General features: G+C 40.1%; 1 protein-coding gene across 1 annotated transcript; it reads right to left on the bottom strand.

The window, feature by feature from the left end:
• Window positions 1-67,613: 67,613 nt before the first annotated feature.
• On the bottom strand, window positions 67,614-141,662 carry LOC131228641 (phosphatidylinositol 3,4,5-trisphosphate 3-phosphatase and protein-tyrosine-phosphatase PTEN2A). Its single transcript, XM_058224447.1, has 13 exons — window positions 141,550-141,662; window positions 129,605-130,119; window positions 112,699-112,800; window positions 112,546-112,602; window positions 99,273-99,338; window positions 77,525-77,701; window positions 77,275-77,361; window positions 77,109-77,173; window positions 76,874-76,950; window positions 70,673-70,719; window positions 69,206-69,336; window positions 68,902-68,971; window positions 67,614-68,349 (listed from the first exon to the last, which is right to left on the bottom strand). The coding sequence occupies exons 2-13, from the start codon at window positions 130,025-130,027 to the stop codon at window positions 67,810-67,812; spliced, it is 1,842 nt and encodes a 613-aa protein (XP_058080430.1). The 5' UTR covers window positions 130,028-130,119; window positions 141,550-141,662; the 3' UTR covers window positions 67,614-67,809.
• Between the last annotated feature and the right edge of the window lie 2,517 nt (window positions 141,663-144,179).

Here is a 144,179-nt window from a genome sequence, read left to right as displayed (position 1 = left end):
ATAGTAAACCGGAAGTTGTTTCCCTTCGTGCTCCCATATCAGTGTTGAGCTAACCGCTGCCTCGGACACTGCAAGATATAACAGTAGGGCTTTTCCTGGCTTAGGTTTCGATAAGAGGGGCAGAGACCTGAGGTAAGACTTTAATTGCTGGAACGCTGCTTCGCACTCCTGTCTAATACACCGTTTGCCGTCCCTTTAATTGTTTGAAAAATGGGAGACATTTATCGGTGACTCAGGAGAGAAAACAGTTGAGTGCCGCTACTCGTCCAATCAATCTTTGTATGTATTTTATAGTTTTTGGAGACTTCATGTCAAGCAATGCGTTAATTTTCTCTGGATTTGCCTCGATTCCTCGCTGGCTGACTAGGAATCTGAGAAACTTTTCAGAGCTCACACCAAAGGCATATTTACTTGGGTTCACTTCATTTGGAACTTGCGTAAGATCAGCAACATTTCTTCTAGGTCGGCTATATGGTTAACGACGTGTACACTTTTGACGAGCATATCGTCAATGTATACTTCCATGGTTTGGCCGATCAGCAGAGTAAAGATTTTGTTCACTAATCTTTGATAAGTCGCTTCAGCAATTTTCAAACCAAACGGCATCACTCAGTAATAATAAAGTCCTTTGTCGGTGACAAAGGTGGTCTTAGATTTATCAGATTGATGCATTACAATTTGATTATACCCTGAATAAGCATTCATAAAACTAAGAAGTTCGTACCCCGCAGTGCTATCCACCAACTGATCGATCCTCGGAAGAGGAAAACTATCCTTTGGGCAGGCTTTATTCAGGTCAGTATAGTTAATATAGACACGCCACTTCCCATTGGCTTTTTTCACAAGTACGACATTGACTACCCATTCCGAGTAGTATATCTCTTCTATGAATTTGGCCTTGAGGAGTTTACTAACCTCTTCTTCAATGATTGCATACCTTTCAGGGCTAAGCGGACGTCACTTCTGTCGGATCGGCCGGTAGGTCGGATTGATGTTAAGTCGATGTGTGATAACGGATGGGTCGATTCCTGGCATGTCTTCATGGCTCCATGCAAATACGTCGCCGTATAGTCGGAACAGGGCTATCAGATTGTTTTTCAGTGGCGATCGCAGAGATAAGCCGATTTATATCGTTTTAGATCCGTCGGTCTCGACCAAAGGTACTGAAACAAGGTCTTCCACCGATTGTCCTCGCTCGTGAGTTTCGGCTCAAGGATCTAGTGACTCAATCATTGATACCTCGGTCGGAAATTTTACGGCTATTGCGTAGTTGCGTCTTGCGTCTTGCTGATCTCCTTTAACAATTCCCACTCCCGACTCAGTCGAAAATTTCATAGAGAGATGGTATGTAGATACCACGGCTTGGAGGATAGTCAGAGAGGGTCGACCAAGCATCGCATTATAAACGGACGACTGGTCGACTATCAGAAAGTTGACCATTACTGTCGCCTGATGCGGAGGGTTTCCAGCAGTAAGTGGCAGTGAGATGATACCTTCTGGGAGTATCTGTCCTCTCGAGAATCCGATCAATGGGGTACGCACCGGCCGTAAGGTCGATCGTTCAATATCCATTTTGTCAAATGCTTGAGTGAACAGTACGTCAGCAGATGATCCTGTGTCGATGAGTATGCGGAACACCCTTCGGTTTGCGATGGTTAGAGTGATAACTAATGCGTCATCATGAGGATGATGAATGCCTCGAGCATATTCATCGGTGAACGAGATGCAATATTTTTCTTTTTTCTTTTCCTTCGAAGGCCGAGCTATGATCAGGATCTCAGACTTGGGTCGACTGATGCTCCTGGCATGACTTTTCTGAGCATTATTTGAGTCGCCTCCGCCGCGAGGACCATCAACAATATTTCGGATTTCCTTCGTGAGTAAGTTGTCCCCCGAGCATTCTTCCGCTGTCTCGGTTCTTTCAATGTGTTCTCTGAGCCGGCCTTCTCAGATAAGCCTTTCGATCTCTTCCTTCAAGTGATAACAATCACTCGTACTATGGCCATGATCGCGATGGTAGTGGCAATATTTATCCTTATTCCGTCGGTTCGGATTACTCTGAAGCTTATTTGGCCAACTGACAAATCCTTACCCTTGATTTCCATCAGCACCTGCTCTTGAGGTTTATTAAGTGGGATATATGTAGAAAACCTTCGGTCAGGTCGCTTGCCCGACTTGTGTTCATCGCATGTACGGTCATCCTTACGCTTCTTTCCTCCGGTCGAGTCAACTTCCTTTTTGGCTGACTCTTTGTTGGGGGTTTTCGCGTTCTAGGCGGCCTCACGTAAGTTTCTTATTTCCTCAGTGTCCGCGTATTTATCTGACCGAGTCATGAATTCGGCCAAAGTCTCAGGCGGATTCTTGTCCAGGGATGCCAGAAATGACTTATCCCTAACGCCCTGCATGATGGAATTGAGTGTCGTCTCCTCTGAATGTTTCCGAACTTGGAGTGATTCAAAGTTGAAGCGTTTGATGTAGTCTTTCAGTAGCTCTCCCTCCTTCTGAACTATGTTGTTCAGATGCGCAGGGGGCTTCAATTTCTTCTTCTCGCCAATGAAATTGGTGAGAAAGGCATCGCTGAGTTCGGCGAACGTGCTGATGGACTTTGGTTTCAGCTGCTTAAACCAAAGTCGGGCTACGTCGGCTAAAGTGAGGGATAAAGCTTGACACATTATGGCATCCGAGGCATCATGCAGTTTCATGTACGTTCGAAAGCATTCGATGTGTTCCATTTGGTCGGTTTTGCCTGTGAAAAGTGTAATCTGGGGGAGACGAAATCTTTCCGGCAGCCGAGCTTGCATCACTTCATCGACGAACGGGGATGCTTTTGTTTCTATCCTAGTTGAATATGCATCCCAACTATACTTCATATCTGCCATCTCCTCTAGCACTTCTTTTTTAAAGTCCTGAAGGTCTGTTTTCCAAGGCTCGTTACTTTCTGCCATCCCTTCAACCGGAGGCTAGCTGCGCCTCCTCCGATCTATCTCACGTCGAAGATCAGTGGAAGGTAGCATGATAGTTGCGGAATGAGCAGGCGCTGGCTCGGGCGGCCCATGGGGCTGACTCAGTTGTGCCAGCGACCACGGGGTAGTGGGATGAAGGTCGGCAACTTATTGCAGAACATTCATCGCTTGTTCTTGTTGAGGCTGCTGAGTCTGTTGACGGTGCATCTGCTCCAACATTTGTTTCATAACGTTTATATCGGCTCTGAGCTCCTGGACCTCCCGATCCAACCGTCCATTTCTTCGATTTCGCTGGGTATTCATAGTTGCGGCAGATGCTGCAGGACGAGCCGCGGAACCTTGTTGATTGTCAGGTTGGTTCTGAGCTCCTGACCTGATGGTCCAGCGTCATCAGCCTCATTTGGTTCGGTGGGACTAGTTTTTTTTGTTATCACCATTAATGCTCACTTAACACTTCTGGATAGAGCCTAGAACACGACTTTTTGTATCGTTTCCCACAGATGGCACCAAACTATTGATGCAAAAATCTAGTCCACCCTCTTTAGACCTTCGAGTACTTGCACAGGAAGAAAATAAAGGAGACCCTGGGTAGAGCAGGGGACCCTCCGATGCCAAAGCCAGACTAGAAATCTGGGTCTTATAGTATTGAGGGGGTTTGGGAGAGAGTTTTTATGTACCTTTCACCCTTGAAGTGTCTCTCATTTATAGAAGAGGGAGGATCCCACCGTACGGGGATTCTCTCCCTGATTTCTAGGAGATTTGATTTAGCCATAATCTACTTACGGATGCTTCTTGATCCCGAGATCCTCGGGATCGAGAATCCTTTCCCATGATTTTTGGAACGGTATTTAAGCTTACATTGTCTCTTCCTCGCTCGGCTCGGCCTTGACCGACTCAAGTAACAAATGAGTCTCAGTTGGCTACAAGGATAAAGCTTTTTGCCTCCTATCGGACAGAATAGGATCGGCTTATGGTCGGCGTCCTTCCTTAATCCGATAACTGACATTTAACCGACCTTGTATGGGTTAGTTTTATGGTCGGTCGGGTTGCTTTTAGCTTCACGGTATCAATCAGCCCCTTTAGACATTGCTGCCTTGTTAACCAAGCCAACTTTATGTGTCTTACTTTGCCTATGGCTCCTGACCCCTAAGGTCTCGGTCGGGATTCGATTCCTAGGAATCCGAGGTAAGTCTCTCCTCTAGGCTTTGTCTCGTACGTTACCTCGGATTCTCGGGCAGTTCCGATAGAGTAGGTCCATTCCATAACCGGGTCTCCGGACTAGGTGTTTTTTTTCCCAACATAAACATTACTGTAAACCAGTGAGGTTTCAACAATAGGAAATTCTCTACACACCTTTTCCTTTACTGCGGTCCACTTATACCCCTTAAATGATCTGACAAAACGGATGAATGAGTTGGATTTTTTAAGAACATAATGGTGGGCCCAGGTAAGTTTCCAGCGCAGTAACCTCTAAGAAAGGCTTTGGTAGGAAATCCGTGTCCAAAACGTAGGAGATACTTTTCGCAGGAAGTTACTCCACTGGAATGTTAAGTGGAGCCCACGTTAATGTTTTTGAGAAATCCCCTCTATCCATTCGCTTTTCCGGATATTTTAATAGAAGAAACTAAAAATTAGGTGGATCTAAAATTCAAGGTGGCCATACGATAGGAAACAGTGGGCATTCAATGACCATGCCTCAAAACATTCCTATGACCACAAAATTTTCATATCAAGATAAGTTTTTAATGTTTTCAATTTATCCCAGTGGTAATGACCTTATAACTGTTTAGATGGCATGTAAATATAAAGTGGAGCTTAGGGATATTTCAATGGTTGTCAACTCCCCAAGCCCGCTTGAGTTTTGAATCCACCGGATTTTTTTTTTGTTTCTTATCCTAAAATCATTCGAAAAAAATGAATGAACGGAGTGAATACATCACGGTGGGCTCCAGGTAGCATCCACGTCCTGCCAAAGGCTTTTGCAGGAAATCTATGTCGGAAAATCATATCCGTAGAAAAGGTGAGCCAGAAAATGATGATCGCCTAATATTAAAATCAAGCCGATCCACCCATACGCATGACCCAATGGCCGTATCAGTGGGCCCGCATGATTTGATGTGGATACCTTTTCTACGGATACAGCCTTTTCATATCTTATCAATTTACTTTTTTAAAAAGAAATAATTAGAGGAACGGACAAGTCCGTACGATGCCTTTTCTATTTTTGCTATCGGAAACTTATTTTGCAAAAAGTGACTTTTTAAGGTCCGGATGCTGGTATTTTGACCAAAATACCCCTTGACTGTTAGGGTAAGCACATATAGGAGGGGTATTTTAGTCTTTTTAGGTTCATCTGTACAACCTGAGGTTTAGTTTCACAATTAAGGTTTCTTTGCGGCGAATGAAATTGCTGGCTGAAACCTGAGGTCTATACGCCTCAAGATCCCTTTTTTTAAAGCAGCGGATTAGGTGAGACCCCCGATTCCACCGAAGTGGTAGGACCCCAGATTATGAGGCTCATAGTGATGTATGTGCCTTAAATTCACACTGTCCAATCATTTTGAAAGCTCATTTTAAGGCTTGATCCATAAAATGAACTTGACTCAAATATTAGGTGGACCACACCACAGGAAACAGTCGTGATTGAATCCCCACCATTAAAAACTCCATGGATTCCTCCAGAATGTTTATTTGCCATCTAACCCATTGATAAGGTCACAAACACCTAGATGAAGAGACTACAAAAATATCTTCTTCAGCCAAAGCTTTTGTGGCCCATAAGAAAATTTTAATGGTCAATCACCACTGTTTCCCGTATTATGCTCCATATGGGATTTACAATTGCTTCATTTTTTTTATCACCCTAAAATGAGCTTTCAATAGGGATGGACGGCGTGGATGTACTCACATACATCACAGTGAGCTCCACAGTCAAGGGTACCACCCATCTCGGTGGATCTCGAGTCTCACCTAATCCGCCCCCTTAATATTTTATTTAATACGAATGTTCAAACTTCAAACTCAATTTCAGATACGGCTAGCTGGATGATAAGTTACCATCCAGCTAGTGGATAAGTGCCCACATGTTAAGTGTGCACTACATCCAACTGTCCAAGAGTTTGGTCCACCACGAGGAATACCTTACACGAAGATCAGGCCAATTCACTTGTCACGCTCCAAACTCGAAAACCGGGCTTACAAAATTTTCGATCGCCGAATCCGGCGCCGACAACCTCCGTAGTACCCCATTCTCGGCTCCTGGTACCCATTTACCAGGTTCCGATCCTGGGATCCTACAAGGAGGATTTTCAACATCAGTTTGGTTCGTAATAAGTATAACCAAAGGCATAGCCCACAAACAATAACCAAAAACTCCATCACATTTTCACTATGATCAAAAACTTGTAAGTACAATGCGCATAAAGGGAAATACAATGATGATAGACAAAAGCTCCAAGATGATTTGCCATGTGCTCAAGCCTCAGCGTTACTGCGATCCAAGCCTCAACGTGCATAAGCTTATGGAAAGCTTAGAGGATGGTGAAAGTGTGTGCACAATGTAGTATTACAATTATGCAGTATCAGAGTAATACGAAATATGCTGATGAATCCATGAATACTATTGGCTGTACCAAGGCCATGCGATGCAAGGCATGAATGATGGCGGTCATACCAAGGCCATGTGATGCGAGATGCAACTCAAGCACGCCAATCCTCATTTAAGTCCACATATCAATACAACTCTACTTTAGAATATCACCGAGGTCTAGTACACTCCAAACCAAATTACCGTCCCATCGCGCGCAACGAGGTGAGTGAAAGAGACCTCACTATCCACCTGCCAATATCGGACTCAGCTCGTTGATAGCGGACCCATTCCTCGAGCTGGTCAAACTCAGCCTAGCTTTGCCCCCTCCTCTCTGGCGGGTAAGGTCGCACCCCCTTCCAACTAACTACGACACAGTGGAAAGCGGGACCTCATGGTATTCGGTACTCGGCGCTCATACATCCACTCGGTCTAGATGTTGGAGCAACCTCTTGGTACCATAAGTGTTTAGAGACTTTGACCCAGGGACATCTATAACACTCCATGTAGAACAAAATTTTCGATATCCAATCCTGTCAACCACGATATGCCTATGGAGGCTACAGCCCTGATGTTGCTAGGGCATACAGTGTACATGACACACAATGCGAAATGCATGAATCACACTATCCAGTCATGCAGCAATCCTGCGCGTATTGCGCGCTCATGTAGGACAACTCCGCCTATCAGGGAGCTCATAAACAATCTGCCCGAAGGCATATGTTATGATTAGTCACTCCTTATATTAAGCATACATATGATGCGTATGAGCATGAATCATGGAACTATACTAAATATGTTATATGGTGATGAATTCTGTTTATAACAAAGATGGGCCTAGACGACCTACATACTACAAGTATGGGCCTAACAATGGGCCCTAGGGAGAGTTACAATGCGGACCTTTAACCATCATTGCTCTTACAATGTGGACGTCAAACCATCATTGCTCCCAAGGCACGCCCACCAAGAACATCATTACATACATCATGGTGGAATCTCACATTGCAACGGGCCTCATATACATCACACTCGGCTCACACAAAGGCCTCACATACGTCTCATTGGGCCTCATATACCTCAAGTGGGCCACATCATGTGGGTCGCTCCAATGGGCCAAGCATACATCAAATGGGCTACATCATATGGGCCGCACCAATGGGCCGATTCAAATGGGCCGATCAAGTGGGCCGAATCAATGGGCCGACTCAAATGGGCCGATTCAAATACACCATTCATCCATTGTTAGAGGTCATTATAGAGCATTTAGAAAAAACTGAATCATATCCAAAGGATCATCGACCATACCACAAATTACAGTAGTGATAATGATTTCCACAGTTAAATTTCCTGTGGGCCCACCATAGTATTTATTTTTCATCCCGTCTGTGCATAAGGTTACAAAGACTAGGATATAGGGAAAAACAAATATTATATTGATTCAAACTTCTGTAACCCAAAGGGGTTTCACTGGTAGATGTTTAAGTCCACCGTTTTATGTAGTGTGGTCCACTGATACTAGATCTGTCTTGTTTTGACCTCAGCTTTAAGACGAGCTGACCAAGTGAGTGGACGGTTGGATGTGACACACACATCATGGGTGGGGTCCACGAGCCACAGTTGGGGGTGTAGATCCCACACACCCTGATGTGTCCCACCGTCCAGCAATGGGTGGACGGTTGGATGATATCACATACCACATGATGGGGCGCACATGGCTGGCGATGAGCTCCAGCCAATCCACCAGCAGGTCGGTCCCACATGGGGCCCACCATCGCATTCATACTATGATATATATATATATATCTCTGAGAACAGGTGGGTCCCCACGTAGGGCCCACCATATAGTATATTATAATATATATTATATTATATTATATTATATTGTAGCATGCTTGGTCCAGCGTCCAGACTCTCTGGACGCTGGATGGACGGTCTTGATTGAAGCGCGTGGGTCCACGTGGTGTGGCGCACTATAGTATTTATTTTATAATATATATATTACACACACACTATATATATGTGTGTGTGTATTATATATTACTTATATATTATATCATATATATATTTTTATCTTATCATTATTATTATTGTTATTATTATTTTTTTAGCTGCTTGTTGTTTTCCCTTACACAGTCCAACAGCAGACTGCTGGACGTCTAAGGTATGGATGCAATACCTTCATCAAGGTGGAGTCCACGTACTCATGGCCCACCAACCACACACACACACACACATATTGAGGTGGCCCCACTTATACATGGTCTTCAAATGGACGGTGTGGATCTAATCCATTCATCACGGTAGGGTCCATGCGTCCCAAAATGGATGGTATGGATATAATATATACGTCATAAGAGGGCCACCCTCATCATCGACATCACCAAAAGAAAAGGAGAAAGAGAGAGAGAGGGAGAGAGATCGGCGATGACAGAGGGGCCCTGCCACTATGGGCCCCTCTTGGATACATGCATACATCAAGGTGGGTCCCACCATATGTGGGCCCTTAAATCACAAAAGAAAAATACAAAAAGAATGAAAATGTGGGTCCAAGATTACCCACCGTCCACTCCTTCTTGGCTCCTTAGAAAGGTAATCACTCTGGCTTTGATTTTAACGGAAGATGATGAAGTTTTGATGGTTGAGATGGGAGATGAGAGGGTAGGAAGTGGGCCATACTAGAACTTCTCCATGAGGGCTTGGAAGTCCATACGTTGGAACTTTTGGTAGCTTGGAAATGGGTTTGAGAAACGAGAGAGAGGGCTGTAAGGAGAGAGAGGGATGGGTGATGAAGTGATGGGTGAGGTGAGTGATGGGTGTGTAAGAGCTTTTTTTGACTTTTGGAGTAGTTTGTGTAAGAGGGGTATGGGTTGTGTGAGGGATTATTGACTTATGTGGTTGCTTGGGGATGGGGTGTGAGGTGATGTGTACTTGGTTGAGGTGATTGATTGATTGATTGATTGATATGACATGTTGTAGAGATTCTCTTGGAATTCGCACGTGCGGCGTTTTCCTCGAACTGAACACGGGCCGACATCTCCTGGCCTAGGTATCGCCTCGGCGCGCGAGACCCGGCATCGAAAACGCAGCGAATGCGCGGTCGCTAGGGTATAAGTCTCGGGTTGAGTCGACTCAGGTTTGTAGGACTCGGCTTAGGATCGCATGCAAACATTGGATAAAGGTCAAAGGTTGCCGGAATTTGATCAGGAGGACCGCGGGAACCTATGGAATGGTACGGACTAAAATACGGGTCTTATAGCTCTCCCCTCCAAATAAAAATTTCATCCTCGAAATTTACACAATCATCGCAACTAAACATAACTCATAAAGAACGAGGAAATATAACATCATCATATAAAATCGAAGACAGCATACAAATACAACACATAATCAGTCATCAAAGAGGTGGGGATAGCGCTCTTGAATCTCAGCCTTGCGCTCCCAAGATGCCTCCTCAACGGAATGGTGACCCCACTGAACCTTCACCAAAGGAATGACCTTGGTCTGGAGGACTTGCTCCTTCTGTTACGGATATGAACTGACTGCTCAATGTAGGAAGCGTCCACATGAACTTTTAACGGTTGCCAATCAATAACAGAAACGATGTCTGACCCACACTTCCTTAACATAGAGACATGAAAAATGTTGTGGACGCTAGACAACTAGATGGCAAGGCAAGCCGATAGGCCACGACGCCAATGCGCCTAGTGATCTCAAAAGATCCAATAAATCTCGGGGCAAGCTTGTCCTTCACTCCAAATCGAACTACGCCCTTCATGGGCAAGACCTTAGGATACACATGGTCCCTTACAGCGAACTCCAAGAGACGACGCCGGCGATCAGTAAAACTCTTATGCTGGCTCTGAGCTGTGCGCATCCTCTACCTGATGATATCGATAGCCTCTAACTTCTACTGCATAAGTTCAGGACCTAGGAGACGACGCTCTCCAACCTCGGTCTAACAACTCAGAGATCTGCATGGCCTGCCATATAGTGCCTCAAAAGGAGCCATGCCAATAGTCGTCTGATAACTGTTGTATGAGAATTCAGCCAATCGCAGATACTCATTCCAGCTACCCCCGAAATCAATTGCGCAGGCCCGAAGCATATCTTCAAGGATTTAATTGACCCTCTCCGTCTGGCCATCGGTTTTCGGATGATACGCGGTGCTGAGCTGCAAATCAGTCCCCATCGCTCTCTGGAAGCTCCTCTAAAATTGAGACGTGAACCTCGGGTCTCGGTCAGAAACGATCAAGACTGGAATGTCATGTAGTCTCACAATCTCCTCGATGAATAACCTCGCAAGCCGGTCCATAGACCAAATCGCACGCATCGCAAGAAAATATGCCGACTTCGTCAGACGATCCACAACAACCCATATGGTGTCATGAACGTGCTGAGTCCTCGGCAAGCCCATAATGAAATCTATCGAAACGTGCTCCCACTTCCATGTCGGGACGCTCAACGGCTGCAATAGACCAGGGGGTCTCTGATGATCGACCTTGATACGCTGGCATGTGTCACACTTGGCCACGAAACTGGCGATCTGGAGCTTCATCCCTACCCAAAAATACTATTGAATCATATCACGATACATCTTCGTCGAGCCGGGGTGGATAGAAAATCGTGATCGATGTGCCTCGGTCAGAAGATCTCTCCGCAACTCAGGAATATCCGGGACACATAATTGGTCTCTGAAGCGAAGTCCATTGTCTGTACCAATCTGCCAATCCGCCTGCTCCTCGGATGCGGCTTCTGCTCGGTAATCCTGTAACGACTTGTCTGTCTACTGAGCCTTAATCACCCCTGCGACAAGAGAGGGTTGAATCGACAGGCTCGATAGCTGAACGATAGAAGACTGCAAACAAAATTCGAAGGCATACTCTGTTATATCCTCAAGCATCCTCCACTCCTGGACCATCATATGCACCACTAGGTGTCGTGGCTGAGGCTGAGAGTATCTGCCACCACGTTTGCCTTACCCGGGTGGTACTGAAGATCGAAATCATAGTCCTTTAGGAGCTCCATCCAGCGCCTCTACCTCATGTTCAGCTCAGACTGAGAGAATAGGTACTTCAAGATCTTGTGGTCGGAAAAGAGCTTCGAACCTAACCCCATAGAGATAGTGCCTCCACACCTTCAGTGCAAAGACAACTGCTGCCAGCTCCAAATCATGCGTGTGGTAGTTCAGCTCATGGACCTTGAGCCAACGAGATGTGAAGGCGACTGGTCTCCCGTGCTGCATCAGGACAACACCCAAACCATTATGCACGGCATCAGTAAATACAATAAATCCATCACTCATAGAGGGAAGAGTGAAGACAGGAGTGGACGTGAGGCAGTCCTTTAACTCCATAAATGCTCGCTCACAAGCGTCACTCCAAATAAACTCTGCGCCATTCCAAGTCAACCTGGTCAGCGGGGCTGCAATATGAGAGAAGCCCTCAATGAAACGTCGGTAGTAGCCCGCTAAAGTAAGGAAACTGCGGATCTCAAACACGTTCATGGGCTGGCCCCATTGACGCATTGTATCAATCTTCAAGGGGTCCACTGCGATGCCCTCCCTCGTCACCACGTGACCGATGAACTTCACCTCCTCTTGCCAGAACTCGCACTTCTCTAGCTTCACATACAGCTGGTGTGTACGGAGGGTCTGCAAGGTAACCTCCAGATGCTGAACATGCTCCTCACGGGTCATCGAATAAATCAGGATGTCGTCGAAGAACACCATAATAAACTGATCGAGATATAGGCGGAAGACCTCGTTCATCAACTGCATGAATACCGCGGGTGCATTGGTCAGTCCGGAGGACATGACCTAGAACTCAAAATGACCGTAGCGTGTCCTGAAAACCGTCTTCGGAATGTCCTCCTCTCGGACCCGAATTTGATGATACTTAGAACGCAAGTCAATTTTCAAAAAGAACTGTGCACCCTGTAGCTGATCAAAGAAATCATCAATCCTCGGGAGCGGGTACTTGTTGTTGATCATGACTTTGTTGAGCTCATGGTAATCCACGTAAAGCCTCAACGAGTCATCCTTCTTCTTCACGAAGAGTACCGATGCTCCCCACAGGGAACTGCTTAGAAGGATAAAGCATAACTTGCGCAACTCATCCAACTGCTTCTGCAATACCCATAACTCTAACGGTGTCATACGATACGGGGCCTTCGAAATAGGCACGGTACCGGGCACGAAATCAATCTGAAACTCGGTATGTCGGCGAAGCGGTAATCTTGGAATCTCCTGGAACACATCACGAAAATCACAAACCACATGCAACTGGTCGATGCTCACCGCTATGGGCTCCTCTATGGCACACGGCATCATATAAGACAACGACTCTCATTTGTACTCGGCAATGAACTGGAACTGTGATAAGCCGAGTATATAGAATGTGACTGTCCTCGCGGAGCAGTCCAATATGGCGTGGTACTCGGTAAGCCAATCCATTCCCAGGATGACGTCGAACTCGGACATCGACAATGCAAACATATCGGCAGGCAAAAAGATATCCCCAACCAGAATGGGGCAAGACAAGTAAAATCGGCCAAATACTGCAGTCTTCCCTAAGGGAGTCGATACTGACAGGCCCTCACAAGCAGACTCCATCGACAAACTAGTTGATCGGCAAAAATTCTCGGCCACAAAGGAATACAATGCACTAGAGTCAAATAATATATGTGAAATGCATGAAGAAACTAAAAGTATACCCTTAACTACTCCTCTAGATGACTGTGAATCCTGTTGAGCCGGGTAGAACCTAGCCTGAGCCGGCTGGGGAGGTGCCTGTCCCCTCTGAGCATGCTGCTGCTGCTGCTACTGTCGTTGAGGCGGTTGAAACTGCTGCCTCTGCTGCTGTGGCCTCGGAGGATGGTGCTGATGCTACTGCTGAGGGGGCCTCGGTGGTGGGGGCTACAGTCACTATTGCTGTGGGGGTCTCTACTGCTGTTGTGGTAGTGGCTGCTGTGAACCTCTCGGCTGGTGTTGCTGCTGCTGGGGACGGGGACACTCCCACATACGGTCCCCCGTCGCACCGCACCCCATACGGTCCCCCGTCGCACCGCACCCAAAACAGGACAGGTGCCAGTGAACTACCTCGGAGGTGGTGCTGCTGGCTCTCGGAAGGTTGGGCAGCTGTGCGCCTCTGCTTTGTTTGACATTGTTGGGAGTCTCTGGAAGGAGACTGCCTCTTCCTGTCTCTCCTTTGACTGCGATCAGACTAAGAACCGGCCCACTCAGCCTAAAAAATCTGGGCCTTCCGTACCACCGCCTTAAAAGTCGGGATCTCATGCCTAATAACACGACCTCGAAGACCACAACGCAAGCCATCCTTGAATCGGCGGGCTCTCCACTCCTCATCATCTACCAGATATGGTGCAAATATGGACAGCGCTACAAAACGAGCCACATATTGAACTACCGTCATATCTCCCTGCACTAGGGCCTCAAACTCTAATGCTTGCTGTCGTCGGATGTGATCAAGAAAATACTATCGGTCAAATCGATTAACAAAGTTTTCCCAGGTCCACTTAAAATTGGCGCCTGCTACTTGGGAGACTGATGTCCACCTGTGCTCAGCCTCACCCTGGAGAAGGAACTCAGCTAACCGGACTCGCTGATGGGTCATATATCCCATCGTATAAAAAATCTTCTCTACATCGGAGTGCTATCTCTTAGCTACTATCGAGTCTAGTTCGCCCTGAAAATGCGGGGGATCGAGCTGTCGGAACTCTCGTAGAAGAGCACTCTTGCGCTCTTGCTCTACCTGGGAAGCGGAACACCAACTAGCTTTTGACAAGATTAAAAAAATATCTAATGAAGCCACACGTGTTGATGCCATTGATCAAAGATCGACCACTCAAGCTATATGGAAGGAGTGAGCGATTTATTATCTGAGTAGGACACCGCTTGATGCCAAAAGACAGTATTCGGCCATGGAGAAATTATTCTTGTCTTTGTATTTTGCGGCCACTAAGTTAAGGCAATATTTATTGGTCAAAAGAGTGAATTTAATAGCAGTCACTGACTTGATAAAATATATGTTGAACCGACCAATTTTGAGCAGATGAATTGGTAAAATGGGTGCTTGCTTTGTCTGAATTTGATCTTTGTTACGTCCCACAGAAAGCAGTAAAGGGTCGTGCCATAGCTAATTTTCTGGCAGATCATCATCCTTCTGACGTAGAGGAACAAATTTCCACGAGCATACTTGATCTATATTTATGTACGACTTACACCATGGAAGTTAATCTTTGATAGGTTGAGAACACATGATATGTCCAAGGCTGGGGTAATCTTGATTGCTCCTAATGGGAATCGTCATGAATTCGCATTCCAATTAGAATTCGATTGCACTAATAATCAAGCTAAGTATGAAGCAATGATAATCGGCTTGGAATTGTCATTAGAACTGGGCGCAAAAATAATGACTGTTACAGGAGATTCGCAGATGGTGATAAACCAAATGGTGGGACTATTTAAATACACTGGCCAATCTCTACTGCCATACTACACTCTAGCGATCCAATTGCTAGAACTATTTGGAGAAGTCGAATTGATGCATGTTACTAGGGAATATAATGCGGACGCCAACGAAATGACACAGTTAGCTGCATGACTCAATGCCTTGGGAGGGTCGGCCAAGCAGTCGATCACAGTCCAAAGGAGATCATCGCCCTCTATTTTTTAGAGAGAGTACAATGGAAGTCTACTAGGAAGAAATAAAGGGGGACGATTAGAGGGCTCCTCTTATGGGTTATTTGACGAGTCCCTATACCAGGACTAACAAAAATGTATGAAGATCGGCCATGAATTACATAATGGTCGACAACGAGTTGTACCGAAAGGTGGCCAATGGAATTTTACTTCGGTGCTTGTCAAAGAAAGAAACTATGCTAGCCATGGAAGAGGTCCACGAAGGAATTTGTGGGGCCCACTAGGTTGGTAGAAAGATGAAACTTACACTCAGATGTTATGGATATGTTTGGTCAAAGATGATGGCCGATTGCACCAATATACAAAAGGTTGTGAAGCTTGCCAGACGAATGCACCAGTCTAGCATGTGCCTGCAACTAAAATCTATCATATAATAAAGCCATGACCATTTTGAGGATGGCCATTTGATTTAATCGGTCAAATTCACCATCCTTCGACCCGTATGGATTTATTCATCATCGTAGCACCTGACTACATCACCAAGTGGGTTAAAAAGAAACCTTTGAGGAGAATCAGCCATTGAGAAATGATTGGGTTTATCGAAACCAACATTATCCATTGTTTTGGGATACCTGAGTCCATTACCATGGACCGAGGTGCAGCGTTCTCGGCTAAGTGCAGGCAATGGCCAACATATACGACATAAAAATCCTGCACTTGACCTCGTATGATGCCCAGGCTAACGGCCAGGCCAAGGCTAGTAACAAGGTAATCAAGAACATCTTGAGAAAAATAATCCAAGAAAATTTTAGAGAATGGCATACCAAATTGTCTGAGGCACTCTGGGCCTATAGAACATCGTCTCGCATCAATACTGGGGTGAGCTCATTTAAATTAACTTATGGACATGATGCGGTCGTGCCCCTAGAGATCACGATACCATCACTATGAACCGCATATCAGGCCAAGTTAACTCCTCTGGAGTTCACAAAGGCAATGTTGGCCGAACTAAAGGGATTGGACAAGGGCCGTATAAGGGCTTTAGATTCAATCGTGGCCAACAAAGAGGTTGTAGCGCGCGCATAATAAAAAGGTGAAAGTAAAGTCTTTCGGAGTATGTGATACGGTTTGGAAAATGGTACTGCCAATCGATCAGAAGGGACGACGATCCTTAGGCAAGAAGTGGTCACCCACATGGGAAGGACATATGTCATTGAGCAGGTCCTCCAGGGAGGAGCCTATGTCCTAGGGACATAGACGGGAAGATTGCAAGGGCTCCTATAAACAGCCGATTCTTAAAACCCTGCTTCACTTCACTGTGGAAAGTTATAAAAAATTGAATCGAGGAGAGTTAGAAAAATAAATAGTTTATTCGAATAAAACAAGGGGGGGGGGGGGAAGATTTGGCAGATTGGATGGTCGAGATACAAATAGGCCAATTTGAGTTCTTCAAACCTTTTGGTGGTCGATGGTTTCGCCTCCACCGCTATCTTTTACCTCTCGATCCATGAGGCATGTTGACTCACAAGCTCTATGGAGGAGCGATCGATCAATGCGGGACGACGGTCGAGCACCGCATACTCCAGATCAGCCAACTTCTTTTCAGCTTCACAGGATTCCGCATGGTCCCGATAGAGTGTTGTCTAGGACTCGATGAACACAACCAGCTCCTCATTTTCGGGCCGATCACGGTCTGGGTAAAGTCGATGGGTCTCAACCAAGTCGGCAGATAGATTGTTACATGTGATCTTCATCGACCGCAACATCTCCTCATTAAATTGATGTTCGCAAGTCCAGTGTAGTTGGTTCTTCTAAGCTGCTTCATGACGGGCTGGCAGAGCTTGGATTTGACGCCAAGGGTTAACTGATGCAATAGTAAAGTAGTGCAACATTCAAACTCTTGGTCAACCTTGGAGTATTCTTCTCCAAGTTGCCAGAGTTCCGAAAGAATGTTCAGAACTTCCTATGGTGGCCTACGATCTTCAGAAAGCTCAATGGCATCCTTGAGGAAGGGATAAGGTTTGTGTAAAAAGGAAGAGTGTGAGAAGGACTTGTACCCTTTTGCTAAGATTTCTTCCATAATTTTGATCGACAGAGAAGAGAAATCCATATTTGTCGAAGTACTAACTATAGAATTACTGATTCGAGTTTGCTCGTGATGTATTTTGAACCTTAAGGAGTACTTTTATAGATTGGAAATTCAACAATTAATGCGCATTGGATAGGGTATGACAGTTGGGAACTCAAACCAACGGCCACTGCATCGATTTGTTTCCGAGATCATGGGGAATGTAGAGAAATAAATGGGATCCCCTCAGAAAATGTTGCGCTGTTATTGGGGTTGAGTCAATGCATGCATGTAAATAGAAAAATGACAATATTGAAGTAGAGATGCATCCAATGTCATAAGTAAAATGAGTCAATTTTATTGATTATTTGCTACCCCGCAGGTCATCTACAACATTATAACAGAAAGAAAATAGAAATAGGAAGTCTAAGGCGGTCGAGCGTCTTAGATCTTCATCTTCTCAAATCCTTGAGGAGAGCTTACATCTCTGCTTCATTCTTTTCCTTAGATGAAGCCTAGCTAGCCCCTTCTTCTATGATGAGTGGCAAGAGATGGAGCAACTGATCCACATGAAGGGCGCTCTAAGAAACTGCATCTTCGGTTGCTTTCTTAGCACTAGAACTTTCCTTCGATCGTGCCTAATCGACGGCGATTTGTTCATCTAGGAGTGCGAGGTCTTTTGGGACGACCATCTCCTTAGCGAAGTAAGTGCCTTCTCGTTCTTCCAATTCCTCCATTAGCCTAGTTCGGTAGGACTGCAATATTCTTAGCATGGTGCAATTGAAGTGGTGTGTTTGGACACATTGTAACCGCTCGTACCAAGCTTACTCCTATTTACCACTCATCATTGAAGAATATTGTAAGCCCCGTGTCCTACATCGTACTGTTCCATGGACTTCCGCAGTCTTCCCGGTCAAATTCCGGCAACCTTCGACCCTTAACCGGTATTTGCGCGCGACCCTGAGTCACACGCCGTCAACTTAATTGACTCAATCCGAGACTTGTACCCTTGCGACCGTGCCGTCGCCGCAGTTCCGATGCCGCGACTTGCGCGCCGATCTGATACCCTGGTCAGGAGATGTGAGTCTGCGTTCGGTGTGAGAAAAACGCCACGCATTTACAATCCGAAGAGAATCTCTACAACATGTTCCATCAATCAAGTACACATCAATCACTTCATTTATCAAGTACATATCCCATTACTCCCTTACCAAAGCAACTCTAAAGTCAAAGTAACCCATATCCCTCTTACACAAATTACCTCAAAAGTCAATAAAGCTCTTACACACCCATCACTCACCTCACCCATCACTCCATCACCCATCCCTTCCTCTCTCCTTACAACTTTCTCTCTCTCATTTCTCAAACTCATTCCCAAGCAAAACAAGCTCCAACTTATGAGCTTCCCAAGCTCTCATGGAGAAGCTCTAAGGTGGCCCACTTCCTACCTATCATCTCTCATCTCAACCATCCAAATTTCATCTCCTCTGTTGGAATCGAAGCTAAGGAGCAAATAAGTCATTGGAGCCAAGAAGAAAAGATCTAAGGTGGGTGATCTAACCGTTGATTTTGGTATTTGTTGGTCCACTATGGTGGGACCCATCTTGATGTATGCTTTGTATATAGGGAGGTCCCATAGTGGCGGGGTCCCTCCCCTTTTCACCGATCTCTCTCTCTCTTGATGAGAGGCCCATTCGATGTTGAATGTGTTTTATTCATGCCGTCAGATCGTGGCCCACCTTGTTGCTGCCCATCTTTTGGACAAATCCTGGGTGAAGGAAAGATATAAATATCAGTCTGACCCAACCTACGGTGGGTCCCACTGATGACGGACGTCAGCAAGCTATGTGAGCCCCATCACGTGTTATGCTGTACCAAGGCAGCACCAGCTGCTGTGTTGACGCAGCAAGCTGGGTGGGGCCCACCAAATGATGTATGTGTCCGTCCATCAGGACAGGTGGAGCGAGACGCCACCATGATTATATGTGTCTGTAATCCAGGCCGTCCTGGTGGCTTGGACACTGTATTATATTGTAATATATATATATATTATAAAATAATGATATACGGTGGGCCCTACGTGGGACACCTTTCTAGGACGCTGATTGGCTGGTCTAACATACACCAGCTATAACCAGGCTGGTGTAATTGACGTCAGCAAGTTCTGGCGGGCCATACCTTCATGTACGTGGTGTTTTTGCACCGTCCAGTAGATCTGGACGGTGGGCCACAATTTGATGTATGTGATCCCAAGCCGTTCACCTGTTTTGCCACGAGGGCCACCACTGATATATGTGCTTTATGTCTTACCGTCCACCCATTTTAACGTGGGACCCACCTCTTTGAATTGGACCGTTAAGATCAGTGGGTCTAATCGTGTGGTACGTGTTATATCCATACCGTGCATCTGTGACCACACCGTAATATATGTATTTTTCTTTAATGCTGCACAGTAGCATGTGGGATCCACACGCATGTGGAAACCACCGTGATGTATCTGTATCCCACGCCGTCCATCTGCAGGTTCCATCCTGCACGTGCGAAAATCCCACACCGTCCATCTTTTTTCATACAGGCTATCCGTCTGATGGACGGTGGCCAGCACATGCAGCTGGCAGATGCAGACGTCAGCAGGCCAGGTGGGCCCTGACGATGATGTATGGTGTACATCCACGCCGTTCATATCACGGTGGACCTCACCATGCTTACACGTGTGGATCCCCACCGTCCATTGCTTGGACGGTGGGCCTCACCAATGTATGTAATTCATCCAGCGGTCCATCTATCTGGACGCTGGTGGGATTTGTTTAAAAATAATAATAATAATAATAATAATAATAATATTATTATTATTCAATTATAGTGGCCCCCATGTGGAACCCACCTGTTAGAAACAGATTGGCCAGTGCATTTCACACCAGCTATATGGTTACTGGGGAGACGTCACTAGATTTTGAGGGACCCACCGTATATATGTTTCATCTCACGGTCCATCTGGACGGTGGGAATCCACCGGCTATTTAGCCGCTCTTGACATCTGCAAAATCTGTGGGTCCCTCCATGATGTATATTTTGATCCACACCGTCCAGAATGTCTGGAAGGTGCTGGACCACCTTTGGACAGTGCTGTGGACCCCACCTCAATGTATGTTTCATTCCACACCATCCAGAGTGTTTAGACGGTGTTGGACAATGTTTGGATAGTGCTGATTTACATGGACAATATTTGGACAGTGCTGATTCCATAGACAATGTTTGGACAGTGCGGATCATCACTAGTGCGTCCTGTGCTCAATAGAATGATAATGTATAGTCATAAACATGTTGCACCTACCACTATTGATATGATTTTAGATGCAATCCAAGCTCTCACCCACATCCTAATGGGACCCATTTATCCAGGCTGTCCTTTGGCTAAGCCGTTGGTAGGCCCAGCTATGATGTGTAGGCCCACTTGCTGCTTGTACAAGGCCCACTTGTGATGTATATTTGAGGCCGCCTATTGTGTATTTGAAGCCCATGTGATGAGGCCCATATGATGTATTTGAGGCCTAAGTGCAGGGCCCACCTGTTGTGTATTTATGGCCCTTTTCGGCGTAGTCCATTGAGTTGTATCCGTGGCCCTTGGTGATCTATATTAGGCCCGTGTATGCGGCCCACCGTAATGTATATCTATGCTGTCCATTCGTGTAGGCCCGCCGTGATGTATGTATTGTGTATCCATGCCATCCATTTGTGTGGCCCGCAATGATGTATTTACAGCCCATATGATGGGGCCCAATGTGGTATATTTGTGGCCCATTGATGAGGCCCAAGGTGATGCATTCATGGCCCATGTGTGAGGCCCAATGTGAAGTATACCAGGCCCTTGTGTGAGGTCATGGACCCACTATATGCTTCGTTCTATGTAGGCCACTCCTTGGGAACAATGTTGGTTAAATGTCCACATTGATTGGCAATGATGGTTAGATGTCCTCGTTGTGACCTTTCCTTATTCCTTATTAGGCCCATTCTTACCGATTGCTGATTCCGATTGACGTGACCGATTTACCGATTCTGATTATCGATCGATTCCGATTGTCACGACCGATTGCCGATTCCGATTGACGTGACCGATTTACCGATTCTGATTATCGATCGATTCCGATTGTCACGACCGATTGCCGATTCCGATTGATGTGACCGATTTACCGATTCTGATTATTGATCGATTCCGATTGTCACGACCGATTGCTGATTCTGATTGACGTGACCGATTTATCGATTTTAATTATCGATCGATTCCGATTGTCACGACTGATTGCCGATTCCGATTGACTTGACCGATTTACCAATTCTGATTATTGATCGATTCCGATTGTCACGACCGATTGTCGATTCCAATTGACGTGACCGATTTACCGATTCTGATTATCGATCCATCCCGATTGTCGTGCCCGAGTATCAAGGTCAATTCCGATTCGTCGAGGTTGATTGTATAAGCCAATTTCGATTGTCGAGAACGATTTCGATTGTTAAGGCCGATTGTCGAGACCTATATGATATATATGCAATTCATAGTTAAGGCCCATTGTGATGTATTCGTGGCTTATGGGCAAGGCCCATTGTGATATGTAATAAGCCCATGATGCATGACCCATTTGATGTATTCGAGGCCCAGATACGTGGCTCATTTGATGCATATGAGACCCATGTGTAGGGTCCACATGTCATGTATTTGAGGCCCATGGGCAGGGCCCACCCGTTGTGTATATGTAGCCCTTGGGTAAGGCCCATTGTGTTGTATACTAGGCCTCTGTGTGAGGCCGTGGGCCCATTATATGTTTGGCTTTGTGTGGGCCATTCCTTTGGGGGGGGCAATGTTGGTTAAATGTCCACATTGTCGAGGCCGATTGTTGATGCCGGTTATTGATACTGATTATGAATATGTGATTGCATAGCATCATGATACATGCCCATACGCATCATCTGCATGTTTGTTGTAAGATGTGGTTGACCATTGCATATGTCATTGGGCAGATTGTTATGAGACTCCCTGACAGGCGGAGGTTATCTCACATGAGCGCACGGTATGTGCAGGATTGATGCATGACTGGATTGTATGACTCATGTATCTTGCATTATGTATTATGATTACTGTACGCCCTAGCGACATCAGGGTCGTAGCCTCCACAGGTATTTCGTGGATGGTCAGATGGGACACCGAAAATCTATTCTACATGGGGTGCTATGATATCCCTGGGTGAAAATCTCTAAACCCTCTTGGTTCAAGAGGTTGCTCCAACGTCTAGATCGAGTGCATGCATGAGCGCATGAGGGCCGCATACCATTAGGCCGCATCTCCCACTGTGTCGTGGTTGGTTGGAAGGGGGTACGGCCTTACCTGCCCAAGAGGAGGGGGCAGTGCTAGGCTGAGTCTGACCAGCTCGAGGAATGGGTCCGCTATCGACAAGCCGGGCTCAATATTGGCAGGCAGATAGTGAGGTCTCTTCCACTCACCTTGTTGCACGCGATGGGGCGGCAATCTGGTTTAGAGTGTAATAGACCCCGGTAATTTCTCAGAGAAGAACCGTATTGATATGTGGACTTATTGAGTAGGAGTTACATACTCATGCATTTGTTTCATTCATTATCCACTCGGGCTAGTGGTGCGCAACTAATTATTGTGTACCTTCGCATGGCCAGGATTTCGGTTGGGCGCGCGACTAACCTGAGATCAGGAGTTTACCACATTGAGTCTGACTATCCAAATTTAGGTATGGGACTGGTTTGGATAGAAGTCCCTTGTGATGGACCACATAGCCTGTGATACTACGTACTATCATCCTGACTTCACTCCAGCTTGGTCATTTTATTCACACCGCATATTACATTGCATCTGCAGTACTTAGCATTTTGGGTTGCCATGTTTCTGCATCGATATAGCCATTAGTACTCATGCCTTGCATTGCATAGCCTTTGTACGGCTGATGACACTCATAGACTTGTCAGTATATTTTTGCTTATTTCGATATTGTATGATTTGTGGCATTGTATCCTCGGCATCAAATATTTGGATAGCTTTGACTCCTCATTTGCATAACTGACTTGCATTGTGTACCTTGATATTGTATGACTCGTGGACTTATCAGTACTTCCGCTTACTCTGATTACTTTGATATTGCGTACTTGGCATTTACCTTGTGCACACTTTCACCACCCACTAAGCTTCCTATAAGCTTATGCACGATAGATGCGTGTAGGTGGCGTTAGGTTGCAGTAGCATTAAGCTTGGAGCGTGCAGCGGGCTTGTGGAGCTTTGATTTTTGACATATGTATTTTCCTTTCAGCACTGTATTCAACTGTTTATATTAGTGGATATGTGATGATAATGTTGCCTTTGTGATTTGGGTAAACTTGTGGTTATGCTTATTACGAGTTAAATGTACATTTGAAAATCCTCCTTGTAGGATCCCAGTATCAAAATCTGGCGTATGGATGCTGGGAGCCGAGAATGGGGTACTACGGAGGCTGTCGCCACCGGATTCGGTGATCGAGAATTTTGTGAGCCCGATTTCCGAGTTTGGGGCGTGACAAATTTTCTTTGGTTGTAGCTTGCTATCAAAGATATTCCAAAATCACCTGATTAGCAAAGGTTAGTACACAATATCGATCTCTCATGGCATACAGACACTTCAACATCTGAACAAGCTTCCTAAGCACATCGTCTGATTCGGTCGCAGACGCAACATGTATTGTGAAACCATTGATATCAAATAGTAGGTTGGAATGTGTAAGTGCTTATATGTTTAGCACACATTTGATTGTCAAATTTCATAAGACAATAGAGTCAAATTTCATAAGACATAAGAGTTACAAGTCAGATCACAAGTATGGAATCACAACTACTCTACATGTCTGAAGGTCAGCTCGAGATCGGCATATCATCTCAAGAAGTTGTCGCTCGATTTCATGACAAGTTCAAGGCAAGTTGTCCCATGTATTTGTTAAAACACAGGTGATATAACCCTAGAAAGACCTTAGGTTAGGTACTTTCAAAATTCTAATTGATTTTGGGTTTTTAATAGTGTTTTTGCTCTAGAGTTCAGCCAGCCTAACTTCTGGTTCAGCCAGCCTTACTTCTGGTTTGGTCAACCTAACTTCTTCGGCTAATCTAACTTTAAGTTCGGGATAACTATCAAATTATGTTGAAAATTCAGCCAACCTAACTTTTGGTTTGGCTACCCTAACTTGAAATTTGGCCAGCTCGAGTGAAATTTGGTAAGCCCGAGTGAAATTTGGGTCAAATTTCAGCAATGCAAACTTTTGAATTTTGGGGGAATTTGGCTAGCCGAATTTTGGATAAATCTTATCCCGCGTAATCTGATAGCCATTGGAACGAATCCAATGGAATCCAGTCAGCCGAAGATATTCTTAGGCTAGCCGAATTTTCAATCTCTTTGGCTTCAAATAAATGCCTTCTCTCATTCTAAACTAAAACGAAAAATCACTTGAAACCTTCTACAAGTGAGAGAGAAGCTCAAGTCCTCGGCAAGCTAATTATGTGGTATTTAAAATTTATTTTTAACTTATTCAATTCCCTTTTTCAAGATCATTTTAATTTTATTTTAAAAAGTATTCTATACTCATTTTGAGATATAAGATAATTGAATCAAGTAACATTTCGATTTTTCATTTCTAAAATACTATAGAACCCTATACTCTTTCTTTTAAGTGAATATTGTCTCATTTACATTCAAGAAAGAAGTTCCTCTCCTACAAGCTTTTACTACATCTTCGAATCGACATTTGAAGATAAGTTATTTTCTACTTTATTTCATTTAGGTTTTTCTGAGATAGCCTGTGAAAATCTCAGTGGGCTGATTTATATTATCCCGTGAAAATCACAAAGTGGGTTTTTGTTTGTAATATCCTGTCAAAATCACAAATGGAGTTTTATTGTGGTGAGCCCGTGAAAATCATAAGGAACTGTATAAGGTTGTTAAGGTGAACCTGTGAAAACCTTGTTATAGTGAAAGCCAAAATTAAGAGGGTAGTAATTTTTGGAGTGGAGTAGGTATGGTTGTTTTAAGCATTGAACCATTATAACTCCTTATGTATCCGTGGTGAATGTTTATTTCTTTTTTGTGGTGGATGTTATTTATTTCATTCTTATGGTGAATATTGTAATTATTTTATCTTCTCTCGATAGTTTGAAAGATTAATTTTAAAGACATTCGTAAAATAAAGTTGTCCTGCCTAACATTTTAGGTGAAGGTTGTCCTACAAATTATTTGGAATCAAGCTTTTAATACTTAGGCGATTGAATTCTATATTCTTTACATATTCCAATTTATTTTCATTATTTTGCAATGTCCTATTCACCTGTAACACCCCGTGTTTCCAGAACACAATTACGAGACTTGTTCTGGAAACCCGAGAGTTAACAAATCAGAGATCTAGCGGAAGATTAAAATCAGAGTATGATAGCGTAAGCAAGCATGGATTAATATCATATAAGCTCAATTATTTAGCCCACTCAGCTGGGGGCCTTATTACACTTTTTTTTTATTTTAAAACAAAAATTATCAATGTATCAAATTAAACATAAGAGCACTACTGCTATTAATTTAAATCGAAACAACCGGCCGCTTCTTGTTGCGGCTCGTCTTCGTAATATCCATTTTCAGGCTCCACCATCGTACCATCAGGGTCAGTACTATCGTTTTCTCCACCTATACCTGCATACTCTGTACGGTTGGATATTCGATGAATGAGTGGCCAGCTCAGTATGAATTCTCCTCAAAATTACACACCGCCGCCTTAGCTAAGCATAGTTAAAAACAACAAACATTCAAAATAGTACATGATGCAGTCTTTTTATATGCATGGATGCATGAATGCACATCGACCTGGGGATGTTTATCCAGTCGGACTTGGGCTCGTCACCTATGCAATCATCGACCTGGGGATGTATCCAGTCGGACAAATAGGTCGATAGTCGGTGGTCTGGGAGCTAGCAAAGTAATCCCTAGATGCCCCTAAGGGAAATATGCTACAACATCCAGAATTAGCCACCCGTCATCGCCAACATGCTATGGATGCATGATCAGCCAACCCGTTATTATTCCAATTACAATCAGTCATTTTAAGTTACCCAATGGTCACTACGGGGAGCTCGTCACCCAGCGTAGGCCGACAGCTCAGGCATAGTGTCCCATTACCACCATCCCTGGCTCATGAGATTTCTTCCACCTTAGGATGCTTAATGAAACCCATCGATTAGTGATCAATCAAATTAATTGAGTAGGGAATCTCATGTCCTACATAACCTCCAATCGAGGGTTCATTCAATTCCACACTCCATCATGTTACATCCTAAGTCTGGGTTCACATACATTAGAGGGTTTACCCACTAATAAGTGTAGTGAATATAGGTTCATAATGACTTACAACAATTCATATGAGAATATACTGTTATAGCATGACAGGCATATGTTAAGCATAATAATCAAAACAGTTCATGATGTGAACTATAAATTAAAATGAGAGCTATCATGTAGCAACTATCACATGCAATCATGTTTCACAATTATCAATCATAAATCATATATAAATCATATAAGAGATCGCATGCTATGAATTAAAAATTTTAACATTTGATAAAGACTATAACTTAAACCAATTTGGAAATGGAAAGCTTAAGGGGAAAAATCATCACCTTATACTTTGAATCGCCTACCAATATTGCTAGGGAGTGCGTATTTTCCTTAGAATCAAACCCTATCATGAGTTATAAATTTATACAGTTATGTTCAAGCTTACAAACTATTTAGGGTTAAGATCTCAACCTAAGGTCTAGATTACCTAGACGGGTCGAACATTGATACATGTAAGATCTAGGTAACGTTAACCACACTCCACATGGAATATATGTATAGTGATCAAACCAGAGATCATGTGGGCCGCTCAGATTACTAGAGAAGTAGTACCCCATCCAAGTCGGCAGGTGGGATGGAAAACTTCGGCCAACTGGCGTGCACGATTAGGATTTATTTGGTAATAATACCAAAAAGAGAGGGGTTTTATAGCAATGGATGAAAAGATAGATATTTATATATTAAAATCAAGAAGTGAGAGCCAGACCTTTTAATGTGGCTAAAATGCAACCGGTTTCAAGAGATTCGCACTAGAACTGGAATCGAAATTTTAAAACAGAAAACTACATGAGGCGATCAAAACAGGAGAATTTAAATCCAACTAAATGGGAGAACGGAAAATTTCTAATAATGGTGAAAATTGGAGTTCAGATCTGGGGTTTTACCTGAATCTTTCAGCTTCCTCTTCCTCCCATGTTTCTTCTTTTCTTTCTGTCGTGGCTTATACTGGTGGGACGGGAAGTCTTTTGTAAACATGAGGACCCGTGCATATCCTTCACGTGAAATCTTGGCTGAAATCTTGGCTATCCTTGGTTTTGGTGATCCTCAGGAGTGTACACATTATGTGTACATGCACCACCAATGTGTGGGGCCTTCAGTGAGGATTAGTGAGATCCATACCGTCTGTCATGTTTTATGGGTCCTATTTAGGCCATCTGACTATGGGTGGTGCAATATCAAAACTCAAGTGGCCCATGCTAATGGGGCACACCCCAAATCTAAACTACATATCGTTACAATGACGATTTTCATGGGCATTGGAGTAGCATGCGAGAGAGTTCCTTTTCCAAATCGGTCCTTCAGTTAGCAGGGTCCACTGAGGGTGGGGATCATCCCATATGGAGTGGTGAGATCTATTGATGCTAATCCTAGTTGGAACATGATTGATTTATTGATGCTAATCGTAGTTGGGACGTGATTGTTTTAGAAGGAAGAAACGGAGGTAGTTCTTTTTGAATTTGAATACATATTTCGGAAGGATTTCTATCTTGGAGAGTTGAGACTTACTGTAGCATTGAGTGGGGTCCACTTTGATGGCATTTTCAGAGATCTAATCCGTTCATTAGTTTTGTAGGGTTGTTTTAGGCCAAGGGCCAAAATATGGTGGGAATCCATTGATCAGGTGACCCATACGCGGGGTAGGGAAGTGGGGTGAAACTCGTCATTCCGCTCGGTTTAGTCGCTGTAACAACAGCTAGCTTGTGCGGAAAGAATGCCAATTCTGTTTTATTAGGTGGGGTCCACTTGTGATGATCCTTCGGAGAATCCATGCCATTCACCACTATTTGCATGTCGTTGTAGCCCACAGCCCCAAGTTTGAGTCAGATCCGCTTTCCAGGTGGGCCACACGATCTGTTAATACATTAAATGGTATTTAACATCAAACCCCATGCACGTAGAAATTTGAGTGAATTGATATTTTGTGAGAAGTTCACTTTACCACTAATAGTTGTACGATCCGCTCTGTTCATTGTGTTCCCCATATCCTGCTAGGATTAAGGTCCAAAAATAGGGCAGATCTGTTGATCGGGTGGGCCATACTATCCGATTCAAGCATCAATGGTGGCATGTAATGGCATTCACTATTTACGAACTCGCCATCCATTTTTTAACCGGCATCCGACGCCCGTTATGTCGAAATGTGCCGTCCGAATGTCTTGAAATTTGACGAACATGCATCATTTTTCGTGCTCTTTCATGTGATCAAGTTTGGGTCTCGATCTCCCGAGGATGAATAAAATATTCTTTTAATGGCTAATATACTTCAAAATTCCAAAAGAATATTTGTACACCTCTAATCAATAAGTTATCGGGCAGTTTGGACTTAGAACCTAAGATCTTCATGATGATCGGTTTACCGTGATGTTCTTGTGGCCCGTTTGGCAGATCCAAATATGACCGGGGGTCAGATGACTAGCTAAAAATAAGAGAACTTAATGGTTAACACTCTTACTATGTATGTAGGTGGGTATACGGTCAGTTTCGTAAACGGATAATATGTAAAGCGGGTTTCAGGAGGATTAGGGGTAGGACCGGTATATCGTTAGATTCGAGTGATTTTTTCACATGTGTAGGTTTCTCAGATTGTAATTCTAATGGTGAGTTAAGCATATTCATATGGTGTGAATAAGGTGAACGGATCAGAATCTTGATCTGATAAGTGTACGGACGGATGTAGGGATCAAGTAGCTAAATTAATGGGATCTAAGGGCTGAAATTTTATGTGTACGGTTGATTTATGATAATTAGACCCGGTATAAAATTTCACATGAAACGGATCATGAGAACCATGTGAATTTGAATTCAAGGTATAGGTTGATGGCATTTTTGTAATTATTGTTAATCTAAGAGTTTTGTGAAATCTAACAGTTCTACTTGGTTCTATGTCTATTTCTAAACAATTCTTACAAAATAACTTGCATCTAAATCATTATGGTTAAAGAGTTATTCACCGATTTAGTCGAGGGAAGGTACATGTATCCGACTACATGATCAACGGTCGGATGACTTGATTTATGGATGAAGGTCATTCCCAGTGGTCAGATTCAGGTTTGAGGATAGATGCAAGGTGAGAATAGTTAAATTGGTATCGTACTCATATATATGGTAGACTAAATTTATGGTAACACCCGAGGACTTTCAATACTTGGGTATTGAAAAGTTCGGGGTGTTACATCACCCCTCCTCTAGGACATCGCTAGCTCTCCTTTTCAAGTAGTATCAAAGCAGGTTGTACTTTTTATTTTTTTAGATTTACCTCCTTGAGCTATATCCAGAACTATAAGATGTAAAATTTTGAAAGTTTATCTATTACTAGACCACCTCCCTTTGATGGCTCAAATTATTCATATTGGAAAGCATGGATGATGATCTTCCTTAAATCCATTGATGAAAGTGGTAACATGCCACTGTAACTAAATGGATCCCTCCTATGATGGAAGTAGTAGATGAAGATAGAATCACATCAATGAAAGAAACCGCATATACTTTTTAGACAATTGTTTAGAAAAGTGAAAGCAGTGCAAATACAAAGGCCTTAAATGCAATAACTTGTGCTCTTTCACCAAATGAATTCAAAAGAATTATTTCGTGCGATATTACTAAAAAAGCATAGGATATTCTTAAAATGACACATGAATGAACTAACATTGTTAAAAAATTTAAGATCCAAATACTCACAACTCAATTTGAGGAAATTTGTATGGAAGAAAATGAGTCTTTTATGGACTTCTATACGAAACTAAATGACATAGTAAATTCCATGTGGGTCTTGGAGATAGAATCCCTCAAAGAAAGGTTTGTGAAAAAAATACTGCGATCACTTCCTAATAGGTTCAATTTGAAAATTACTGCTATACAGGAATTGATGGATAGTGATATTATGAATGTCGAGGAATTAGTTGTGTAACATCTTGAATTTTCGCGGCCCGAGTACATACTCATGTTCAAAAATTCCAGGTGTTAATAATGTAAAATTTGGATGCTTCAAAATCACGCCTTTGTTTGTTTTATTTTTTTCTTTTTTTTTGTTAGATAAATCACATTCAGTTACATTCACGAAAGCAACCATTCATGAGAATAAAATCGAATGTATTTATTATTCCATTAGAATAAAAAGCATATAAATAATTCTTTAATGCCCTCTCAATGGGAGCTTATTAGATTATTAAAGTTTGCAGCGAAAAATAAATAAAATAATTCGTGGTGTTATCATTCTTCTTTTCTTTTTGAAAGAATCTTCCATAGAATGATTATCGGTCATGTCATCAACTTGTAATTCACCTGCAATATCTGTATGTTTGGAGAGGGTCAATGCCCTACTCATAATGATGGTTATCCTTTAAGATTAACAATAATTCAAGATATTTATAGGAATAATTTGAGGGTTCTGATACGTCTCGTACTCCACCATTACGAGTGGTATCAGTATGCCAACCAATATATATATGAATGCATGCCTACCAAAGTGTGTGTGGTCCATAATACGTAGTGATCACCATAATGTGGAATATAATTCATAGAAAACCCGACTCACCCCGCATACTATACTATGGAGATTTGTCGGCGTGTCCAACGTTAACGTAGATTTATGCGAACATCCCAAGATGACACAACAACACGATTGAGAGATTTACGTGACACGATGTGTTCATGGAAGGACTATTTACGACATCCAATCCTGAGAAGTGATGTAACATGCATGGAGATTTACTTACATCGATTGTGCACCACTCACTAACTCACAGGATTATGTGCCGACCAAGAGGGCCACTACTTGAAATGCCTTACGTCCACAATAAAATATATGAGGCCTATAACACATCACTTCCATCAATATAGAAATAAGTCAAAACATGAGGATTTTAAAATTTCAAAACACATGCCTAAGCGATAAAGGGAGGTAGCATAAGGTTAACTTAATAAAGGAGAAAAGTAGCATTAAGCTATCTCAATAAAAAAGAAGAGTAGCAAATAAGCTAACTTAACAAGAATAATAGGAGATAAGTAAAAGGCCAACTCAATATAGAGTGGAAGCATGCGTCGCTCTCAAAATTGACAAATGACAAAGCTTATATCCATCACCCCACATAAATTCATAAAAATCACTCATAATTAAAATCATACTTTAACCATAATTCCCAAAAGAATAAATAATTGATAATGGTAAATTAATCAATTGCAAGGAAAAACACAGTAATATGAAAGTATGCAAAAATATGATAAATTATATCAATTAAAATTAGTGTAAGCTTTAAAAGAATCCCTCACCTTAACCTTAGATCTAAACCCTAGGTAGATCTCGATGTAGGAAAGTTTCTATATGAATTATGACATCGCTGAAATAAGAGGGAGACACCACAGTGTGGAGGAGGATGATGGCCGACTAGGCTTTCTCTTTCTTTCTTTCTTTCTTTCTCTTTCTCTTTTCCTTTTCCTTTTTCTTTCTCTTTCTTAGACGTGGGATCATGGGCGTGTAAGAGGAGAAGGGGATGCACTCCTTCTATAAAGGAGTGGGCATGTGAGAGGGGGTTTGTTTCACTTCCCACTTGTATTGGGTTTCTCTAATTTGACCTTTTCTAGTGATCTTTCTTTAAATTTAATTTGTCCAGTGTATCGGGGTCATCGAATAGGGCTGGGGTATATGATTTTCTTAGTGATCCAAAATTTATATTGGCCTATCTTGAAAATTCTCCTAACGGGTGTCAAAATGAACTTATTTTCAATTAATGGTTCACACTTAATGATCAGGTCCCAATTTTGGGAGAAATGTGTAATCAGGATAGGCAAACGATTGGATAAATTTTGGTGGTTAATCGATGGTGGAAAAAGCCTAAATCTAAAATTTCACATTTTGTACCAAAAAGAAGGAATTGGCTTCAACATTCAATGGTATAGGATCATAGATCGGGGTCTAAATTTTGTATAACCTCATAGTCATATGAGACCAAAGTGTGGTCCAAAATTGAGTTGTGATGGATGACAAAAAGTAGTTAAATTGGAAGATCTAGATTTAGAAGGAGTTGGTAAGCCTCGGAAGGATAACTTTGCGCCTAAGTAAAAGCCTACCAAAATGGGATCTTCATATTTCATACTTGGTTTATATTATGTGCAATCCAAGTCGTTCATGTGAAGGGAAATATCTTCTTTGACTACCCACGAGGTTTCTTCATTCGATGGACACCAAAATCAATGGTTAAAGGGCTGATTTATCTATTGTGTCACTTTTACAATGATTTAAGGGCTGAAATTTGATATATATATATATATATAATTAATTTATGATACATAGGCATGGTATAAAATTGTACATCAAACAAATCATGGGAACCATGTGATTTAGAATTCAAGAGTCTAGGTTAATGTCATTTTTGTTATTATTATTGATATGAGAGTTTTGAGAAATCTAATGGTTCTACATGGTTATAGGCACGTTTTTAAGTAATTCTTATAAACAAACTTATATATAAATAATGATGAATAAAGAATTATTCACCAAATTAATTAAGAAAATGTACATATCAACAATATAATGGATGGTCAGATGACATGTTAAAAATAGAAAAACTTGATGGTTAGTACTCTAATCATATATGTAAGTGGTTATTTGGTCAGTTTTGTAACCGGATGATCATAAGTGGGTTTTTGGAGTGATTAAGAGGCAGAACATGTATACCATTAGATTTAAGTGACTTGTTCACCTGTGTAATGTGAGACCTGACTCGAGTTCGCATGTGTGCATGTGTGTGTGTGAGTATGCATCTCATGTATTTTGGTCCCGCGGTCCTACCGGTCAAATTTCGGTGACCCGCGACCTTCGGATAGTGATTGCGGTCACCCTCGAGTTTGGTCACGTAGACCCAACTCGGATTGACCTAAGACCTATGCCATTGCGACCGCATCGTCGCCGTGGTTCCAGTGCCGCGTCTCATGCATAAATCCAGCGTGTCCATCAAAACTTATGGGCCGCGCATTATTTGGACCGTTGATTGCATTTTTGGTGGGACCCACCTGATTGCACATTTCCCCATGTGTACTATTCCCCATGTAAGCCACCTTTAGCCTAGCAATGATAGCTTCTTTTCTCAAGAAAACCATGATGAGATTAGCTTCTCTAGGCAATGATGAGCCACCCTATCCCATGAGCAATGATTATTTTCTCTTTTCAAAACTCATCTTTTTCTAAGAAAGCAATCATTTCAACCTTAGAAACTCTCTCATCTCCCTCTCTCTTTCTTCATTTCTCTCTTCTCCTCTTTGCAAATGTCCTCCATTGCTGAATTTTTTCAGTCCTCTTTCCTCTTCTTTCCCCCTAGATCTAACCATCAAAGATCCATCATCACCATTGAACCTCCTTCCTTGAAGCTTAAGGAGCATGGTGGTTGAAGAATCTTGAAGATCTAACAAGTGGGTGAGCATGTAGGATAGATTGCATGATTCTTATTGTCATAGATCTTTTGTTGCTTCATATGGAGAGTGTAGGACTCACCACATCAATGGTGAAGGTCCACCACTCCTTGGATAAGGTCTTTTTAGTCATCACTTGCATGCATGTGATCTTGATGGGGCCATTCTCCATGGACCCCATCTTGATGAGATTTCCTTTCTTCTTCTCTTCTCCACTTTCTATGGTTTGGATGTAATGATTATGTGGCCCACCTGATGTGCCATGTAACCAGAATTTTTAAATTTTTGGGACATCCAGGCCCAAGTTGTTGGACACCCAGGCCCAACTGTGCTGCCTAGTTTTGCTGTTGATTTGGAAAGCCTTTGGGCCTGATTTTATGAATTTTCTTGGGAGGGGCTGGGCCTGGGAGTTGTGTGACACATCAGGGTGGACCCCACCTTGTGAAATATATGATTTATTTCCCATTTATTAATTTTTTGGGCTGATCTAGACAGCAACATGTTGCTATCCAGATTGCTGGAATTTTTTTTAATGCTGTAATGTATGGGTTGTAGGCCTTGTTTGTGGTCTCCTTTTTCCTGATTTCTTAGACTTCTCTTTGAGGTGTGGACCCCACCTAAAAGTATGCTAAACCTCACCTTCAAATGTCCCTATTTGATCACCCAAAAGGGTGGGCCAAGGAGGGTGGATGGTCCAAATTTTTCTGGACTGTCCAGCCACACTGTTTGCTGGAAAATCATAAATATCAGCCTGATTTTGAAATGGTGGGCCACCTTTGTGGACCCCACCTTACTGTATACTTGTATAGGAAGGTTGGCCTTGCATTTTTCTAAATTTACATAGACCTGGGCCCACTCAAATGGGGTGCTAAAGTCAGGGACAGCAGCATTGCTGCAGCAGGAAAATAAAAATCTGGACCTTGCAGTCCATGAATTTCATGAGTTAAATAAAATATTTTTGCAATCCCAAAAATCCTAAATTTTTGTAGGGAGGTGTCCCATCCATGGTAGGACCTATCCACAAAATTTCAGGGCGAAGAAATCCTATTTGGGCATCCAAAAGGGTGGGCCAACATACTAGACTGCCAGAAATTTCTGCTGTGCAGTCCAGCAGCATAGTCCCATAAAAATAATATTAAAAAAAAATAATTTCTAAGAAGGTGGGCCATATTTATGGATCCCAAATTATTTTAGGCTTGATGAGGGACCTTGGGTCCAAATTTCAGGAATTTTGGAGGCCCAGAACCCACCCATTGGATGGCCCAAATTCAGGACAGTTATATTCCAGCAATATTTTACCTTAGATAGATTGTATTTTTTAAATTAATTTAAATACTTTTGAGTATCATAAAATCATGAAAATTTACAGGGAGGTGTTCCACCCATGGTAGGACTCACCTACAAATTTTTGGAGCCAATGGAGTCCTGTGCACACCGTGGCAAGTGCTGGAATGGCTCACCACGTTCAGGTGCCCCGATTCACCAGATTTTCTTGATGGTCTGTTTTATTTAAATTAATTAAAATACTTCTGACCGTCCAAAAATTACAAAATTTTGAGGATTCGTGGTCCACCTATGAGAGGACCATTTTGTAAATTTTCATGGCCATCGGGTCCCTATACTGATCGTGGTGTGGCCTGCAAACTTGGGTAAGTTTTGGGCCAAATACTCAGGCCCATAGGACTACCCACCACGGGACGCCCCTACCTTGGGCTGTTGCTGGGCCTGTATTCTAGTGGCATGGCCCACTTCTAATATGTGTTGTGCATTCCCCTCTCATCCGGTGGGACTCACTGTGATATGTGTGGGTCATCATGGGCTAGTAACCCATCTGAATTACATAAATTTCTGGATTCCAGCAGGCCCAGGAAGTGGGTGGGCTGAAATTCCAACAAGGGGCCCAAATTTGCTCTATAGTGGATTGTTTTGGAGTTGTTGTGGCCCACCAGATTTAAGGGAGTATTGCACACAATCCTTGCCTTATTTCCTTAGATATTTTTGGGCATAATTAGTTCCTCTTAAGGCCCACCTTTGTGGTGATGTTGGGGGTTAGCCTTAACCAGATTTTTGGTAGTTTATAGGCCCAATGGGCTGGAAACCTATTTCTTGAGCCCAAGATCGTGTAGGGCCTGACCTTATTGTTTCACGGGCCCAACGGGCCGTCTACAGGCTGACCGTGTGTATTTATTAGCCGTGATGCCCTCATGAAATGCTTAATTATGGGCTGACTTGCGGGGCCCACATAAATGTATATTGTGGAGGGCCTTACTAAGTCTTTGGGCTGATGTGGCAAGGCCCACACTGTCAGTATAGGCCTTGCCTATGTGTATTCTTGGGTTTATGGGCTGCCCTCAAGTCCACCATAATGTATGAATTGGATGACTTTTGTTTTGGGTCATTTCTTTAGGGCCCATTATGTGATATAGTATATGCATGTTTGTGTTAGCAAGTAGGCCTTGTGGACTCAGTTCTTTTGGATAGGCCCATTGATCTTGGGCCTATACTCTCCTATCTATTGTGATGGGCTTAGGGGCAATAATACACAAGAAGTTGGGCCCTTGGCTGCCCACTAAACTGACCCTGTACTTAGGCCAAAAGTGAGGCCCAACTCACTTGTGTTAAATGTGAAACTTGCCCATGTAAATGAATTACTGGGCTGCCCATGAAGCCTACCACAATATGTGGAATTATGACCTTTGTGGTTGGGCCCAAACCTTACTTGAGGGCCCACTATATGGCCTATGAGTTGGGCTTGGTGTATGGCCTACTAGTCCACACATTGCTTAGGCCTTAGATCTTTCATTATATGGGTAGTGGTGAGCTACCTCTTGGAAACTAGTTGTGGTTGGATGTCCTCCTGGGTGATCCTAAGGTAAGCTCATAGGTTTCTCTATAGGTGGTTAAAGGCCCACCATAGACCTTAGGCCATTTATTTAAGGCTCAATGTGCATGTATGTGGAACCTACCTTAATACATGTTTGGTCCAGGCCGTCCAAGCCTTGGATCGCTCGATTGTGGAAGCACTCTCTGCCTTGGGTTGCTGGTGGACTCACAATCCAGTAGCAGGCCCACTTGATCTTTTCATGATATATACACACTCTCCATCTGGTGGGGTCCCCCAGTGAGTATAGTTGGCCTTCATGAGATTATTTCCACATACTCAACTAATTTCTGGACCTTAGCAGGCCCAGGAAGTCAAATGGGCCAAAAGTTTATCAAAGGGCCTTCGATGTACAATTTTATGGTTACAACCTTATTTGGCTGTGGGGCTCACCATATTGAGAACTTGTGTACGTGTTACATGCTTATGCTTTCTTATAATCCTTAGGCTTAATCAGTGCATTCTTTTGGGTCACTTTTAGTGATCTTATGAGGACCACCATCTTAAGATCAGAATTTTGGGACATCCAGTGAGCCCAGATTGGGCAGGGACATCCCAGCATGGCCCAACCATACATTGGGCTGACTTCCACCATTTTGATAGACTTGTGGGCTGAGGTAAGGATAGTATTGGGCCCTCGATTGCCTACTTAAATTGCTAATTATTGGGCTGATGTAGTGGGGCCCATTTCATCCAAACTTAAACCTATTTTTGGGCCGTATATTGTGTACGCGGGCTGTCCACCAAGTCCAACTTAATGCATGGATTCTATGGCCATTGGGAATTGGGCCTTGGGCCTTAATTCCCCTCTTAGAGCCATATTGTTAAAAGTGGTATTATATCTTTTTATGGCCTATTATGAGGAATATATGTATGTGGTTACTTTTATTTTTATCTTAAATGTAGGCCTTGGGCCTTTTATCCATATAGTTCATGGTAGATATGCCTTTTTGGGGAATGGTGGTTAAATGTCCCCATTATGGACCCCTCTAGGTCTGATTGTATTTAAAAGTGATTGGATACTTATCTTAGACAGTTGCTAGGCTCATTTCTATATTACTTAGACCCGTAGTTGTATGTTTAGTCTTATGGGCTACCCCAGGTAAATGGGCCCCCACTAGAGGTGGGATTCCTTATGGATATTGTCTAAGTACCTAGTCTTGATTCCTTCTTGGATAGGAGGAATGTAATTTACTTTGTATATCGCCGCATAATGCGCCTAGACCCATCTTCATGGCCCATGTGCATCATTGTATGCTTGGATGACACTGTGTGTGTGGTTATGATTGTGCCATTGGGCATTGCATGTTGTCTTCCCGATGGACGTAATATTTCCTCTTGAGCATGTTGGATGCTTGGAATTGATGCATAGTTGATTGTGTGATTCATGCATCTGGCATTGCATAATATGAGCATTATCACCCTTGCTTCATCAGGGTTGTAGCCTCCATAGATACATCATGGATGGCCATGTTTGGACACCGAAAATGTTACTTGAGCATACTGGGTGCATAGGATGCCCATGGGTGAAATTTTTAAAACTTCCATGGTACCAAGGATCTGCTCCAACGCCGTGACCGGGTGGAATATATGAGTGCACGAGGGCCTTATACCATTAGGCCGCGACTCCCACTTTCGTGTAGTCGGTTGGATAGGGGTGTGGCCTTACTCGCCTGATGTAAGAGGGCATTGCTAGGCTGAGTCTGACCAGCTCGTGAATGGGTCCGCTACCGTCAGGCCTTGCTGGTGATTGGTTGCCCACAGGCGGGTAGTGAGGTCTCTTACGCTCGTTTGACTGTGCGGGGTCTGTAGAGCGGCAGTCATCCAACAGTGTAATGGACCCTGGTGATTTCCTTATGATTGGAAATATGCTTGACATATGGTTTGGTTATGAGCACTGGCATTACTTGCATCGCATTAGTATTGGCTATGTAAGCCCCTTCATGCATTGTCTTGTTATGGCGTCCAGTACTCATTGCATCATATTCATGATAAGCCTTGGTAAGGCTAGTGATATTCTCATTGAGCATGTCTCCTTCCTGTATCTCCTATTATTCTTCTGTGCACTATTATCACACACTTACACCACCCTCTAAGCTTCTATAAGCTTATGCACGATTGATGCGTGCAGGAGATCCTAGGCAGGTGTCGCAGTGGCAGAGTTTGGATTAGAGCTGAGCTTGAGGACCCAGTATTGCATCCTTCCTTTCTTTCTTCTATTATCTTATGTATGTCCTTTTGGACCTTATGTAAACTTGTAAAAGTTCAAATTCATAGTGGATTTTGTGATATGTGCCTTTTTTATTCTCAGATTTACTTGTTATGATCTTGGGTATGCTCATATTGGAAATGGTTATATTGTTATGGAAATCCTCCTTGTAGGATCCCAGGATCGGAACCTGCTTCAGGAGCCGAGAATGGGGTACTACGGAGGCTGTTGCGGCCAGAACCGGCCATCGGGTTCCTTGTGAATCCGGTTACCGAGTCTGGGGCGTGACATGTAAGTTTCTCAAATTGTAGTTTTGATAGTGGGTCAAGCATATTCATAGGTAGTGAACAAGATGAACGGATCAGAATCTCAATTTGATATATGTACGAGCGGATGTAGATATCAAGTAGTTAGTTTACTATGATCGGGTGGTCCAAACTCAAAGTGGATAGTCAGATATCTGTACCTATTGGTGGATAGTTGGTTGAATAGTTGGTTATGATGGATAAGTGAGAATACTTAGACATAAGATGATCTTGTCTTAAAATCAACGGTCAGATGGCTTGATCTATGAATGAAGATAATTCTCAACAGTCAGATTTATGTTAGAGAATAAATGTAAGGTTAGGATACTAAATTAAATTGCATAGTAACACGAAAACTTTTAATACTTGGGTATTGAAAAGTTTGGCTGTTACAAGTTGGTTCTCTTCAAACTTACGAGCTGAATTTTAAAGCTCATAAGATTAAGTCCGTTGCTCTTAAATATTCTAAATCTAATTCAAAGGATTCTAATGTAAATTTTAATATTGAAGAAAATGAAGATGATATGCTTATGTTGGCAAAGAAATTTTATATAATTTTCAAAAATAAGAAAAGAACAGATTTTCAAAAACCATTTGATAAAAGAAAAGAAAATTTAAAATTTTAGAAATCTAAAACAAAGGACACCTAATGTTTCAATTGTTATAAATATCGGCATCTAGCTTCTAAATATCCTAAAAAGGATAAATCTAGAAGAAAATGCATGATAGCTACTTGGGATGAATCAACAAAGTCTAAAACTGATTTAGAAACTGACGAATCAGACTACGAAAATGCAAATGAATTAAAAGCCTTTATGACTATAGCCAGGATCATTTCTTCATATGATTGTGATATGTTTGATTATGAAACTCCAAGAAGTGACTCTGAAAATGAAAATGATCTTCAAGATGCATATGATGCCCTATATAGAGAAAGTTGTAAGATTGCGTCTAAATTGAAAATTCAAAAGGAAAATTACATTAAATTACAATTAGAACTTGAAAAGGGTTGTTTTAGAAAAATCTCATTTTTTCGATTGTTTTAAAAAGACTAAGTTAGATTTGAGTTTAAGAATTTCTAAATTGCAAAAACTTAAATCTGAAAATGAAAAATTAAAACTTAAACTTTCCTCTCTTCAGATTTCAAATGACACTTGGAAATATATCCAAGGTGATTAGAAACTTGAAAAGCTGTTAACCTCATCTCGACGATGTGGTGATAAGTCTGGACTGAGTTACATTAAAAATAACTCTTTGAAATCTATGGATTCTGCTCCTACCTTTGTAAAAGGAGAATCCTCGAACTCTAAAACAGAGATTCTAAAAGAATTATGCTATAAAAGGAATGAGTTCAAAAATTCAAAACATTTTCAAGCCTCTAATATAAAAAATAGTGTCAACTACCACAATATCAAAGGAATAATAATAGAAATCTTCCTTTAGTTGATAAAATTGTGGACTTGCTTAAAGAGCTATTGAAGTCTAACTTTGGTAAGAATGGAGTATATAGAAATAGGAGAAATCCTAACTCCTAAATATAGCGAAAAGCAAGAGACTCTCCTAAACCTAGAACCGTAATGAAATGGGTTGTAAATGTTAAGTGTCTTGTAATCCACATAGCTTTCAAAGCAAGTAGCCATTTAAGATGATACCTGGATAGTGGATGTTCGAGACACTTGATAGGTGATAAGGCTATACTCTCAAACATCAACCAAATAAATGGTGACTCAGTTACATTCGGAGATGGAAGCAACTGTAAGATTGTTGGCCAAGTTAATGTACAACTTTCTAACTTATCTCCCTTTGAAAATGTTTTATATGTTGAAGGGCTAAAACATAATCTTTTGAGCATATCTCATATCTATGATAACAAACATTGTGTAAAATTTTCAGATCAAGGATGTGAGATAATTAATGAGAAAGGACATGTAATATTAAATGGTCGCAAAACTTTTGAAAATTGTTATATAGTTGATGACTCTTGCTCAACTAATCATTCATGTTACATGGTCCAAACAGACGAGACTGAACTATGGTATCAACATCTTGGACATGTAAACTATAGAGATCTATATAAACTGAGCAAAAGAGATCACTTATGTGGCCTACTTAAACTGAAAAAGATAGAAAAAGTATGTAACGCCTGTCAAATAGGCAAACAAACTAGGAGTAGTCACAAGAAAGTGATTTCCTTAGCCACAGCAAGACTTCTTGAACTTCTCCATATGGATTTAGTCGGACCAGCTAGAACGGAGAGTAGAGGTAGAAAGAATTATTTTCTGATTGTAGTTGATGACTACACTAGATATTCTTGGATAGCCTTTCTAAGAGAAAAGTCAGATGTTCTTGATGAAGTCAGAAAACTTATAAAATGCATCCAGACTGAAAAAGAGTTATTTGTGGTTAAAATTAGAAGTGATCATGGAACTGAATTCAAAAATAGAAAATTTGAGAAATACTGCAATGACCATAAAATATTGCATGAATTTTCTGCTCCAAAAACACCTCAGCAAAATGCGGTTGCTGAAAGAAAAAATAAAATTTTGTAAGAAATGGCTAGTGTAATGCTAAATAGCATAAATTTATCTAAATATTTATGGGTTGAAGCTGTTAATACCTCATGTTATATAATTAATCATGTTTACATTGGAACATCTAAAAATAAAATAGTTTATGAACTATGGTTTAACAAAAAGCCTACTGTCAAATATTTTAGAACTTTTGGAAGAAATGTTTTATTTTATGTGACTGTGAAAATTTGAAAAATTTTGAAGCCAAAAGTGATGAGGGAATATTTCCAGGATATGCTTTAAATAGTCGTGCATAACGAGTTCTTAATAAAAGAACTGAGTTTATACAAGAATCAATAAATGTTGTAATAGATGATCAACCGATCACACCCAGTCTTGATTAAGATGATGATGATTCAACTTGGTTAATCAACCCGAATCCTGGTCTAAATCTAATAATACTGAGTTAATGCTAGTCAAAGACTATCCGACTAATCAAATACTTGGTAACCCTCACACTGGTGTTCACACCAGATGACAGCTTGAAAATATATGTAATCTGTCTGCTTTACTTACCAAATTGAGCCGGGTAATGTAAATGAGGCACTTGTTGATGAAAGTAGGATAATGGCCACGCAAGATGAATTAAATTAATTTGTTAGAAATGATGTATGATATCTGATTTCCAGACCTTCCGACAAACATGTGATTGGAACCAAGTGAATTTTTAAAAATAAAACTGATGAAATGGAGAATATTATAAGAAAAAAAGCATGACTAGCTGTACAAGGTTATACTCAGATTGAATGTGTTGATTACGATGAAACCTTTGCAACAACTTGAAGATGACATATTCATCTCTCAGACCGAATATGTAGATGATGCAGGATATGTGGATGATACTCATTTGGAGTATGAGGAGCTAGATGATCTTGTGGTTCTCTATTACAGATTTCATTAATATTTAATTTGTACTTTTATGTATTGTAAAGACTTAATACATTGGTTTGTATAAGCCTTTGGGCAGCCACTTGAATATTTGGATATGTATATTTGGACTTTCCTTTATGCTTGATTTGTTCCTCTCTCGCTAAACTGCTTACTCTTAAAAGAAAAGAAAAAGAAATAAAAATATATATACGCAAAATTTGAGTTATCTTTAAAGGTTAACACTTGAGTTTTCGAAAAACGAGTAGTATACTCAGGTTTCTAGAACTGGAGTGTTACAGTCTGTTCTTTTCTTGCTCCTTGTATTTAACTGTGAGACAAGGTGGCCAGTGATCTTAGTAGGATCTCTATTGTTCAAAAACTTGGCATAGTGGCATTCCCACCAATCGAAGAAACTATCCATGGCCTGCGGTAGGGTAGGATAGTTGGGAAGCACAAGGGCATTCGCCTCTTGATGGTATGAAGTATTAAGTGAGGTGTATACACCCAAGTCAAGTACCACCACGCGACTATAGGGCGGTTGGTTGCAGGACTTATGCATGAGAGGGATGCATTGGATGAGGTCGAACTATAGAGAGAATAGTGTAGGATAGTATTGCTCGATCCCGGCCTTAACGTTCTTTCCTAACTCTATTGTACTATCATACGGAAGGTCATGACCAAGGAGGTAATTGCTCAACGCATTGTGTGACTGACTAGCCGAATATTCATCATTTGGCTCAAATTAATCAATGAGCCAGCCTGATCCATATGTTTCCCCCTCTAAGAGGGGCATGAAGGTCCTCTTCTTGGTTCTATTCAAATTAAAGGAGGCCTGGAGATAGTGCTCGAACATGAAATTCTCTAGGAGAGAATGGAGAATTCGATCACCGAAAGAAGAGTAAGGTTTTCCTTCATGCATGGCGTGACGAAATAGAGAAGAGCGGAAGTAGGTGTAAAACTACATCTGTAGAAGCCACAACGACCCTCTTATAGAGTACAATCCTTTGTGGGTGTTCTCATAGAGATCCCAATACAAGTGGCTGAGGATGAAAGGTGCCAGGGCTACCCTGAAGCCCTAGGCAAGCTGCTCGGCCAGGGCAACATATTCTGTGGTGACTTGCTAAGAGCTCACGCACAGCAAGTGGTGGCAGATTCAAAGAAGAAGAAATATTGCATGCTCATCCTCCTCGACCAAGCCTTTGTGTTTGCAATAGGCCTTCATAAAATTGGTGTAGGCCTTGGCAGTTTTGTTTGACAAATCCTTGTGGCGCCTAGAAACATCACTTGGAAAGAATGCCATGCAAAAGGGCGGCAACTCGATCAGGTGGCAGATGTCTTTGACGGTTTGGGCTCATGGGACCACAACCAAATAGAAAGGAGTTAGTCGACGTGCTCCAAACCGCCAACATTGCAAGAAGAAGAGCTGGATTCGCCGGATACTCTCGCACGAAGAGTTTAATGCATTTAAAGATGCCGGTATACTTCCATGAGTCCTTATACTGTGAGGATACTCGTATGAACTAGGTTTCCCAATTTAGAAGGGGCTTTGGCCAGGTCTGTGGAGTTTTCAGAGCATTTGTTGGATCAAGAAAGGATCCGGACCAGATTAATATGTTCTCCCTAGGGCAGATAGGGAAGAACGGATCCAGCGGGCTGACTTCCGCAACCTCGATCTCGATGGAAAAGGCAGGCCCTAGTCAGAGATAGTTGCTATTCAACGGCGACTCGAATACCATTTGCTCAACACATTTTTCCACAAGGACTTCCATCACAACCATGATATCCTTTTGGTCGAAAGGAGTGGATGAAGAAGAAGTAGCCATTTCATATCAAATAGGAGGAAATGAAGGTTTTTAGGAAGAAAATCACAATTAAGAGAAAAACTGAGAGCGTAAGAAGAGGAAGTTTCGAAATAGCGCTTATATCGATCGAGTACGAGTATTTATTGAGCCATCATGACAGTTTTGGTAAGATTGGTGGAAAAGACATGTATCGATACGAGGTTCCTCCGATGCCTCAATTAAACGCGACCGACGTTGACACATTACGAGGAGACGACTAAAGACGGTTATCGTCCAAGCGATGCGCGTATGCATATATTGCAACATTAATGAGAGGTCTCAGTTTGTTGTCACCTTTTACTAAAGGTACAATGACATGGGGGGGCAATGTTCGTCCCCGTTTCGGTCATGTCCTGCAGCGACCAATTAGAGCAGGTTACGTGTGATTTGTACGGGCACATGGTACATTCAGAGATCTATAGATATGTACGGGGGAGATTTCTTGGGAAGTGGAGACACACCATATCAACTAGTGCCATATATTTCTAGAGCAGTCGGGAGGAGAAGCAACCAAGCTCGAATGGCCACATGATAAGTGACGTAAGTAGAAGCGACAAACCTCGAGCGGCTGCATTACAGGTGGCTCAAGGAGAATTAAAAGAAGAAGAACATGGGAAGCATCCATGAATCAAGTGGTGGAGAATAGTTACAATAACTGTTAGAACGTGGGAATGATCTAGAACAGTTGGATCAGAGCTATAAATAGAAATGGATTACAGTGAGAAAAATTGTCACATACCAACCCAAACAAACTGAATTTATCTTTCAATTACCTTTTCAAATTATCCTGTCAATTTACATTTCCTAGTGTAATTTATTACTTTCCTTATCAATCAAATTTACATTTACAACACAATCTTTACTTTCTAAGTCTTTTAATGTACGTTCCTTAGCGTAATTAGTAGCAATAACCTTGTAGCCCATGAATTTTGTTGTAATTCAGTCTACAATCGCATGCCAAAAACAGCTCATCAATTAGAAAGGTGTTCCTCAGTTATACTTCATGACATTGCAAGGATTTCTTTCCTCATTTTATTTCATCTGTATTAAAAAGTCTTTTCGTATGGAAGGCAAATGAGTAACCCATCATGAAAGGATAAACCTTACCCTCTGAAAATTACTTGATTCAATTTACACATCGTACTTGTGGTTGAATAGGCAGTCGATCTCTTCAAATCTCGGTTATACACTACATGTCTGCCTATCTTGATGCTCGAGTCATTGTTGTTCGGCTCGAATTGGAGATACAAATCCAATTCTGGCACACCAACACCAACGTCGGATTACCTAAAATCTCTCATATTGAAATTTTGTAGCACCTAATCTTTTAAAACACTTTCAATTAATCCGGGTTGTTCGTGTAAAGCTGTGGCGTTCATTGCTACATGCAACACATGGCTACCACCTTATCTTTTTGTAGAGGAATAATACCATTCAGGAAGATAATACAACATGGTATCAAGAATAAGAATAGGGTAGAGCCAACTCTACACAATACGAGTAGTAGAGTAATGAATCAATTAGGTCCATTCATTTAGTTACCAGTACTCTCGATGCATACTATTTCTAAAATATACATTTTTTTTATTTGGTATTGGAAGATGGGCGTGGTCTCTTTGGTAGATCACCGATAGTCTTGAGAGAAATGCCTACATCTTGCTTGTTTTAATCTTGCTAGGTTTTGCAATTTTGTGCCTCGACCAAACGGCTGTTCATATTATCAGTAATCTGTCTGTGCGGACATTAAAGATCAACTTAATAAGTGTTGGTTTTTTTTTTTTTCATTTTTTTACAATTTATTTCTGTCAAATATTTTCCATTTCTAGAATCAACAAAAATTTTGCAACATATGATGATATTCGTCGAATGTTGTATTTGTAATTTTTGTGGCATACAAGTGTTGTTGTAAAGCACAAACTCATAGTAATATTACATTAGTATGTTTTGAAGTTATTAAAATTTGTTATATATGACATATTGTGAATGTCATCTAACTATTGTTATGGAGGGATTCTTTTATTGTTCTTTCGACTTTTATTTTTCTACTACACCTAATTGGCCGAACTGACAATAACGGTATTACCGTGTGGCAATTAATTTTTATGATGTCAATTTAAACCATTTTAAACGACTAATGATAATTACATATTAATATTATTAAAATTAAGTGTCTCGGATGTGTTTGCTGATTGACTAATACAAGACCCTCCTCTCTCACTTGATGTATTGCCAAGAAATGACGTCCCAATTAGCTATAACACTAAAGTCTTAAAATGAGAAAATTTTGTGTAACACCCTGAAAATTGGGGGTCGTGCATACACTTGACTCTCAAGTTCCTGAGTATCACTTATAACCAATTTTTACTAATTTGCATCTAATCAGGTTTAAATGCGTAGCATGGAATTAATTGAAACATGAAGCACAATCACAACTAGTCTACTGAAATGAAAGAGGTTAAATATATACAAGTCTAAAAGAATATAAATTGGTCGCACAAGGCGTTGCCTGACAAAATCACAAAAAAATGACATGTCCAAAAGAATAGAACTAAGTCTAACACCCAGTGATCCAAAATCCCGTCTACTAAGCCGATGGAGAACCACCCATCAGCTGGAAGTAGGACAACTCGTCCTCCTCATCAAGACTCGTATTGTCAGGCTCCTCATACTCAGCATCACCTGCATCTACGGGAGAATCTGGTTGGTGTTTTAAAACACTGTCCCAGAGTGGGAGTGAGTGATCAACTCAGTGGGTGCTATTAATCCTAAGTTACAACAGGCATCAATTATATTATGAATTTAATGAAAGACAAAATTCATAAAACTTTAACTAATATTGTTAATGCATATGCATGATAAATGATATGATGCATGACCTCGCCACAACACTCCCTCGAGCGACTCCGTCCAACGATCACACATGACCAACACTCCCTTATTGCGACCTCAACTATCGAGTTGCCAAAACCTAGTTAATGCAATGCATGAATAATGTTAACCGAGTATTTAGTTAATTCTGTTCATCCAGCAGATTGAAAAAATTGGTACACCCCACGATATCAATGCCATTAACTAGTTGCGAGGCCAAGGCCCCTTAACGCGTGAGGCCAAGACCCCGCGATCCTTGATCCTATCGGGTTCCCCATCCCCAATTTCAAGCACATGGGGAGTGCTAGGAAAAGGGATTGCTTGCGGTCACTATGGGGATGCTCGTAACCCCAGCGTAGGCCGACAGCTCGGATACAGTGTCCCATTCCACCAGATCTGTTTCAAATAGTTATCAAATGGGCTTCAGTGGGTGAAGGATGTTTCAGGTTCCAATCAGGTATGAGCAGACTTGGTTAACAATCATAGTAGGTCGGTAATTGGACTAGACCATGCGATTCCAGGCGAGTACGTGACGGACAACATTGATTACAAGTGACCCATGTAGTCCAACTACTGTCGCCCATACGCACCCGCCCAAATCCACGGGTTTAGCCTCGGGATGGTCCTACCAACGGGACCACCGTCTCTCCCTCAGCTTCCTGACCAACCCAAGAGTTTGACGGTATTCAATAACACTTCAACAATCAGGGTTTATCAACTCACACAAGCAATATCATGCATTTATATGACCTAGCATAAAATTTAGATTTTTCCACAAAGCAAATGCTAACAATATTAAGAAATAAGGGTGCATGGGTGTTGTGTGGGTTGGTGAGGAAGCTAAGCATTTCATATATCTTATAGTACCAAAAATGCACAAGGGTTAATATATCATACATGCTATAAGGAAACATTATATAAGAGTTAAACAAGACAGGAACATGCAATCATCAAATTTATGCCCAATCATGTGAGAGACAACAAACATTTCATAACCATTCCATGTTAATAGAGGGATCAAAGGTAAGGTCTTTCCTAGGTTTTCTCTAGATTCTACAAATACATTATCCAAGCAATCAAAATCATTAGACAACTCATACTAAAATTGGTGCTAGGCCACCTAAGAATAATAGTCCGCACATATGGATCATTGAAGACTTTTGGAAGCAATCTAGGGTTACCAAACTCGTGGGTCGATTCGTAGAGATCCTGAGCCAAATGAACTTATATGTTAGGATTACATGCATTTCCTAGCTCAACCCTAAAGATTACCAAAAAGGATGGGTGCTTACCTCCCCATTCGGATGGAAGTGGCTTGTAGCTATGGATATGGGAAAGGGGAAGGTATTTCTCTAAGGCTCCAAGCTTCCTTGGGCCCCACCTCCTACCATAGACTCCTTTCCTTTCTTCTTCCTCTCTCTTTCTCCTCTTTCTCTTCTCCCTTTCTCCCTTTTCTTTCTTCTCTCTTTCCTTTCTCTAGGGTAAATTCCTATGGGGAGATGGGTGCCCCAAAGAAGCCCCTTTTATAATGCCAGATTTGGTACAAATGGCCCCAAGTATTGGGTTTTTACTATACTACCCTATGTGAGGGTTTTTCTAGCCTCTAGGGCCCACTATGGGGTGTACAAGTTGATATACATCATAGGATAGTTAGCCCTAATGATGATCTACGTATGGATATGATCGGCCCGCCATTTGGATGTGTCAATCAATGGATATGATTAGAAGTCTGTTTAACGGTCACCGATGCTCGATTGGGGCCACGGCTATACGGACATGAGCAGGGAAATATCCTTACTCCACATGTGAAGTTTGGTCACAAACTGACTGTCCGAAATCCTCAACTTTGCATAAGAGTAGACGACCCAATTTACTTAAGTTTCAGCTTCTTCCTTTAGGGTATTTGCACTTCTTATGCACTCGTCCTTTGGCTCAAGTTGAGCGGTTCTAGACAGTACTCAGGTCTGACTCACACGATGGAGGTCAAGCCTAGTAGGACGAACATTATTCTATAGTTTTGGAACTAGTGGCCCACCAACGAGCGGTCTAGAGCTTGTTCAGAAAATCAGGACATTTTTAGAATAAATTAGGTATTGAGATTTCTTGTGGGAAATGATTAGGGTTTGGATTAACTATGTTCATAGTGTGGCTTATTTATAACTAGTGAAAGTAGAGATTTGGTCATGCTTATTCTAAACCATCGATTTTAAGCTAAAAGAGTAACGGGGTTGCTCTGATGGGTCCTTGGTCATGAAATTTATAAGACAGGTGCTCCATGGCCTAATGAAGGGCCATGTAAAATTTGAGGGTAAACGGATGCGGGGTTTTACCGCAAATGCCCAGTTTGCGATCAACGATCACCGTTTCACGATCGGGTTTTAAATTTTGTGGACGAGCGTAGAAAAATATTCTAGGCCATCACCATAAATGTAGGAGAGATCCGACGGTTACAAAGCCTAGTATCTCAGTTTTATTTTAAAGTGTCAATGATTTAAAAATTCTAGCCTTCGAGCCAAGGCTGGGGTGAGTTGCGTTTGGCAAGTGCTGTTGGGACGGCGTGGATAATTAATTTCAAGGTGTCTACCGAGTCCGTGTTCCATGACGGACCACAAGCCCAGTAAGGTCTACAGTTTTCTAAATTTTTAGATTTTTCTGACCTTTCTCGGCCGCTGCATGGCCTGCACAAGCTGTCGCCGAGTACCAATCGATCATCTAACTTGATATCCTGCACACGGTCTGATCATGACTAGACTGGTCCACCCGTGTATAAGCTGACATTGAGTGTTAATGGTCAGTAAGTGATAATATAAGTTAATTAGAAAAAATTTAAGGATTTTTAAAAACAAAAACAGTGAAAATCCAAGATGTTACAATCTACCCCCCTTAAAAATAATTTCATCCCTGAAATTGCCTAAGGGTAATAAGTAAAGATATTATTATTTCATTTGCTTAAGTTTTGTTGGTTTCGGGTTTACATATGTTTTAGGGTATATAATAAATACACTAACCTAACTCATTGTGATCTACCCCCTTAAAAGTTTTTACCTTTGAGGTTTGAAAACAAATGTCAAAATCATTATTATCGTGTTAAGTGTTTGATGATAAAGTTTACCTATGGGTGGTATATTCTACTCTTTTATGATTGGGCTAACACGGAAAGATAGTTGTGGTAGGCTTTGATCCCATACGTCGATCATCTGCCTGACCAGGGCAGAAAGATCGTTGTATCCCTTCCTAATCCTGGTAGATCTTGGTCTTCTGCTCGGTCAAAGCAGTGAGTCCATTGGAATTCACCTAGGATCGAGAATTAGGTTAAGCCGCGAATACTTCGCAAATGTATGGTTCCGTAATTCCGTAGTCCGATTATTCTTAACATTTGGAAGATATCAAAATTTATTGAAAAGTTTAAGTTTCTCATTTATAATATTTTAGTGGGTGTTGAGTCTCCCACAGTGTCTATAATCAAACGACTATCCTAGAAAGGTTTTCAGGAACTTAAGGTTCCTCTCGACATTACCATTTTGATCCTATGGTTAGTGAGTTACGGACAAATCACGCTTTAGTTTCATAAATTTTAACAGGGAAGGAAGAATCGTAAGTTTTAAGGTATTCTGGAGGTTTGGAGTGATGGCGACACAAAGAATGCCGCAGAAAAGAAAAAGGAAAAACATTATCTCCTTAAAGTGGTATGAACTTTGAATCCATAAGAGAATAAGAACCTAAAATATTTTAGTAAAGTCTACTTCGAATGCGAACTCACAAATTTTTAAGCAATGAAACGAAACCATACTTAAGGAGTCTAATTTGTCAAGTTATAAATTATTTGAAATAGTAAAATATATTAAAAATAAGAATTTAATTTAATCACCTAGGATGATTCCTAGGATCTTTGAAATTAATTACTAATTAGACTTCGAATCCTAAAACTCTATGATAAAAGAGATACATCGGGTCCATCGGCAACATTTAGTTGTAGAAACTTTTGGTTTCAATACATCTTTTGTTCATAACATATTTATCACTTTTAATTTTTGAATAATTTTTATAATTTTTATGGTAATTTATCATTAATTTGAACCCTTTCATACAAAATTTCAATCCATTTCAAGTTCCATAAAAGTTATAAAAATTTTAGAAGCATAAGTCATTCAAAACTAACGATTTTCGGTACGATACTAATACATATCTAATTCTTGTAATTTTTCTTATAATTTTAATAATTGAATTATTTTTAAAATTTTTATTATAATTTAACATGAAGTTTTAAGTCATCTCACAAAATTTTATATCATTTGGAGTTGTAAATAAATTATTAAAATTCTAGGAACAACAACTGTTTGAAATTAATAATTTTTAGATAATTTTAACTATATTATGATTTTTATTTTATTATTTTATTATTTTTATATAAAACTAGACTCATCAAGATTCAATTTTTCTTTTGAATCACCTAAATTAGAGTTATAACGAAGGAGATATGAATTTTTGAAGTCGACTGAATTTTGCAGGAAATTCCGACGTGGTCACGCCGAGCCCCTGGGGGGTTGGGCGTGGGCTACACCCGCTGGGCGTGGTCACACCGACCCGCTGGAGGGTCCACTTTAGAATGCGATTTCCCGGGTGCCGGTGAACCCCCCTGTTCACTCCCCAAGTATAGGGTTGTGATGTAGTAATAAACTCGGTAGGACCGAGGTCGAATCCCAAGGGACTGATACCTGTACGTTATCTGAAACTAACTATAACTAAAACTAGATTGAGATAAAATCTAAATCAGGTAAAAGGAAAGGAATAATTGTGAGTAGGTTAATTAAAAACTAATAAAAATAAAGGTGGGAACTAGGGTGTCAAGGATCCACTTGTAGCAATTGGGAAGCTACCTTGCATAATTCAAGGACACAACTGGAATCAGAGTCCTATCTTATCTAGTTGGTAAGAAGAGATTTGTCAAATCTCTGAACTTCTCATGGATCTAATCATCAACAGATAAGATTGGTGAAGATTTGGAAGTGATCCCGACACCTAACCATGCCTAGGAGATAATGGCAAACAATAACAATTTACCAATCTCACAATCAACCATAAGAGAATTGTGAAGGTTAGGAAGGATTCTGTCACCCAACCATGCCCATGAGACGATGGTAAACAACAGGGTTCCCAAGTGCACAACCTCAATGCATGAAAAGACAATATCTCAAGCTACTGCAGATCCATTGTAATTTGAGTCACAACAAACCATAAAAACTAAAAAATATTCCTTATAATCAAACTAGAATTCCTTGAGAGTTCAATAAACGTAAATCAAAGCAAAGCCACCTTCCTAATCACACTACAAGCTTCGCCTCTTAGCCCTAGCTAAGAGGATTTAGCCTAACATAATCAAACTAAAATCCCTTAACATAAAAAGTAATAAAAGAAAGGAGGAAAGGAAAAAACTCTGCCAGACATAGCTAGTCCACGTTCTCTCTCTCTCTCTCTCTCTCTCTCTCTCTCTCTCTCTCTCTTGGTATCCGCATTCTTGGATGCCTCCACGGCAGCTTTGAATCCAAAGATGCCCCTCCTCCCTCTCTTTTCCTTTTCTTTTATAGCAATAGGGAGGTCGGTGGGGAGTGTGTAAGAGGTTACGCACTCCCTTTCGTAGTGGGAGAAAGCTCCTGACTTATGCTGATTTCTTAGTGGGGGCCAGGCTTGGTGTAACTTGATAAATTCAGTCCGTTCATTGGATTGTGCAGGAAAAACCAGTCGGACATGACCGTTTTTACTCTATTTTGGTGCGGCCCACCAGACTTTCTATGCTACCGTTCATTCTCTGTCAGACGGTTGAGATCATCCCAGCAATTTTGCTCTCGAACTTTTGACACCTATGATTGGATGAGAGGGCCCTTGGACTCCTAATGGACGGTCCAGATCGGACCTTTGATGCGTGATGGTGGCCCACAGAAATCCCTCCGCGGGCTCTGTTGCGAAACAGAGCCTACACAGCCGCGCTGTGATGTTTGGTGGCCCACTGATTGATGTCAAGTGGAAAATCCATGTCATCCATTGAAGTATCCTTGGAAAATCGTTGGGAATGAACGGTTTTAGAGCGAAATCGGTGTGGCCTACACGATCTTCTATTCCGCCGTCCATCCTGCGTTCAACGGCTAGGATTTTACCATGGATTGCATGATGTCAAAATATCACCTAGGTGAGGTTAATAACCCTCATCTGTACACAATGGACGGTCCAGATTGATGATTTGGATGAAAAAAGGTCCCCACTGCACGGAACCGGCAGACAGTGTGAGGACGCTGTGTCCTTTTTTGAATTGGAGAAGAAGGAGTCGGTCAGCGTGCGCTGACCGACTTTGAGAAATTCATTGCACGGCTAGTGCACTTGTGTACCGTGCACACGTGATGCACATGAGGTCCTATGGAGATGTTCGTGAGAAATCCGCTCCGTCCATCCGTATTGTCAGCTCATTTAATGCGTTGAGACCAATTTTGAAGCACACCCAGATAGCAGGTGGGCCCAAAATCAATGGTTTATGGGCTGATATGTCCGTTGGGCCACTTTCACAGGGATTGAATGGATGAAATTCGATGTGTACGGTTAATTTATAATCCTCCGGCCACGTATGAAGTTTCGAATCGAATGGATGGTGAGAACCCTGTAATCTTGCATTCTGACTGACTTTCAAGCTGCTTGAGCTTCAGTTTCTCGATTTTCGGGATCCCTAGCGTGTAATTCCATCGATCTTGGTCCCCTGGAGTCCGTCTCTTACCTTTAGTGCCATCAGAGCGTTAAATCCATGCTTTAAGCTTCCTTTTCAGTCCATGCTCGTAAATACACTCTGCATCACAAACATGATTAAAGCGAGCCATTAAACGGTATCATGTTCATAAATCCAAGCAATAACTGGGGTCTAATATGCAATATTTAACCCTCAACACCCCCCAAGACATGTCATATATGATTTTGGGGTGGGAGAAGCCGATCTACGCAATGAACCTATCTATTTCACGAAATTTCTCCGAGTTAGAGGCCAAAAATCTGATTTTCCTACATTTCCACTATTTCTGATAAATTTTCGTTTGCCCCTACGTATTTATCCCCGAATGGGTTGGAGCTATCAGGTTTGGCCCGGTATTAGCATTTGGTCTAAGACGACAGGTTCGACCGCCCAATCGTTCAGTTCTGGTTGGTTCCTGTCAACGGGCTAAAGTACTGTAAGCCTCTCGAACCTATTTCATAGCATCATTACTTACTCTCGCTACCCAACCTTAACACTCTGGGAGTCTTACTTTCCGTCTAAGAGCGTCAGTTTAGGGACTGGGGTGGTTCCTAGCATTTTCGTGTTTTTTATTGCATTTCCTCTCAAGTCAGCGAACGCGTTAGTGAGTTCATGACCCATGGCCCAATTGATTCCAAACTATTGCTCTGATACCATCTTGTAACAACCTAAAAATTGAGGGTCATGCATACACTCGACTCCCAAGTTTTTGGGTATCACTTATAACCGATTTTTACTAATTTATGTTTAATCAAGTTTAAATATGCAGCATGAAATTAATTGAAACATAAAGCACAATCACAACTAATCTACTGAAATGAAAGAAGTTAAATATATACAAGTCCAAAAGAATATAAATGGGTCGCACAAGGTGTTACCCGACAAAATTACAAAAAATTGACATGTCCAAAAGAACAGATCTGAGTCTAACACCCAGCGATCCAAAATCCAATCTACTAAGCCGATGGAGAACTGCCCATCAGCTGGAAGTAGAACAGCTCGTCCACCTCATCAAGACTCGCACCGCCAGATTCCTCATACTCAGCATCACCTGCATCTACGGGAAAGTCTAGTTGGTGTTTTAAAACACCGTCCCAGAGTGGGAGTGAGTGATCAACTCAGTGGGTGCTATTAATCCTAAGTTACAATAGGCATCAATTATATTATGAATTTAATGAAAGACAAACATTCATAAAACCTTAACTAATCTTATTAATGCATATGCATGATAAATGATATGATGCATGACCTCGCCACAACACTCCCTCGAGCGACTCCGTCTAACGATCGCACATGACCAACACTCCCTTATTGTGACCTCAACTGTCGAGTCACCAAAACCTAGCTAATGCAATGCATGAATAATGTTAACCGAGTATTTAGTTAATTTCATTCATCTAGCAGATTGGAAAAATTGGTACACCCCATGATATCAATGCCCTTAACTAGTTGCGAGGCCAAGACCCTGCGATCCTTGATCCCATCGGGTTCCCCATCCCCAATTTCAAGCACATGGGGAGTGCTAGGAAAAGGGATGGCTCGTGGTTACTACGGGGATGCTCGTAACCCCAGCGTAGGCCGACAGCTCAGATACAGTGTCTCATTCCACCATGCCCGACTCTCGAGACGGTGGATCTGTTTCAAATGGTTATTAATGGGCTTAAGTGGGTGAAGGGTGTTTCAGGTTCCATTCAGGTGTGAGTAGACTTGGTTAACAATCATAGTAGGTCGGTAATTGGACTAGACCATGCGATTCCAGGCGAGTACGTGACGGACAACATTGATTACAAGTGACCCATGTAGTCCAACTACTGTCGCCCATACGCACCCGCCCAAATCCACGGGTTTAGCCTCGGGATGGTCCTACCAACGGGACCACTGTCTCTCCCTCAGCTTCCTGACCAACCCAAGGGTTTGACGGTATTCAATAACACTTCAACAATCAGGGTTTATCAACTCACACAAGCAATATCATGCATTTATATGACCTAGCATAAAATTTAGATTTTTCCACAAAGCAAATGCTAACAATATTAAGAAATAAGGGTGCATGGGTGTTGTGTGGGTTGGTGAGGAAGCTAAGCATTTCATATATCTTATAGTACCAAAAATGCACAAGGGTTAATATATCATACATGCTATAAGGAAACATTATATAAGAGTTAAACAAGACAGGAACATGCAATCATCAAATTTATGCCCAATCATGTGAGAGACAACAAACATTTCATAACCATTCCATGTTAATAGAGGGATCAAAGGTAAGGTCTTTCCTAGGTTTTCTCTAGATTCTACAAATACATTATCCAAGCAATCAAAATCATTAGACAACTTATACTAAAATTGGTGCTAGGCTACCTAAGAATAATAGTCCGCACCTATGGATCGTTGAAGACTTTAGGAAGTGATCTAGGGTTGCCAAACTTGCGGGTCGATTCGTAGAGATCCTGACCCAAATGAACTTGCATGTTAGGATTACATGCATTTCCTAGCTCAAGCGCAAAGATTACCAAAAAGGATGGGTGCTTATATCCCCATTCGGATGGAAGTGGCTTGTAGTTGTGGATATGGAAAAGGGAAAGGTATTTCTCTAAGGCTCCAAGCTTCCTTGGGCCCCACCTCCTACTACAGACTCCTTTCCTTTCTTCTTCCTCTCTCTTTCTCCTCTTTCTCTTCTCCCTTTCTCCCTTTTCTCTCTTTCCTTTCTCTAGGGCAAATTCCTATGGGGAGAGGGGTGCCCCAAAGAAGCCCCTTCTATAATGCCAGATTTGGTGCAAATGGCCTCAAGTGTTGGGTTTTTACTATACTAACCCTATAAGAGGGTTTTTTTTAGCCTCTAAGACCCACTATGAGGTGTACAAGTCGATATACACCATAGGATAGTTAGCCCTAATTATGATCTATGTATGGATATAATTGGCCTGCCATTTGGATGTGTCAATCAACAGATATGATTAGAAGTCTGTTTAACGGTCACCAATGGTCGATCGGGGTAGCGGCTATACAGATATGAGCAGGGAAATATCCTTACTCCACATGTGAAGTTTAGTCACAAACCGACGGTCCGAAATCCTCAACTTTACATAAGAGTGGACGACCCAATTCACTTAAGTTTCAGCTTCTTCCTTTATGGTATTTGCACTTCTCATGCACTCATCATTTAGCTCAAGTTGAGCGGTTATGGACAGTACCCAGGTCCGACTCACGCGATGGATGTCAAGCCCAGTAGGACGGACATTATTCTATAGTTTTAGAACTAGTAGCCTGCTAACGAGCGGTCTGGTGCTTGTTCGGAAAATCAGGGCATTTCTGGAATGAATTAGGTACTGATATTTCTCGTGGGCAATAATTAGGATTTGGATTAACTATGTTCATAGTGTGACCTATTTATAACTAGTGAAAGTGGAGATTTGGTCATGCTTATTGTAAATCGTTGGTTTTAGGGTAAAAGAGTAACGGGGTTGCTCTGATGGGTCTCTGGTTACAAAATTTATAAGGCAGGTGCTCCATGGCCCGATGAAGGGCCATACAAAATTTGAGTGCAAACGGATGCGGGGTTTTACCACAAAGGCCCGGTTTGCGATCAATAGTCACCATTTCACGATCGGATTCTAGATTTTGTGGACGAGCGTAGAAAAATATTCTACGCCATCACCGTAGATGTAGGAGAGATCTGACGGTTGCAAAGCCTAGTATCTTAGTTTCATTTAAAAGTGTCAGTGATTTAAAATTCTAGCCTTCAAGCCAAGGCTGGGGTAAGTTGCGTTTGGTAAGTGCCATTGGGACGGCGTGGACAATTAATTTCTAGGCGTCTACCGAGTCCGTGGTCCGTGACGGACCACAAGCCCAGTGAGGTCTACAGTTTCTCAATTTTTTAGATTTTTCTGACCTTCCTCGGCCACTGCACGTCCTGCACAAGTTGTCGCCAAGTACCAACCGATCATCTGACTTGATGGCTTGCACACGGTCTGATCATGACCAGACTGGTCCACCCATGTATAAGCTAACATTGAGTGCTAATGGTTAGTAAATGATAATATAAGTTAATTTTTAAAAAAATTTCAAGGATTTTTGGAAATCCAAAACAGTGAAAATCCAGCATAGATCTGACAAATCTTATTGGATGAAGAAAATATATTATACATGTTGAATGGAGATTTATAGGAAAACATTTACATAAAAAAATCCATGGAATATGTTAAGAAAGTTCAAACAAGCAAGATTTGTAAGTTCTTAAAATCTATTTAGAAGTTGAAATAATCATCAAGATAGTGGTATGTGAAATTTGATGACACGATTACTTTCTTTGAAATTTTGTGTGAAGAAGTCCATTGTGAAAATGTAAAATAAATTAGAAGATACTTTCTGATATTATCTCTATATGTCGATGATAGTTTATTAGCAAGCAAAGAAATACAAATACTACTTTCAACTAAAGAATGACTATTTTTGAATTTTGAAATGAAGGATTTTGGTGAGGCAAATTTTATATTAAGAGTGAAAATCATAAGAGATTGCTTAATAAAGTTTTTATACATATCACAACATTTAATATTGAGAAGATCTTAAAGCGATTCAAAATGCATAATTCCAAACCAATCAAGACTCCAATGGGTAAATACTCAAAATTAAATAAAAATATATGCCCCTAATCTAATTAAAAAAATAAACTATGTCATTCGTGCTTTATGCCAACGTGATTAGCGATATTATGTAGTAGGCTAGATATATCAAACTAATTCAGGCTATGCACATTGGCAAGATTTTTGCTGCTAATGAGAAACGCTGGACTACACGGGAGCGGTAGAGGGAGGAAGGCGATGGCATCTCCCCCATAAATGCTGCCTCTCTCTGTATAAGCAACGTGGATTGTGCAAGCGCGCCTCTGCCTTCAGCCTTGCACCCTCCCCCTTCGGATTGCACAAATGCACCTCAACCTTGGGCCTCAGGCCTATAACTAGTGGACTACGTACTTGCATCTCCATCTAGTAGACTATACACTTGGTTCTCCAACTAGTGGACTGTTGATTGTGTACCCATGTCTCCTTCTGGTAGATTGTGTACTTGTGCTTCCAACTAGTGGATTGTATACTCGTGCCTCCATCTAGTGGATTTCATGTTGGAATATTTGGTTGAATTAAATAGACTATTAAAAATCGAGAACCAAAAAAGGAAAATAAATTTTGAGAAAGAAGAACTTATTGAATTGAGTCGAGGCGTGACTGAGTCACTCGGCTTGAAATCGAATTTGCTCCCCTTGGACAGCGTCCCAAGTGCAACAGGTTTCCAGAGCAATCGACCTCCAGGATACAACGACTATGACCCGGTCCCAGCGGTGCACTCACTGTACACGGGCTCGAACCACTTGCAGTTTAATCCGAAAGTGCTGAGTTGACTCAGCGATGAACTCAGTAGAAAATGCTTAAAACCGAATATCAGAGAGCGTTTTATAAGAGAAGAATTTTTCGTGTATTAAAACCGGAATCGGTAGTCTTTATATAGACTCCGAAGTGGTGCATAAGCACCCTTTACAAAAGGTTAGGTCCGTTGGGTTTAAACCCAACAGGTGCGACCAACCGGAAGGGACGCATCTCTCTGGTTTAAAACGAAAAGGCGCAAGTGCGAGTACACTCCCGCACATACAGTCCTGCGAGTACCCATACACACACCCACGCGAGTATACACACACCGCACCCGCACCCGCACCCGCGCCCACGCCCAGCCCAGCCCAGCCCGTCCCGTCCCGTCCCGTCGCGTCGCGTCGCGCACGCGCACACGGACACGGACTCGGACTCGGACTCGGCTCGGCTCGGCACGGCACGGCACGGCTCGGCTCGGCGCGCGCGCGTGTGTGGTCAATGGCATAGATTAGAGCTATTGGCATAGCCCCCCCACAGGACCAAATTCACATGCCCCCTGAAAGGGGCTCAAGCCCTAAGCAAAAATACTATCTTATATACAAGATAGTTTACCTTTTCAAATCCGATGTGGGACAAAACCCACAATAAAAAAATACTACAACTTTTCAAAATTGGAGGAAAATTACCGAAAATTTGAAAATTCAAATTTTAATGCTATTTTAAAACAAAATACAACAATCCCCCACATGTTTTAAAATAAACTTTTTCGGATTAAAGCGTAATAGTTGTGCAATGGTGCCGGTGTCACCATAGACTTGAACCGACATTAGAGTAAGCAAGACAGGTCTACAGGAATCAGGTGACACCATAGTCTTGAACCTGAATCCTTTTAATGTAGATCGCAAGTACATGCCACTCACACAACTCTTCCTCTGCAAGTGATTCTGCGGTTCGGTGCGTTTCGGCCATACACCATTACCTAGATTTTATGAGTGTTCTACAGAATTCGCCTAGATTCTCATAGGAAGCGGCCTCCACCTCCACACCCATATATGTGAATTCCATCAAATATATGTATCAATTGTATATACCATAAAATATATGGCTATGGATTCATTAAGAGTTCTAAAAAACTTATCATTCTTCGTTGTTGTTCGCACTGTACACCATATAAGGGGCTTATATAACTCAGTATAATTGTATACCTCGTGTCTTGTTGTTTACCCATTGAATCTATCTCATGGGATCTCTACTTATATAGGTATATTATGCTCAGCCCCATTCCCTTTGATGTATCATTGACTAACCTTTTAGATAGTCATTTGGTTAGAGAATCTACCAGATTCTTTTCTACCTCACAAAATCAATAGATATGATTCTATCACGCAACATGTGTTTCACTATGTTGTATTTGAGTCTAACATGTCTGTTCTTTCCATTATATATTTTACTCTTTTCTTTTACTATACGTGATCCAAATGAATAGATACGGCCGTCAGCTTTGGCCAAATGGTATATCCCTAAGAGATTTATAAGTCACTCGGCTTCTGATCCAGCCTTTTCTAAGGCAAAAAACTCAGATTCCATAGTTGATAGAGCGATACATGTTTGCTTGGTAGACTTACAAGAGACTGCTCCTCCACCTAAAGTGAAGACATATCCGCTAGTGGATTTTGTCTCATCTGAATTACTAATCCAGTTAGCATCACCGTATCCTTCTAATACAGGAGGAAAACCATTATAATGTAAACCATAGGCTATATGCCTTTTAGATATCTCAAAATCCTAGACAAAGCATTCCAATGCTCTTTTCCGGGTTATGTGTATATCTACTTACCCTTCAAAAGCTATGTCCGGTCTAGTGCGGTTTGTTAGATACATAAGGCTACCAATTATTCGGAATACTCCAATTGAGACACACTATTTTGTATTCTTCATGAGAGTCACACTATAATCATAAGGAATACTGCAGTCAAAATGATTAAACTTTCTCAATATCTTCTCAATGTAATGAGATTGAGATAATATAATAACACCATTTTTTCTGGTTACTTCAATACCCAAGATTACACTAGCCTCTCCTAAGTCTTTCATGTCAAATTTAGATGACAAGAATTTCTTAGTTGTATTAACTAATTTAATATTAGTTCCAAAAATAAGCATGTCATCAACATAAAGGCATATAATAACATAATCATTTCCAGAAATTTTACTATATACACATCTATCTACATCATTTATATGATAACCATTTGATTTTAAAATACCATCAAATTTTTCATGCCATTGTTTAGGAGCCTGTTTTAAACCATATAATGATTTAATTAGTCTACATACTTTATTTTCTTTGCCTGATATCTTATAACCCTCAGGTTGTTCCATATATATTTCTTCTTCTAAGTCTCTATTTAGGAAAGCTGTCTTAACGTCCATTTGGTGTACCACCAGTTTATATATGGAGGCTATTGCTATTAAAACCCTGATAGTTGTAATTCTAATTATAGGGGAGTATGTATTAAAGTAATCTATTCCTTCTTTTTGTTTAAAGTCTTTCGCTACCAACCTAGCCTTAAACTTATCAATAGTCCCATCTGGTTTTAGTTTCTTTCTAAACACCCATTTACAACCTATTGGTTTATTTCCAGGTGGTAGGTCTACAATTTCCCAAGTGTTATTAGATATAATAGATTCTAACTCATCATTTATTGCTTCCTTCCAAAAGGTTGCATCTGGAGAGTTAATTGCTTCTATATAGGTTGTAGGATCATCTTCTACTAAGAAAGTGAAAAAACCATCTCCTAGGTTAGTTTCTCTTCTAACCCTAGTACTTTTTCTTGGTTGTATCTCTTCTACTACTTTCTCGTATGCATTTTTACTAGTAGATGCAATATCTGATTCTTTGACTTCCTCTATTCCTATAGATTTAGATTTCATAGGGAATACGTTCTCAAAGAACTCTGCATCCCTAGCTTCTATAATTGTATTAGGATCTAGAATATTATCCTTAGTTTTTAAAACTAGAAACCTGTAGGCCGCACTATTTTGTGCGTAACCTATAAATACACAGTCGGTTGTTTTAGGACCTAACTTTCTTTTCTTAGTTTCAGGTAATCCTACTTTAGCAAGACACCCCCACACTTTAATATATTTGTAACTAGGAACATGATTCTTCCAAAGTTCATATGGTGTTTGTTCAAAAGATTTAGAAGGAATTCTATTTAGAATATAACAGGCAGATAGAATTGCTTCTCCCCACATATTTGAGGGTAAGCCTGAACTATTTAACATAGCATTCATCATTTCTTTTAAAGTTCTATTCTTACGTTCTGCTATTCCATTCTGTTCTGGTGTATAAGGAGCTGTAGTTTCGTGAACTATTCCATATTCACCTCATCTATCTGTTCTAAGTCTTTTAATTTTTATATTTAACTGATTTTCAACTTCAATTTTGTATTTAGAAAAAGCATCTAAAGCTTCGTCTTTGTTTCTTAATAGATAGACTCTAGTGAACCTAGAGTAATCATCTATAAAAGTTATGTAATATCTTTTTCCACCTCTAGACATGTGATTTCTAAAATCAACTAAGTCATGTGTATTAACTCTAATAGAATAGATGATCTTTCTATTTGTTTAAAGGGTTTTCTAATGAATTTTGATTCGACACATGTTTCACATTTGTCAAATTCTTCATTAGATATATTAGGTAATAAACCTAATCTTTTCATTTTCTTCAAAGATGTTATATTCACATGACCTAATCTACTATGCCATAGATAAAAAGGTTCAACGATATAAACAGAACTGAATGTCTTATTATTATTATCATTGGATACATTTATAATGAATAAACCATTGCTACAGTACCCCTTACCAACAAAAGTTCCATTCTTAGTCATTACAAGCTTATCTGAATCAAATACTAACTTAACACCAGCCTTATTGAGGAGTGAACCAGAGACCAAGTTTCTTCTAATGTCGGGCACATGTAGGACATCATTCAACATCAGAGTCTTTCCAGAAGTGAGTTTCAGAAGTACTTTTCCTTTCCCTACAACTGGAGACGTTCTAGCATTACCCATGAACACCTGTTCATCATCTCCTGATACTTGATAGGAGGTAAACATGCTACGATCCTTGCACACGTGCCTAGTTGCACCAGTGTCTAGTACCCACTCCAAGTTGTTTACAAGGAAGACTTCTGACACCACAGCTACTATCATGTCAGACTCATTGCCTGTTTCTGTAAGATTAGCCTGCGGCTTATCTTTGTTTTTCTTAAGCCTGCAGGTTTTGACATGATGCCCAGGCTTTCCACAGTTGTAGCAGTTTCCCTTTTTCTTGAATTGATTGTTTGCATTCTTCTTTTTGAGCCTGCATTCATTTGCATAATGTCCAGGTTTGCCACAGTTATGACAGTTGCCCTTTTTCTTATTATTTGCTCGACTTGATTCCACAAGATTCGCCTTTGAATCTATCTCATTTTTATTTTCTTTTTGGTCTCTGATTCTATTGGCCTCCTCTATTCGTATGTGTACGATAGTGGTTTCCAAAGAAATACCGTTCTTTTTATGTTTCATTCTATTCTTATATTCTTTCCAGGAGGACGGTAACTTTTCTATTAGTGCTCCTGACAGAAATACTTCATCCAACTTAATTCCTTCTGTTGATAGTTCATGAACTAGACTTTGAAAATCATGAATCTGATTTGTGACAGGTATATCGTCTGTCATTTCATAATGAAGGAAATTGGCAATTGCATGTTTCTTAGCGCCTGCATCTTCTAATATGTATTTCTTTTCCAAAGCAGTCCATATGTCTTTGGCAGACACGTAAGAAGCATACACGTCATATAGTTCGTTGGATAAAGAGTTTAGAATATAATTTTTACAATTATTTTCATCTGTTACTTCAGTTTGATTTGCTGGATCTATAGTAAATGATTCAGATAAAATGTATGAAACTTTCAAGGTGGTCAGAGCGAACATCAGTTTCTGTTTCCACCGTTTAAATGATTGTCCAGCGAACGGTTCGATTTTGGCTAACTCAGTAGAAGCATTCATAGTCTATGTAATTCAACAATTTCGATTTCAAGATTGTTGGAATATTTGGTTGAATTAAATAGACTATTAAAAATCGAGAACCAAAAAAGGAAAATAAATTTTGAGAAAGAAGAACTTATTGAATTGAGTCGAGGCGTGACTGAGTCACTCGGCTTGAAATCGAATTTGCTCCCCTTGGACAGCATGTGCAATAGGTTTCAGAGCAATCGACCTCCAGGATACAACGACTATGACCCGGCCGGTGCACTCACCGTACACGGGCTCGAACCACTTGCGGTTTAATCCGAAAGTCCGAGTTGACTCCGATGAGACAGTAGAAAGTGCTTAAAACCGAATATCGAGAGCGTTTTATAAGAGAAGAATTTTTGTGTATTAAAACCGGAATCGGTAGTCTTTATATAGACTAAGTGGTGCATAAGCACCCTTTACAAAAGGTTAGGTCCGTTGGGTTTAAACCCAACAGTGCAACCGGAACGGACGCATCTCTCTGGTTTAAAACGAAAAGGCGCAAGTGCGAGTACACTCCCGCACATATACAGTCCTGCGAGTACCCAGCCCGTCGCGCACGCGCACGCGCACACGGACTCGGACTCGGACTCGGACTCGGCGCGCGCGTGTGTGGTCAATGGCATAGATTAGAGCTATTGGCATAGCCCCCCCCCACAGGACCAAATTCACATGCCCCCTGAAAGGGGCTCAAGCCCTAAGCAAAAATACTATCTTATATACAAGATAGTTTACCTTTTCAAATCCGATGTGGGACAAAACCCACAACAAAAAAAATACTACAATTTTTCAAAATTGGAGGAAAATTACCGAAAATTTGAAAATTCAAATTTTAATGCTATTTTAAAACAAAATACAACATTTCACACTCGCTCCCTGATGGATTAAACACTCACCATCTCTATTTTACTAAAAGGTGCTTATCTACTCGCATTTCGTGGCATCCGCATATCATCTTCGCCGTTGGATCAACTATGTAAATTGGCTTATCTTTGGATCCTTGCTCTTGCTCGGGTGGTAGACTCTCGGGAGTTTCAACACCCGGAAGCCCATTACGGCGTGAGTGTGTGTAAAAAAACATAAAAATAAAATTGGCTTATCTTCCTGCATGCCTGTGTTAATTGAACATGCCACAGGCTAACATGGCTCCCCAACTTAATTGTATAATCGTGCGGCTTAGTCCATGAAAAATAATAACAATAACAGTAATAATAAAATTTAATGCATCAGGCTGTCAGCATGCGCTCAACACATGAAAGGACGGTTTTAAAGAAAACTGAGTCAATGATCTAAATTTAACAAGCAAATCTCGAACAGTTTAGATTTTCTCATATGTTTTTCAGGCACACCCCCACCAAAAATGGAGTTTTTAGATTTTCTAGATTCATTGCATGTATTCCATGTGGGTGATAGATGTCTGCATGCGTAGGACCCTTCTTCCCATGCAAGTCGAGCAATGATGTCTTCCTTGATCCCTCTTTCTGACGAAGTACACTGCACTTGCCAGAAGAGGCGATTCGTGAAACGTATCTGGAATCCTGGTCATTCATCAGAAGGTGGGCACCGTGAATACGTCCTTACGAAATAATCAAGGTCCACTCATCAGATGAGCTACATGTACTAAATTAAGAGATGGACGTTTCAGATTCTTACAATCAGTCCTCCGTTGATCACGGGGCTCACATGTACGACTAAATCTGGCCGGTTGAACATCAGGTGGAACTCGTGTACGTTGAAATGAATACGATTTTATCAGGTGAGTCAAATGTGAAATCATGCCGATTGGGATCATCTGCTGGGGTCATGAATGAATGCTGAATGTGCGTCGTTACTCCAAGTTTTCCCAACTGTACATTTCAATTGTATGTGTGGTCCACCTGATTATATGCTTGGATCTCATACGCACATACACGTTGCACGCACGTATGAGAGGGCCCAAGACCTCAAATCAGACCCACGGGAGAAAATTATACTATGATCATTTACACGAGAGGCCTTGAGTTTGGACAAGTGGATCCTACAGCTTGGTGATTCAGATCGCCAATTTGAAATTCATTTTGGTAAACAATGACCAAAAAAACCTCAAAGACTGGAATCTCCTATCCATATCTTTGTTTTTCTTTCTTTATTTATTTTAAAAGTATATCTTTGTATATTTGGAGGTCAATTTCTGAAGGGTTAGGATTGTTCAATGTGGTTTTTTCTTTATTCTTTTTTCCTCAGGAATCCTACATCCGCAGCAAGACCCAACAGATCAAGATCAACAGCCAGGATCGTCCAGCTCAAACATCAAGGTACTGTTCATATCCCCAACCTGAAGGATCATATCAACATTTTGGTGAAAAGGAAATCAATCTGCTGGATCCAAATCGCTGACGAGGACCCACTGATGTGTGATGCAGGAATTAAAACAGGAGGGGCCATTGCTTATCTTCCCCTGATAGTATGACCCCAATATAGCAAGCTTCTAAGACTCGTACGAGTCCCATGAGACTTGTCCGAGTTGACTCAGACTTGGTGGTAAGTGGGAACCATTGCAGTTCGACACCCTGAATCGGACCATCAATCTGGTGGGTCTTACTCCGGATTACCTGTGGTAGAAAACAATCCTCAACACTAAATCCAGGCCTTCAAATGTGAAGAAAGCTATGATTATTCAACCAGAGAACTTTGTATCATATGGGGCCCACCATTTGAACGGTCTAGCTTCCCTATCCAAAGGCTGCAACGAACAGCAAGCAGATTACTGCACAAGAAGCTGGAAAGCTCATCAAATAACGATGTTGAAGCTGTGGCCCTGGCCCACTTGCAAAACTGTCATAAATAGAATGTAATAGAATTTTCAATCTCTTCTCAATCAAGAAGAAGAAACATCTCCCACATCACTTCTTTTGAAGATCCTTCAATCTGAATTTCTTACAAATCTTCTGTACATATTGTGACAACCATAAAATGCCAATGCCACCCCCACTCATTCGCTTTCGTAGTCTTCTTCATCGCCGAAAGTAAAAACAGAAGCATCTGCAGCGATTGCCTTGAATTCACTCACTCCCGACAAATCCGATTTCGGGACCTCAAATGAGGCAGCCCCACTAGCGCCTTCATTTTTCATTTCACTGGTGTTGGGGTTCTCTTTCGCTCCTTCACTTCTGAGAGAAACTTGTTCAATGCCATGAGTTACGCTCGCCATTTCCTCCTTTGGTTTCTCTGTTTTAGGTCTCCCACCAGCATCAGCGGTCCCTCTCCCAGCAGTTGCCTCTCGAGCTTGTCGGCTCTTGACAGACCCGCCCTCCTCTGCTTCGCTGTCCGAGAAAACATCGTCCTTGTCATTGCTAGCAGAGCCTTTACTTGGGTCCGAAGGCCTAGTAGTAGGACCATCAGCCACGGCAGCAGTGCCTGAGCTTCTATCTGATTCCTTGCTGACGGTTTCGGTTTTGACCTTCGTCGGGACCGTACCATCATAATCTATCAACACAACCTCCACCTGGAACCCAGGGGAAGGCAGTTTCCTCTGCAAAGCAAGCACACAATGAAAAGTGAATGGTTCAGAAATAGTTGATGGAGACGAGGAACTGCAGAAGTCAGCAAGGAAAGAAGAAACAGAAGCTGATGACAAATGCAAAGGCAATTATGTGGTCCTGGTGACGATAAAATCAGGCTGGTCCATTCATCAAGTAGATCAAATTGTCTGTTGAATATAGGTCATTGGTCTTCTTTTCCAACTGTCAATTTTTTTCCCTCTGGCAAGAAGATGGCATTATTTCTGGGCCAGGGAATGTTCATCGCCAGAGTAACCTGCTGAATGACCCCTGGTCTCACATGTGTCACTTTGGCCTGTAGCTCCCTTTCCCCCTGGCAAGTGGATGGCATTATTTCTGGGGCGGGAATGTTCATTGTCAGAGTAACCTGATGAATGTGTCACTTTGGCTCATAGCTCATTGTGCCTCGAGGGAGGGAGGGAGGGTGGGACTACTTGATACCATTATCCCCCTTGTGTCACAATCACAAAACCAAACTACCATGTTCACTTCTTCCCTCCATTGGATATGATGCGTTTACATACCTTGTCAAAACCATCAAGATCTGATGTGTTCAAAATCTTCCTGTTTTCCACCATTGTTGTATTCAACCAACTGAAGGGGATATGAGGGACAAGACGTGTGTCAGTCACATGTACGGAAGGGGGAAAAACTGAAACAGTACTTCTAAGGTTAAAGGCACAAAGTATGCATGGTATTATGAGTGAACTTTGTGCTTTTTACCTTTAGAAGAACTGTTTCGGTCACAGCCAGTTCAGACGAATGCAGGTACCTTCTCATATTATCATTTAACCAAACATACAAGTATCAAAGAGAAAAGTTACGGACCAGTAGAAATCGCCTTGACGGTCATGAAAATGGACTTTGAAGTCACCAGCCAACTCTGTCAGACCAGGCTCCCCGGGTAAAGCAAAGACCATGATACCTTTCCTTGGTGCACTAAACCAAAAATCTTCAGGCTGCAAAAGCAAATGTGATAAATGTAGAAGAGGGGGAAAAAAACAATCATGCAAATCTTCCCAGCAGACATACAGGAAATAAAAAGAAATCGCATAACGTCTAATGTTCTAAAGATAAGTGCGGACTCTCAAATAGAACAAGCAATGAGGACGACAATTTTGAGGTCTCTGGTTTGTCATCTCTTTTGCCATTCACTCAGGGGGTACTGGGTATCACATTATTCATGATCAATACCCGATATGCATCTAACAAGATGCCTGGAAAACAGTCTCGAAACCCCACAAAATGGATTAAAATACGTTAATAAACATTTCTAAAACTCATTTTCCTCAAATAAGGGCTTAAATAGGTGAATTGGGAGGATCTTGGTGTGACTGACTCGTGTCATTGGGCACTGAAACCAATATGTATCAGTTGGGATGAGACTTCAAAAATTCACAGTGGGCGGCAAGATACAAGCAAGGACAGATCATGAGACCCATCCTAATGCAGGGGCATTTTTACACCAGGCTCAAGTGGGGTGGCCTATGGGATATGCAGGGGCACAGTCAGGGTGGGCGGCCCGTGTGAGGTGGGTGGCTCGTGGGAGGTGAGACCCATGTGATGTGGGGCCCACGAGGGGGGTTCGGCCAAGGACCTAACCAATGGGAAGTGGGGCCTGGGCTATGAGATAAAGGGATTGATTCGCCACTCCATCAATTCAAGCTTTTAGAGCAAGTTGTTAGTTGTCCTGCATCAAAGTGGTATCAGAGCGGGAGGCCTCCTGTTTGAGACTCCTCACCGAGGGTGATTAATATATGAACATTTTCACACCGGGCTCGAGTGGGGTGGCCCGTGGGATGTAGTAGCACACTCGGGGTGGGCAGCCCGTGTGAGGCAAGTGCCTCGTGGGAGGCGAGACCCATGTGATGTGGGGCCCACGATGGGGGTTCGGCCAAGGACCTAACCCATAGAAAGTGGGGCATGGGCTATGAGAGAAAGGGATTGATTCGCCATGCTCTATCAGCTCAAGATTTAGAGCAAGTGATTAGTTGTCCTGCATCACATCCACTTAAACAGAGATGAACAATAACACCACAAAAGATCCACTCGATAATGTAGAAAACAATGGCTGCAGATGAGGGTTATTGAAGCAGGGCATCGATTGGTAATTCAAAAAATCCGGAATTCAAAAAAGATATTAGTCGAACCATTGCATGAAAAAGAAGATATCTTTCATCGTGCTTGACCATTAAAATATGTTATAATACTATAAAGCTACTTAAAAAAAATCAAATCACAGTCTACAATTAAATCATGTGGTTTCAGAATGAGAATAATAGTTGGAAGATCTACCATCAAATCCTTAGTCCTTGGATGTTTTTTTGTTGAGAAGAGAACTCCTGTACCCCGATTAAAAGAAAGAAAAACAAAAGGAAATATATGTCATCCAACCTTCCAGCCAAAAAGAGTATATAAAGATGAAAAGAATGTAGAGCATGACCAAAGGCATAGGATAAACTATATAACCCTTCAAAAATGAAGAGTCCCAATTTGGTTGCCAATTAGATTATGATCATGAAAGAAACACAAACAGGAAATATCAAAATGTTTTCAATACAAATGGAACACAAGTTTAACAAGTATTTTGACACAATTCAGAAGCCTATTTATAAACAAATCCCACTAAGACTTACATTGTTTGAAATTCAATCAGATGATCATATTTCTAGACTTTTTTTTTTTTTTTTCCTGTATGTTTTTGCAAGAACAATATTTCTGAAGTCTTAGAAACCTTGTTTATGATCTCTAGCAAACAATTAGTCGAGAAATTTTAAAATTTGTGAGAAAACCATGATATAAAACCCAGGCTATGTTAGGCATGAACCCTACCAAATTTTCCCTATTTGTAAATACGAACTTCTTGTACTATGAGACTGTAATGTGCAACAGAAAAATGCATGTAAAGTTGTCAAAAACTATATACAAAGGATAAATTATAAGACATGATGTAAATTCTAATATGATGGGCCATGATGCTCCCACAGCGGGTGTATAGTTATCTGAGGAGCCACCATGGATGGGAGACGCCTCAAAAATCTTCCAGATCAAAAGATCGAGGACCCTTTGATCAATCAAATAAAATGGTTGGTTAAGAAAATAAGACGATAGTCTAGAAAAAGGCAAGACATTTATGCAGTTGGTGCATCAGGACAATATGCATGCTATGATGCATCAAGAACCTAAAATCTCTCATGTGGAATGCAATAGCAATTTGCTCGAGGAGACAATGAAGATGTGAATCATGTAGGGCTGTACACGAGCCAAGCTAGCTCGAAAAGCTCACTCGGCTCGACTCGATCTAGCTTGACTTGACTCGGCTTGAATGAAGATTTGAGGCAAGCCAAGCTTCATATAACCCAGGTCATTTCGAAAACAAGCCGAGTTCAATCATAGTGGATCTTGACTCGACTCGACTCGAACTCAGCTCAGCTCGAAGCTCGAACTCGAGCTCGGCTTGACTCAAATATATATTAATATATACATATATTATATTTTTTTTTAAAAAGGTTAAAACTTAAACACTAACTCTACCCGTCCGTCCCTTTCTTAGCATTTCCCTTCCTTAACCCAACTTGTTGCGAGCTCTCTCTCTCTCTCTCTCTCTCTCTCTCTCTCTCTCTCTCTCTCTCTCTGTGTGTGCCTGAGCCACCCATCTCTTCATCTATGTCTCTTGAGCTTATGAAGTACGAGTTAGATATCAAATAAACACCATAGCACCAACAACAAAGTACCAATATGGCTTTATCTAATATATATATATATATATATATATATATATATATAGATATATATATATATATATATATATATATATATATATATATATATATGTATGTATGTATAATTATTTTTATTATATTGGCCATTAAAAATATTTTATGGGCCACAAAAGTTTTGGATCAAACGGATATTTGTTTTTCTTTCATCCAGGTTTGTTTGACCTTATCAAGAGGTTGGATAATCACCATACATTACGGTGTACCCTAGGAAGTTTTTAATGGTGGACGTTCAATGAACCACTGTTTGTTGTGGTATGGTCCACTTGAAATTGCTTCTTCTTCATTTATTGGGACCACACACTAATTTAAGTTGGAAAAATAGATGGACGGCATGGATATACAATCATGCATCAAGGTCGGCTCTATGGTCAGGCTCCCGCCCACATTGTTGTTCCAGGTCGCACCCATGTTGCGCTCCCGATTTTGAGGGATTTTGGGGTGCAGCTTTAATGGATCTTTGTATCCACTGAGGTGGGTGGAATCCTTGACCATGGGGCCCACTGTGATGCATGTGCCTTATATCCACTCTATCCATCTATTTTGGATACTCATTTTAGGGCATGCTTCAAAAAATAAGTAGATCCCAATAGCGGGTGGACCATAATATGGGAAACAGTGATAATCGACCAATAAAACTTCTCATGGGCCACGAAAGTTTTGGATTAAGCTTATATTTGTGCGGTCTCTTCATCTATGTCTTTATGACCTTATCAATAGATTGAATGGAAAATAAACATTCCAGTGGACCCCATGAAGTTTTCAGTGGTGGCGATTTAATCACAATGGTTTGTTTCTTGTGGTATGGTCCGCTTAAGATTTGGATCTTGTTCATTTTTCGGATCATGCCTAAAAAGGAGCTGTCATATTTGATGGACGATGTGGATATAAGGCACATACATCACAATGTGCCCTGCAATTATGTAATGCATTTTTTTGTAATTTTTTTAAAAAAAATTTCTAAATTTGCAAATGTGTATTTAGGCATGTCCTGAAGTTTCACTGAAAAATTTCACCATTTTCCTCATGTTTTTCCCTTTTTTTCCCGAATTTCCAGTTATCGGCGATAACGATATTATATCTTTATCTCCGCCCAGCGAAACTTGTAGCGACACCAACAATTCGAACACTGCCTGCTGGACTTCTACGATCCATAGATGCAATAGAAAAACATTTTAAAAGCCCTTACTTAGTGAGATTTGATCTCACCTTCCAGGATCTCCATCCATGTATTGTGTCATGTGTCAAAACCCAATGATAAACATATATGCATAGTCATAACTGAGCGTGGGATGGCCCATCTGTTTCTATCGATGAAGATCTCCCAACCTAGAGACTATCCCCAATCTATTACAAGTTTAAGATAGTGAGAAGCTTATTAGTACCTCTGGAAGGGGCCAAGGGCTTATTAGAGTTGTCCAAGAAGTGGGCCACACAACGCCCTAAGAGTGCACACAATGGAGGATTGGAGGTGGGATGCCTCTCTCTCTCTCTCTCTCTCTCTCTCTCTCTCTCTCTCTCTCTCTCTTGAAATGGATGTCCATAGGGGGTGGGGATGTTGAGGGGGGATGGTGGGGATGTCAAGGGCTTCTGAAGTGTTTTTCCATTGCGTCTATGCACCGTAGAAATCCAAGAATGCTAACAACCTAACACATGTGCTACTATTCACCCCTTCAATCTCTTGTGATAACTTCTTTAGCATTTCCCATGTCTCATATAAAGAGAGACATGCTGCACTCTAAACTAGACTTCTGTCCTTAAGTAATTTGAGAGAAGAACTATATCAAACTCAAGGAGACATTGGAGATGTGAATCACGACAGACTAGCTATGGTGGTTGGTTCTCAAAACCCGCCTCTCTTTACACAACCTTTGGAGTGTGGAAGGTTGTTGCTAACTTATGGCCTCAAGTGCAGGAAGGGCTCTCCTTAACTCTTGGTAATGGGTCCTGTATTTGTTTCTGGATGCCATTTTTGGATGGATTATTAGATCTCTGATAGGCCTCTCCTCTGTTTTTTCCCGAGCTTGCCTCGTGTCACATTGGATGGGTCAATTCCTGTTGCTAACTGTTTCTTTGATATGGGATCTAGGAGCTGGGGCACTCGTTGTAGGAGAAATCTCTTGGATTCGAAGACGGAGGACTTCCTTAGACTTATGGAGCTTTTGAGTGATGTTTGGCCCCAAGAGTCAAAGACCGGCTGATGTGGTTCCTAAATAGCTTGGGTAGGCCCTTGGTCCGCTCGATGTTCAAGCTTCTCAGTGGTTTCCCCTTTGCCAACAAGTGTTGCTTCTCTTCCTTCACTTGGTCTTATGGAGCTCCCCCGAGAGTTGCCGCGTTTTTCTACCTCCTCGCTAAGGGGATAATTATCACCGTGGATGATGTGAAAACGAGAGTTGGTTCTGACCAACATCTTCATGTTCTATATGGAAAGTGCGGAATTTATCAACCAATTCTTCGTCCATTGCCCCTTTGCTGATGGAGTATGGTCTTGCATCCTGGCCTTTTTTTCCACACTTCATGGGTCATGCCTCTTGCTACTATGGATATGCTCTTTGCTTGGAACGGCAAAGGCATTGGAAAGAACCTCAAGGCTATCTGGCATTTGGCCATTATGGTTGTCTTCTAGGCCATTTGGAGAGAGGAATAGCCGTTGCTTCTAGAATTCATCTTCTATCTCTTAGGTGGTAAACTTGATTTCCAAGGACGTTTTGGAGTGGTTGCTATGTCTCACAATCTTAGATCGTTGTAGTCTTTCTCTATCTTTGTGTTGTAGAAGGCTTGGCTCGTTTCCCTGCCTTGGCTTTTGTTTTGTTTTAGTTTAGTTTTGATTTGATTTGTCCTTGTTTTGTTTTCTTCAATTTTTATCTGGGCTCATCTATTTCTCTTTACGCCTGTGGTGTTTTCTTTAATGAATTTTGTCAATCTTCAAAAAAGTAAGATTAAATAATATACAACATTTTCTAACTCAAGAAATCATTTGAGGTAGAATTCAGCATTTTCCCTAGTGTAGTGGTGTTGATGTTAAGATTACAAGGTTGTCAGGGGTTCAAACTTAAGCAGTCTTTAAGGCCAAGCTACTAGGTAAGAAAATGCCCCATTATATATATATATATATATATATATATATATATATATATAATGGGAAAAGGTACTATGCGCTCGACCTCACGATTAGCTCCCGTGAGGTCGAGCTGTGTGGGCCCCACCGTGATGCGTGTCGACCATCAACACCGTGCATTGGATGGGTACCCTCTAAATTATGGGATATCCCAAAAATCAGCCGTATACGGAACTCAGGTGGGCCATACCATCTAAAATCATGTGAAACACCATTAAAACATATAAAAGCACTTGGTGGGGCCCACCTGAGTTTTGAATGCTGCTCAAACTTGGTCTGAACCCTCATGCAAGTGGGACGCACATAATGGATGGGGTGGATTTGCAAACCACATCTCGGTGGGTCCAAAAAACGGATTATGAATGTTTTAATGGTACACGGCCCCTCCCCACTTCTGTATGTGGTGTGGCCCACACAAGTCACGGATTGACTTGATTTTTGAGACCTAGGCCCACGATGGAATGGTGCATCTGACTGATGGGTTAGATGTTCGAAACGCATCACTGTGGGGCCCACACAGCTCGACCTCATGGGACAGACTCGTGAGGTCGAGCGCATAGGACCTTTTCCCTATATATATATATATATATATATATATATATATATATATATATATATATATATATATATATATATATATATATATATATATAGTGTCTGCATAACATTTGGAGGGAATAAATTAGAATAACTATCATGATCATATCCTTGTCCAACTATTCGGGGCCGGCTTTATGAATCCTCTCACAATTGTTTGGAAAAAGTTCGACAACCAGCCATACCTGACATCAAATCTCCTGTTTTACCCGGCTTAAGAATGGGTGACATATTGCAACAAGCAAAGTTCATCATTATGAGAATAACTAAAGACAATTGTTGAATCTTATCATCTTTAATATGACATTCAAGAATCAAGACTGCAATTCTGAACACGAATAGATAAAACTCGGGCATGAGCCAAAAACAAGGAGAATGTTTTGATATCTCACACCAAACTTTTTCTCTAACCACCCAAATTCACTTGTCCTCTTGATGTAGTATCCGTACAGAAATTGGTCCTAATTAAACAGTATCCATACTGCAGTTGATCCTAATTAAACTGTATCCTACAAGTATAGCTGACACCAGTATGGGCATCACATCACGTTCACATTGACACCCTATGAACACACAAGTATCTCAATATCCAAGATATACTCATCACACTTGGTTATCCATATTTAATTACAAAAAATAAAATAATGGAGCAAAAGAACTCTCTCCTGAATTTTGATAATGGATGATTTAGGAAAGCTTCAAAGCATACTATCACCAAATTGAGGTACACAACTCCATCCCATGAAATTGAAAAATAGGTAACAGCCTTCACAGTTAAAGCAAAGATGGTTGGCAGTTTCACTAACCTATGAAAGACTGCAATGCAACTATTAAGAAACAATGACAATGTGAAAAGGGAGATTCCCAGTAAGAATGGTCCAGCCAAGTTAGAAAAAGAAAAGAAAAGAAAGAAAGAAAAAAAAAAAGCTTTCTCATGCCACCACGTAAATTATTAAGCATCACAATGGGGCAATAGGTAGAAACATGATGATTATCACATACCATTATGATCAGAGACAGTAATCGAGGGCCTAATCCAATAAGGACACCTATGAAGGCGAAAACCCCGAAGCATGCACCTAGAAAACAGAATTGTTGTCAATAATGTTCAAGAAACCTGATTGCTATGCAATTTGGAATTTCAAAAACACCAAAATTACTATTAAGCTTAGTGATTCATTTATTTAAATGATTCTGATATTATTCAAACGAAAATGAATAAGAACCAAAGAAATACCTTCGCGCAGGCTGATTTTCTCCATTGAAGAATGTTAAGATGCGTTCGAAATATTTAACATACCTCTAAGAAAAAGCAATTAAAAAAAATACATATGCAGACTATTAGACAGATGAAACAATAAGCTTCCCTTACAAAGAAATCAACATAGCAAGAATATACTGACAATTTGACTTGGAAGCACAAGACCCTTTCCATCCAAACATCTTTTCTGATTGTAGTACTCAATGGACTCCTCAGCTGTTGGAAAGAACTGCAAGAGTGATGCATAATGATTACTACCATGTAATTCCTCTGACCATTCAAAAAATAAAAAATGGTGCTAAAAATAGCAAGAAATAGAGTAAAAAAAGATATAAAAAATCACATAATGAATCAGTCCCATATCTTTGAGAGGCAGTCAACCAAAATCTCACCTTGAGAAATAGGAGGAGGCTTGAAATCATTAATCCTGTCCTCGCCATACCAGCTTTACAGTGAACAACAACCACATTTTCAATATCCTCCTTTAACCATGAGTAAGCACTTTGACAAAATGATATTATAAGTTGAATTGGGGGGCAATTATGATCATCAAATGGGAAACAAGCCACCTGGAATTGAGTAAGACATGTTAAATACAAAGAAGCCTGTGAGAAATAAACACTTCCCCAGTAGATCAAACAACCAAAATAGTAACTACAGCATGACCAAACTATTAAACCAATCTCAGATGTCAAGAGCAAAGCAAGGGCTAATGTGTGTGATATTCGTATATCAACCAAAGTGAAGGTGATTTTTTAGTTCATCAGGGTGAGACGAGATTGGTATATTGTGGCCGTTGGTATCCGTCAAAAGTGGGATGGCTTTTTGCAAGGTACCAGAGCTTTTTTTCATAGAAGGATTTCCAAACTAGGTGAAGGGGCTGTTTCTACTGGTATTGGGAGATGGACAAGGGATTGAGCCCCAGAACAAAGCAAAGCTCGACCGAACCTATCTTTAGCAATGGTGTCATCTAAATCTTAGCTTCTCTACGAATCAAGGGAAATGAAATGTTTATCCTACAAGCTAATTCCTTAATCTCATCAAAGACAACCAAAGGTAAACCAAATGTTTAACTTAGAAGCTTATTCTTTAATTTTTATCAAAGATATAGGCCCACCTCCAAGGTTTGGGATTTTTTATTTTTTTTATTTAAAAAAAAAAATTTTTTTGCAGCAAGTTCATTGCGGTTATTGTTCTCCAGAAAATTGGAATTTATGTTACCTTGGTGCAGGTATTGGGTACATCCAGGAAAAATGGGAATCCAACTAAAGTTACACTTAGCATGAAGGGAAGTGGAATCAGAATCCGGTGCAGGAGCAAGGACGTGGCAGATGAAAGATTTGTTTGCAGATAGGGAGGCGTTGGTTTCAAAATTATAACTAGTATAAAAGGCAAGGAAGAGAGAGCAGGAGTGGGAAGATTAGTCTGAAGCACAATTTGAAGTGGGATTGGCAGTAAGGCAGAAGGTTTGTGCAACTAAGGACAATCTAAATCTCAAATCCTCAGATATGGGCATAGCGAGAATTGTCCATGATGAGGATCAGTTATAACTCTGCAAGGGTGCGTTTGGGTTACAGAAAATCCTGGAATTTTGAAGAAACCAGATATATCAAAATTCGATTTCCTGTAAAATCATGTATAGATGACATTTCTATAACCGGATTTCAGATCTACAATCTTGTTTTGGAAGCGAAATGATTTGGGGAAATATTAGGACCTACCCCATCTTTCCATGTTGTCCTTTCAAAGATCATGTGGTTGCCTTAAAAAAAGAAAGAAAAGCAAAGAAAAAAGAAAAGAAGAGAAAAGATTTTGTGGAATCAGATATTTTGAGAGACCACGAAGCCAAAGCCCCAAGGACTTCCAGTGATCTTTTCTGTCAGGATCACCCAAAAATTTCTATGGCAACTTGTAAGAGGACAATGAAAAGGGAGGAATTATTTAATCCTCGATCGAAGGATATGCGTACTATCCTTGGGTGTTGAGTATGTAAAAGTGAATCCCAAGATATAGTGATCCAAAATGTTGATCACTTGAGCCTAGAGTTGATGCACCAAAAAACCTACTAAGAAAATGACATTATCACTTTGATTGGGTGTCCTGCAAATTGATGGTAAACGAGAAATACAGGATACTGAACCAAAGATGCATGTGTATCCATGACAAAGATCAGGGCTTGGTCCATCCACAGTGGATCCATGTTATCAACAGCTTGCACTGCTGAGCCTGTGGACCACATGCATACAAATTGAAAACCGGAGCACACCACGTATATTCCAGATTGAGGATCACATGATTCCTCATGAAGATTCAATTCATGGCATCGATGCCGATGTGGTACGCGTTCACAATATCGGGGCCATTTATTTGGAAGACCATACCATGACATCCCTTGGCCCAAAAAACATGACAGTACCAGCCATTAAGAGCATTCATTTGCAAGGACCTGCAATAGAAATGCCTTGGCCTGACAATCAAGACAATCCCAACCATTAGGTGGGCCGCTACATGCATGTGAATATGGAGGATTATTAAAACGAGACCAGCGGTCTATAGTTGGTACATATGCCAGCCTATTTTATTAGTGAACAAACCTGACTTTGGCATCAAGGCAAGTTCATGGTTGGTACCACCTGAACAATTGCTCAGATTCTTTCACTAGTGAAATTTGATGAACTTGCTTGATTTTTCAGCCAAGTGCATGCACTTTGTGGAACTGACCTGATGATTGGTCCAGATTTCTCACCTGTACTACACTGGCATGTTTGTTGTGAATCAGCTTTTGCAATCTTTCATAGCATGAATCACCTTAACAATTGTCAATGAGAAGAATCCCATAGCTACTTTCCCGTGTGTGATTGAGGGTTCTTTTTGGGATATGTATGAGAAATCAACACTTCAATGGAAAAATCAAATGACTAAATATGAAATTCAAAAAATTGGATTCTTCAGCAAAAATCTGATTTACATGTTAAATTGAATTGCTAACAAAGTGTTAAGTGAGGCTAAACGTAGCTTATGATGATCTTTACAATAGAATGCGGACAACAAAAGGTGAGAAAGATTTCTTCAAACCTGCAAAAATGAGATCTTGTTGGATGCATTAAATGCGACCAAAGGGTACTAGTAAAAGATAATGAAATCAATGAAAGGTGGAGAAGCTATTTTCAGAACTTGTTAAATGACAATCACTCTAAGAGCAAAGGGATAGAAGGAACCATAAACTCCAATGATGTCAGTGAGCATAGATACATTCATAGGATTATGAAGTATGAAGTGAAAGTCCCTTTGCGAAAGATGAAAACAGGAAAAGCCCTCAAACCAGATAGTATACTAATGGAGGTATGGAAGTGTATGGCACATATTGGGTTATTTTGGTTGTCAAAGTTGCTCAACTAGATTGTAAGATTAAAGAAAACGTTAGGCGAATGGAGAAATAGTATTGTGGTACCTATTAATAAGAATAGAAGAGATATATAGACCTGCACTAAAAATCGTAGGATTAAACCTATGAGCCATACTATGAAATTTTGTGAGAAAGTGATTGACCAAAGACTAAAGGCATGAGATGAATGTATCAGAAAATCAGTTTGGCTTGATGCCTGGGAGGTCTACATGTAAAGCTATTTTACTAGGACAATTGATGGAGAAATATAGGGAGAGGAAGGATCTCCACGTGGTCTTTATTCACTTGAGAAAGCATATGATATCCCTAAAGAGTTGATCCAAAGGGTGTTGGGAAAGAATGCAGTTTCAAGAGGTTATATTAACATGATTAAGGATATGCATGAGGGAGCGGTAACAAACGTGAGAATCACTAGACGAGAGACAAGTTCCCAATTGCCATAGGCTTGCACCAATGGGTCGACATTGAGCCTAGACCTTTCCGCATTGATTATGGGCGAGGTAACGAGGCATTTGCAAGAAGAGATCCCATAAAGTTTTGATGCAGGACATGAAATTTAAATATGATATGCAAGATTTCAAGCTTAGATCATACTAATTCAGAAACAATAATATAAAAATTCTACATCCCACACAAAAGTTCAAAGATTCAAGCAAGGGGAATCTGTGTGGGTCCAGGCCTATACAGACTAGGACTGGATCAGTAAAATTATGGACCAAACGATGCTCAAAGGGAAATAGAAATCATCCACACATGCACAGTAACCAGTCCCTAATCCAAGGGATTCACCAATTTCAATTCAAGGAACCGTAGGATTAAAAAAATGACAAATAAATTAAGGATAATGCAATCTAAGGTTAGGGTTTATGAAAATAGGTATAAAAAGAGAGAAAATAAGAAGGAAAACCTAAACCGATGAAAGTCCATGTGTGCGGACAGTGGCAGGGCCTGGCGCACGTGCGCACAAACCTGGCCGCACGTGCGAGCAGGGCCCGATTCCCCAAATAGCCTCCTTGGCCCAAGTTGGCCAAGGGAGGTCTTCAAAACCACCAAGTTTCGTGGCGATCCAACGTACGGTCTGTATGCAATGCTCCGCCGAAGTTTCGGCCCTCCTGTAGGGTCACATTCTGAAAACTGGCTGTAGGGATAAGAACGGCTACAAAAACTGGTGGATTCAAAACAAAAATGATTGTAGAAGGTGAAAGATATGGATGAAAGAAGGTATGGGCGGATTGGGATAGGCGTGGCTTCGCACCACAGTAGCTAGCCATTCGAAAAGGGAGAGCTTCGCACCCACTTGAATTTTTCCACAACTCAAAACTCAGAGAGTAGAAAAAAACACGTAGGAATTTTTTATTTCTTCAATGAATTAAAAGAACTACAAGGGGTGCCTATTTATAAGAAAACCCTATACCCTAAAACTTGCGCCTTGTACGCAACCTATTACTTGGCGATGAAGTAAACCAAAATAAAAACTAATCAAAAAAATCTAAAGTGTTCATAACGTTCTAAATAACATAAATAAGCAAAACCTAAAATATAAACTTAATCCGACTAGTGGGCCACGATCATAAGATCCCATGATGGGTTTTACTTAACTATCGATCCTACTCTTTTGAAGCAAAACTCCGTCTTCTAACCAAGAAGCCCTCCTTGGACGTCGTCATCGAGCCAGATCGACGGTAAGGTCCTCCTTCTCCGTGCGAGGGGGGGGGGGGGTACGGTGATGTCCCCATCAACTCTCCCCGGCTGCGAAAATTTCACCACTGGCGAAATAAAACTCCTGAACCGCTACAGGATGTCAGGATCAAGTCTTTGAAGCTCCTCCTCAGTGAGTCACGTGCTGTCTGAAGTTGGGAGCGACTTCCATTTAACCAGGTACTTCTGAAACCCGCCGTTCGACGTTAAAACTATCTTATGATCCAGGATATCCTCTATTTCCTCTATAAGTGTGTGAAGGCTAGGTATGGGAGGTAGAGGCTGGGAAGAAGCCATCGATCAAGGGATAAATCTGAGAAATCAGGATAGATGGGTGAAGGGCCGGACAAAGTATCAGTGGTCCCCTGAAAAGTAACTAGATCATCCACATTGAATGTGGAACTAATTCCCATGGAAGGTGAAAGATCTACCTCATACGCATTAAGACTGTTTCGTTTTATAATTTTAAAGGGTCCAGCGCTACGCGCATGTAACTTGCGAACGACCCTTAGAGGATACCGCTCGGGCCTAATTCGGACCATCACAGTCCCCAATATTAAATTCTTTGAAACATTTATGCTGGTCTGCAAAAAAATTTGTAATGTTCATTACTAGTAGTGATCTTTCATCTGATTTCTTGATGCAATAAATGGATGTGTTGCGCAAAAGACTCTGCAGACTCTGATGGCCTATGGGGCAATGACATAGAGACAAGATCAATAGGCTTCCTAGGCTTATAACTAATAACGACTTCAAAAGGATTTAAACCAGTGGACCTATTGACAGAACTATTGAATACAAACTCGACTATGGGTAGTACGGTGTCCGATGTCCTGGTATGCTCTCCCACTAAACATTTGAGCAAACTCCCTAGCTATTAACTACCTCAGTCTGACCATCGGTCTGAGGGTGATAGGCAGAAGAAAATTGAAGCATGGTATTCATCATGTGCCATAGTGTCTTCCAAAAGTAACTCATGAATCACACATCACAGTCAGACACTATGGTTTTTGGTAACCCATGTAGTTTGACGACCTCGTTAAAGAACAACTTGGCAACATGAGATGCATCAGAGATCTTAAAACAAAGAATGAAGTGGGGCATTTTAGAGAAACGGTCCACGACAACAAATATAGAATCGTGTTTCCGAATAGTCTTGGGAAGTCCAAGCACGAAGTCCATACTGATGTATTGCTAAAGAATTAATAGAATGGGCAAAGGTGTGTATAATCCTTTATTTTGTTTCCTTTGTTTTGCCAATTGACAAGTATGACATTGCCCTATAATTTTGGCCACGTCTCGCTTGAGGCTTGGCCAATGAAACATATCCTCTACTAGGGCAATGGTCTTGTCTCGACCGAAATGACCCGCGATCCCTCTCGAATATAACTTCGAGACAAGAAAATCGCGAAGGGAGGTGCGTGATATGCACAAGCGATCACTCCTAAACAAATATCCGTCTAAAATCAAGTACTCACTGCTAGCTCCTGACGGACCCTCTAATAACGACGCGTACACAACTCCAAAATCTGGACACTCGGAATAATCTTCTTTGATGCGCTCAAGGCCTGTAACTTCAACGCTCATGGAGTTGAGTAATGCGACTCGACGACTCAGCGCGTCAGCAGGCTTATTCTCTACACCGGCCTTGTGCTTAAGCATGCCCAGGGTTTAATTTCTTCTGAGAGTTCAGATATCTCAAGGCCTCATGATCTGAGAATAAGACGAATTCTTGCGACAATAAGTAATGACGCCAATGGCGCAGTAATTGCACTATCGCATAGAATTTCTTGTCATAAGTAGAATATCTTTGTTTCGCCTCATTTAGTTTCTCACTAAAAAAGGCGACGGGTGCCCTTCCTGACTAAGTATTCCTCCTATGCCAACTCCTGACACGTCACATGCGACTTCAAAAGCTTTTGAAAAATCTGGAAGTCACGTGACTGGAGCTTCGGTCGTCTTGACCTTTATCTCCATGAAGGCCTTCGAGGCTGCCTTCGTCCATTGAAATTCTCCTTTTTTAATGTAATCCGTGATGAGAGCCATAATGAAACTGAAACCTTGAATGAACCGCCTATATAAGATGGCTAAGCCGTGAAAGTTTCACACCTCATGAATATTACGGGGCTTAGGCCAATTGACGATGGCTTTGACCTTCTCGGGATCCGCCGAAACGCTTTTAACTAATACAATAAAACCTAAGAAGATCACACTACTAGACAAAAACGCACACTTCTTTAGGTTGGCGTACAATTTCTCGGCCCTAAGGATCCCACAAACCTGCCTCAAATAGTTGAGGTGTTGCTCCTTGGTCATGCTATAAATCAAGATAGCATCAAAGTATATCACCAGGAATTTTCCCATGAAGGGCCTCAACACTTAGGTCGTCACGCGCATAAAAGTGCTTGGGGCATTAGTTAACCCAAAAGACATAACTAGCCACTCGTATAGCCCAACCTTCGTCTTAAACGCCGTCTTCCACTCATCACCAGGGTGTACACAGATTTGGTGAGAACCACTCTTGAGGTTAATTTTTGAGAAGATAGTAGCATTGGTCATCATATCCAACATGTCATCAAGACGGGGTATGGGAAACCGATACTTGACTGTGATTTTGTTGATGACTCTACTATCAACACACATACTCCATATGTCATCCTTCTTAGGTGTAAGAAGGGCGGGCACAACACATGGGCTCATACTCTCTCGAATGAAACCCTTTGCTAGAAGCTTGTTAATCTGCCTTTTCAACTCCGCATGCTCCTTTGGATTCATTCTGTAATGCGAGAAGTTTGGTATAGTCGCCCTAGGGACTAAATCAACGGCATGTTGTATATCCCTCATAGGGGGGAGCTCATTCAGTAGATCATCAAGAAAGACATCGCGAAACTCATGCACTACCTAAATGGCCTCAGTGGGTAACTCTACACTAGCTTCCAGTACACTCCCTAGCCACAAGGGCATATACCATCGAGTCTACCTCTGTTTTTCACTCAAAGTCTTTGACATTCAGAATATGGAGAGGTTTGGGCTTGAACTTCGACTCATTCACTTCTTTTGAGCCGTTCACACTCCTCTGTGTGGTGCACTCCTTTCCAGTCGTACTCTTGGGTGGTAGAGGATGACCTTCTTGCCCTCAAACCAGAATGTACACACATTTGAACGACCAAATATAGTGACATCCCTGTCGTAGAGCCACGGTCTGTCCAGAATCATATGGCCAACGTCCATGGGAACAACATCACAACAAAGCGTGTCTTTATAAGATCCAAACTGAATAGGAACAAGATAACAGTGTGATACCGGAATGGAGGTTTCATCAACCCAGAACACTCTATAGGGTTGAGGATGGACTTCCAGCTTCAAGCCCAAACGGCTTACAGTGCTAGTCGATGCTAAGTTGGCACAACTACCACTATCTACGATTAACTTACAGTTCTTTTCTCCACATTTTGCATAAGTGTAGAAGATCGTGTTGCGGTGCCAGTCATCAGTGTTCTTGGCTTGAGCTAAAGCACAACGCACAATTGCAAGGGTCGCAAACTAATGGGGACATCCCGAGCACCCCGTCCACACGTGCACGCCCCCCCCCCGGCTCCTACACCAGAAGGAGGGCCCCACTGTCAATCTGGATCGATGACAACGTCCAGGGAGGGCCTCCTAGGTAAAAGACGAAGTTTTGATTCAAAAGAGTGGGCCCGTTAGTCAAGAAAAGCCCATCATGGGATCTCATGATAGTGGCCCACTAGTCAGATTGATTTTATATTTTAGGTTTTGCTTATTAATGTTATTTAGAACCATTATGGACGCTTCAGATTTCTTTGATTAGTTTTTATTTTGGTTTACTTCATCGCCAAGTAATAGGTTACACACATGGCGCGAGTTTTGGGGTATAGTGTTTTCTTATAAATAGGCAACCCTTGTAACTTTTTTCATTCATTGAAGATTAATAAAAATTCTGCGTTTTCCTATTCTCTGAGTTGTGAAGTCTAATTGGGTGCGAAGCCCTCCTTTCATCGAAGGGTTAACTACCATGGTGCGAAGCCACATTCATCCCAATTCGCCCCCATCTATCGTCATCTTTACTACCCATCTTCTACCATCCCTTCTTCTCATCTCACCCCATCATCTACACTTCGTATCAATTATTTATTTCAGCAACTCTCCTCCTCATAGCAGAATTTCAGAATCTGGCCCTACAGGAGGGCTGAAACTTCGGCGGAGTACCACGCACAAACCGTACATCAGATTGAGTTGAGATTTGGGAGTTTTGTAGTCCATCCCTGGCCGACCAGGGCCAAGGTGGCCTTTTTCTGAATAGTGGGCCCCACACACGTGCGGCCGGATCACACGCACGTGCGTATGGGCCATTGTTGTTGTCCACGCGTGCGGTACTTCTTTGGTTCATCTCTCCTCTCTTTCACTCCGCTTCCACCCAAAATCCCTAAACCTAACCCTAAATTACTCAAATCTCCAATTTTATACCCCTTACCCTAGGGTTCCCCGAATTGGAATTTCTGATTCCTTTGGATTATAGACTAATTACTATGCATGTGTGGATGATTTCTATTTCCCTTTAAGTATTGTTTGGTTCATAATTTTTATTGATCCAACCCTTACGTGTGTAGGTCTAGACTCACATAGATTCCCCTTAATTGAATATTTGGACCTTTGTGTGGGATGTGGAACTTGTGTAATTGTTTATGACCTATGTGATCTTAAATCTGAAATCTTGCACATCATATCTGAATTTTATGTCCTGCATCAAATTTGTATCAGGGTTTATGGACCTCTAAACAGCGATAGATGATTTCTTAATTGCATGTTTAGGGTTTGGTTTGCACCCTACACTAAACATGGAGCAACTACATAGAACCAAATGACCTTATGAGACCCTATATGAGGGAACTATGCAAAGTTACTAAAATCCAGCAATATAGTTGTCAAAAATATGGGAATAACAGAAAGTTACAGCAATGTAAATTACTAACTTCCTGCTACTAGAAATTTCAGCAACTAATATTAGGGACTACGGTCTTCTAAACAACTATATTTGATGAACTGGATGCATGAAGGACTTAAACAAACTGAACCCTAAATATGTGATGTATTCCCCTACAAGAACCCTAGGCTTTGATACCAAATTTGATGTGGGACATGAAATTTAAATATGATATGCAAGATTTCAGGCTTAGATCATACTAATTCAGAAACAATAACATAAAAATTTCACATCCCACACAAAAGTTCAAACATTCAAGCAAGGGGAATTTGTGTGGGTCCGACCTATACAGGCTAGGACTGGATCAGTAAAATTATGAACCAAACGATGCTCAAAGGGAAATAGAAATCATCCACAGATGCACAGTAACCAATCCCTAATCCAAGGGATTCACCAATTTCAATTCAAGGAACCCTAGGGTAAAAAAAAAAGGACAAATAAATTAAGAATAATGTAATCTAGGGTTAGGGTTTATAAAAATAGGTATAAAAGAGAGAAAATAAGAAGGAAAACTTGAACCGATGAAAGTCCACGCGTGCGGACATTGGCAGGGCCTGGCGCACGTGCGCACGAACCTGGTTGCACGTGCAAGCGGGGCCCAATTCTCCAAACAACCTCCTTGGCCTTGGTCGGCCAGAGGAGGTTTTCAAAACCAACAAGTTTCGTGGCGATCCGACGTACGGTTTGTACGCAGTGCTCTGCCAAAGTTTCAGCCCTCCTGTAGGGTCACATTCTGGAAACTAGTTGTAGGGATAAGAACGGTTGCAAAAACTGGTGGATTTAAAGCAAGAATGATTGTAGAAGGTGAGAGATATGGATGGAAGAAGGTAGGGGGTGGACTAGGATAGGCATGGCTTCGCACCACAGTAGTTAGCCATTTGAAAAGGGAGGGCTTCGCAACCATTTGAATTTTTTCACAACTCAAAACTCAAAGAGTAGAAAATAACACGCATGAATATTTTTTTTTCTTCGATAAATCAAAAGAACTACAAGAGGTGCCTATTTATAAGAAAACCCTATACCCCAAAACTCGCGCCTTATGCGCAACCTATTACTTGGCAATGAAGTAAACCAAAATAAAAACTAATCAAAAAAATATAACGCGTTCATGATGTTCTAAATAACATAAATAAGCAAAACCTAAAATACGAACTTAATCCGACTAGTGGGCCACGATCATGAGATCCCATGATGGGCTTTACTTGACTATCGGGTCCACACTTTTGAACCAAAACTCCGTTTTTTAACCAGGAGGCCCTCCCTGGACGTCGTCATTGAGCCAGATCAACGGTGGGGTCCTCAGTGCGTACGTGTGTAGGGGGGCGGCGTGTGCGCGTGCGCGTGATGTCCCCATCAAGTTTCCTAAAGGATTTAAAATGAGTCGGGTTAAAACAAAGTATATAGAGTGCTATTTTAGTAACCATTGGAGTGAAAATGAGGAATTAGTTAAAATTGTTGGCCAAGAAGTTTCCCAAAATGACCACTTTCGATACCTTGGTTCAATAATTCATGAGTGGAAAAATAAGAAGGATATTGCCCATAGAATTGAAGCTGGGTGGAAGAGATGGAGAAGTGCGTCTGGATTTTTATGTGATTGGCATGTACCACTCAAACTGAAAGGGAAATTTTATAGGATAGTTGTGAGACCAGCCATGCTTTATGGGATAGAATGTTGGGCAATTATGGAACAATATGTTCATAGGATGAGTGTAGCTGAAATAAGGATGTTGAGATGAATGAGTGGCAAGATAACAAAGGATAGAATAAAAAATAAATGCATTGAGGGAACTTAGAAGCAACGCCAATAAGTAATAAGATGAGGGAAAGTAAACTTAGATGGTTTGGTCATGGGCAATGGAGACCAAGAACTGTACCGATTAGTAGTGAGATGGTACGAGTTAAAGTTTCTAAGGGCAAGAAGAAGGCCCAAAGGAATCTGGATTGAGGTAGTAAGAAAAAGATTGATGACCAATGATCTAACTGAAGGGTCTGGCCCTTGATAGAGTGGAATGGTGGAACAAGATTCATCTATCCGACCCTAATTAATTGGGATAATGCTTAGATGATGATGGTGGTGGCAGTGGTGTTAAACGCAACTTTACAAAACCAAGAACCCAAGATTGTTAAATAAAATACAAGAACTCAAGATAACCAGATTCTTCGAAAAATCAGATTTTTAGAAATTATGCATGTAAACTTGGCATAGTTGTGTTAAAGTATTTACACAATGATTGTGCTTTCAAACAGAGATTTCTTAAACAATTAAAGAAAAGGAAAATTTGGGCCAGCAGCCAAGCTGCTGAAGTTCAGTCTAAATCATGAATAGCTGGAGATCAGCTAGTACAGATTCCAGAGTTTAAGATCTGAGTGGTAAGGTTAGTAAATGGTGAGGAGATACGGGAATTGTTGTTGAAAGGAAAAGGACACATCTGAACCAAATGACCATATCCCTTATCCAAGTAATCGAGTATTATATATGAAGATCACAACTTGATTTATTGGTTTAAGGAACTTATCTTGTATAAGTCCTGTGCTTTTGAAGTCCTTTTATTCAAATCCTATAGTTGCATAAAGAGGTAGATGCAAATCTGAGCAGATTCATAGATGATGTTGATTATCATAACTTGCAAATTCTTCCTTAAAGAACGATCCTAATGATTTTGGTGTTCATAAGCACTCCAACTAGACAAGATGAAGTAACAATCTATTTGGAACATTCCTAATAATAATGCATTGCATCCTAGATCACCAAAAAAGTTGACGTGATAATTAACATAGAAATCCCCGTCACCAGGATTAGCTCAGACTGAACTGTAGGATTGATGAGAGCTAATAATTTCATCACAAAAGCATTATTCAAAAAGATTGGCATGTTGACACAGCAAACAAGAAAATCAAAACAGTTCTTAGGCATGTAGGATCATACTTCATCCCAGTGACAAACACATCTGAGACAAACATCCTGAGCCCTAACTAGCTAAAATAATGTCACTCGTTAAGTGATCACCTCCAGCACACATAATGGTTTCTTGTTGCTCGCATTTCCAAGAGATTAGCGGCTTTACACAAACACAAACAGAAGCTAAATTTATGGAGGGGCGCTTTAGAATGTAAAGGATTTAAAATTAGTCGGACTAAAATAGAGTATATTAAGTGCATTTTTAGTAACAAAAGGGGTGAAAATGAGGAATTAGTTAAGATTGCTGACCAGGATGTTTCCTAAATGACCATTTCCGATATCTTGGGTCGATCATTCATGAGAGCAGAGAGATTGAGAAGGAAGTTGCCTGGAAGAAATGTAGATGTGCTTTTGGAGTTTTGTGTGTTCGTCATGTACCACTCAAACTGAAAGGGAAATTTTATAGGGCTAGCTATAAGACCAGCCATGCTTTATGGGATAGAATGTTGAGCAGTTAAGGAACAACATGTTCACAGGATGAGCGTAGCTGAAATGAGGGTGTTGAGATGGAACAAGGTAAGTATGTTTTGCATCTTCTTATACAAGTTTTTGCAATGCTTTATACTGACAACTACTATCAAATGCCAGGTTGTCGCCTTTCAGTATGCAGAGGGAGGACATGTTTGTGAGCAAGGCCACAAAAGAGTCAAGAAAGACGATGGTGCCATATAAGTTGTTAAATTAATTAAAAGTTAGTTTTCATGTTTTAAAATTACATGCAGAACTAACATAGAAAAAATGATCAATTTCGCAGCCAAATGGTGGGCCATGTATATGAGCAATTGCAAGACATTAATGCAACTATCTATCCACGTACTCATACAAATGGTGTCCTCATCACCACGTGAGCAAAATTGGAGCACATTCTCTCTCATTCAAACAAACAAGCAAAACAGATTGAATAATAAGAGGCTTTGGAAGCTCTTCCACTACAATATGAAGCTTCGAGAGGCTGCTACAGGCAGAAGGTGCAAGAAAAGAATACAAGTATCTGTTAGATTTTTTAATGATCGGTCATCATGCATTCTACGAAGGAGGTAAAGATGACCCACTTTACGAGTGGGTTAAATCAGATAACCTAGATCGACCAGATGGCGAACGAAACCGAATATAGTAGGAGAGGCAGCATCACAGGGTATCAATGCTAATGCAGTTGTAGAGGTTAGATCTTCCTCTAAAGCTTTCGACCCATTGACAAGGAGTACAAAAGGAAACCAACAGCAATCATTGTCTCATGGGACACGTGGTGGCCACACCCTATCCAACATCAAAAGCGATAGGAAGAGTGATAAAGGTGGCAGGCCAGGTGATGATGATGATGATGATGGCGGTGGCAATAGGTACTGGTACTTGGTAGTGGCAATGATGCATATGACGAGAGTCAAGGTCAGACTTATAGGCCTCTTAGCACGCTCAACGGGGGGAGGCATTTTGAGCATACAACCCAGGACAGACTATGATTCTCGTCCATGTCCTTGTATTATTCAAAATAAGGCATTCAATCATCATAAGAAGAATTAACTTAGCGTTGAGGAAGACTCTTTAGCACAGAGCATGGGATCAATGAACATTGGCAGTGGGCAGGGCATCTCTAGGTCCCTGTCACAGTATGATCATGGGTCATATGGTTATGAACCGTATGGATATCTAACATGAGACCACCAATTACAGTACAGGACTATTTGACTATGGGCAGGGGCATGCTTCTGTGTACTTGAAGAGGTATCCAGGCTATGACCATGGGCGGCAAATGTATTCAGGAACTTCATATATACCCACCCTGTATCTGGCTCCAGATCCATATCAGCCGCAGATTATGACAAGTACGTAGTACAACAGATGGTCATACTGATCCAGTTCGGAGAGGATGATTATCAATGATATGTCAAATAGTGTCTTTATTGGTATCATTTTACTATGATTTAGGCATAGTAATGTCAGTTCATGGAAGAGCAATACTATGGGCAGCCCTGCGGTGATGGAGGTGGTGACTTTCAGCCATCACGCAACTCTATATGGGTCTAAAGCACAGCCATAAATGCGTGTTGAGAGTACATCACAGGTATATTTCTACTTCTTTATCTTTTGAATCTATTGATTGTGTTTCCATACACTTCTTCTTAGATTTATAAATTATGTAAATTGATTTTGAATATAGTTGCATCACTTCTGCTAGACAACACAGAGAATAAGACCCTATACAAAGGAAACTTATTATGTGCACTTTTTTTTGTGATCTTTTGATTTCTAAGTGTGTAATGATGTTTGTTTTAAGATTCCGGTTTCGTTAAAAAATTCGACCAATTTTTCCAAAGTTTTCCAAAAACAGCGAAACATTATGCAGTACAGCCGATATCTCCCATGGGAGTAGCCAATATGTTTCCATATCCCAATGGTGCAATACATCTATCGATGCCAATACTGAAAACATTGCTTCAGGGTTTTAATCATAATAGAGAACTCAACGTCATAGGTACAATACTGCTTTCAAGGATCATTAAGTTTCTTGTCAAGTAAGGAACTAGGTTCTCTTCCTAAGGACACCACTCATGCCCACATGAGAAGCCTTGCATCCCACTTTAAAGACTTTGACAGAATCTAGCAAACATAAAAGTAGTGCTTCGATCATCTTCTTCTTGCTTTCTTTGAAAGTGGCAGCCGCTGCTTTAGTCCATTCAAAAGGCTCTACCTTCATGCATTCAAAAATTGGGGCCATGATGGACCTAGTGTTCGAGCTGTCGGTATCGCTACAAGTTTCACTAGCCAAAGATAAAGATATAATATCGTTATCGCCAATAACCGGAAATGCAAGGAAAAAGAGGGAAACAAGGGGAAAACGATGGAATTTTTCAGTGAAACTTCAGGACATGCCTAAATACACATATTTGCATATTTAGGAATTAAAAAATTGTGAAAAGAACACATACAAAATAAGTTTTCATTTAATGGGACCCAAAAAGCAAGCAATTGCATAAAAAATCACTCCAATAGCAACCAAAATGAGTTTATACATTACAAATGCAGCTAGCATACAATAATTAAGACATGTAAAAGTAAATGAACTCAAACAGGCCAAATCAAGGATGGATTGGATTATCCGATCAGTGTGGTTTTTGCATGATTGAGATGTACATCACAAATCCACTCCTACCATCTGTTTGAAAGACCACAATGGGACAATGTTTTAAAAGTTAGGTAGATCCAAAACTCAGGTGGTAGGCCATACCAACAAAACAATGGGAACAACAACACATTGAAACCTTCTTGTAGGCCGTAGCTGACCATATGATGTTTATTTGCCATCCAAACCATTAGTACAATTATTACAACTCACACAAATTGTATGAACAAATACCATCCTGATACAAAACTTTTGTCACTGTTAGGGGTTCAATCCCCACTATTTCATGTGGTATGGCCCCCCATGACCTTTGGATCTGCTTGATTTTTAGAATCCTGTCTTATTGTGGTATTTCAAAACAGATGGACGGAGTGGATTTGTGACGCACATTTCTCTGGACCGACGTAGGGGCCACACACAATCCGCTCCCAGTTTCATAAGGGTACAAATTAGGTGTGTTACCCAAGCAACATCTTAGTGGGTGTTACCCTTACCGTAGGGCCCACCTTGATGATATATTGCATATCCACTCCACCCATCCGTTTTTATAGCCCATTTTAGGACATAGATCCAAAAATTAAGTATATACAAATCTCATGCGAACCACACCACAAAAAAGAGTGATGATTGAAGGGTAACCCCTAAAAACTTCCTGAGGCCCAATGTAAAGTAGATCCATAATGCTTTTTTGCCATTGAACCCGTTGATTAGGTCAACCAGAACTGGATGAAATGAATATACAAATATTAGCTTGATCAAAAACTTTTGTGGCCTACAAAAAGCTTTTAATAGTCATTCGCTACTTTTCCCAATGGCGTGGTCCACCATATATTTGGATCTACTTCAGTTTTTGGATAAGGTACTTGAATGAGCTTAAAAAACGGATGGGCAGGATGGATGGGGAAAACATTCATCAAGGTGGGCCCCACACGGTAAGAATAACACCCGCTAAGTTGTTACTTGGGTAACAGCTAATTAGCTTCCGTTGCATAAAGGAATGGTATTTGACACTCTGGCTACATATGATGCTTGATACCTAGCATTTGAAAATGGTACATTTGGCAAATTCTAACATAATCTAAACCGTGTTTTCTCTTCATCAAGGTCTATGTGGCCAAATCACAAGGTTGGATGGAAAAAAAAAAAAAACCATTACAATGGCCCAAGGAAGTTTTTAATGGTGGGAATTTAATCAACCACTGTTTCCCTTGGTGTGGTCCACCTGAGATGCAGATCTGCTTCGTTTTGGGCTCATGCCCTAAAATTATCTGTCAAAATAAATGGAGAACATTGATAAAATGTCTATCATTATGATGGCCCCACAAAGCATGGACCCACCAACCCACGAATCCAAACAGGTCGCATGCCCAACGACTTTGTAGGAAGGGAATTGCGCATCGTGTAAATTAGTACGCTAAGCGTACTAAGTCAAGTTTGTGGGGCCCATTGTGATTTATGTATTTTATCCACTCCGTCCATCCATTTTACCAGATAATTTTAGGGCTTGATCCCAAAGATGAAGCATATCTAATGCTCAAATGGACCACACCACAAGAAACAGTGTGAATTGAATGCCTACCATTGAGAATCATTAGGGGCCACAGAAGTTCCGTGTCAATTTGTATTTTACCTTCATCCATCTCTATGTGATCTTATGAATAGCTTGGATGACAAATAAACATCACTGTGGGCCCTACGAAGGTTTCAAAGGTAGGAATCATTGTCCCCACTGCCTTGGTTGTGTGGTCCACTCGAGCTTTGGATCTACCTCATTTTTGGGGTCATGACCTAAAATGATCTCGCTAAATGGATGGTCCGTGTGGATATAACACATACATCATGGAGTCCACGAAACTTGGTGACATCCACATGACGCAAATCTGCTCCCGTAAAAACCCTTTAAGAGGCCATTTTCGAAAAGGAAGAGGGTCCCGAAAGGGGACCCTCAAAACCCTAAATTCCCGAAAGAAAATCTCTCCAAATCCTTAATCTTTAGCAGATTCTTCGCCGAAATCATCTTTTGGGTTGAAATTTATGTATTCAAAGAAAAAAAATGGAAAGTAGAGATTGCATGGCACTTACGGCACATCGATCGATCTTGGCCCACTGCAATTTTTGATCACCGATACTCTTCTACTATTGGCTTGCTGCCATTTCCTATTAGTGATCCTCTTCTACAGGAACGGAAATCCGCAAGTTTCCCCATCTTTTTCCTCTCTTTTTTTTTTTTGATATTTTGTGTATTTACGTAGGGCCCCGATGTTATCGGTCCTTTTATTGTCGAAAAGGGGTTGTTGGCTACAGTTATCTCATGACAGGGTAAGTAGATACAGCAATTTCTCAATGACAACTGAACTTTTTGCAAAAAATCGATAAAATAGCTGAAAAATCAGCGATATTAGGAAGAGAAACGAAAAAATGGAGTTTCGGTGTCTCAACTCCAACAATACTGATAATTTAAACACTGGATGGACCTGAAGTTCTCTGCGAATCTCCAAAATATAACTAGCCCATGATGGCTGAGGACCTCGTGAATGCTCATCAAAGTTGGGCCAATCGAGAATAACCTTTCACCTTCTTAGGGTCAACCCTCTGCTGAAAAAATGAATCCTAGGAAGACCACTTAGGGGCTCAAGAACAAGTTAACAATACAGTTTGAAATGCCTTTCTTTTATTTTGAAAGAAACCTATGTTGATGCCATACGGACCGCTACGAGTTGTTATGGTCCATTTTTCTGTTATGATCATTACGAACCCGTAATGCGTAACCGTGAACAGTTACTGTTACATTACGTAACTGTTTTTTTAATACCTTACTCATGAAGGTCACTTTTTCATGTTAATGTAGAGTTTTTCTTAGTGCAAAACTCTCCTCACCTATCGAAGATGGATTAAATTATCCTATTATGAACGATTGTAGATGAGAATGTCGTTGAAGTACACAACATAAACTAGACCATGAACAATCGTAGGATTTGTCATAACTCGTATGAATGTTCGGGTGCTTTTGTCAAGCCAAATGGCATCAATAGCCATTCATAGTCTATCTTCTCGTCTAAAAGGCAATCTTTCATTCATCCCCAAGACGAATTCTTATTGAGTAATACCCACTTTACAATTTTTTAAGGATCATGAAAAGACTATAGAAAGGAAGAAAAGAAGAAGGAAAAAAAAAAAAAAAACACAACATAGAGGGGAAAGACTCAAACACAACAAACCTGACATAAATTGAAAGGTACCCAAAGCCTAAAGATACAAAGCCACAAGTTGACTCAATGATGCATATTAACAAAGAGAAAGTTAGAGCATGCCACGCCTAGTTTGTTCGAGTGCTGCCTCGAAGTTCACAACTCTAGGAATGGCTTCAAAGCTGATATGAAGCACACCACACAGGTCACGAGTTTCCACACAAATGACTCCTAGTCTCCATGGATGGGTTCCACCTTTGGCCCAAGCAATGCATAGCGTGAATCACCCTTGATAACAGTTGGAGAAAGGTTAAGGCTAGTCACCATCTTAACAGAGTTAGGATAAGCTATGGCTTCAGCCCTGTTAGAATCTGTGATACCAGCAGGGCCAACAAACTAAGCAAGCAATCCCGTCATGATTACGTGCTAGCCATCCTACTCTGCGAGCCCCAGATTTCCACTTGAACTTCCATCAAGGTTTGTTGTGTACGTACCTTGCTTTGGAGGCTTCCATCTTGTGCTTGATGCTTCTCTACGCTGCCCATAGACCAAAAGGTCATTCCCAATTCCTGATCATTAAAGACACCGAGTATCGCTTGAATAAATTGGGCAACTGAGCCTATCACTAGGGCTGTACACAAACCGAGTTAGCTCGGTTAGCTGGCTCGACTCGAAAAAGCTCGATTTGACTTGGTTCGAAACTGAGTTCGAGCCGAGTCGAGCTGATTTTTTGAGCTGAAAAAAATTTCGAACCAAGTTCAAGCTTGCTCGAGCTCGACTCGACTCAAATTGAACCCAACTCGAATCGAACTCAGATCGAACCAGTTCAGTGACTTGGTTACTTTGATATTGATGTTGCTCACCAAATGTTTGATGAAATGACTCAACGAAGTGTGGCTGGTGGCAAGGAAGGTATGTATATGAAACAAATACCCTTTTTTCTTGATTTTTATGTTGCTTAGATGGCGTTTGATGAAATACCTGTAAAACCACTACTGCTGTTTTACATACAGTGAGATTTTGAAGGTGCAGTCCATGTGTTTGTGAAAATGTTGCAAACTCAGCTCAATCTTGGCTCGAACTAGTCTGAGCTACTGACCGAACCGAGCCAAGCTGGCCAGTCAGGCTCGAGGACCGAGCCGAGCCGAGTTCAAGCTGGGGTCAGCAAGTGCCCGAGCCGAGTCGAGTTGTGCCCAGCTCGACTCGGTTCAACTCGTGTACACCTCTACCTATCACAAATACCATAATTTTGTGCATCGTCTACTCTTGCGAGGACAATAACAATCTAAAAATCCAACTATTTCCTTCCTTCCAAATGAACCATAACCCAGAAATTAGTACCCACTTCGCAAACTGATCTTCGAAAAAGATTGTAGAATTTCACATCATGTCTGGCACATCAGCTAAACATGGGATTGGAAAATAGTATTTTATCGTTATTTTGTTGATGGCACATGTATCGAAACACATCCACTAGCTACCATCCTTCTTTCACATCAATAATGTGTTGGCACCATATATGAGCTGATCGGAAAGTGATTTTGTGGATTTGGCGATTTTGTGTTAAATGGAGGGTTCGGAAAGATGAAGGTGGAGATTTGGATTCGTTTGGGTTTTATGGCTTTAAATATGGGGTTTTTAGAGGGTGGGATTTTATTTTATTTTTTTGGTAGGGTGTAAAAAGTGATGGCTAGGTTTTTTTTTATGGAAAGTTGCCACTAGAGTTTTGGGCGGAAGATGGGAATGATTAAGTTTTGGATTTGGGGGAGTGGGTATGGTGAGGACTTTGATGGGTTTGAGATGGAATTGAAGGAATAGGGGAAAGAACATCAAAACTCAAAAGGGTTTTAAAAAAAAAAACAAAACAAAACAAAACAAGAAAAAACAAAGCTTAATATCTCCACACATCCAAGCACAGGCCTGTCATAGGCAAGGTGTTCCATAACGGTAACGGTGGCCGTAACGGCTACCACCGTTACCATTATTTTTTGAAAAATGTGCTTCCTAGACCGTTACGGGACCGTTACGGGGACGTTATGGGACCATTACAGACCGTTACAGGGCCGTTACGGCACGTTTTTCTATAACGGCCGTTACGGCCGTTTCAACCCCGTAACGCGTAATGGTTATGACCGTTACCGTTACGTAACGGCCGTTACGTAACCGATTTGGAATACCATAGTCATAGGCTTAAAACAAGAGGAACCAAAATAAGGGTGAAAAGACTAAAATGCCCATGCCCCCATTTATTTCATAATAAATCATAATTAGGAGTATTTAGGTCATTCCTCTTTAGTAAATCAACATAAATAGAAAAATAACTATGGCCATCTCACACGTGTAACCATGGTCCACACGTGTGATCAAAAGACCCTAAGTGGAAAGGGCTTGGTTGCATCAGTCTCCAACAAGCATAGTAGATAATCTAGTAGATTAAATGGTCAGTATTGAGGATGAGATGCAAATTGATCATGCCATGAACTACTTGTACAATATTACACCTAGTCACATTGAGAAAGACTAGATATCCCTTAAGATGCTTATAGAGAACAAGATAACCACATGCAACTGGCCCATGAAAATGGCAAATAATCAAGCAATATGGTGATTAAGTGGCATTTTTTTTATTCATGATGCATATAATCTTGAAGTAAAAAAAATCTTTAACAGCAGTAGTGGGATCAGAAAGGTATAAAATGAAAACTTGAAAGATAACCCCCTCCTCTTCACAAATAGTAAAAGATAATACAGAAATTAATAGCACACCTTGCCCTCAAATAGTGATGCATCATACAGCCTCTCTGAACAAAGATTGTATACTTTGTATTTCCCCTGCAAATAAAGATCATTAGCAACCTACATGGGAAATATTCCATGTCCATTACTGATAGATGCAAGGAAAACTCCTCATTATGTCAGTAAATACAACTCCATAAAACATCTTGAAAAGAAACGTAATTATTTTAAAGAAGACCACAAGATAACACGATACACGAGTCAGAAGCTAGAATAGCTAACTTAATTAGTTAAGCCAATTCAAACGAGAGTTATCCCTAGAGGTCAAAACATAGCTAAATTTTTCTATGGAGATGAGCAACTAAGTTTTCTATGGAGATAAGCTTACAAGTAGCAATACCACAGAAAAACATTTAAGGGACGAAACTGTAATATTACATCTAAAGATGTCAAGTTAACAAGATACAGTGATACAACATTTTCAAAGACCAGATCACACTGAAAGAGACCCATATTGAAGGATGTATAGGTGGGAACATGTCAAGCTGCATTAATAGAAACTATCCTTCTATCCATGAAACATGACAACAGTGCTGTGAAATAAAATACTTCCGCTAGGTTCATTTGAAATGAACTCCCAATCATTTCATCCTTGTTCGTTGTTTTCATTTAGTTTTAAAGCGAACTCTCAAATCTTTTTATCAGTTTTTCTATGGGTTCTGCTGTGAAATTTTTCATATTATCCTCCGGTCTTTTCTCTGTCTGGAGGGGACTTTCAACCGCTTTTATTTTTGAAAGGTTGATTCAAGAACTGCCATGATTCTTCTCTATCTGAATGACAGTGTTGTCAAAAGCAGGCTTCAAAACTCTAAGTCGACTAGGAAGCCGAAGGCGTCAAAGGAAAATCAATTTAAAATATGCAACTGAGGGTGTCGGCCAGTAAGGATAAAATAAATAAACAAATAAATAAATAAAGAGCATAGGCTGATTTGCTGGTAAGTTACTAGATTAAAAATAAATAAATAAATAAAAACTATCCACCAGCACAAATCCACATAAAAATGAAGAAATTAAAGGCAGATGAAAGAGATTCTTCTTCAAGGTGAACAAGACACACTGGTAGTACTACAATACAACATTCACCAAACCTAAAACATCTTTCATTGCCCACCAGGTTCATCAATACACTTTGAAAGATTGAATCTCTCATAAATGTTGAATGAAGATTTATAAGTTATGAGAAGGTTCTTATTACTTTTGCAAGGGCATCAAGAACTATAAATATATGAAATCTCCTATGCTTATTAACATGTTATAGAATGTTGATTGTGAAAATGCCTTGGTTTGTCAATTAGCGTGAGGATTGAGTCAATGAGTCAAGTGAGCCCCATATGAAGATCGTTCAAGCCATTGCCTCAATTGGATGTTTGTTCTGAGCTTGTCACAGGTAAATTAAGCCTCACATCCCATGTCCCAAAACACCCAGGTAAATAAATCCTTAAAAAGCCTTAGAACAACATAGGAGTTAAAAGTCTAAAAACTTAATTCTCAAACAGGGAAATTTTCTAAGTTTTCTGCTTTGTTCGATGACATTGAGATTCAGTTGATGAAATCGAACACTCATTTTCGATGACATATCGAAATAAGGCCTTTTGTGTCCAGCAACCACAAAGTATTTAGACAGAATATTCGATGAATCGAACATTCCTTCGATAACATCGAATAGCAATAATCGATGTCAACGAGAGAGAGTTGATGAAATCAAAGGACTTAGAGCATTGTCCTGCAAATCTTCTTGGAAAATATTCTGACATTGCTCGAGGAATTGAACGAGACCCGATGACATCGAAATTCAAACTTCGATATCATCGAGAAAGGTTCGATGACATTGAATTTGGACAAGTGTATGTCCAGCAAGCTTCAGAGGAGAAACAATGGAAATGTTCGAGGAATCGAGATAGCTTCGATGACATCGATATTCAAAGTTCGATGACATCGAGGAAGTCTCGATGACATTAAAAAAGGACAAAGAAGTGTCCAGCGAGCTTTCAAGGAATATCTTTTGAAAAGATCGATGACATCGAAATTTGAATTTCGATGACATCAAATCTAAATCGATGACATCGCAATTAGCCTTTTTATTTGTCCAGCAAGCTCTTGTGTAAAGTCACATATAATATCGAGGAATCGAACTACGATTCGATGGCATCGAAGTTCAAATCTCAATGACATCGAATCAGGTTCGATGACATCAATCATCTATCAAAAAGTTCCAGCAATGTTTTACAGTTGAACCGATATTTGATGGCATCGAAAGTATACGTTTGATGACATCGAATCAGGTTCGATGACATCGAAATCAGTCAGAAATTGACAGTTTTATTTCCATTAGAGCTTTTTGCCTTTATGGGGAGAGCTTGTTTTTGGTTGCTATATTGAGAAAAAGAGAGAGAGCTTTGAGAGAGTAATTACATATCACCTACCCTAAGCCCTTTTTCTCATGGGAGTTCATCTTTCAATCCACCCTCATCATTGACATTCAATAAAGTGAATTGGTGAATGAACTTCTTCATTTAAGGATCATCCAGCTACCATCTTAATGGCAAATCATTGAGCTGTGATCCCTTGAATGCTTAAGAACTTGGAATCTCTCCGTCTCTCAAATAAGTAACATTCATTAGAGTAGATTTCAACATAACCTTGACTCAACCCATCGCCTTATATTGGAGCATCATCAGTGTTGTGGATCAGGGAAGCTAAAGAATCTTCGTCATCAAGGGAGATCGTCTTCATCAACGTGCAGAACGGGACTCATCTACTTATCTATAAGTCATTAGAGTCTAGAGACCCTGTTGATCATTCCTTGTGTAGGATTGGGTCACAGGTACATCTCACCCCTTACAAGCCCTCATAGGAGGCCTCCGACGTACGTTTAAGTTCTTAGTGTAGGACACTTGCTCTTGTGTAGGGCACAAACTCAGGTCCTTTGTGTCGGTCCTTGTCCTGTGTGGCCTAAACTAGGGTCCTCGTGTAGATCCTTGACCTGTGTGATCTAAACCTAGATTCCTTGTGTGGATCATTTGCTCTTGTGTAGGACATAAAACCTAGGTTCCTTGTGTGGATCCTTTGCTCTTGTGTAAGGCATAAAACCTATGTTCCTTTTGTGGATCCTTTGCTCTTGTGTAGGGCATAAAAACTAGGTTCCTTGTGTGGATCCTTTGCTCTTGTGTAGGATATAAAACCTAGGTACTTTGTGTAGGACATTTGCTCTTATATAGGGCATAAACGTTTTCCGTGTGTAGGCATGTTTAGGTACCTTGTGTAAATCCTAGAGTCAACCTTGTATAGGTTGTAAAGGTTTGAGGTTAACCTGATTTGAAACCTCCGTTAGTGAAATCCGATACACTCAAGGGAAGAGTGCGTCCGCCAGGAGTGGAGTAGGCACATAACCGAACCACTATAAACGACTGTGTTTGGGATTGCCATTTGCATATTCTTTTATTGTGTTTACTTTAAATGTTCACATAAAGCATGATAACATGATTATCTAGAACTGATAAGAATCACATCCCACACACTTTCACATAGTTCATCCATCATCATAGACTAATTGTTATATCTTGTTTAAATATTGAGCAGTCTTGTGATTAGATCCTCTACTTGGCTTGGAAGCCATTAGAGTTGAAATGAGTATATCTTGATGGTTACATCTTAGATCAAGATTAGGTTAATAGGATTTCAAATTAGCATAAAATTTTATAAAAGTCCCCCCCCCCCCCTCTAGGACACTTTGACCTATTCTTACGTCTACTATAGCAGTCCTTACTGTAATTTCAGATTGGCTTGAAGACCCTAAAGAATGGTCAATGTCCGAGGAAAATTAATCTAAAATTTTGAGTCAAATGGTGTTGGGCTGCTTAAATATTTCTTGGTATTAATATTCGCAATACAAATTAAAGGATAGAAAGAACATAAGTTTCCTCATGATTCAATGGTAAGATGCTAGATGCAAAACTATACACCAGGAAAATTCACACGAGAATGAAGAAACCAAAGGAGATCAAAAGGATTCTTCTTGAAGGTGCACTTAAATTTAAAATAAATAATAATAATAAAAAAAATAAAAACACCCACACTCACCAAACCTAAAACATCTTTAGTGTCACCAGTGTCACTAGGCTCTTCAATACATGTTCAAAGAGTGAATCCCTTATATGAATGGTTAATGAAGAATTATGAATTATGTGGTGGATATGATAATGAATCTGTGAAAACTGCAACATTATTAGGAATTGCACAATGATGATTAGCTTGAAGATCCCAACACAAGATCTACATCAAAGGAAAATTAATTTAAAAAATTTGAGATGAAGCGTTGGGCACTTAATTATTTTCTTGGTATCTATATTGGCGCAATAAATGAAGCAACAACTTTTATTTCATTTCTCAAACCAGTCTTGTCCAACTCAGTTCCGTCCAGTCTAATAGAACAGGTGACCTCGCGAGGTTTAGGTATCCAATCTGGTTTTTAAAACACTGAAGAAGACCAACAAACGCCACCTTTGCCAATATATCAACCATAACATCCACCTCCCGGGCGAGGTGGCAAGTTTCATTGAAGTAAGAGTTTCCACAGATCAGAGTGACCTATGAGAGCCCAACCTAGAACATTCAAGAACTCACACTGCAATCCTTGGTAAACAACAAGTCTTCACAACAATCCACAGCCTTCACTAAGAGCTAACGCCTCCACCCCAAAAGAATCACCCTCACCATCAGGACAAGTGAGGATTCCAAAGGGAGAAGCCACCAAAATTAAGCTTTCCATAAAACCTTAGGCATGCATTTCCAGCATGGCACAACCTTCATCACCATCACCATCTAACAAAATAACATCACAAGAAGAAGCCCAAGGTGGAGACTTATCCTAAATTTGGTGCCTAGAAGATTACATTTGAAAGGGCTACACTTAGTTCTTCCCAACACTTTCATCAATAAAGCCTTTTTGTCATTAAAGACCCAATTATATCTCCTTCGCAGGTTTTAAGTATTGCACAAAACTCATATGTATCACCCAATGAGCATCAGATTTGATGTCCAATGATATGAGCTAGTCATGCCAAGAACCTCCCGATTCACATATTATAAGCAAATATTTGAGGAAGAAATATACTTGGAAATGTTTACTAACATATTGTAATGCATTTTATGGGATTATGGGACTACTTCTTTATCAAAAATTGGATGTATTGTCCAATGCATATCAGATATCATTTGTGGACAATATGATACCCGATATGCCCCTTGGTTCCCATACATCCCAACAAAAGGCCATCAGAAGCATTCTCTAAAGAACCCCTCCCCTAATATCAAGCAGGATCACACCTCAACTATTCACAGAATCACCAAGCTTTTCAGCAATAAACAAGTCATGTTGAAGAGATCCAAGAAGCTTGCTCAAATATTCTGAGCCATTTGGCAATGAATGACAAGGTGGTGAACTATTTCCCATCTCCATATCATAAAAGTATTAAATGCATAAAGAACTAGTTTTTTACATTTTTTTAATCTTAGAATGTCCAAGGTTCATCATAACCCACAACAGCAATGTTGTCACTATCAAACCACGTGCCATATGAATTTTATGATTCATATTGTATCATACAATACACGATACAAATTTGCATGGTGAAACAAGAAACCAGCAGAAACCACACATGAATCATACAATTCACATTGTGACACAGTTTGGGCATCCCACATGTTTGGAAACACAATTCATTTTTCATTTCTTTTATTTTTAGTCTTTTTCCCCATTTTATTTTAAAAGTTACACAAGGCCTAACCCCCTTAAAATATGGCCTCATGTTAGTCCCCTATGCTGGCCCTTTAACAACTTTTGAGAGAAAAAGAAGGGATTTTGGTTTTTAAATACTGCCAAACCTAGAGGAAAGAAATCGAAGTCTTTTTCATCTCTCAACAGAATTGAACGCCATTTTGTCCACGTGTTTTGAAATAAAAAAAGGTACAAAAGCATGTAAAATATTTAAGAAATCTTTTCTTTTGGTTTAATTTGATTTTTCATCATTACATGTCTTGCCACATGTTTCTCGCTTTGAAGAGTATCTAAGATTAGAAAGTTTGGTTAAGACATAAGATCAACGTTTGCATTGGAAGTATGGAAACAAAGCACATTTGCAAAGACTACCAAAAGGAAAGAGAGTTTGTGACATAGTGTTGGTTGATCGTGATTTTTGGCCATGGATTAAATTTTGCTTGAAGCATATGGGTGTTGTAAAGGCCGTTATGGAGCCTTAAAAACGGTGGCAACCATTACACGTTACGGGGTCGTAACAGCCGTTATGGAAAAAATGACCCATAACCACCATTAACAACCCATTACATCCCATGAAAAGGCCATAACAGCCCCGTAAAGACTCCCAAAAGGAAAGAGAGTTTGTGACATAGTGTTGGTTGTTCATGATTGAAGCATATGGTGTGCTGTAAAGGCCATTACAGGGCCTTAAAAACAGTGGCAACTGTTACACGTTACGAGGACGTAACAGCCTTTATAGAAAAAATGACTCGTAACCACCGTTAATGGCCCATTGCGTCCCATGTAAAGGCCATAATAGCCCCTTAATGGTCTGTCACGGGGCAAATTCAGGTTTTTCATACTTTTTTTTCAACGTACGGGGCAGATACAGGTTTTTTAGGGGGTTTTCTCAATAAATAAATAAATAGAGAGAGAGAGAGAGAGAGAGAGAGACCGTAACGGCCGTTACAAGGGCCGTAACAACTGTTACAACCGGTATCATAAAGGTAACGGTGGTGGCTGTTACAGCCATGGTTTCCGTTACAGAATACCTTGGCTTGAAGTCTACAATCCCATTAATGAAAGTCTCAAGATTGGTAGACTCTAATCAGAGGTTGGCCATGGGTTATATATACAAAATGATGGATCGAACCAAGAAATGATTGCGAAGAATCTTGTAGATGTGAGGAACAGTTATATATTCATTAGGAATGTAATAAAAAGCGATGGAACGTATAGCTCCTTAAGCCATTATATGTAGTTAAATACTTTTTAAACACAAGAATCCAATTCAATGATGACTTTCACTCGAATTTGGAAATTAAGACCGGGTTATATGACTACATAGAAGGAATGATGAGAAGTTAAATAGAGTAAGTCATAATCAATGATCAAATGGCCAAACATACAAAAGGGGGGAGGGTTGGTTGGTGCGTGTGGGAGAGAACAAAATCAATTAGGAAGACAAGAGATATAGGCGTTGTTTGAAGTATCCCCAATATTATCCGTATCTCCAGCTCCGCGATACCGATAACATTGCCAGTATCAGAAATTCCAGGTATCAACAATGTATCGCTAATATTTTCGGTTGTGTTGCCAATGAATCGATATCACCCATATTTTTGACTGTGTAAATTCCAGGTGTTGCTTGTATCGTTGGTGTATCGGCGATATTTCAATAGCATCGCCAGTGTATTGGCGATATTGCAATAGTATTGCCAATGTATCGATATTGCCAAAAATCATTTTATTAAAAATAAATTATTTCAATTTTTTTTATGGGTACATGATTATATGTAGTGTTCAATTTGTCAACGATATCGCAACATGGGCGATATCGAGACCACAATCTTCTGTTTCCTTTCCAATTGTCGACGATTTCTTAGAAAAATATCGTGTTGTCGATATTCAGAAATATTAATGGATGCTTGGATAGAAGGTTGGATGGGATGGTTGGACTGATTTCTTACAACAACACATGCTGGAAACTTATTATTTATGCATTCTTTTTGCAATTTTTTTAATTTCGAAGCATGTAAATATGTGTATTTTAACATCTCCAAAAGTTTCACTAAAGAATTCCTCTGTTTTCCCCATGTTTTCCCGCATTTCCGGTTATCAGCGATATCGATATCGTTTCCGTATCCCCGGCCGGAAAAACTTGTAGCGATACCGACACTTTGAACACTGATATAAGTAACATGTTTTTATTTCATTTAATTGTCCATGAAAATGCTTGGTTGGCTAGTTATGTTTACTTAATTTGGTTGTTTTCCATTATTCATATTTCTAATTATTTTTACCATAACGGTGGGAGAGTAATGCAGATCATCGCTCAAAATTGCAAAGGTTGGCAATCCACATATTAAGTCTCACTTGCAAAGCCATGGGTCATGAACATAATTCGAGCACATTTGAGCAAGTGAAAGCAATTCTTAGAGAGTTAAGAGTTGTATACAATAACAATACATTTGTATGTAATTATGAGAGATGCTCCAGTGCTCTTAGAGCACTATAAGTTATAGTGCTCCTAGTTGCATTGGGACATTTAAGCAGTCCAATTGATAGATCTAGATTGTCCATTAGGTCCAACACACATTTCATAGACTACCATGCAAATACACTATCCCGATGATCTTAACCATCTGATCATTGGTCTCTAATATGGACAGTAAAGAATTTGTACAAAAATAGGTCTAACGATCAATTTGAACCATCTATTTGAGAGTTCCCATCATGGATTGCTTATGATTCTAAAAAGCCACTTCTGTGAAGTTCTAATGGGATGGAAAAAGAATGGGTACAAAAATTACAGCTGAAACTAGTTTGGATTTGATCATCCAATCCATCTTATTCTTGCAAGGTAGCCCTTGGAATGTTTTCCAGGCTAACGGACAGTCTAGATCAATCTATTGGACTATCCAAGTTATCCAATACAACTGGGAGCACTATAACACATAGCTCTAAGAGCATCATAGCAATTCTCTGTAATTAATACATTTGTTTTAATTGTGTTATTGTGAGGGGTGGCAACTGGTCAGGTTCGAGCTGGGTCAACGTTAGCCCAAGCCTGACCCATTTGCTAAATAGGCCAAGAATTTTGATCTGAACCCAACCCGCAAACCATTACTTTGTAGCCCGACCCCTCTTGACCATACATGGGTTTTAAAATGAAATAGGCTTGTCAGCCCACCTAACTAGTAGATACTTAAAACATGCATAGATTGTATGAATGTATCTACTCATTATCTATTAATTTGTTCTAGGTTTTGGGTCGGGTCAGGTCACGTCATCAACCCAGCCTATAGATAAGCTATATGGGCAGGTCGTTTTGGGTAGGGTCCAATCCAAGCCCTGCCCGTTTAAGTAAATGGGCCACATTTTCTAACCCAAACCTGGCTCAAAAGCAACCAGCCCATTGCCATCCCTAGTTATTGTGTCAATTTGTAATGTTGATGGACTCAAAGAAGAGAAATAGGCTTGAGTTAATAATAATAATAATAATAATAATAATAATAATAATAAATAAATAAATCAAATGCTGTCTTTTAAAAGTATAATCAGCAACTTGAAGTGCGCCATGCAAGAAGAGAGTTAGATGCTAAATGTTTTGTCAAATAGACAATGAATGGATCATTGAGAACGAGGCCCCACCCTTCCGCAAGGAAATTCATTGGATGGAAATGGGTGAATGTTTTGTGGAATTAATAGAAGGCGATGAAGGGGTTGGGTTCTCAAGATCACAAAACAGGTGACATGGTACACTTTAAAATCAAACATTCAGTTTAGATGTCTTTCCTTCCATTCCATGCTGTCGATTGTGTTGTGATTTCATTAAGCTAAATTGATAAGATAATAACTATATTGTATTTGAGGTCCTAAAATGCTTCCCATAAGAAGCATAGAAAATGCCAAAAGAAGGGCAAAGTCCAAGAGGAAGAAATTTGTTTCATGTGATTTTGATGAGGACAACAAGGGAAATGTTGCTTATCAAGATGACAGGATGGCGCTTCTTCTAATGACAAAGTGGAAGGGGCAGGGAAGGGGGTAGGACGTCAGGATACTTTCTTGGCCTGTTGTTTTCTTTCTGAAATTATACTAAAAGTGTATAGAACTGATAATGAATGGAGTGATTTAAATTCTATATGAGTGATTATGACACATACACCCATTATACTGGTTCTCAACGAATAAAATCATGATATGTTACATTTCTTGGTGGATAGATCGAAAATAGATCATTGATCGGGCTGGCGATGGATGTTTGTTTAAACAGTTACCCAACATATCTCACCCAAGAAAATCGGATTTGGACAAGGGATTTTTTAACCTGATTATCCAACTTATATGGATATTACCCATATTTGTATCCACTTACCCAATTACCGAAGGGCATTTTTGTAATTTACATAACCAATTATATTTTTAATTAAAATGTTAAATAATAATACTGATAGATTGGATGGATACAATTAGCTAACCTAGAAAGTTTTTGGCCCATACTACATCTACAGTGAAGCCCATCTTATCAACAATCTAGATCAACATACCATGGATCTTGGAATATTAGGCCTCACTTCTATAAAATTGATGCATTAGGACATGGTGCATCTAGGGGCTGATTATAGATATCCATTGACCCGATTACCCAACATATCTGACGCAAGAAAATTGAATTTGCATTGAGATTTTTACCATATTCGACAAATTTACCCGATCACCTGACTTCTAAGTGGTTCAGAAGCGACAGATATTACAATAATTGACCCATATCAGACCTGTTTACAGGCTCAATCATTGATCTGTTTTCTTACTTTTCTGCTTTATTTATAATTTTTTAGATTTTTTCTGCTTTTTAAAAGAAACTTGAAGAAAAAAATTGCAATTTATGATATGATTTGCGATTTAATATGATTCGGCCCTTATTATGATCTGTGATACAGCCAGTGTTCAAAATATCGGTATCGCACAATGTATCGCACCCTTGGTATACAGATACGTATCGGTTATCGCATGGGATATATCATTTGTATCGCGTAATTTATTGCACTTTTTGGGAAACATGGGGAAACATTGGCAAAATGGTAGAATTTTTTTATGAAACTTCAGCGATTATTTAAAAAGACCTTAATACACACTTTTAAATCATAAAATCTCAAAAAAGAAATGCACATAATAAATTTCCTTTGTATATGGTCCTAAGTTGTGCGTTGTCTAACTGAACTAATGCAACTATATTCAAATTGAATGCATAACATTTATAAATATATCAAGACATGTATGAAAACATGATAAATTCATTCAAAAGCAAAAACGAAGTAAAATTGAAAAACATTCCTATTAATGATTTGGCTGGCTATGGCTTTAGACCCACATATAGTTGTGCAATGGCCCACCTTAATTAACTTGTTGTATATCTACTCTGCTCATCTGTTTTCTCAGCTCATTTTAAGATTTTATCCAAAAATTTAAGCAGATCAAACTCTAAGGTGGACCACACCACTGGAAAAAGTGGCAAATGACCATTAAAATATTTTTGTAGGCCTCAAAATTTTGGGATAAAGCTGATCTTTGTGCATTACCTTCATTTAAGTCTATTTGATCTTATCAATAGGTTGGATGAAAAATAAACATTACGGTTCTGCTGAAAGTGGGCCCATGAAAGTTTTTAATGCCAGGCGTTCAATCAAACCATTATGTCCTATGGTGTGGTCCTCCTAAGATTTGGATCTGCTTATTTTTTAGGATCACGTCCTAAAATGGGCTGGAAAAATGGATGCACAACGTGGATATCAACAAGTTCATCAGGGTGGGTCCCACAATAAGGGTAACACCCACTAAGGTGTTTCAAGTGGTGTGGTCCACCTGAGATTTGGATCTGCATATTTTTTGGACCCGTCCTAAATTGGGTTGGAAAAATGGATCGACCATGGATATAAATCAAATCATCAAGGTGGGCCCTACGGTAAGGGTAATACCCAAGATGTAACACGCTTAATCAGCCCCTGTGAAAGGGGAGTTGATTGGGTAATACCCACTAGTACATAGCAAGAGACGGACGGATTTGTCAAGGGCTGTTTGGGGCCCACTGTGTTATATATGTTTTATCCACACCGTCCATTCATTTTGATAGGTCCTTTTAGGACATGATCCCAAAAAAGCAGTAGATTGAAGACTCAAGTGGGCCACACCATAGAAAGCAGTGGCGATGAAATGCTTACAGTTCAAAACTTCCTAGGGCCCACCTTGATGTTTATTTGTCATCCAACCTGTTCATAAGGTCACATGGACTTGGATGAAGATAAAAAATAAATATCAGCTTATCCAAAAACTCTATCTCTGACAAAAAGCTTTCAATGGTATGCGTTTAATCTCTAATGCTTCCTGTGGTGTGGTCCACTTTAGCCTTTGATATGTATCAGTTTTGGCCTCACGTCCTAAAATTATCTTCTAGAATGGATGGATGGATTGGATGAAACATACGCATCAAGGTGGACCCCACAGCCCGTGACAGGGTCATCCATCTCTAGTTGCATCTGATGGGGGCAATAACCAACGCGCGCTCCTATAAAATAGGCTTCTAAAGCCATTTTCATTTCCTAAGGAACGGAACCTTGAAATCCCTAAAATCTCTCACCCAAAACCCAAACTGGAACCGTGAAATCCCTGAAATCTCTCACCCAAAAACCCAAATCTCCCTGATTTTTTGTAGATTTGTTGTCAAAATAACCTTTCCAGTTTAGATCTACCATTTATTCGAAGAAAAAAAAAAAACCACAGGAAATTCCCTTTTTTTTTTTGCACTTGTGGCGTGCAGCTATCAATTGATCGAGTGGCCCACCGAATTCAACTTCCAATCGCGCAATCTTCTTTTACAGGTACCGAAATTCCCTCTTACATTGATTGAAAGCTTTCCCCTTAAATTAAAAAAAAAAATGAAAATAAAAATCGATTTTTTCGGTAATTATGCAACCCCGACGTTCTCGGCCCTTTTATTGTAGAAATTATCATGCGATATTGTGCGATTTAGCAGTTATATCGCAAAAAAACATGTGATATCATGCAATATATCGCACGATAAACATATTTCTGTTTTTTTCTTTTTCTTTTTCTATGGGATTTTTTACATTTTTTACGGTTTCGTGTTGCTGGCCAGCGATAACGATGGTATCGGCCAATATAACGGCTGATAGTATCGATATTGCGAACACTAGATACAACAACAATGATGACAACATTACACAACAGATGTTAATATATCTTAACAGGAAAGGCTTTCAATTCACATCAAGTTAATTGATATAAAAATGCATACAATGATACAAGTCATGGACAAGGGCAGACAATATGGAAATGTAAAATAGCTATTTTTTCAAGCAGAAAATGTATTAAAATTTTCATTAAGAGAGAACATAGAAACCAACCCCAATTAGCTGGGATAAGGCTAAGATGATGATGGTGAGAGAACCAAGAAAATATTATTCTTACCTTGTGATGAGTTTCAAAGAACTTGATTACTTCTTCCATATGGTTACGGTAGAACCCCTGTGTAACATCCTCAATTATTACATATTAGTAAAAGTGACACTATCGAACTTGGAACTACTTAAACTTCAAGTGAAAGCAATTTCATTTGCTCACCTCAACATATCCAAAGAAACCGGAGCTCATATCACCAGCAGGAAATCCCATAGCAATAATATTCTCAGTGATATATGTCATATCCAAATCAAATCCACCTTCCTGGAAAAGGGAATAAAAAGATCTTGGTTATATGATGATGCATAAATTTATAAGTCCTACAAAAGAAAATTAAAGGATGGCAATCTACCATAACAGACAACTGTATATGTGGTGGAGAGTTCAAAATTATCACCATCTCTTTTCCCAAAGGAAAATAAAATGCAATGATGAGGGGCAAAGAGGTTTCAATTGTCAAACAACCACTTGCTCTAAAAGCTCGAGCCATTAGAGGATGGTGTATCAATGTATATCAAGGGACTCTAATACTCCATCACATGTGCGGGGTGGAACTCTGCACGGGAACATAACATACTGGGCAAGGGTGGAGGGTCACTCACAAATCGCACCATAAACGCCCCCTTGTGGGAGAATATATTAGGAAGGCATATTTGCTACTCCCTGGATTCGAACACAAGACCTACCGGCTCGAGCTTTATATACATCGTTATACCATCCTCTAACAGCTCGAGCTTTTAGAGCAAGTGGTTATTTGACATGGTATTAAAGTGGAAGGTCAAGTGTTTGAATCCCGGGAGCAGCAAATATGCCTTGGTTAATATATTCTTCCACGGGGGGCAAGCACGGCCTGTTTATGGTGTGTCCCTCCACTCTTGCCCAGTATGTTCCCGTGCGAAGTTCCACCCCGCACATGCAGGGGAGTATTGGAGTGTTAAAAGTCCCTTGACATATCCTCTAACAGTTCGAGCTTTTAGAGCAAGTGGTTATTTGACAAACATCAATTCCATAGTATAATAGAGATTGAGATTAGTGCAAGCAACAGACAACTGCATATGTGGTAGAGAGTTCAAAATGATTACCATCTCTTCTCCCAATGAAAAATAAAATGCAATGATGAGGAGCAAAGAGGTTTGAATTGTATAGCACAATAGAAATTGAGATTAGTGCAAGCTACAGAATTTATAGGATGTATGATAAAGCTTCATCAAATTGGCAAAAGTTAGCTGCAAAGAAAATGCGATTAATATCTTAGTAGACAAAACAGGACAACAATATCAAAGATACATTCAAATAAAAGATATAATTTACAATATAATAGGTTAACAAAGCAATCATGTAGAAGTAGGGTTCAAAAAGAGCTGGAATAGTTGTATGTATACCATCTTTTTCTGAACATTCATGTATGTATACCATATCCATTATGTTCTCCAAAATCATGATTCCAAACCATAATGATAATCGAAGTCTACCCAAAAACTCTCTGTAAGGTTCCCATACTGACACTTCAAAGTGTTATAATAATGATATAACAATGATGTGCCGAAGCTGTACATGGTTAACACGATTGCACAGTGATGTTTGAGACACATTTCAATGCTCCTAAAGTACACACATAGGCAAGCATAAACACTCCATAATCATGCAGATTTCCATGCGAATACACATATTCAGATGTGCATCTATCATTCTTACATCATCTAATCGAGAGATGAAGGGGAGATATCAAGTTCGCCTTCTCAAGGTAGAGGAAATTCCCAACTCAAACTAAGTGGATTTCTAACCATTAAGATTGGGATGGCCATATTTCCGAGCCAGGTAGGTGGTTCATTAATTAGGGGCGGCAGTGTGCCAAAGCTAGGGCTGTGTTGGGGCTAGCCATTAGTCCGGTGAACCCTGTCCTTAATCTGGCTTAAAAGGTCCCAGCCTTGGCCCTGGCCATACAGGGCGTGGCCAGGCCTGCACTGTAGCCTAAATACACAAATAGGATGGAAGACGAAGCATTGTTGCATTTTTCCCCAATGTTTTTGAGGTTTGCTAGTCGCACATGCATGTAGAATTGTATGCATCCAAACGAGGGGGGAAAACCCTAAAGCTCTTAACATGTGGCTTGTGAAGATGTGTGATCATTCGATCTATTTAACTGTTCTTTCTCTTCATCTTTTCCTTCAAAAAAAAACAATTCTCTCCACCATGTCATTCACTAACATAGAAGAAAAGGTAACAAAGGTAGTCTTTCCTTCAATCACATAACCCCATTACCTTTGTGAACGCAGGTGAGGGTGGTATCGTTTATTCGTCTTTTTTGATAATCATTATATAAAGAATACGACGAAGAATGAAGAAACTGCTGAGAAAGTCACAAGACAAAAGCCAGCAATGACAAGCAAACACCCATACCTATGAACTCAAACGCATGTGGGCAAAAAGAAAAACCAAAGTTAGCCAAGCATCAATTGCATAATTACCTACTGAACAAGAAGACGTAATAGGCAAATAAGAAAATCAAAGATCTTTGCAAAGGTTCAAACCCACCAAGCACCACCCAACAAATTAGGCTTGGAACAAGACCAGTCTGTAAAATGACCTGAGTCCAAACCCCAGCTCAGGCTCTGTCATCTAGCCAATACTCAGCCCAAAAGTATCAACTAAGTCGGACCAGGTTGGGCCGATCTACTGGCCCTTTAGGCACTCACGCTCCAGGTTCAGCGAAATTAGCTGTCGGGGCTGAAAAATTAGGCCCAGGCATAAACCACAGTTATCCAAGCTTAGGCTCCGCCCAAACCTGGACTAAAGTGGGCTAGGCTCCAGCCTGCTGAGAGCGGCCCAGACCAGTTGCCACCTACAATTGCTCCACTGAAGCACCTTAAAGGAGTCTACCTAGTCAATAACTGAAGAAATAACCGGCCAAAAGGGGCTAAAAAAAATCTCAAAGCCTCAGTTTCTGTCCTATTAAGGTCACCCACCCCCAAAAAGGCCTAGAAAATTAACACATAAAATTGCCATTGCATGGAATGCATAGCCAAACGGGCATAGGATTCCCTTTGCTAATGAAATATCAATTCAACTTCATCAATCCCCAAGGAGAAAGACCCCAAATCTTATGTTCCCTATACAGAAGGCTGATACAATACCCAAGAGGCTCTGAAACAATTGAGCCATGCTTGAACCCTGCTACCTCAAAAATAACCCCCTTGACCAACAACGAAGCTCTAGATGAGATCCCACTAAGGCATTACTATCACTCTCCAGTAACAATTCCAATATTAAAGGTAATAAACCAATAAAGATACAGCTGGCACATCCCCTTGCAGCGGCACCACCTCAGTCATGTCGATAGTGAAGACATGGACTCCCATCTTCCTTGACATATGGAAAATATCGCATCAAAGAAGGGTGGAAAAAGCATAGTTTATATGAGAAGAAATATTGAGAGTTGAGGCTTGAAACAAGAAGCCATTTTCTTTTTTTGGAATCAGATCCACTGGTGGACCCTCCACTCGACATTGTATTTGCTCAAAATATATGTGATCACCAGTTGAATGTGTTGTGAAGAGGGAAGTGAAACCAGCCTTCACTTATTGCTTAAGATCCCTAAACGCACATATGGAACTCTTGTTTCAATTTATTCAATGCACATATTAATATTTAATTTCTTAAAGTAGTCACTTGAAACATGGGGTGCATCAGTTGTTTGGGACGAAGAGGATCAAGTCCACATGAAAAACTCTGCTATGCAATCATGTGAAGTATCTAGATAGGAGCATCAAAGATTTTTTAGTACTTTAAAATATCAAGACAATGATCAAGGGTATGCCTCAGCTAACAATTTAGTTTGTCATTGTGGCATTGCCTTCACAATCCTGTTTGGGAACATGTTGCTAAGAATGAAGCTATTGTGCTTTGGACAAAACTACTCATTTGGCCCATTGACCAAAGGTCCCAATGGAAACACAATGGATCTACGGAGCTGGGAGAGTGCCATAAGGGGGCTTATCAGGAATGCCCATTACCCTTAAGAGACACAATGTCAGGTTCATTGAGATCGAGCTCTTGTTCTTCTCTTTTTTTCCCCATATCACATATGAGAGGTTTGGAAGTGTAAGGGAGATACCAGGTTACTTTGGTTGACAAAGTTGCTCAACCAGATTGTAAGATCGAAGAAAATGGCAGACGAATGGAGGAAATGTACCGTGGTACCTATTTATAAGAATAAATGAGACATGTAGAGCTGCATGAACTATCATGGGATTAAATTTATGAGCCATATTATGAAACTTTGTGAGAGAGTGACTGAGCAAAGACTAAGGCATGAGATAAATATATCATAAAATCAGTTCAAGTTGATGCCTGGGAGGTCTTCCACTAAAGCTATTTTTGCTGCCTAGACAATATTTATTTATTTTTTATTTTTTTGAAGACACAGGGCGTCCCCACCTCTTTTTTGAAGTGAGACTAATCCCTGCGGATACACGCAATCACCCACAACCACGTGTATCGGGTAAAGCCGAGGGGAATCGAACCCTCACCTATAGGGAGCAAACCTATGGTGAAGACCATTCGCCCAAACCTCGTTGGGTAGAAAATTAACGGAGAAATATAGGGAGAGGAAGGATCTCCACATAGTCTTTATTGATTTAGAGAAAGCATACAATAGGATCCCTACAAAGTTAATCTAGTAGGTGTTGGGAAAGAAAGGAGTTTGAAGAGGACATATTGACATGATTAAGGATATGTATGAGGCAGCGGTCAATGTTGTCATGTGCGATAGGATAAGCGATTATGCGATCACACAATTGCATGCAAGGGCACATATGGCATATGCCATGGTCACACATGCCATATGTGCCACTATGCGATTGCATATGGCATTAAGCCATGCATATACATAATCGCATATGCATGGCATAATGGCATATGTGATCACATACAGGGTCCAACAGTCAAAAATCTTACCGTTGGGCCCTTATTCATTCGTCACTCAATTCGAAGCGGCCTTCTTAACACTATAAAGGTTACATTGAAAGAAATATGAGCTTAGAACCTTTGTAGTATCGGCCAATTGGAATAATGGGCCCTGGCCAAGGAAGGCTAAAGGAAAGTCCAACAAACCATTCTTTCCCAATCATTTTGGAATCAAGTGATAAAAGCCTTTAAATCATTAGAACCCTTAGTAAGTGTGTTGCGATTGGTGGACAATGATGAGAAGCCATCCATGAGCTACATCTACGATGCAATGGAGAAGCCAGAGACAAAATCATGGACCACTTCAACTATAAAATGTGTGATTACAGGCCCATCCTAGATATTATAAATAAGAGAGAGAGAAGTCGATTGTCATCCACATTGTATTCGGCTACCTACATTCTTAATCTAGCCATATTCTTTGTGTCCGCCGATGGGTCTGTGACATCGACAACACATATGTCGGATTTCTTAACATTTTGGAGAGAATGATTCTTGATAAAGAAAAACCGGATAGGATTTCTCAAGAGCTGGACTTCTACATGAACAGTGCAGAGATTTTCTCAAGAAATATAGTAATTAGGCATAGGAGTATGAAATTGCCAAGTAAAAATGAACTATAAAGTATGAATGTTAGTCCTTAAAAGTTACTTATAACTTACAATGTAAGAAGTCAAACTTATTTGACTGGTGGTCAATGTATGATTTAAAGTTAATCTGAATAGGAAGGATCTGGCACTACAAAAGTTGGCCATGAGTATTCTTAGCCTTACGCGTTCTGCCAGCGGTTGCGGGTGCAACTGGAGTACATTCAAATTGGTAAGTTAAAGTTCTACAAATCACTTTCAATTCACTAACAGTAAAGTAAACGACTATCATTCGGCTCAATGCTAATTCACTTTCAATTGGAAATTTCGAAAGATACGTCGATTCACGCGAAGAAAAGGAATCGCCTTGAACAAAATAAGTTCAATGACTTGGTCTTCGTCTGGTACAATCAAAAGCTATGAGAACAATTCCAAGCTAGGTGAGAAAAGGTTGGTTTCTATGATCCTATATGCCTAGATGATTTGGAGGCAAATAGTGAGTGGCTTGTGAAGACAGAGGATCCAATCTTTGCAGTCGAGGACCTAACGTGGGCCCAAGTCAAAGACGCCGCTTTTAGATCGGAACCTGACGAAGGTTCTTCATCGTAAAGGCGGAGAAGAGGGGTGAGCAGTAGCACAAGGCCTAGTAGCAGTCAAGGCCAAGAAGATAAGAATGAGACTGAAGATGTACAAGAAAAAGATTATCAACCATTTGATGTGGATGAGCAACTTGTGCGAACCGGTAATGAAGAAACGGAAGAAGATGAAGTATACGTTGAAGAAGGAGATTACTCCAACGATGATGATGACGGTGATGATGTGCCACAATGGGAGAGGGATCAAATGTATATAGTAATAGTAGTATTATTACTTTATTAGTATAAGTTATTAAGTATATAAATTGTAATTTGTAAGTTATCAAGATATCATATTCATTTCTCAATATAAAAAATTTAAATTTTTAGCAAGTTGTTGACTTGTTGTTATTTGTTAGTTATTACTTTGTTAATTGTTAATGAATTAGAACTTAAAAGATGACTTAGTGAGTTTGTGTTAAGTCATAAGTGTGACTTTTTTAGTATTATACCTTACTAGCTTAGGGACTAATTACACAAATAACAAATTACAAACTTATAATGAAAAAGATGAAAACAACACATTGGATCACTAATTCATGAAGTTTATATTATTTTTGTAGACTTTTTCAAAATTTTCTTATTTTTTTCCCATTTTCTTCTTTTTTTAAAAAAAATGTGTGTGATCACATAAGCGATCAGGCACATGCGATCGCATATGCCATTTGACAACATAGGCAATAGTAACAAATGTGAGGAACACTAGAAGAGAGACAAGTGAGTTCCTGATACTATAAGCTTGAACTAGGGGTCGGCATTGAGCCCATACCTTTTTGCATTGGTTATGAACAATTTAACGAGGCATTTGTTGGAAGCAGTGTTCATAATATCGGTATCGCACCCTTGGGATACAGATACGTATCGGTTATCACACGGGATATATCGTTTGTATCGCATAGTTTATCGCACTTTTTGGGAAACATGGGGAAACATTGGAAAAATGGTTGAATTTTTTAATGAAACTTTGGGGATTGTTAAAAAGGCCCTTAATACACACTTTTAAATCATAACATCTCAAAAAAAAAGATGCACATAATAAATTTCCTTTGTATAGGGTCCCAAGCTATGCGATGTTTAACTGAACTACCGCAACTATATTTAAATTGAATGCATGATATTTATAAATATATCATAGTCATGTATGAAAACACAACCAATTCAATAAATAATAGGGATATAAATTGCAGGTGGACCACACCAAAGGAAAACAATAATGATTGGATATCCACCATTAAAATCCTCCTAAGGCCCACTGTACTGTTTATTTGACATCCAATCTATTGATTGGGTCCTAAAGACCCAGATGAAGGGAAAACATAAATATCAGTTTGATCCAAAGCTTTTATGGCTTCCAAAACGTTTTTAATGGTCAACATTCATTCAACACTGTTTCCTGTAATGTGGTCCACTTGAGTTGTGGATATGGTTCAATTTTGGGCTCAACACCTAAAATGATCAATAAAAACGGATGGATGGCGTGGATAAACCACGTGTAATCACGGTGGGCCCAACAGAGTTTACTCAGTAAGATAAGAGCGTACTGAGTATGCATATGAACACCCATCACTAACGGGCAAATTCGGGTTGCGTACTGAGTTACTTAGTACACTTTTATCGTACTGAGTAAACACATTTGGGCATACCATGAATGTGTGTGGGTTATCCACGCCATCCAAATTGAATAGAAAATTGAAGAATGCCCAAAGCTCAAGTGTGCCACACCACAGTAAACAGTGGCAATAATGACTTCCACCGTTGAAATCTTGGTAGGGCCTACAGTGATGTTTATTTGTCATCCAACCATTTCATTATATCCCACAGACATGGATGAAGGGAAAAAAACAAATAACAGATTGATCCAAAACTTCTGTGGCCCTAAGAAATTTTGGACAGTAGAATTTCAATTCACACTGTTTCCCGTTGTGAGGTCCACTTGAGATTTGGATATACTTCATTTTTGGGCTAGAGCCCTCAAATTATCTTTTAAAATGGATGGACGGAGTAGATAACATATGTAAATCATGGTGGACCCCACAAAGTTTACTCAGTACGCTTAGCGTGCTGAGTTACTCAGTACGCAATCCGCGTCCCTAACAGGCCACAAGATGTCACCAAGTTACGTGGCTCCCACCATGATGTATTTTTTCTATCTACATCGTCCATACATTTGAAGAGATCATTTTATAGCATGAGCCAAAAAATGGGTCAGATCCAGAGCTCGAGTGGACCCCACCATAGAAAACAGTGGAGAAAGGTTTCAATGGTGGAAATCAGTATCACCACTGTTTCCTGTGGTATGATCTTATATTTTTCTAAAATTTGGGATCAACCCTTTATAGAGAATGTTAGTGTATTGTGAATGTGGTTAGTGACCCCTTTTAGTGTAAGTGCATGTGCACACTTCCCTCTTCTCCTGCAGTGTACTATATGCTTTATTATAATAAAATATTATGTGTTAGGGCAAGTAAGCCCAACACATCATATCTCTCAAACTCTCCTTCTTCTTCTCTCTCTCTCAATATTCTCATCTCTTCTTCACATTATCATCATCAAATCATTCTCTCCTCCCTTAAATTAGATGGGAAAGCAGATGGACAGCGCGGATGGACCACATACATTAAAGGTGGGCCCAAGTGAGTTTACTGAGTACGATAAGAGCGTACTGAGTAATGCACCACTGAGTAATGTACGATAAGAGCGTACATTAAAGATGGATTGCGCACTGTGTACTAAGTAACTCTGTGGGGCCCACTGTCATTCATGAATTTTATCAAATCTGTCCATCCGTTTTATCATATAATTTCAGGGATTTAAACGAAAAATTAATCATATCCAAAGCTCAAGTGGACCACACCACCTGAAACAGTTTGAATTGAAGTCTACCGTTGAAAAGTTCGTGGGGGCCCACAGAAGTTTTAGATCAAGATAATATTTATCTTTTCCATGCATCCATGTCTTTGTGATATTATGAACAGTTTGGATGACAAATAAACATCATTGGGGGCCTTATAAATATTTCAACGGTGGAAATCAATAGTTCCATTGTTTCCTTTGGTATGGTCTACTTGAGATTTTGATATACTTTATTTTTGGGCTCAACCCCTAAAATGATCTGGAAAAACGGATGGATGGCGTGGATGAACTATGGGCTGCGTGTAGGGATGACAATGGGCCCTACAGAGTTTACTCAGTACGATCAGAGCGTACTGAGTTACGATTTCCCTCTTTCACTTTCTGTCTCCATTTTTACCCCCATCCACGCAGTCCGATCCGTCTTTCACGCACGCAACCCCTCAAATCTCGTTCTGGAAGGAAGTGTTCGTCGATCCAACCTGATTCCTCGCCGGAATCTCCGAGAAAGAGGGAAGTCAAAGAAAATGGCAAGAAAATCCTACTTGCCTGTCGAATGGCCCGCCTCCAATCACCGCTACAGCCAGGTACTCTCCGATTTATTTTTCTTTTTTCTAATTCAAGTTTTTTTGATTCTCCACAACCCGGATTCGATTTTTATGGTGTTTGTGGGTGGTTAGCTACCGTGGGACTCGTGAGTCCCCTGCAATCCACCCATGACTGTCCGTGCGTTTGTCGATGTACAATAATGGAGAGAAAGATATCTGGTATTTGGGAATTTTTGGTATCTTCCGGGGGTTATCGCAAGTGTATCGTCTCGCAGTGGTGCGATAATGATAATATCGGCTGATAGTATCGATATTTCAAACACTGGCTGGAAGAGATCCCATGGTGTATGTTGCCTGCAAATGACATGGTTTTGATTGACAAGACAAAGGAAGGGCAGAGGGTGTAAACACAAAGCTAGATTTATGGAGGGGTGCTTTAAAATTTAAACGATTTAAAATTAGTTGGACTAAACCGGAGTATATGGAGTGCAATTTTAGTAATAATATGAGTAAATTATTTAAGATTGTTGGCTACGATGTTTCCCAAAATGACCTCTTTCGATATCTTGGGTTGATAATTCATGAGAGCAGGGAGATTGAGAAAGATGTTGCCCATAGAATTCAAGTAAGAAATGGAGATGTACCTATAGAGTTTTATGTGATCGTCGTTTAATACTCAAACTAAAAGGAAATTTTGATGGGATAGCTATAAGACCGACCATGCTTCATGGAACAAAATGTTGGGTAGTTAAGGAACAACATGTTCATAAGATAACTATAGCTAACATGAGGTTGTTGAGATAGATGATTGGCAAGACGAGGAAGAATATAATTAGAAATGAATGCATTTGAGATAACTTAGGAGTAGCACCAATAGGTAATCAAATGGGGGATAGTAGACTCAAATGGTTTAGTAATGTGCAGCAGAGACCACGAACCACGCCAGTCAGAAGGCATGAGTTGGTATAAGTTGAAGACTGTAAAGGGGCAAGGGGAAGGCCTAAAAGAAAGTGGATGGAGGTAGTAAGAAAAGACTTCATGACCTATGGTTTAACCGAAGGAATGGCCGTTGACAAAGTGGAATGCAGAACAGGATTCATGTAGCCGACCCCAGTAAATTGGTATAAGGCTTAGATGATGATGATCACATGTGTGAGAACTCTTCATCTTAGATGATGATGATCGCATGTGTGAGTACTCTTCATCCAAACTCTCTAATAGGAAATATGTTAGAAGATGAGTGTTCTTATTTGGAGATAATAATGATCTCAAAACAACATTGAGTTAATAATATAGTAACATAAGGTCCTAACCAATGCCTACCGAAATAGTTGCATGACAGTATCGGTGGTCAAGCACCCCATACAATTTTGAACCATAACAGTCGAATAACAGCTAGTTTTCTAGTTTTTTATTTATTTATTTTTTTCAAAAAAAAAAAAGAAAAAAGAACAGAATGAGCTCATTTCCACTTTTCTTCCCATTCTCTCCAATTTTCATGGTTTTTGGAGTGATCCTAAGCAAATTTTGACACAACTTGTGCACTATTAATGGATTAAAACACTTGACTAAAGCAATTTGGATGAATCGAAGCTCTAGTGAGCAATTTTGGGGAAAATCGAAAAAAGAGGTACGTAATCAATTTTTTTAAAATTTCTTGCTGGAAACAATTAGTTTCAAGATTATAAGTTTATAACACCAAATTGACCATATCTTGCTAGAGTCTTGGTCGATTTCATGTTGTTTTTATAATTTTCAATTTTATTATAATATTGTTATTTTTTACATAAAAATCAGCAAAATCATTTTTTTTTAAGTTTATTTTTAGTGTGGATGATTGGAATACATGTACAATTAATAGATCTACAAATACATGCCTTGGATCACTCTTTCTAATACTTTTGTTTTCAATTTCGGCTAAATTTTAGATGAATATTCTGTGAAGAAAAAAGACCCAATTTTTTTTTTTCTTTTTAAGATTGAATATGGATGGTTGGAATACATGTATGATGAATAAATCTACAAATGCATGCCTTAAATCACCCTTTCCGATCCCTTTCTTTAATTTATTTTTTTTATTTCAAATGAATAGTGAATATGAAGAAAAATCCCCAAAAAATTGGTTTTTTTTAATATTTGAGTGTGGATGGTTACAATACATGTACAATGAATAGATCTACAAATGCCTTCGATCACTATTTTAAATCTCTTTTTTTTTGGCCAAATTTTGGATGAATAGTGACTGAAAAATCTCTCTCTCTCTCTCTCTCTCTCTCTCTCTCTCTCTCTCTCTCTCTCTCTCTCTCTCTCTCTCTCTCTATATATATATATATATATAGTTTAATATTAAGTGTGGATGGTTGGAATACAGGTATAATGAATAAATCTATAAATGCATGCATTAGATCACTCTTTTTAATCCATTTTTTTTATTTTTCAATTTCAGTTGAATTTTAGATGAACGGTGACTGTGAAGAAAAATCCCAAATAATTGTTTTTTTTTAAATTTTTAACATTTGGGTGTGGATGCTACGAATGCATGTACAATGAATAGATCTACAAATGCATGCATTAGATCACTCATTCTAGTCCCTTTTTTATGTTTTTGAATTTTTTCAATTTCAATTGACTTTCGGATGACTGTGAGGAAAAATCCCTAATAACTGTTTTTTTTAATATTTAGAGTGGATGGTTGGAATACATGTACAATGAACACAACTACAAATACATGCATTAGATCACTCTTTTTAATCCCTTCTTTTTTAAAAAAAATAAAAAATTCAATTTCAGCTATATTTCAAATAAATAGTGATTGTGAAGAAAAAATCCCCAATAATTATTTTCTTAATTTTTCATTTAATATTGAATGTGGATAATTGAATATGAATAGATCGAAAAATGCATACATTTGATCACTCTTTCTAATCCCCAATAATTACCCTTTTTTTTATTGAGTGTGGATGGTTGGAATATAGGTACAATGAATAGATCTATAAATGCATGCCTTAGATCACTCTTTCTAATCCCTTCTTTATTTTTTCAATTTCGGCTGAATTTCGGATGAATGGTGCTGTGAAAAAAAAAAATCCCCAAAAAGGTGAGCTAAAAGAACCCAAAAAATTGCTGTTTTTTATTTAATATTAAGTGTGGATGGTTGGGATACATGTAAGATGATTTAATCTACAAATGCATGCCGGAGATTACTCTTTTTAATGTAATTCTCTAATTTGTTGAATTTTTTTAATTTTGGATGAACAATGACTAAACAAAAATGAGCATAAATTATTATTTTTTTATTTAATCTTGAGTGTGGATAGTTGGAATTCATATAGGATTATTTATCTACAAATGCATGCCTTAGATTACTCTTTTTAATGTGATTTTGTATTTTTTTTTTAAAAATAATTTCGGATGAACAATGGCTAAACAAAAATGAGCATAAATTGTTGCTTTCTTTTATTTGAACAAAAATGAGCATAAATTGTTTTCTTTTTAATTTAATCTTGAGTGTGGATAGTTGGAATACATAGAGGATGATTAAATCTACAAATGCATGCCTTAGGTTGCTATTTTTAATGTAACTTTCTAATTTTCTTTTATTTTTTAATTTCAGACGAATACTGATTGTGAACAAAAAATGAGCATAAATTGTTGTTTTTTAATTTAATTAATTTAATCTTGAGTGTAGATAGTTGGGATACATGTAATATGATTTTTTATTTTTTATTTCGGATGAACAGTGACTATGAACAAAAATACGCATAAATTGTTGTTTTTTTATTTAATCTTGAGTGTAGATGGTTGGGATACATGTAATATGATTTAATCTACAAATGCATGCCTTAAATTGCTCTTTTTAATGTAATTTTCTTTTTTCTTTTTTCTTTTTTTAATTTTGGATGAATAGTGACTGTGAATAAAAATGAGCATAAATTGTTGTTTTTTTATTTGATCTAACCGTTGTTGGCATTTCTTTGTTTTTCTCTCCTTTCCTATTAACAAGTTCCGGTGACCCTTGTTGTGGTAGGACATACCGATCATCTCCATCTAGAATCTCAAACATCGAGGGCACCATCGCATCAACAAATTCATTATCTTCCCGCCAAGTCCTCGGTCTCATTTATGCTATGCTATACCATGCATCGTGTTCCTGTGTGTGTTCTTCTGTCATGTGACCCGGCGGGCTTATGTGCGACATGTGGTTTACCTTTGTTCTATTGAACTTGGAGGGCGGGGCCTTGGCCCTCCAGGATGACAGGCTCAATGGATTCTTCTTTGATTTTATGTGCCTTTCCCTTTTTTACAACTTCTATTTAACCTACAAATGCATGCCTCATATTACTTTTTTTAATGTAATTTTTTTCCTTTCTTTTTTTAATTTCAGAGTAATGGTGACTGTGAAAAAAATGAGCATAAATTGTTGTTTTTTTATTTGATCTTGAGTGTAGATGGTTGGAATACATGTGGGATGATTTAATCTACAAATGCACGCCTTAGATTAACTCTTTTTAATGTAATTTTCTTTTCTTTTCTTTTTGAATTTTTTAATTTCGAATGAATAGTGACTGTAAACAAAAATGAGCAAAAAAAATAATAACAATAATAACCTTGAAGTTGGAACTTGGAATACACGTATAATGATTATACGTTTACATTTTGGGCAAGTGGGGACCATGATTTGTTTACACTTTAGACTTTAGACAATTAGAGTCATTTGGGGATTGGGGTTGTCCTGTTGACTATTGTAGACTTGTAATGAGTAGTGAGTAGTGAGTCTATTGACTTTCGAGTTGTGTCCTTGTGGACTTGTGTTGTTGTGTTCAGTTATGACTTCTGAGCAGAAGAAAATGGGGCCAACCAACAAGTGAAGATATTGGATGGTAGCATTATGAGAGGGTGGGTGGTAGGCACTCCATGAAATGCAACTGCTATGGCAAAGTGGTGAGTGAAGGAATCATGCAACTCAAACAACATTTGGAACATCAAAAGGGGCAAGTTGCAAGGTGCAACAGCGTACCAAGAGAGGTAATGCGGATGATGCGACAGTTTGGAAGAGCCGTAGGGCAAAAAAGCTAGCATGCAGAAGAAGAAGCAAGATGCTCTTAATTCAGGCCCAACATGAGGCCTTCGGTTCTAATTATATAGGCGTTGGCAAGCATGAGAATATTGAGTCCGATGAGGATTCAGATCAAGAGGCTGTGATGGCTAGAAGAGAGTGTGCACATCACTTGTAAAGATGACGAGCGTCAACACATTTTGTGTTTAGGTGGGGTAATGGTGACAGTTCCACCATTACCGTTACGAACATACGGCATACCTTCGTCCTAGTGTTTTAAATAGCTATGCTATGTAACTTGTAGCTTACGCTACGTAGAGTAGCTTAGCCATAATGCTACCTAGCTCATGAAAATAGCTTAAGTATTGTGTAGGCTACGCTACATGATAATACAACTCACATTTACAAGTTATTTTTCACTACAACATTAAAATCAATTAATGTTTCAATGATTTGTTACATTTTTATATTTTCAATAAAAATTAGTTAATTTTCCAATGCTTTTAGTAAATGATGTAGCTAACAGATGAAAATCGGCAACCACATGCAGTTTTATGAAACCCTAGCCAAGGCTTGTGGGAAAGATGAGAAATTGTCTCAAAAAACTGTTGGACAATTTTTGTTATTAAGTTTTATATGAAAGGGAACAAAAGAAAAGCCCCAGAACTAATCTGGGCCTTACATCAAAGCATAACTATGGGTTGGATGTTATAATCTCAACCCTACAATTTTATTTTAAAGGAAAAAGACTAAATTACCCATATCTACTTAAATAATACATAAGAAAAAAAAAAAAAACTAAAATTCGTCTAAAAATAAAGCAAAATCATAACTTGAGAAAAATGCCACCAAAAGACACTTTTGTAGACCCAAAAGTGTACCACGGGTACCATAATGCATGATCCATTGGTGGGTCTACGGGTTTGGCCCATTATGGAAGGTATTTGGGCCCCTTTCGATGCTCTAATCCATGCCAAAACTCGTCTGCAGGTAAATCAGCCCGATACATCAATATTGTGTCGTTCATGTCCTCATCAATAAAATAATATAAGTAATAATATTAAATCAATTTCATTGCTCTTTCTTTACCTTTATACTTAATCATTGCCCTTTCCTATTACTTTGGGTTGTGTTTGGTTGCACCAAATATCATGAAATTTTCTTAAATTTCATTATTAATCAGTCTAATTTGGTGCAGAATATGATGAATTGGTGTAACTGTTGTTCGAAATATCCTTGATATTATCAGTATCTCCAGCTCGGCGATACTGATAACACTAGTAGCAATGCCGATAACGCTGGTGGTATCGTAAATTCCAGGTATTGGTGATGTATCATTAAGTATCGCCAATGTATCGATATCCGCCAATATTTTCGGCTGTGTAAATTCCACGTGTCACTTGTATCAGCGATATTTCAATAATATCACCAATGTATTGATATCACCAAAAATCTATTTATTAAAAAAATCCATTTCAAAATTATTTTATGGATGCATGGTTGCATACAATGTTCAAATTGTTGATGATAACATCGATAATATCGCGATGTTATAATTATCACAACGTGGGCGATATCGAGAACACAGTCCTTCGTTTCCTTTCCAGTTGTCGACGATTTCTCGGGAAATATCATGCATTGCCAATATTCTAAAATATCAACGGATGTGGATGGATAGTATTGATGGGATGTTTAGACTGATTTCTTACGACAACACTTGCTTTTAGAGCCCCATTAAATGGAAACTTATTATGTAGGCATTCTTTTGCAATGTTTTGATTCCTAAATACGCAAATGTGTATTTAAGCATCTCATGAAGTTTCAGTGAAAAATTCCACCGTTTTCCCCATGTTTCCCCAACGTTTCCCTGCATTTCCAGTTATCGGAGATATCGATATTGTTTCCGTATCCCCAGCAAGTGAAACTTGTGGCGATACCGATACTTCAAACGTTGGGTGTAACCAAGTACAACCTTGAATAAAAATCTAGAAATAGCATGTAGCTTACACCTCACGCTTCAAAGGGGTGAATGCTACACTACACACTATTTGCTATTTAAAACAATAGTTGGTCCTAACAAGGTTTACTCTTGGATAACATAAGGTGCTCTCAAGGTTTCCCTACAGTTTATGTTACTATTAGCAGGAAGCATGAAATCAGGACATAAAATCCCCTGCTTTGCCAATAGTGGCTAAATCCAAAATGTGTTTCTGGTCCAACTAGCATTAGGAGTGAAGTTTGATAAGCTATTGGATAAAACACCGAAACAGAAAAATGAGAACCTACCAATAACATACACATGTACTATTCCCTAATCATTCATGATACCTAACCTTTTAAAAAAAGGCATCAGCTCAGCAAAAAATTGCATGATGATGGAGATGAGAATAGAAAAGATTCATAGGAATAGCAACTTCAGTAAGCAACCTGATATCTTCGCTTGTTCTGAGAGACAATGTGCCGAGCCTTGACCTGCACAGCCTTCACTGCACTTCTAGACGAGTCCACAAATCCTTTCGTAAGTGATCCCAGAACACCAGATTGCGCAGCAGTCGAAGTACTCTCGGTAGCAGCACTCTCATCTTGTGTAGTTGATTTTGGAGATAAACGTAACCCAAAGCCACTGGTGAAACGTGCAAATGTGGACTTCCCTGAATTTCCAGACTGAGATTCATGTAGTTCAGAGGGTTGTGGAATCTTGAGACTTCTGGCCCATGAGGATATGCCAGACGCAGATAATATTGATGGGGCATCGCGTGCAGAAGTCTCTTGTTTAGGAGCAACAGAGTCATGAACATTGGGAACTGTAACAGGCGGTGAAGAGGATGTATCAGCTGGTTCCGAAGCCATCCCGCTACCCAGATTCCAAATGTCTCAATAACAGTAAGCAGCTAGCAGTACCAATCATCCAGCATGCACTACGAAGTTGCCCATGTTAGAACCTGCAAGATAAATTGTGTTATATTACAAAAAATAATATATAAAATCTTCACAATGAGGAATGGAGAAAGTATGTAAATACATTCATATTGGCATAAACTGTTTTTTTTTTTTTTTAAAGTGAGGTGCAGAATTCTGTAGCTAGGCAGAGAGAAAAATACATAGGATGGCATTTGATGAATTTGGCACCAAATATCATGAAATTTAATCATACTTGGTGCAATCAAACGCAACCCTAATAAAATAGCTCATGTTTATGAAAACCATAGCTAATTTAGTTGTTCGTAAATGATATCCACATTTCTCTAAGAAGTCAGGACGCAGGACCAGTGCCATCATCACCATCGCATTGTCCTAGCTATTTGGCATTCACTTTACCAAACCCAGTTCACCAATCAATCATATCTGAAAGCCCCATTGATGGGGACATCTCGCGCACACGCACGCCCCCCCTATGCACGTACGCAGAGAGGAGGGCCCCGCCAGCGATCTGGATCGATGATGACGTCCAAGGAGGGCCTCCTATTTAGAGGACTGTGTTTTGGTTCATTGGAGTAGACCCGATCGTCATGTGGATACCACCATTGGATCTCATGATCGTGGCCCACTACTTTATATAATCTAGTACTTTGAATTTTGTTTATTATTGTTATTAGGAATATCATGGACGGTTTAGACTGCTTTGATTAGTTGTTATTTTTGTTACTTCGTCTCTAAGTAATAGGGTGCACACATAGCGCAACTTTTGGAGTATAGGTTTTTCTTATAAATAGGCAACCCCTTATAAGTTTTTTTTATTATTGAAGATTATGAATAAAATTCTGCATTTTTCTGTTTCTCTAATTCTCTGAGTTGTGGAAATCTAATTAGGTGCGAAACCCTCCTTTCTTCGAAGGGCTAACTACCGTAGTGCGAAGCCACATCCATCTCAAATCGCCCCCACCTCTTACCCTCAATATTCACCATCTTCCACAGCCATCCCATCTCCAAATCCATTCATTTTGCAGCTAATCCTTCCTCTACAGCAGATTTGCAGAATCAGGCCCTGCAGAAGGGCTAAAACTTCAGCGGAGCACCGTGCACAAACGAGACATCCGATCGTCCCGAAATTTGGCGTGAAGGTGGACCTCCTATGGCCGACCAGACCCAAGTTGGCCGATTTCAGATTCGTGGGCCCCACACACGTGCGGTCAGGATCCCACACACGTGCGTCAGGGCCCAGCCACTGTCCACACGTGTGGATCACCTCGGGTTCGTCTATTTCCTCTATTCCACTCCTTTCTCACCCTAACCCTAACCCTAAATTATCCTAAATCCCAAGTTCTATTCCCCTTTTACAACTCTAGGGTTTCCTGAATTGAAACATATGAATCTCTTGGATTGGGAAATAATCTTTTGCATGTGTGGATGAATCTACTCTCTTTTGATCATTGTTTAGTATATAATTTTAATTGATCCAGCTCTAGCATGTGTAGGCTTGGACTCTTGTAGATCCCCCTTGTTGAATGCTTGACTTCATGTGGGATGTGGAATTTTTGTGATTGTTTCTAAATTAGTATGATCTAAAGTCTAAATTCTTGCATATCATATTTAGTTTCCATGTCCTGCATCACCAAGGTGTTCCGTAACGGTAACAGTGGCCGTAACGACCATCACCATTACCTTTACGATACAGGGCATAACAGCTATTACGGCCTCGTAACAGCTGTTACAATCTCTCTTTTTTATTTTTTTTATTTATTGAAAAACCCCTTGAAAAACATGTATCTGCCCCGTAATGTTGATTAAAAAGTATGAAAAACCTATATATGTCCCATAATAGACCATTGCAAAGCTATTATGGCCTTTATAGGGGATGTAACATGCCGTTAGCAGTAATTACGGGTTATTTTTTTCCATAACAGTTGTTACGGCCGTTACGACCCCGTAAAGTGTAACGGTTGCTACTGTTACCTTTACGTAACAGCCTTTACGGCACACCATGTGCATCACCCATCCTCAGTAAGGGACTGTTTCTTTACCACTTCACATGCCCCTGAAATATGAAAATCAGATTTCAGCCATTTAACATGCTATTTTGGGTGTTGGTTTAGCACACTTAAAAACAGTCCTTTGGAAATTAATCATGGATTCAATTTGGGGGTGTTGTATGCACTGAATGCGATGAGTGGTGAGTTTGGAATGCAGTAAGTGGCTTTGCATTAAATTTTTATTTTTATTTTTTCCCTAAAATGACAACTTTGCCCATTCGAAGTAACTTCTTGTAAAGCTTTTAGAGCTAATTACGTTGATGTTGTGTGGACATGACAAAGTTCATTGGACCCTATCATGATGTATGTGTTATATCCATCCCATCCATCCATTTTGACACATCAATTCAGGGCATGAGCCAAAAAAAAAAAAAAAAAGAGGAGGAAAACCCAAAGCTCAAGTGGACCACACCATAGAAAGTTGTGCAAACAATGACACTCACCATTGAAACCTTCCTAGGGCCCACCATGATGTTTTTTGGCAATCCAACCTATTCATAAGGTCACACAGACCTAGATGAAGGGAAAACATATCAGCTTGATCCAAAACTTCCATGGCCCCCAAGAAGTTTTCAATTGTAGGCATTCAATCTCAACCTGTTTATGTTGTGTGGTCCACCTGAGCTTTGGATCTGCCTCATATTTGGGGCTCATGACCTAAAATGATCTGAAAAAATGGATAGACGGTATGGATCTAACACATACATCATAGTGGGGCCTGATAGAACTTTACCACGTCAACACCGAGGTGGCTACTGGATTGCAGACTCGAATAAGTTCCTGCGCAAGGATGCTAGGTGGGGCTCGCCGTGATGTTTGTAAGAAATCCACTCCGTCCATCCGTTTTGAGAGCTCATTTTAGGACCTTTGACAAAAAAATGAGGATCTAAAACGTAAATGGGCCACAAGAGATGGAACGGTGGGGAAAGAAATGCCTACCATTAAAACCTCCCTGGGCTCCATCTTGATGTTTATATGTCATCTAAACCGTTTATAAGGAAATTCCCACTGGGATGAGGTGAAAACATTAAAAACTTAGCGTAATAAAAACTTTTGTGGCCATACAAATGTTTCAATGGTGGTCACTGAATCTCCATTGTTCCCTCCCATGTGGTCCACTTGAATTTTGGATCCACACCATTTTTGGTCAAATGTCCTAAAATGAGCTCTCAAAAAGGGATGGACAGAGTGAATTTCTCACAAATGTCGCGGTGGGCCCTACCTAGCATCCCTGCACAGGAATTTCCTATGAAAGACTTTTGGTAGGAAATCCGCGTACGAGGATTGCGGCGAGCAGATTAGGTGCGGCCTTGGCCTCACCAAAGATAGTGGGGCCCTTACATGGGGCCCACCTTGATGTGTGTATTCTACATCCACACCATCCATCCGTTTTTTTCATATCGCTTTAGGGCATGAGCCCAAAATTGAAGCATATTCAATTCTCAGGTCACGGACCTGGATGAAGGGAACAAACAAATATCAGCTTGATCCAAAACTTTTGTTGCCCCCAAAAAGTTTTTAATGGTGGGAATTCAATCACGAAGTGTGGTCCGCTTGAGATTTGGATCTTCTTCATTTTTGTGACCATATCCTAAAATGATCCAGAAAAATAAATGGACAGTGTGGATATACAACACATACATCAAGGTGGGCCCCATGGTCCGACGTTACCCCAGTAACACCTAATCCACTCTAGCTTTGGAGGGACGCCAACTAGGTGGGGCCCATTGTGATGTTTGTGAGAAATCCACCCCGCCCATCCATTTTTTTCATATCAAGTTAGGATATGGGCACAAATTAGGGATAATTTGGTAAATTGCCAAATTTCAGACATTTTTACCAAACAGAAATTTTTGGATTCAATACTAAATATCAGTGTTCAGGAATTTTTTTCAAACAGTTAACCAAACAGGCATTCCAACAATCATCGGTACTAAAATTCAGTTAAAAAATGGATCCATTACTTAAATTAATTTCAAACTTTTTTTAATTCAGTTTACCAAATGCACCCTAAGCGTACAAGCTTTCACATTTAACTTACTTTTGAGGCAACTCCATGCTACTCGTAGGCTGCTTTGGATGTCCTTAATTCCCCATGCTTGATTATATCCTTCCTCGTCTTTCCAGACATCCATCTCAACATCCTCATCTCTACAACACTCATCGCTTCTCATGTTACAATGTAACTGCACAATGCTTCACCCATATAGCATAGCCAGTCAAAATATTGCCTTAAGGGCCTATTTGGATGGTGGGAAAAGAAAAGAAAAGAAAACGGTAACGATTATCTAATGATGATTTCCCATGAGCATGGAATCAATTCCATGGATTCCATTTTAGGGATCTAGTTTGGATAACAAGTGGATATCCAAATAAAGTTCTCATAAAATTAACCTCATATTTCGTGCTTGAGAATGACTATGGTGTGTGGGTAATGATTGCATTTTGAAATTCAATGTTTCACTGCTATCCAAACATGGCGAAATGTCCCATCATGTGAAAAGTCATCCATTTTCATTTCTTCTCCAACCATCCATAGAGGCCCTAAGTTTCATGGGCATGCAAAGTACAAACACAACACTCCAAAGGCAGATCTTTACTTCATCCACTCACAGATTCTCATTTTACATTGTAACTGCCCAACACTTCACCCCATATAGCATAGCCGGTCAAACAGTTACCTTAAAGTTTCAATGGGCATGAAAACAAAACAATCCAAAGGCCAACCTCCACTTCATCCACCTAGCTCTAATTCTACTGGAAACATCCCCAATACAAAACAATGCCCTGAAAATAGCTTCCTTTGCTAGAGAACCAACTATTCTACTCGGGACCATGTAATGTGAACAGATTATAACATATTAATTAATGCAGATGCAAACACACAGGCATCCATCTGCATTAGCTTTCACTGCACATCCAAACAGTGATCAAACTGGATTAGATGAGAACCCTCAATGAAAACTTTTAAAAAAGAAAACATCCAACAAAGTTGCTCCCTCATGAAAGTGGGATGCCCCACCATGAACAGGTGTTGTTCTTAAGTTTTTTAATCTAAAAAAAGCATGTTATGCCATTTATTCTTGAAAAAAAAAAAATTTCAAACTTCCGAAAAAAAAATAGCATGGTTTTTTTTTTTCTCTCTTTTTAAAAATTTCAAACCATAAATGGATAATTAATACCCTAATGGGTATGGGTACACATTTCAGAATCGACATGGGTATGGGCACGGGTACGGGTTTGAGTGTAGATTCTGTAGAACCATTTGGCAGGTATGGGTATGGGTACCCCTATACCCAACCTGAAGCTGGCCCGTTGCCAGTTGCCACCCCTAGATGTTTATATCTAAATTCTAATGCCTACAGGCGGAGATAATGATGATGATGATGTGATCATACAGGGATAGGTGATGGTGATGGTGCTCTGACGGCAATGATAATGATGCCCGAACAATGATGATACCCGGATGATGATGATGAATGATGCTGCACAGCTGATGATAATGCCCATATGATGGTAGTTATGATGGTGATGGCAGTGATGTTGATGTTAATGCCGATAGTGGTAACGGTGATGCTCGGATGATCATCCTCATCATCCTACTATGTTCTTTCCACAAAATGAATTTTTTTTCCCAATCAGCATTGTGCGGAGGGAAAAAAAAAAAGGAAAAGTGAAACAGATTATCAAAGAAAAAATCAGACAACACTTCCACATAAAATCAACTTTCAAGAACCAATACCCCAGAATAGCAGTTCCCCAAATATGGGTATTTTCAGAAAATCATTCAAGGACTATAAACAAAATGAGGCTTTAGACTTTTATAGATCTAGCACCCTACCATGATTTTTGAGAAACATTCCTTTGTCGCAAAACATGTGCACTGCCATGATAAAGAATATCACCTCCAACATTATAGCTCCTAACTACTCAGATGAAGGACACCAATTTTGAGCTTTGTAAAACCTTACTGAAGAAGAGGCTTCCAAGTGTCCAACGATAGTTCCAAGATTTAAAAATCTTAGCAAGCCCAAAGCCAACACAGTCATTACAGTGTATATTGAACTCACAAAGCATAAATGTACAATGCACATGTCAAAAGGGAGAGTACCTACTGACACACTTTTTATATGAATGACAATTTTATTAGAAGTAAAATAAAAAGTAACAAGATCTGTCAAGATACTGGATAGAGTCTCCTATACAGAGGTTTGATCTAAGGAATCCTTAGCTATCTTCTATACAATTAGCTTCTATAGGAATTTGGAATAAAAAATGGAAGAAGATTTTTTTTTTAAATGCATTCTAATCTCATTTAAGATGAAGGCAAAATTCCTAGGAGGATGTACCTTTCCTGATGCCCATGCAATAGCCAACAAAGAGTATCCTTCGGAAATGATCCCCCAAGACACTCGAGGAAGAGCACATATTCCGACTTTGGTGTTTAAGATCTCCCCAATATTACAGATTCCTTTTCCTCCCAGCCCATAAAAGGAAAGAACAATAGAACCATCAGAATCCACCCCTGGCCCTACAGACCCGTAAGTTCCACGATCGCTTCTTGCATGAAACTTTGTGTCATCCAATATGGCACCCAATGGATCGTCATTATAGCACTTCGTGTGCCATTTTACATGGCACTGCATGTGTCAATCTATGTTCCATCCTAAATGAACTCCATGTGCCATGGCCAGGTAGTCTCATATCTACTTCTAAGTTCTTACATGACACTCTATTTGCCACAAGGTTTACTCACAATTACAGCCTATCCTCTGGCCATAAATTTGATATATAACAGAATGTATCAGATGATACACCATGCATCAACAATATAGAGTGAATATTGATCGATTTAAGCTACTTGTCACTTGTCAGTTATAGATATAATGACATAAAATGGGTCCAAGAAACTGATAAGCTACAGTGATGCAATAAAGTATCAGCAATATGACACATACAATATACCATATGATACTCTAAAGAATGATGTGTCATCCTCATCGCATTGCATATATCATCTTACACAACTCATTGTGCCTTTCCATGAGAATTTTCATGATGAACCATCCTCATCTCATTTGGCATACGGTGCATCCCCATCATGTAAGTGCTTTCAACAATGCTCGCCATCTTTTCAACACAAACATGGCATCTAGAGTGTATTTACACACTGCCTAAATTCACATGTGTCAACCCAACAAGAGAGGATGCTCATGTAAAGTTCCACTTACAGGTTGAATTATTACAAAACCAGACACCCTCTAATAAACCTTTCTGTCTATAAATATCAACCACTCGTGAGAAAGAATAACGCGTATGACGTAGCACATCTTACTTACATAAGCACCACTTTACAAATAGACATCCTGTAGCATCCTCTCAACAAAAGGGGATGCAACTATAGTAGCATCCACTAACATAGGGAGTGATCTTTCAGTGTATCTTTTGTCCATAAAGGGAAGACACGAGAGAGGGCACCCATCTGGTAGACTATTTCACGCATAGCTTATACTCGGAAAGAACATAACAACAGTATCATGGATCATTGAAAATCATGACAGCTGCATGCGAAAACTAAGAACATTCTGCTAGAAGTTTCACACCACAAGCAATGAAGCAGCCAAATATTTTTATTGCAATGTGTCAAATGATTTCTCCCTTAAAGATATAACTAACAATTGCATAGTATGATCATTGGAAGTGTGTCATGTCCTTTATACAATTCCATGAGAAAAGAAACTTTGCAGCATTTGTGTTTCCTTTTTCTTTGAGAATTTCCCCCCCTTTTTCTTAATTATAGATGGTTCTATCTAATCTACCATATTAGTTCACTACCTCTAACCAAAATTACCACAGCAACCCAAAGAAAACTGTCACAATACCATTGTGTTCTCCTTATAATCTCCATGATACAACAACATTAATGCAGGGGCATTTTCACACCGGGCTCGAGTGGGGTAGCCTGTGGGATGTGGGGACGCACTCAAGGTGGGTGGCCCGTGTGAAACAGGTGGCTTGTGTGAGGTGGTACCCATGTGATGTGGAGCCCATAAGGGGGTTTGGCCGAGGTCTTAACCCACATGATGTGGGGCCTGGGCTCTGAAATAAAGTAATTAATTCGCCATGCTCTATTAGTTCGAGCTTTCAGAGCAAGTGGTTAATTGTCCTGCATCAAAGTGGTATCAGAGCGGGAGGTCTCGTGTTCGAGAGTCCTCACCAGAGGTGATTAATGCAAAAGCATTTTCACACCAGGCTCGAGTGTGGTAGCCTGTCGGATGTGGGGACACACTCGAGGCGGGCAGCCCGTATGAGGCGGGCCCTACCCGCATGAGGCGAGTGGTTTATGTGAGGCAGTACCCATGTGATGTGGGGCTCAAGAGGAGGGTTCAGCCGAAGTCTTAACTCATGCGATGTAGGGCCTGGGCTATGAGATAAAGGGATTAACTCGCCATGCTCTATTAGTTCGAGCTTTTAGAGCAAGTGGTTAATTGTCCTGCATCAAACATGGGTACGCAATAAGCTTTTGAGACCACTCTTTTTCTTCTCTTTTTTTTTGGCAAGTACAATTGAGGTCTCTCATAGTATCATTAACCTTCAGAAGCTACTAATCTATCCAGAGCTCAAGAAGTATTGCTAGGGATCCCTAGATTCATCAATGATGCAAAAGGAGGCAGAAACCTACCACAAGAAACCGATCTTACATAAGAAAATGGCTCATTGTCTGATAGAACATTGCATAAACAACCACGAATTACACAAGAAACCTACTTTAGCAAACAAAACTTATAATGCAACCAAGATCACCGAATTCCTCCAAATTGATGCATCATTCAAATGCTTATATCACACATGTACCATCTTGGAAATTATCGTTTAGGGCCCATTTGGATACTACCAAATAAGTTACTTTTTCTACTTATAGCAGTAGATAAGTGACTTATTTCAGATAAGTTTGTTTGATTTATGATTAGTTATAAGTAACTTTTTTACTTAAAAGCACTTAATCACTTCAGTTAATTTTTTTAGCTTTTCTACTCTCCGTAAGTTGCTGAAGAGAGCCATAAACAGAGACGAAAGAGAGGAGAAGCTAATAAGTATGATGTTTACCAAACATACTTATCTTCTTAATAAGTAGAAACTAAGATAAGCTACTTATGGCATAAGTAGCTTATCTTAATCAACTTACAATCCAAACACCCTCTCAAGACCCTCCCAGACACTTCAACATGTTGTGGTGGGGAAATTCACACATGGGCTCGTATTCTCAACTAAGGGAACCCATTTTTTCTTAACCTGATAGATTTTCAAGGTAAGTTTTACTAGAAGTATGCACCACAAACCTATATAATGTCAAGAACCTACATATAATAGTACCCTTGTAAATCAAATTTTAGATTTTGATGTGTAATATTAGCATCCTCAATTCCATAATCTGAGTCTCTCTCCTCTAGAAGCAGTTGATAACACTTCACAAGCATCCTCCATCCAAAGAACAAAGATCAGAGCTTCTTGATTGAAATTGGCAGTCAACCCACATAAGCTGATATGGTTTACCACTCTTGCATGCTCAACAATACCGGTGAAAACAGGTCATAATAACTATTGGAAAAAGCAGAAAGCAATACTGCAATTCTCAAAACACCAAAACATACCCCCCAGCCTTTCCATCCCCGTTAGGGATCCGAATGGTATCATAAAATCCTTCCAAGACCACCTTACAAGTAAGGATGAGGAGGTAAACCTCCACTTCCCCACCTAAATCACAAAATGGTTTTCATAACACAAAACCGAAGCGCCCCTTCTGGACCAACATCCACCGCCATTTCTTCTAAACATACTCTACTTTACACTCGTTCAACCTCAAACCTTCTCCAAGCTAGGGCATCAAATTATTTTTTTTTTGAAAGGCAACGAAATTTTATTAAAAAGCTAAAAAGAAAACAGAAAGAAAAACAAGAGCAGCAGCCAAATCTGCTGAGGAAATAGACAAAGGCTTACAAACCAAGAAACAAAAGATCACAATCCTTCATGGATTCAAGATGGGTGGCCCATTCAATAATTAGAGCTTTAGCTCTAGAAAGCACCGAGTCCGAAGAATTAGAAATGTCCCGAAAACATCTGCAATTCCTTTCCATCCAAACACACCACCAAGTGGCGAGAAGGGCCATTTTCCACAGGGTGGATCGATTCTTATCAAGCTTCACCCCATTCTAATCCGTAAAGAGAGAAGAGACACTAACTGGAGGGCACCAATTGACTTCAAAGCGGACCCGAAAATCGGCCAATATGGAAGAAATGAAAGGGCAATGAAGCAGCAAATGGTCGACCGTCTCCTCCGCCTTCTTACAGCACAAACAAATATTCACCAGACACATCCCTCTCTTCCTTAGATTATCCACCATTAAAAAAATTTTCAAAATGACCAGCCAGCCGAATGTGATGAACTTAGGAGGAACCGGGGATTTCCAAATTTTAGAACAGTGATGAATAGCCGAAATGGGAGATTGGTCCAACTGCATATAAAAAGATCAGACCGAGAATCTGTTGGTCTTGGACATCAATGAACCCTCTATCCAGAATCAGCCCCATACAGCAGCAAGAGCTCCTTCCAAAACATCAAAGCATCTCAGACCCCGATATGTGCTGCTCAAATGAATACATCCAGTGAAAGAACCAATATTTTTCACCATGCAAGCCCTGGATCATCCCATGACAAGGTCCCAATCACGAGCAAAGAACAAAATGATTTAATAAAAAAATGTCCCAAAAGAAGATCATTCCCTACTAATGACTGGAACACCAACATCAAATCTGCAGCTCATGAGAGTACAATTCTCAGAAAAAAAAAAAAAAAACAAACGGACACAGACCAACACAGAAGCTCCCCAATTCAGCATTATATGCAAGCGGAAAACTATCTATATATATATATATATATATATATATATATATATATATCGCTTCGAATACAGAAGAAGAAAGTGGGGAAATGGGTGCCAACCCAGGCCGAAAACACAGTTTCTCCCGATTTAAATGGCGACTACCAAATAGAGCCCTAAATTCATCGAACGCATAATTCACACCACAAAAATATTCATTCCTCGATAAAAATCCACTGTAAGAGAGAAATTAGTGGAAGAATTACAGGAAATGAGAAGGTCGGATGCAGAATCCCTAACATCCATTCATATCAAACGAAAACTGACCCAAATTCAAATATCTGCAGCGAAATGAAATGAGAAAATAAAGGAAAATGATCATGATGCAACTGAGAAAGGAAATCGGGGTTTGAATAATCTTAGATCTGCCTACAGAGATGTAATCACATGAATCCAAAGAAATCGAGAAGAAAAGGAAAAGAAATAGAAACCTTGAGAGAGAGATAGAGTGCAGAAAATCTACTTTCGATCTTTTTTCTAGGGTTTTTGGACGATCGAAACTAGATCAGCAACGATTTCTATTTTGCCGGTGTTTAAAATGCGAATTGCGAAAACAATCATGGAAAATAAGCTCTCGTTTTTTTCTTGTTTTCATTTTTTGTTATAAAAGCTTTGATACTCCGGCAAAGTATGATGGATGGTACGCAGGCACTTGCAAAATTAAATGGCAACATACAAAGAATTCAAACTAAACCGTAGATATTGCGACCTTATTGTTCAAATGTCAAAAACTAAATAAAACAAAACAAATTACGCTTACTTGATCATATGGAAATCGGATTTCTGGCCAGTTATTGGATGGTCTAAGTTGAATATATTTCAACAAACAATTGATATTCAAAGGTTACGATCATTCAAACAATATGACTTACATTCAATGTATTACATAAGTTAGTTTATTTTGAGTAAATGTGCAACAGCGCATGCATTATCTATGTGTATGCCTGTGTATCAAACACTGCGCTCTGCCAGAGTATCAAATAACTCCCTTCGAAAGGTTGTTTGATACCTTGGCTGAAGATCATAGTTCATACTCATGCACTTTGAATTTTTGTACAACCATGTAAGAAAAATTGAATCAAACTGTTTACAACGTGGGAAAAATAGTAGATATCTTATAACTTTAAAATTGAAATTGATGAAATGAATCTGACCATTGAATATTTTTGTTTTAATTTTCTAGGGGATGTCCATCAATCGGACAGTTAACAGATCATTTGAGTGTGATTGTCTGATTGTGGCCTGGATAGAGTTGGACACACTATTTGGACGAATTAATTGAGTTATATATATGCCAATTATTTAAATTTTCAGTGCATGTGTATGAGCCATTACCCTCAGCCAGAGCATCGGAGTTTCTAATTATTTACACTGGATAGCAACAACATTACACGCCGGGATAAGATGTCTAGTCGTCATTGTCGTCGTCCCGAGCCTATCTCTCCTCACACGTGCATGTTCGACTGGGTCCCTTGGGGCACGTGCCCTGATCTGTTGAACAACATTCATCATTCATCGTGCAAATATGACCCACCCGATTGGTGGACTAGCCTGATTTTTGGTCTACAAGACATACTAAGTGGGCCCATCTGATCATTGTAATGGATCTCGTACAGGAACTTTGCATGGGCACGTGTAGGCACAACAGCCCACAGGTTTGCTAGAATACATCCCGGCGTATTGTTATAGTATAGGACGCACCCGGACCATGTTGTTGAAGACACACCCGGACCGTATCCGTTGAAAATGGGCTCATGTTAGGTGATCCAAACCGTTTATATGGGCCCACCGTGAATAACGATGGTGAAACTAATATTGGAATATTTTAAATTTTGATATAAGTTTAGGATTTTCAATCTTGATGAACTTCAACGCATCCACCTTCATCTGTGTATCTCTTTGGATCTACGTACTGGATCACCAAAAATAACCTCAGATCCAATGGATATGGTTCTGACGTATCATATAGCAATACATAGGGATGTATTAACTCAAAGCCAAACTACCTTGTAGATGGGACGCAGTTTGGCTGTGACCCAGCCAGGCAGCTAGTGTCAATATTCCGTGGCCCCACCATGGTGTATTTGTTTCATCCAAGCCGTCCATCCATTTTTACGGCTTATTTTAGGGCATGACTTAGAAAATGAGGCAGATCCAAATCTCAAGTGGATCATATGGGAACAGTGGGGATTGAATGCTTTTCGTTGAAACTTTTTGGGCCACAAAAGTTTTGGATCGAGCTGATATTTGTGTTTTCCCTTCGTCAATGTCTGTGTGGCCTTATCAATACCAACAGGTTGGATGGAAAATAAACATTACAATGGGCATTGGAAATTTTTTAATGGTGGATGTTCATGCCCCATTGTTTTCATGTAGTGTGGCCCACCTGACAATTGCATCTGCCTCGTTTTTTGGACCATATGCTAAAATTTTCTATCAAAATGAATGGACAGCGTAGATAAAACACACACACATCATGGTGGGGCCCGCGGAGCTGTGATATCAGCTAGCTGGCCGGTGTTGGGCCAGCAGCCAAACCACGTCCAGATGCAGATGGCTACTCGCGCGATTATCTATAGCAGGTCACGTGACATCTCTTCCTCGTGTGTCGTTATCGCGTGGGGGAGTAAAGCTCGGGTCAACACCTTAAAATTTGCAAATACGCAAGCCCTGCTTTGCGTTTGAAAAAAGACGATTAGGTATCTGATCGTACCCCAAATCTAGACCGTTCACAAGTGGGCCTTGACCACATTACCGGCAAAAGCCCATCGATCCTACTACCTAACTGCACGAACAATCACTGAATGTGGACCATTTTGATTTTTTTCTACGGACCAAGTTAATTCCAAACTCTTCCGGGATAAGCTTAGGGCATGTTTGGACAGGCAGATTGGAAGGGCTTGGAAGGCACAATCCCAGGATTGGCCAGATGTGCCAAACAGATACATTGAACTTCCGCCTGGATATAGCAATTCCATGGGATTGCCATCAATCCACTGACATTACTATCATTATCTAGTAATCCACCCAATCTTTTCCAATCCCGTCTATTTTGCGTGGGACATGGTTGGTTGCACGGATTGGAAGCGATTG

The sequence above is a fragment of the Magnolia sinica genome, chromosome 16 (assembly GCF_029962835.1).
Source record: "Magnolia sinica isolate HGM2019 chromosome 16, MsV1, whole genome shotgun sequence".
Lineage (NCBI taxonomy): Eukaryota > Viridiplantae > Streptophyta > Magnoliopsida > Magnoliales > Magnoliaceae > Magnolia > Magnolia sinica.
Note: the sequence above shows the minus strand (reverse complement) of the source record. Positions and strands in the feature narration are given on the sequence as shown.

Bases quoted from the DNA above. Each gene is read 5' to 3' on its own strand.
- LOC131228641 (XM_058224447.1), bottom strand. From the start codon at position 130,027: ATGGCTTCGGAACCAGCTGATACATCCTCTTCACCGCCTGTTACAGTT. The intron at 70,720-76,873 runs GTATGTGATAAT...ATCGGGGTACAG, and splicing joins TACTGTCTCTGATCATAATG to GAGTTCTCTTCTCAACAAAA. The intron at 68,350-68,901 runs GTATGTAAACGC...CTTGCTTTGCAG, and splicing joins ATCTTGATGGTTTTGACAAG to AGGAAACTGCCTTCCCCTGG.